Source organism: Cynocephalus volans, chromosome 11, assembly GCF_027409185.1.
Source record: "Cynocephalus volans isolate mCynVol1 chromosome 11, mCynVol1.pri, whole genome shotgun sequence".
Lineage (NCBI taxonomy): Eukaryota > Metazoa > Chordata > Mammalia > Dermoptera > Cynocephalidae > Cynocephalus > Cynocephalus volans.
Window position 1 is genome coordinate 24,920,240 of NC_084470.1, and position 109,797 is coordinate 25,030,036.

Sequence of the window (109,797 nt, forward strand, 5' to 3'; positions counted from 1 at the left end):
CCCCCCCGGTTTGTGTGTGTGTGTGTGTAAGTGTGTGTGTGAATTTATATATTAATTTTTAGCTCCCTCCAATAAGTGAGAACATGTGGTATTTCTCTTTCTGTGCCTGACTTGTTGCACTTAATATAATTCTCTCAAGGTCCATCCATGTTGTTGCAAATGGCAGTATTTCATTCGTTTTTATAGCTGAATAGTATTCCATTGTGTAGATGTACCACATTTTCCGTATCCACTCATCTGATGATGGGCATTTGGGCTGGTTCCAACTCTTGGCTATTGTAAAGAGTGCTGCGATGAACATTGGGGAACAGGTATACCTTCGACTTGATGATTTCCATTCCTCTGGGTATATTCCCAACAGTGGGATGGCTGGGTCGTATGGTAGATCTATCTGCAACTGTTTAAGGAACCTCCATACCATTTTCCATAGAGGCTGCACCATTTTGCAGTCCCACCAACAATGTATGAGAGTTCCTTTTTCTCCGCAGCCTCGCCAGCATTTATCATTCAGACTCTTTTGGATTTTAGCCATCCTAACTGGGGTTAGATGGTATCTCAATGTGGTTTTGATTTGCATTTCCCGGATGCTGAGTGATGTTGAGCATTTTTTCATATGTCTGTTGGCCATTTGTACATCTTCCTTAGAGAAATGCCTACTTAGCTCTTTTGCCCATTTTTTAATTGGGTTGCTTGTTTTCTTCTTGTAAAGTTGTTTGAGTTCCTTGTATATTCTGGATATTAATCCTTTGTCAGATGTATATTTTGCAAATATTTTCTCCCACTCTATTGGTTGTCTTTTAACTCTGTTAATTGTTTCTTTTGATGTGCAGAAGCTCTTTAGTTTGATATAATCCCATTTGTTTATTTTTCCTTTGGTTGCCCGTGCTTTTGGGGTCGTATTCATGAAGTCTGTGCCCAGTCCTATTTCCTGAAGTGTTTCTCCTATGTTTTCTTTAAGAAGTTTTATTGTCTCAGGGTGTATATTTAAATCCTTAATCCATTTTGAGTTGATTTTAGTATACGGTGAGAGGTATGGATCTAGTTTCATTCTCCTGCATATCGATATCCAGTTATCCCAGCACCACTTGCTGAAAAGGCAGTACCTTCCCCAGTGAATAGGCTTGGTGCCTTTGTCAAAGATCAGATGGCAGTAAGTGTGTGGGTTGATTTCTGGATTCTCTATTCTATTCCATTGGTCAGTGTGTCTGTTTTTATGCCAGTACCATACTGTTTTGGTTATTATAGCTTTGTAGTATAGCTTAAAGTCAGGTAGTGTTATGCCTCCAGCTTTATTTTTTTTGCTGAGCATTGCTTTGGCTATTCGTGGTCTTTTATTGTTCCATATAAATGTCTGAATAGTTTTTTCCATTTCTGAGAAAAATGTCTTTGGAATTTTGATGGGGATTGCATTGAATTTGTATATCACTTTGGGTAGTATGGACATTTTCACTATGTTGATTCTTCCAATCCAAGAGCATGGAATATCTTTCCATCTTCTTGTATCCTCTCTAATTTCTCTCAGCAGTGGTTTGTAGTTCTCATTATAGAGATTTTTCACCTCCTTGGTTAACTCTATTCCTAAGTATTTTATTTTTTTGGTGGCTATTGTAAATGGGCAGGCTTTCTTGATTTCTCCTTCTGCATGTTCACTATTGGAGAAAAGAAATGCTACTGATTTTTGTGTGTTGATTTTGTATCCTGCTACTGTGCTGAAATCATTTATCAATTCCAACAGTTTTTTTGTAGAGGTTTTAGGCTGTTCGATATATAGGATCATGTCATCTGCAAACAGGGACAGTTTGACTTCATCTTTTCCAATCTGGATGCCCTTTATTTCCTTCTCTTCTCTGATTGCTCTGGCTAGTACTTCCAACACTATGTTGAATAGGAGTGGTGAGAGTGGGCATCCTTGTCTAGTTCATGTTCTTAAAGGAAAAGCTTTCAGCTTTTCCCCATTCAGGATGATATTGGCAGTGGGTTTGGCATATATGGCTTTAATTATGTTGAGATACTTTCCCTCTATACCTAACTTATAGAGGGTCTTTGTCATGAATGAGTGCTGAACTTTATCAAATGCTTTTTCAGCATCTATAGAGATGATCATATGGTCCTTGTGTTTGAGTTCATTAACATGGTGTATCACATTTATTGATTTGCGTATGTTTAACCAACCTTGCATCCCTGGGATGAATCCCACTTGATCGTGATGAATAATTTTTCGTATGTGTTGCTGTATTCTGTTTGCTAGTATTTTAGTGAGGATTTTTGCATCTATATTCATCAAGGATATCGGCCTGTAGTTTTCTTTTTTGGTTATATCTTTACCTGGTTTTGGTATCAGGATGATGTTTGCTTCATAGAATGAGTTTGGGAGATTTGCGTCCGTTTCAATCTTTTGGAATAGTTTGTAAAGAATTGGTGTCAATTCCTCTTTGAATGTTTGGTAAAATTCTGCTGTGAATCCATCTGGTCCTGGGCTTTTCTTTGTTGGGAGCCTTCTGATAACAGCTTCAATCTCCTTTATTGTTATTGGTCTGTTCAAATTTTCTACGTCTTCACGGTTCAGTTTTGGGAGCTTGTGTGTGTCCAGAAATTTATCCATTTCCTCCAGATTTTCAAATTTGTTGGCGTATAGTTGTTTATAGTAGTCTCGAATGATTCCTTGTATTTCAGATGAATCAGTTGTAATATCGCCTTTTTCATTTCTAATTTTTGTTATTTGAGTCTTCTCTCTTCTTTTTTTTGTTAGCCATGCTAATGGTTTGTCAATTTTATTTATCTTTTCAAAAAACCAACTTTTTGATTCGTTGATCTTTTGAATTGTTTTTTGGTTTTCAATTTCATTCAGTTCTGCTCTGATCTTAATGATTTCTTTCCGTCTGCTAACTTTAGGATTGGATTGTTCTTGTTTTTCTAGTTCTTTAAGGTGAAGTGTTAGGTTGTTCACTTGCCATCTTTCCATTCTTCTGAAGTGAGCATTTAACGCAATAAATTTTCCCCTCAATACTGCTTTTGCAGTATCCCACAGGTTTTGGTATGATGTATCATTGTTTTCATTATTTTCAATAAACTTTTTGATTTCCTGCTTGATTTCTTCTTGGACCCATATGTCATTAAGGAGAATGCTGTTTAATTTCCATGTGTTTGTATAGTTTCCAGAGTTTTGTTTGTTATTAATTTCTAGTTTTAATCCATTGTGGTCTGAGAAAATACATGGGATAATTCCAATTTTTTTGAATTTATTGAGACTTGATTTGTGACCTAATATGTGATCTATCCTGGAGAATGATCCATGTGCTGATGAGAAGAATGAATATTCTGAGGTTGTTGGGTGGAATGTTCTGTAGATATCTGCCAATTCCAATTGGTCTAGAGTATTGTTTAGATCTTGTGTTTCTCTACTGATTCTTTGCCTAGATGATCTGTCTAATATTGACAGTGGAGTGTTCAGGTCCCCTGCTATTATGGTATTAGTGTCTATTTCCTTCTTTAGGTCTAATAGAGTTTGTTTTATAAATCTGGCTGCTCCAACATTGGGTGCGTACATATTTATGATTGTTATGTCTTCTTGATGGATCAGTCCTTTTATCATTAAGTAGTGTCCCTCATTGTCTCTTTTTATGGTTTTTAGTTTAAAGTCTATTTTGTCAGATATAAGAATAGCCTCTCCAGCTCGTTTTTCTTTTCTGTTTGCATGGTAAATCTTTTTCCATCCTTTCACTCTTAGTCTGTGTGAATCTTTATGGGTGAGGTGGGTCTCTTGTAGGCAGCATATAGTTGGGTCCTGCTTTTTGATCCAGTCAGCCAGTCTGTGTCTTTTAATTGGGGAATTTAAGCCTTTAACATTAAGAGTTGTTATTGAAAGGTGTTGATTTATTCCTAGCATTTTATTGGTTGTTTGGTTGTCTTAGGTGTCTTTTGTTCCTTGCTTTCTGATTTACTGTTTGGTTTCTTTGTTTGTTGGTTCCTTAGGTTGTAGATAGTGTTTTTGTTAGCTTGTTTTCTCTTCATGAATGCCATTTTTATTGTACTAGCGGGTTTAGATTTTTCTTAGGTTTTTATGGCAGTGGTAGTTATTTTTCAGGAACCAAACCCAGTACTCCCTTGAGGATTTCTTGTAAGGGTGGTCGTGTGGTAGTGAACTCCCGCAGTTTTTGTTTGTCTGAGAAATATACTATTTGCCCCTCATTTCGGAAGGATAGCCTTGCAGGGTAGAGTATTCTTGGCTGGCAATCTTTGTCTTTTAGTATTTTGAAAATATCATCCCATTCCTTTCTAGCTTTTAGCGTTTGTGATGAAAAGTCTGATGTTAACCTGATTGGGGCTCCCTTATAGGTGATTTGACGCTTCTCTCTTGCAGCTTTTAAGATTCTCTCTTTGTCTCTGAGTTTTGCCAATTTGACTATGACATGTCTTGGAGAAGGCCTTTTTGGGTTGAATACGTTTGGAGATCGTTGAGCTTCCTGGATCTGAAGATCTGTGATTTTTCCTATACCTGGGAAGTTTTCTGCCACTATTTTGTTGAATATGTTTTCAATAGAATCTCCATTTTCCTCCCCTTCTGGAATACCCATGACTCGGATATTTGAACGCTTGAGGTTGTCTGATATCTCTCTCAGATTTTCTTCCATGTCCTTGATTCTTTTTTCTTTCTTTTTGTCTGCTTGTGTTATTTCAAACAGCCCATCTTCAAGTTCAGAGGTTCTCTCTTCAACTTCGACAAGCCTGCTGGTTAAACTCTCCGTTGTGTTTTTTATTTCGCTGAATAACTTCTTCAGTTCAGCAAGTTCTGCTACAGTTTTTTTCAGGACATTGATTTCCTTGTATATTTCCTCTTTCAGATCCTGTATACTTTTCCTCATTTCATCATGATGTCTAGCTGAGTTTTCTTGTATCTCATTCAGTTTCCTTACAATTATCACTCGAAATTCCTTGTCAGTTATTTCAAGGGCTTCTTGTTCTATAGGATCTAGAGTATGAGATTTATTAACTTTTGGTGGTGTACTTTCTTGATTTTTTGTATTTCTGGTATCTTTTTTTTGGTGTTTATTCATTGTGGCAGGGGTTTCACAGTCCACCGGTTTGAGACTAATGACTAACTAGGATGTTGCTGTGGTTGCCAATTTGGTATGGCTCCCGCCGTGACTGCTCAGTTGGCCTCTAGTGTCTTGTGTGTGTGGTTGCCTCGGGTCTTGGGCTTCTCCGGGGATCCACCTTTCTGGTCAGCTTGTACTCTGCTGGGCTGGTGGATCACGTACCACAGGGTGTGTGATCTCTGTTGAGCTTTCACTTTCTGTACAGGACTTCTCCCCGTTCCGTGTGCTCTGGCCCAGGCTGTTAGATCGTGCAGTGGCGACCCCACCGGGTGTGTGGTTTTTGTCGAGTCTCCTCCTCCCTGGCCGCACGTCTCCCCCCTCTGTGCACACTGTGCTGGGCTGGGGTGTGTCTTCTGCACCCCTCGTCTATCAGCTGGGCCTTCAAGACCCTGCTCAGCACCGCCTCGCCCAGGAAGTCTACCAGGTTTCTGCTAGGCACAGACGACCGGTCTCTCTGGGTGCCTTTGTAGCACTGTGTAGATCTTTCTCGGGTCTTGTTCCCCTTTGTATCCCCCCGGTATAAACCGAGTCTAGTGCCCGCCTGCAGCCTGCTCTCCGGCAGGTTCAAGCGGACCTGGGAACTCTCCTGCCACACTATTCCCAACCAGAAATTCGTTAGGCTTTTTTCCAAACTGGTGGTCGCAGAGATGGTATCTGCCTCCCAGTAACAGGAAGTTTACCGGGGCCGGAGTCCAGGGTGTGGTGGAGTGACAGTCGGCCCACCCGTACTTCCTAGCCCTCCCAACACTGGTCGGTACGCCCCACACCCCCAGCCCCGCCAGAGAACCGCGGAGGGAGTGGGAGAGGAGGCCGGCCCACAGGGTCCGGAAAGCCCCACGCCAGGCCAAGCAAATGGGCTCAGTGATGGTCGAGCAGGGCGGAGCTGCCCGCACCTGGGAAAATGGAGGCAGCACCGGGGCAGTGAGTGGCCTGGTGGTGCAGGCGGGAGCCACGTGGGCATCCACCCCCCAAACAGAGCTGTGCCAGGGATCACTCACAGTGCTGTGCCAGGTCGGGCTCTTGCTCTGTCTCTGGTTTGTTGCCTTCCGTGTTCTCGGCGCTGCCGCCTTGGGCTGTTCAGTCGCGGCGCCGCTCGGGCGCTCCCAGGAATCTTCTTTAATGCCGGCCTGAAACCTCGAATCCTGAATAGGGCAGCTGGCCGCCTTCAGTGCGGCCCCAGCCTCCGGGATTCTGGCTGCATCCACAGCAGCCCTGGCGCCGTGTTCGATTCGTTGATGTTTTGAATTGTTTTTTGGTTTGCAATTTCATTCACTTCTGCTCTGATCTTAATGATTTCTTTCCGTCTGCTAACTTTAGGTTTGGATTGTTCTTGTTTTTCTAGTTCTTTAAGGTGAAGTGTTAGGTTGTTCACTTGCCATCTTTCCATTCTTCTGAAGTGAGCGTTTAATGCAATAAATTTACCCCTCAATACTGCTTTTGCAGTATCCCACAGGTTTTGGTATGATGTATCATTGTTTTCATTAGTTTCAATAAATTTTTTGATTTCCTGCTTGATTTCTTCTTGGACCCATATGTCATTAAGTAGAATGCTGTTTAATTTCCATGTGTTTGTATAGTTTCCAGAGTTTCGTTTGTTATTAATTTCTAGTTTTAATCCATTGTGGTCTGAGAAGATACATGGGATAATTCCAATTTTTTTGAATTTATTGAGACTTGATTTGTGACCTAATATGTGATCTATCCTGGAGAATGATCCATGTGCTGATGAGAAGAATGAATATTCTGAGGTTGTTGGGTGGAATGTTCTGTAGATATCTGCCAATTCCAATTGGTCTAGAGTATTGTTTAGATCTTGTGTTTCTCTACTGATTCTTTGCCTAGATGATCTGTCTAATATTGACAGTGGGGTGTTCAGGTCCCCTGCTATTGTGGTATTAGTGTCTATTTCCTTCTTTAGGTCTAATAGAGTTTGTTTTATAAATCTGGCTGCTCCAACATTGGGTGCATACATATTTATGATTGTTATGTCTTCTTGATGGATCAGTCCTTTTATTGTTAAGTAGTGTCCCTCATTGTCTCTTTTTATGGTTTTTAGTTTAAAGTCTATTTTATCAGATATCAGAATAGCTACTCCAGCTCGTTTTTCTTTTCTCTTTGCATGGTAAATCTTTTTCCATCCTTTCACTCTTAGTCTATGTGAATCTTTAAGGGTGAGGTGGGTCTCTTGTAGGCAGCATATAGTTGGGTCCTCCTTTTTGATCCAGTCAGCCAGTCTGTGTCTTTTGATTGGGGAATTTAAGCCTTTTACATTGAGAGTTGTTATTGAAAGGTGTTGATTTATTCCTAGCATTTTACTGGTTGTTTGGTTGTCGTAGGTGTCTTTTGTTCCTTGCTTTCTGATTTACTGTTTGGTTTCTGTGTTTGTTGGTTCCTTAGGTTGTAGATAGCGTTTTTGTTTGCTTCTTTTCTCTTCATTAATGTCGTTTTTATTATACTAGTGGGTTTTGATTTTTCTTGGGTTTTTATGGCAGTGGTAGTTATTTTTCAGGAACCAAACCCAGTACTCCCTTGAGGATTTCTTGTAAGGGTAGTCGTGTGGTGGTGATCCTCCCGCAGTTTTTGTTTGTCTGAGAAATATACTATTTGCCCTTCATTTCGGAAGGATAGCCTTGCAGGGTAGAGTATTCTTGGCTGGCAATCTTTGTCTTTTAGTATTCTGAAAATATCATCCCATTCCTTTCTAGCTTTTAGGGTTTGTGATGAAAAGTCTGATGTTAACCTGATTGGGGCTCCCTTATAGGTGATTTGACGCTTCTCTCTTGCAGCTTTTAAGATTCTTTCTTTGTCTCTGAGTTTTGCCAATTTGACTATGACATGTCTTGGAGAAGGCCTTTTTGGGTTGAATACGTTTGGAGATCGTTGAGCTTCCTGGATCTGAAGATCTGTGATGTTTCCTATACCTGGGAAGTTTTCTGCCACTATTTTGTTGAATATGTTTTCAATGGAATCTCCATTTTCCTCCCCTTCTGGAATACCCATGACTCGGATATTTGAGCGCTTAAGGTTGCCTGATATCTCTCTCAGATTTTCTTCAATGTCCTTGATTCTTTTTTCTTTCTTTTTGTCTGCTTGTGTTACTTCAAACAGCCCATCTTCAAGTTCAGAGGTTCTCTCTTCAACTTCGACAAGCCTGCTGGTTAAACTCTCCGTTGTGTTTTTTATTCCGCTGAATAACTTCTTCAGTTCAGCAAGTTCTGCTACAGTTTTTTTCAGGACATTGATTTCCTTGTACATTTCCTCTTTCAGATCCTGTATACTTTTCCTCATTTCATCATCATGTCTAGCTGAGTTTTCTTGTATCTCATTCAGTTTCCTTAGAATTATCACTCGAAATTCCTTGTCAGTCATTTCAAGGGCTTCTTGTTCTATAGGATCTAGAGTTTGAGATTTATTAACTTTTGGTGGTGTACGTTCCTGATTTTTTGTATTTCTGGTATCTTTTTTTTGGTGTTTATTCATTGTGGCAGGGGGTTTCACAGTCCACCGGTTTGAGACTAATGACTAACTAGGATGTTGCTGTGGTTGCCAATTTCGTATGGCTCCCTCCATGACTGCTCAATTGGCCTCTAGTGTCTTGTGTGTGTGGTTGCCTCCGGTCTTGGGCTTCTCTGGGGAGCCACCTTTCTGGTCAGCTTGGACCCTGCTTGGCTGGTGGATCACGTACCACAGGGTGTGTGATCTCTTTTGAGCTTTCACGTCCTGTGCAGGACTTCTCCCTGTTCCGTGTGCTCTGGCCCCGGCTGTTGTATCGTGCAGTGGCGACCCCACAGGGTGTGTGGTTTCTGTCGAGTCTCCGCTTCCCTGGCTGCATGTCTCCCCACTCTGTGTGCACTGTGCTGGGCTGGGGCGTGTATTCTGCAACCCTCGTCTATAAGCTGGTCCTTCAAGACCCTGCTCGGCACCGCCTCGCCCAGGAAGTCTACCAGGTTTCTGTTAGGCACAGACGACCGGTCGCTCTGGGTGCCTTTGTAGCACTGTGTAGATCTTTCTTGGGATTTGTTCACCTTTGTATCCCCCCGGCATAGACCGAATCTAGCGCCCATCTGCAGCCAGCTCTCCGGCGCATTCAAGTGGACCTGGGAACTCTCCTACCACACTATTCCCAACCAGAAATTCGTTAGGCTTTTTTCCGAATTGGTGGCCGCAGAGATGGTATCTGCCTCCCAGTATCAGGAAGTTTACCGGGGGCCAGAGTCCAGGGTGTGGTGGAGTGACAGTCGGCCCCGCCCGTACTTCCTTGCCCTCCCGACACTGGCCGGGGACGCTGCACGCCACCAGCCCCGCCAGAGAACCGCGGAGGGAGTGGGAGGGAAGGTCGGCCTGCAGGCTCCGGAAAGCCCCGCGCCGGGCCAAGCAAGTGGGAAGGCTCAGTGACAGCCGTGCCAGGCAGAGCTGCCAGCCCCTGGGAAAATGGAGGCAGCCCCGGGGCGGTGAGTGAAGCAGTGATGCAGGCGGGAGCCAGGCGGGTGTCAGCCCCCCGAACAGGGCTGGGCCAGGGATCACTCACAGGGCTGTGTGAGATCGGGTGCTTACTCTCTGCCTCTGGTTTGTCGCCTTCCCCGTTCTCGGCCGCTGCCGCCTCGGGCTGTTCATTCGCGGTGCAGCTCAGGCGCTCCCAGGAATCTTCTTTAATGCCAGCCTGAAACCTCGAATCCTGAATAGGGCAGCTGGCCGCCTTCAGCGTGGCCCCGGCCTCCGGGATCCTGTCTGCATCCACAGCAGCCCTGGCGCCGTGTTCCCTGTTTCGAGACTCACTTTTGCAGCTAAGAAACAGTTCTTTTCCTGCTCCACACTTCAAAGCGGTTGCCTGTAAATGAGGCAGCCTCTCCTGCCGGGGGCAAAGTGGCGGTCAGCCCCCACGACCGGCCACCAGCTGCGGTCCTCCCTTAGAGATGGCAAGAGGAAGGTCCACAAGTTTCTCGGCTGCCTGAGGCCCAGTGGCCGCCTTTTCCACCTCAGCTACTCCGCGCCAACCGCCGCAGCCACCGCCATCTTGAAACGCCCCTGAAGTTATTTTTTAACAGATGTGAAATATTTAAAATATCCATGCCACAAATTCAGTCCAATCTTTTAGGCCACAAACTGATAATACTTCTTTATGAATTTGGAAGTCCTTTGAGAGAAAACACATCCAAATACTAATTGGGCAGTGTCTCTTATATCAACTTTTTTTAAGCTTAAGAAAAGTCCTTGCAATTTTTCCAATATTGAATCAATTGACTTTGATAGTATTAGAAAGATCTTGTATTCTACAGGCATTTATCTGGTGCCTTAACTGAAGATCACATTTTGAAAAATATCTTTCTTCATAACTTTTTAAATGAAATTTCTATAACTGTAATAATCATTTACTTTACCATTTCTCCATCTAAAAATGGTTTTCTTTTTTGTGTAAGAATCTCAGTCATTTCAGAGGTGGCCAAGTTTTATAACTCAGATCCTGTAAAAAGTTGTTCAAATTTTTTATTGGACATTTACTTCTGATATTAGGGCAATAATTTTATTGCTTCTTGTTTGACTGTTGAGAAGAAACAGCTTATCAAATTCAGTATGTGCTGAAAATGTCTATGACTATTGTCCAATTTATTATCTTTAATATTTTACAGTATGATTAACTTTTTGTTTTGCTCTGCTGTAGCAAGTTGCAGTTGCCATCCATCATGAAATCTGCACATAACTTCTGCCAGTCTCTTTTTCCTTTACTATTCTGATCATAGTACTAGTATCCCCACTTGATTCTGTATCTATGTCTTCATTTTAAACTTAAAAATTTGTACAGTTATTTTTCAAAGTAGGAAAATAATTTCATTTCAAGTACAACTTACATAGGTATGTTATCTGTATAAAGTATTACCATGTTACATTGGTATGTAGAAAAAAATTTATACTGAGTCAGGCCATTGACACTGACTAGAAACATAATGTCTTGATGTGTAATCCTAAAAACTATTGCCCAACATATAATGATATAGCAATATCTTATGTAATGCAGCAGTTAAAGTTAAATACAGTCCTAACAAAACAATAAAGTTGTGTTTAAGAGAATACATTTTACACTGCTTCAGTTCTTTGAATTTTAAATTGTGATACTAACCACATTTATTTGGAAAACATACTATTAAAAAAATAGTTTGGCAGCTTCCTAAAAGTTAAACATACACTTAAACATATGACACAGCAGTCTCATTCCTAGGTATTTTCCCAAGTAAACTGAAAATGTATGTTAACACAAAAACATATACATGAATGTTTATAGCGGTTATATTTATAATTGCTAAAAATTGAAACAATAAAAATATTCTTCAACAGGTGAGCAGATAAAGGAATAGTGGTACATCCATACAATGGAATACTACCCAACAATGAAAAGGAATGAACTATTTATTCAGGCAACAACATGGATAAAGCTTAAATAAATTTTTCTAAGTGAAAGAAGATAGACCCGAAAGGCTACACATTGAATGATTCCATTTATGTGACATCCTAGGAAAGGAAACACCATAGGGACAGAAAGCAGGTCAACTGCTGCCAAAAATTGGGGTGAAGGGAGGTATTGACTACAACAGGATAACAGAAGGGAATGGGGTGGGGGGCGTAAAAGAACTGTTCCATATGGTACTGTAGTGGTGGATACATAACTCTATGCATTTGTTGAAATCTATAGAACTGTATACTACAAAGTGTCATTTTTACTGGAATGCAGGCTTTGATAAATGAATCTAAGTGTATTACAAATTAATAGCATAACCACACTGAAGGGGTGGGGAACAAAGTATATGACCTAAGTAACCTTGGATGGATATTGTAAATATAACAATAAGATCTGTACCCAAACAGTGTACTGTAGTCGATAACCTGGGCTATGGGTTTGCAGTTCTGAAACTACTCTATATGTGTATGAAGTTTGAACAAATAAACAATGTTGTAGATCATGAGAACTCACTTTCTGACTGTCAGAGGAAGAATTACAAATAAGTAAGGGATGGGCTGTATTAGAATGAACCCAGTGATTCTGGATTAGAGTCAAGTATAAGTATGAACTCATGTTGTTGTTGTTGTCTAGGTAGGTGGATAGGTGGATAGATAGATAGACAGACAGGCAGACAGACAGGTCTGGAAAAAATACAGATAAGTCTACATACACAGATTAGTACATATGTATACATTTCCTTGCTCTGTCCACTTGGAGGGCATAGAAGCAATGATGCCTCAATAACAGTGAGAACACCTAGAACCCAGGTCTTGGTTTCTAAATACCAGTAACCTGAATACAAGGAAGCAGGGCTCCTTAGAGAACTGGGTCAGGAAAAATGCAAGATCCAACAAGTTGATCCCACAGTAGAAAATGAGGAATGCAGAGGAAAAATGAGAACAGAAAAGATGAGGGTATATCAAAAGAATAGAGAAGCCAATCTGAAAAGAACTACCTATAGCCAGGGCTGAAACAATGTGAACAAAAGAATAAGAAATAATAGTATTGGAATATAATCTAAGGAATAAAATAAATATGCACAAATTCATACTGATATAAATAGATGATAAATTAATAAATGGGAAAGAAGGAACAACAGTTCCTTACAGAATAATTCCAATCACTAAATGTAGAAGAAATGAGGGAAATAGAAAATCACCATTAGAACCACACAGTGATGATTATTGCAGGCAAGATTTACAGATGAATGCTAAAATTAATCGTTAAACTTTTAAGGAGTAATAAGATACTTGCATAGTCTAAAAGTATCTCCCCAAATATAATTATTAATACAAATGGAAAAATAGTGAATTTACAGAGGAGAAACCCCACCTTAACCAAATGATCAAGGCTCACTTTACCAGTAATAAGACATATTGATATACAGGAACACTCTGTATTATCTTTGCAATGTTTCTGTTATTATAAAACTATTTCAAAATAAAAAGTTAATAAAGAAAATGGAATTCTGTAAGCAAAATTAATAACAATATATTATAATATATAGAGAAGTAAAATGTATTAAAACAATAGCACAAAGGTGGGGAAGGGGAGAATAGAAGTATGCTGTGGTAAGGATATTGTACTATAGGCAAAGTGGTTTAATATTACAGGAAGGTAGGCTATGTTACATCAAAAATGCATACTATAAACCCTAATGTAACTCCCAAAATAACATAACAAATGGTTATAATTAGTAAGCCAACAAAGGAGATAAAATGGAATTATAAAAAAAAGATGCTCAATCCAAAAGAAGGTAGAAATTAAGGAAAAAAGGAATAAAAAACAGATAAGACAAATGGGAAAATAATAGCAACTGATAGATTTAAACCCAATCATATCAATAATCACATTAAATGTAATTTGTCTAAATACTCCACTTGTAGGCAGATGTGATCAGTTTAGATTTAAAAAAAAAAAAAAAGACCCAAAATTTTACTGCCCACAGGAAACACTCTTTTAGCAAAAAGATACAAATAGCTTAAAAGGGAAAGGATAGAAAATATACTAAAACCAACAAAAAAGAAAGCTGGAGTGGCTATATTTATATCAGACAAAGTAGAATTTAAAGCAAATAATATTACCAGAGGTAAAGAGGGTCATTTCATAATGACGTAGGGGTCAATTCATCAAGAGGACATAAAATATTTACACATTTATGCACCTAATACCATAGTTTCAAAACACACGAAGCAAAGACTGATAGAACTCCAAAAAGAAATAGACAAGTCCACAATGACATCTGGTGATTTCCATACCCCTCTTTCAGTAATTGACAGATATAGAAAATGAGTAAGAATATACAAGACTTGTACAATACAAGCAACCAACTTGACCTAACTGACATTTACATAACACTTGACCTGACAACAGCAAAATATACAGTCTTTTCTATGCACACAGAACATTTATCAAGATAGACCATATTCAGGGACATAAAACAAGTCTGAATAAATTTAAAGGCTATAAGTCACAAAGTTTGGTTTCTGATCACAATGAAATTAAATTAGAAGTAATAACAAACTATTTTATTTCCTGTATATTCCCAAATATTTATAAAGTAAATAACACAGTTCTAAAAATAACTATAGGCAGAATATTTTAAATAAAAATTAGAAAACATTTTTAAATGAATTAAAATTAAAACACACATATTAGAATTAGTGGAATACATATAAGACAGTACATGGGGTAAAATTTGTAGTAATAAATGCATGCATTAGAAAAGAAGAAAATTTCAAATCAGAGTAAAGAGAATAAAGGAAATAAAAATAAGAACAGAAATTAATTAAAAAGAAAACAACAGAGAAAATAAATAAAACCAAAAGCTTATTCTTTGAGAAGGTCAATAAACTTCTAGACAGAATGCTGAGAGGAGAAAAGAACAAATACACAAATTACCAATATCAGGAGCAAGAGAAGTGACATCACTACAGGTTCTACAGATATCAAATAGATAATGAGGTAATATTATGAACAGCTTTACACCAATAAACTGTATACCTTAAATTAAACAAATTCCTTGAAAAACATGAGAAAAAAAAGATGACCTAAAGAGCCTTATACCCATTAAAGAAATTGAATTTATACATTAAAATGACCTTCCCACACAAAAAACAAGAACCAAATGGCTTCATTGGTTAATTCCACCAGACTTTTAAAGATTTAATACCAATTCTATGCAAACTCTTCCAGGAAACTTATGAAGCCATAATACTTCCCAGGTCATTACCCTGCTACCCAGAACAGAAAAAGATATTACAAGAAAAAACAAAAACAAAAAACTACAGACCAATATCACTCATGAACAGAGATGAAAAAAATCCTTCACAAAATTTTATGAAGTTGAATCTACATATAAAAAGGTTAATGTATCATGACCAATTGAGGTTTTTTCAAAGACTGCAAATTGGTTTAGTATGTGAATACCAATAAATGCAATTCATCATACAAGGGTACTTCAAAAAGTTTGTGGAAAAATTCAATTCTATACCTTCACATGAACAGACTAAAACAGAAAAACTATATGATGATCTCAATAGATATAGAAATGACATCAACGAAATCCTACATTATTTTCTGATTAAAAACTCTCAGCAAATTAGGAATATAAAAGAATTTCCTCAACACAATAAAGGCTACCTACAAAACAAAAACAAAAACTAAGCCAAACTAAAGGAAGCACCGTACCTAATGGTGAAAGACTGAATGCTTACCCATAAAATCAGGAACAAAAAGAAGAATGTTTATACTCACCACTTCTGTTCAACATTGTACTAGAGTTTCTAGCCAGTGCAATAAGGAAAGAAAAAGAAATAAAAGTCATCCAGATTACAAAGGAAGAGTATATATACAGATGACATAATATTCTATGCAGAAAATCTTATGGAATCTACAAAACAAGAGCTACTAGAACTAGGAAATGAATTCAGAAAAATTGCAAAAAACAAAACACATATATATTATTTCTACATATTAGAACAGTTAGAAATTATAATAAAAATAATATCATTTACAATAACATTAAGAATATGAAATACTTAAGGATAATGTGACAAAAGATGTGCAAGCCCTTTCCACTGAAATCCACAATACTGTGCCAAGAGAAATTAAATAAATAAATAGATAGATAGATAGATAAATAAATGGCAAGAGATGCCATGTTCATAGGTCAGAAGACTTAATGTCAGTTCTCTTCAAATTGAACTATAGATTCAACACCATTCCTACAGAAACCATGACAGCATTTTTTTGTAGAAATTAACAAACTTTCGCTAAAATTTATATGAAAATGCAAGAGCCTCAAAATACTTTTCTTCTTTTGAAAGAAAATAGAGTTGGAGGACTTACACTTTTAAATCTTGTCATAAATCTATAGTAATCAAGACAATGTATTATTGGCATAAAGACAGACAAATCGATCAATGGAGCAGAACAGAATGCAGAAATATACCAACATATAAAGTCAATTTATTTGAGACAATGATGCCAAGGCAATTCAGTGAAGAAAGTACAGGTTGACCTTGAGCGACACAGGGGTTAGGGGTGCCAACTCACACGCATTGAAAATCTGCGTATAACTTTTTACTCCCTAAAACTTAGATATTACTTAAGTAGTAAAGTAGGTAAGTACTTAACTTAGCTACTAATAGCCTACTGTTAAGTAGGCTACTTAACTGTTTTCTAATGTATGTACTGAAAAAAATTTATATTTATTTACAAAAATTTTTTAATATATTTATTGGAAAAAAATCTGTGTATAAGTTGTACCTGTGCAGTTCAAACCTGTGATACTCAAGGGTCAACTGTATAGTCTTTTCAAGAAATGATGCCAAAGCAATTGACATGAATATGCAAAATAATAAACTTCAATCTATACTGTACACCACATACAAAAACTAATGCAAAATAAATTACAGACCTAAACATAAAACCTGAAATTATAAAACTTCCAGAAGAAGTTTTGAGACCTTGGGTTAGGCAAAGTTTTGGGATCACCATTACCAGGCTATATGAAGATGTCCCAATCATTCAATTAAGAAGGGGGTGTCAGAGAAGGCCAAAATGGAAGACAAGACTTTCATTTCCACTGGGCAGTACCAAGGTGCTGTGGATTCAATGTCCCCTGCAAACTCATTGAAGCTTAAAATGTCTCTGAAGTTCCAGGTATTGGAAACTTGGCCCCACTGTGACAGTGTTGAGAGGGTGGGAAATTCTATTATGGTAATTGAAAGGTGGGGCCTTGAAGAGGTGATTTAGTTGATGGTTTAATTGTGGTCACGGGCGTGGTTCTGAGGGCTTTAAAAGGAGAGCACATGAGAGTCTCTCTCTCTCTGTGCTCCATTTTCTACCATATGAGAAATGCACTTTCTGCATTGCTGTAAAGCTACCACCAAAGAAAACCCTCACTAGATGTGTTCCCTGGACTTTGGATTTCCCAGCCTCTGAAACTGTAAGCAGTAAATTTCATTTCCTTACAAATCACCCAGTTCTTATGAGCAACAGAAATGGCAGTGTCAGCAGAGACTGTGGGGAACCTGGACTTCCCTGCTACCCCACAGTAACAAGGCCCAACAGATTTTTGACAAAGGTGAAAAGCAACTCAATAAAGAAAATACTGGACATCCATATGGGAAAAAAACAAAAAACAAAAAACTCCTAAGTCTCATACCTCATATAAATTTAACTTAAAATGGGCCATGGACTTAAATATAAAACATAGAAGTATTTTTTAAAACTTTTAGAAAAACATAGGAGAAAATCTTTGGGACTCAGAGCTTAGTGAAGAGTTCTTAGACATGATACCAAAAGCACAATTCATGAAAGGAAAAAATCAGTAAGTTAGACTTCATCAAAATTAAAAACTTACTCTGCAAAAGACCTTGGTTAAGAGGATGTCAATATCCAGGTTGTGATATCGTAGCATATAGTTTTGCAAGTTGTTACCATTGGGAGAAACTAGATAAAGAATACACGGGATCTGTCTTTTCACAACTGCTTATGAACCTGCAATGATCTGGAAAATAAAAAGATTAATTTAAAATTTTTTATATATTAGTACATTTTTGTGCTGCTATAACAAAATACCTGAAACTGGATAATTTATAAAGAACAGAGATTTACTTGGCTTATGATTCTGGGACAGCTGCATCCGGTGTGGGCCTCAGGCTACTTCTACTCATGGTGGAAAGTGGCAGGCAGCTGGCAGGTACAAGCAGATCACATGGTGAAAGGAAGCAAGTGAGAGGAGGTGCCAGGGTCTTTTAAACAGCCAGCTCTAGTGGGAACTAATAGAGTGAGAACTCACTCACTACCTCCCCCCCCCCCCCCCCCCCCCCCCCCGGGAGTAAATTAATCCATTCATGAGGGATCTGACCCCATGACTCAAACAGCTCTAGTAAAGGGCTGAGAATAGCCAAGATCTTCTTGAAGAAAATGAAAAATACAGGTGAAGGTGTAGAGCTATATGACTTGATGACTATCTCTGGAAAACATTTGGGCATAAAATTAAACATATGCTTCTTTCTATCCCACAGTTTATCTACTTGATACATATCTTAGAAAAACTTTCACAGGTGCATCAGGAGACAAGTAAAGAATATTCATAGCAGCATTGTTTGTAATAGCACAAAGAAAACTGGGTACATTTTCCAATGTTCATTTCCTGGTTTTGCTAATGGACTGTGGTTATGTAAGATGATATCATTGCGGCTGCTGGGTGAAATACACAGAAACTCCTTGTACTATTTTTTGCAACCTCTATGTGAGGCTAAAATTATTTCAAATTTAAAAATATTTTTAAAACTGGACACATTCTACTGAAAATGATTTAAAAATTGGGGCATTCAGTGAAATACTAAACAGCAGTGGAAATGAAAGAATTGCTGCATCAACAGATGAACCTCAGGAACATGTTAAGAAAAATGCAAGTCATAGGACAATACAGAGTTTGATATCTTACATAAAATTCAAAAGATGCAAAACAAAACAAAGTATTGTTGAAGGAACATCCAAATGTGATAAAACTCAAAGAAAAGGCAGGGTTCTGGATTTCCAAGTTAGGGAGGGAGGAAGGAGAGGAAAACACCAGGGGTCCCTCAAAAGTACTGTAATATTTGATTTCTCCAGCTGGGTGGAGGACAAATGGGCATTCGTAGTGATAGGTTTTCTTTATAACTAACTCAATAAGAAACTTTACAGAATTAAAAAAAATTGAAAACAAAGATGCCATGTGGAAGCAACTGTTTCTAGTGGCATTGCCAAACTGAGGTTAACGGTGGCCACAATTTCTGCCACCTGGAGAAAGCCTGTCTGCTCTAGGGCAGATTAAGGACGAGACCCAAAACAAGGGGAGACAATCAATGGTAGGTGGAGGAGACTTGTAGCAGAGCCGACTTGGAATCTCTGAGGCTCTGATTCCCACAGCATCATGACCACATTCTGTGAGCAACACCAGTATCTGCTCCAGCTACATGAGCCAGCTCAGTAGTTACAGTCGGGTTTTTGTCATTTGAACTGGAAGAATCCAGACAAAGTCCTGCAAGGCCTCCTGGCCCATCGTCAGCCCAGCTGGATCTGGTAAGCAGGTGGGCTGACTTAGAGGCTCAGAGGTGCTCAGAGGGGGCCGTGCCCTAACCCTCCCTTCCTTACTGCCATATCACCTTGTGTATGAAGTAAGGGACGATCAGAGAAGGTACAGGACTTGCCTCACCTTACCTAAAAGATGGTTCTTTTTCTGTCGCACCTCAGCTGCTTTGTCTTTCCACAGATGGTTTCCTCAGGACAGGTTGAGAAAGACGAGAGGGTGGGGGAAGACAGCAACACATGTTAGGAGAAGGTGCAGGTTGGAAGAATGGTGCCTGGTTGGGTGCATTGATTGGTAGCTCCCCTGGCTCTCTGTGGAGACACCATTTATAGGGACAGGAAGGGCTGTGACTTGGGAGTCTCCTGTCCTTCTAGAGCTTCCTTCAGCACCATGCTGGATGTGGTCTCTTGGGGGAGCAAGAACCCTAGAGCAGAAGTGGGTGGGAATTTGGAGGGTTACCCCGAGCCTGATGCCAGGCACAGTGGGGCAGATATCCTACAGTGATGACCTACAGTCTCTGGGGTTCCAAACCAAAAGTGACTATGAAAATAGAACAGTTGTTCTCATTGGGTTCTAAATATTCATTCAAACATACAACAGCTATTTCTTAAACTCTGAGCTAAGTCCTTGAAATCCAGCAGTGGAGCCTCGACTGCTGCTTTTATGAACTTGCTGTCGGGTCTTTAACAAGCAATGGGAGACTCAAGGTGAACACACCAGGGAGACAGACAGGCAGACAGCCGAGCAAGTCCTGTAAATCCAAAAGGTGGTAACAAATGTACCCTGGAAACCTGGAGGTGAAGGTTGTGTCCCACTGTCCTCTCCCAGTGTGTAATACACACAGTGCACACACACTGCACGCTCCCAGACATGCGGATTAGGAGCCCAGGTAAATGTCCACTAACAGCCATAAACAAACGAGACCAGGTGGTGGCGGACAGTGAGAGGCAGCTTGTAAAACCTCGATTAACCAGGATGCCTGAGGCTGGGCTGTCCTGGGAGTGTTTTTAACGCTCGGTCTCTGCACTTTGCTATAACCCACTCACAGCTCATTGTGTGTGCCTCAGTGGGCCAGCCGAGTACAGAGGCGAATGGGAGGTCGCCCTCATGTCCTCCGGAAGCTCATTGTCCACATACACATAACTGCCAGGGTGAGGCGTGGCGTTGCCAGCCTGGCGGCCCCAGGGCACTGTCCTGGAGCTAGCGGCTCTGCTGTCACGGGGCAGGTGAGGATTTAGCATACAATGATTTGCATGAGCAGTTGGTCTGAGGCAGGCGCGCCCTGTCCCCGCGCCTCCTCTCTCGCTGGGCAGGTCTGCGGGGACACCGGCGGACCCACGGAAGCCTAGAGAGGGGAAGGCGGGCTAGAGGCCACACGGGCGACGGTCGGGTCCCGTCTGCGCCAGGTCTCCCCACGCCTGCCCACTCCCAGCCGCTCCACCAGACCCTGGCTCTCCCCCGCCGCCTCTTTCCCTTCCGCCTGGTCGGACGACCGCGCTGTGCATCAGTGTCTCTCGAGGTGGAGGAAGGGACTGGCATCCAGGTCTAAACGACCAGAAACAAATGTCCCCTGACAATTCTGTGTCATATTTCTGGGTTCAAAAGAAGGGGGTAGAGAGGGGAAGACAGACGTAGCGGGACATCGAGAGACGGTCCGAGCCGGCGGCGGCCCCGAGGCACGGCGAGCCGGCTCCCTCCCGCCCGGGGGCCCGGAGTGGGTGGGCGGGCGCCCCCAGCCCCGCAGCGCGGCGGCCCATGACATCAGAGGCTGGGGCGCGCGCAGTGCGCAGGCGCCGCGGAGGCGTGAGGCGGGCGGGGCCGGCTGGCGCGGCTCGGGAGAGCGCTCGTCGCCCCGCGCGCGGTCCCTGCGCCCCGCTCCGCCCGCGCCGCGCCGCGCCTCGGGCGTCCAGAGCGCGCCCCTCGCTCCGCAGCCGGCGCCGCCCGCGGCAGCCCAGCCCCAGCCCTCCTCGTCCCCGCCGGACACGCAGCCGCAGGCCGGGGCCGGGGCGCAGCTGGGGAGTCAGGGACGCGCGCAGCCCGCCCTTCCCCCTCCGGCTCCCGCACCGCGGCCGCCTCCCCTCGCCCGCCCTCCTCTTCTCCCCTCCCTGCTCCTTCTCTTCTTCCTCCGCCTCCTCTCCCGGCCCGGCTGCCAGCACCATGTCCGCAGGGGGAGATTTTGGGAACCCACTGAGAAAATTCAAGTTAGTGTTCCTGGGGGAGCAGAGCGGTGAGTAGCCGGCTCATTCTCTTGGCTCGAAGCCGAGTCGCCCCCCGCCGCCCATTCACCCACCCGACTGGGGACCCTCGGCCCCGGCTCGGAAAGGCCCCTCGGTGCCTGGGTGGAGGCGAGGGATGGGGATGGCGGAGGGGAGGGCGGGCGGGGCCGGGCTGGGGTCTGGCTGTGGGGCTGGGGTGCAGGTGCTGCGCGGCGGGGAGGCCGGAGGGCGGCGGCTCGCTCGGCGACGCCGGCCGCGGCGTGGGGGCTCCGGGCTCGCGGGCTCGCTCGCACTGCGGCACCGGCTGCGGGCGACCGCGCAGGTGGCTGGGCGCCTGCGGGGGCGGGGGAAGCACGAGCGCCCCTCTTGGGAGAATAAGGCGGGGCCGGGTTCTGGCCATCCCCCACCTCGCTGCGCCGGAGGGGTTCCCTGCGGACCCCGCCGGGAACCGTGCGAAAGAGCACGTCCGGGCTTGGAACAGACTGCAGCTGGGGGGTGGGGAGGACCGACACCTGTCTCTTCTCGAAAGAGCGGGGGCACGCCGTAGGGGAACAAGGCGCCTACCTCCCCCGGCTTAAGTCCGACTGGGCACAGAAGGTTCTAGACCCGCTGCCCTACGCCGGCGTGTGTGAATCTCCTTGGGGCTCAGGGATCTAGGCAATGACAGCGAGGGTTCCCCCACTGCCAGGCGATTTGGGGGCTGGTACAGGGATACCTCACATCTCTTGATGAGGCTGTGAAGCCTGGCGCCGGTCAGAGAAAGGCCCAGGCGACACGCCCTGCCTGGCTTCCCAGCAATCCTTTGGAGTGCATCAGCCGCGGATTCTTCCCACCCCCACCTCCCAGCTCACTACCCTTATTGGGGGAAGCGAGGTCACCGTGGCAGCCGACCAAAGCCGGGGGAAGGGGAGATGCTTTTCTGCTGCCCAGCAGCCTCCCCGAGGAAAGCATCTCCAAAACCCAGGCTGGTCCCAAGGTGGGAAGCCCAGGTTGAAAGAAGGGACCTTTCTGACACCTGTAGGAAGGAGTGGCTCTCAGAGCATTCCTCTAGAGGCCTCTCACATGGGGCTGCAGGGGGGCCCTGACCACTCTGCTCTGAGAGATGACTTTCCCTGGGGGCCAGCGCCTCCTACTCTGGCTTCGCAGACCAGTCCTGTTCACCTAGTTTGACATATGTCTGTACAGAGGAGGCCAAGAGAAAAGCAACTATGAGAGGACCTTGTGGGCTCAGGGAATAGTGCCGTTGTGATGTGTGTACCTGTGGGTTGTGGAAGTGACACAGCTGTCTCCTGTCTCCTGAGGCTAGTTACTTGACATGGGTGGTTTAGAGAAAGGTGTTAGAAGGTGGTGGCCATGCCCAAACATGGGGATGGGTTGAGGTCCAGGCTGGGCATTTCAGAACAAGATCAACTCAGCCAGCCAGCCCGCCAGTCTACCACATGTCCTGGACTCTGATTTTCTGTTCTTAATAGACCCCAGTTTCACAGAGCTGGCTTTTCCGTGTCTGGAAGGAATTTTGTGGTCTTCACATCCCAGTGGTGGTCTTACCAGGCCTAGAGCCCTGGGAGAAAACCTGCAGGGATCAGGTAGCCTGGGAGTTGAATTCCTAGCTGTGTTGCCTGCAGCAAATTTTGAGGCCTCTTTGGGACTCAGTTTCTGTCTCTGAAGAATGATTGCTTGAGGGCAATTCTCTTATTCCATGTTTCCCTAGTGCCTTTCAAAGTGCCTGGACCCTGGTAGGTTCTCAACCAACATTCGTTTATTCTAAGACTGAACGAGTTTCTGTAAAGGACCAGGAATTTGCTGAGGAAATGTCTCTGGTGAGTTTGAGTGAAGAAACTCTGCTCTCTCAGAACCACTGACGAATCCAGAAATGAGAGCTCAAGTCTGAGAAATGATCAGACGGGAAGTCTGAGCCCCAAGAAAGGGGGAGGGCTTACTCAGAGTCCCGTTATCAGTTGTTCACACTTCTGGGGCTGGAACCCATGTCTCCTGTTTCCACTCCACTATTTTTCAGTAGCATGTCATTGGGAAATAAGATGACCTTGAATTAGGGAAGCCAGGAATTGGGGAGCCTACCTGATGGGGGTGAGGGTTGCCACTGCCTGGCCAGCCCATGTCTGGGTTGGGTAGCCTGGGGGGAATGCTGGGCTAGTTGGGTGAGGGCAGGGTTTGAGGGCCCTTGGAACAAAGTCATTAGAGAGACACAAAGCAGTGAGACTGGCTACTGGCCACCCTGGTCCCTTCTAGCAGGGAGCCCTAAAGCCCTGAAAAACCTTCTTCCACTTTGTTGTGTCATTAGTGGGTTGTTTATCTTATGTTTTACAGAGCTTTTGGTGGTCATGAGTTAGGTAGAGGACGTGCGCATCTCTGTGCCTGGTGGAATGGGCAGTTGCCACCGCGGCTGCTGCTTCTGTCTTGCCCTCACAGTTTTGCATCTGTTGGTCCTTTGTGCCAGCATCCTCTGCAGCCTGTGTGGTGGAGGGAACCTCCTGAGATCTGGCCTTTACCCCCACCCTGGCTTTCCCTTCCTATATGACCTCAGAGATCCCTCACCTTCTGTACGTGGGGGCCTTGGGCCAGCTGAGCTCGGCAGAGCCTTCTAGAGCGGCTTTGGCTTGCCTATGTGAGCTGAGTCCCCTGGAAAGGGTCAAGGGAAGGGGCTGGAGGGATATGGCCTTCTCTTGTTTTCTGTGCCTGGCATAGTGGTGGCATCTCTCTAGGTCAGTGGACAAGGGCAGCTGGATTCCAGAAGGGAGTGTACTTAGAGCAGGGTGAGGGGGAGGACAACCTGGGCCAGATAATCCCGGGTGGGCATCAGGCCTTCAGAGATGCCAGGGAACTGGTTTGAATGGGAAGACCCTGAGGAGCCACTCTGGAGAGAACACCCATGAGAGAGCCCACACTCCCAGCAGTGGAGCGCCTGCTGTCCTCTGGCCCATGGAGTATGGGCTGGCTGACAGTGTCAGCCTGGCGTGGGGTGGGATTGTGGGGAGGGTGCTGTGGACCCAGAGCGAGGGCTCTCCTTGCAGCAGGGAGGCTCTTTGGGCCTCCTGGGCATGCCCTCATGCTAAGGGGGATTTGGTGGGGGATTTAGGGTGACACAAACCAGTCTTGAGTGGGGCACTTGGTGGCATTCAGACAAGATAGGCAGAAGCAAGTGTCTGAGGAAGGAGAGGAGGCCTACGGGACACCCGTCTTCCTCCTGAGTTCTAGTGGCATTCTGTGGGACTCAGTCTTCACTCTGTACATCACGGTGTGTGTGTGGTGGGAAGGGGGGGGCTCAGGGAGTGTCTGCCGTGCTCTGGCCTCTTCTGTTGTCTCCTGCCCTGAGACTCCTCCAGCCGAAGCAGGAAGATTGGGTGGACACAACATAATCTCTGGTTTCCTAGACTGAGGCTAGCAGGCCCCCTTCTGCCTCTGACCAGCCACCTCCCTGCCCTGCCCCTGGTGGTTGTGCTGCTGGGGGTGCCATCCACATTGAGCATAATGTAAATGGCATCCCCTGTGGTTGTTTAGTTGTTTATTCACTCATACTTCTCTCTGTCCTCGTCCCTTTTCTGTCCCTCCCTCCATCATCCATTTAATTTAATCAGATATTTGAGTATGTCCCTCAGAGGGATATGTTTGTGGATATAATTATGGTAAAGATCTGTGAGAGCCATGATGAGGGAAGAACAGCAAATATAGGAGCCTATAGCAGGGGCACTGACCTGCCTTTGGGGGCTGGTGTCACAGGTGGCATCTGAAGTCTTCACAGGAGATGCTTCTGTAGGTAGCAGGCTGCCACTCCTTCGTCTTTGGGCTGAGTGCAAGGAGTAGGTCTTGCAAGGAGCCTGCCCTCTCCAGGTGGCATAGTCTGTGCTTCTGCCCTGCTCTGTACAAAGTGGGAAGGGTGGAGGCGCAGAAGGACGAGGAGGACTCTCAGGCATCTGCCTTGCTGGTGCTGAGTAGGGGCTGTCCCCCCACTACCATCCTATTTCTTTCTGCTTAAGGATTAAGGAGGTCCAGCAGCCCCCACTGCCTGAAAGGCCCACACTCCTCTGCCCCGGCCTGGCCCGGCCTGACCCTTGCCCTCCGACCAGCCACACCACCTGCCCCCACACGGGGGCCCTTCGTGGGCCTGGTGGGGATGTACCTGTAGCCCCTTCTAAAGCTTTCTCTTCTTGTCCTCTTGGTGCCCAGTTCCACTCCTGCCCTGTGGCGCCAACTGGTCATGCACAGTGGCATAGCTTTGTTTTCTTCTGAGCATTTCTTAAAAATGATTAATCACATGCTGCCCCATAACCTCTCTTCTGTTGTCTCTGTTAGTTAAGGATTTTAAAATGTTTATTGGCTTTTTCAGGTACAAAAACTGTAACTGAATTTTAAGCACCTTAAGAGCCCTACGTCGTAGTCATCATTTTAGCCTCCCCCACCTGTGGGTGGTTTGTGCTCATTAAATATCTTGATTTGAAAATGGTATTATCCTGACTGTGTGAGATTGGCTGATGGCCCATCAGTAGATTAAAAGTGAAGGTAGTCAAGGCGGCTTTGAAATAGTATTCCTTCATCCTGACACCCGTGGTTTTCCCAAGCCAGAAGATTTCCATCAGCAACACTTCAGAATCTTTTTTAGAGGATTGGATCCTTTAGCGTCAGTCACGCTCAATTCACAGTTCATTTCAAAGCACGTGAAGTTCAGGGCAACTCCATACTTCCCCCATCTCTGAAGAAATGCAGGAAAGCAGCCAGGCCTCCAGAGGTGGGAAGGGCCATACCAGACCTGACCCTGCCGGAGCTCACTTTGAGATCTGGAGTGAATCACCAAGCTGCCCTGTGCCTCAGCTTCTCACTCTTGCTTCCTGTCCTCCCAATTTTTCTTCCTTCCTCAGTGGCTGGCACAAGAGAGAGCACCTTGGATGTTGGGTACAAACCCAGAACCTTTGCTTTTTTATTTGTTTAAAGAGGTATGTGTGCGTGACAGACACCAAGATGAGAATTAACCTGTAGTTGGTATAAGAGAAAAGTGGCACCCTCAATTCTGTTGATAGATGTGAAGAGAGCTTACTAGCGAAGATAAAAGAGACTGTTAGAACCTGGCTGTGCAGATGCAGTACCATCTTTTGCATGATCTGATTATCACTATCATTTGCAGCCCCCGAATTATAATGAATCACATTAAAATATAACAAAATAACCTCACTGTCCTTTTGTTCCTTATTACGTCCCTAAAATCATTCTATGAATATTTATCCTTATAGGTGTTGCCCTGACATTGCAAACTCCCCCAGAACAGGCCCCAGGATGGTACCATCTGTGTCCCATCCAGGCTGCAGAGTCTCCCTGTCCTCCCCCCACCCCGTGTCTTCCACTGTGAATGAATGAATGAACCATCGAATTTGTAGGGCTGTCTAGTCTCAATGTAAATAATTTAGGGAAATTGTTGGTAGAATCAATGAGGAAGGTGAGAGAAGGTTAGGTAGAACAGCAAAATTTATAAATGTCAGGAGTAGACTACTAGAAAAACTGTGGGGCGTTTTCTCAGCTGTCTGTCTGCCATCTTTTTCCATTTCTCACCACGGAGCAAAGAAGATGAAATGCTCTGGGTGGAGGTTGCCAGGGAGAAGGACCAGACATGCCCTGAGATGGGTGGCTTTCATTAGAGCTAAAGCGATAGGCTGCCGGAAATGGGGCTCCAGGCAGGGCGTGGGGACTTGAAGCCCCGAAGGACTCAGAATGGTAGGCCATTCTCTGCTGGAACAAGGGAAGGAAAGGATGAGGATTCACAACTCCGATCCTAAGGAGTTCCTTCACTGCTATATCTTGGGGCTTGAAATTTTAAATTCCTTTCATTAGTTCCATAACTTTTGCTCTCAACTAAGTGGAATCTTTTTAAAAAGTAAATTTTCACTGCTATGAATACTTCATTGTTTTAGTAAAGTGATTTATTTTTAGTAGAAAAGCTTACATATCCTGATCTCTTGGCAACAAGGCCAATGGGAGTCCAGGTGACGACCACGTGTCTTGGGCCAGGCACCACCTTACCCTAGGGGATGACATACCCAAGGGCCTGAGTTCTGGAGGAAGGAGATGATACCTCATCCCTGAGGACAGAATAGAACCCTTAAAGCAAAGGTTACTTCCAGGAAATGCATAAAAGAATGGCAGTCTGCGTCCTTCCTTCAGTTAACCTCAGATGCATTTACTGAACAACACCCAATATGCTCTGGCTCCACGTGGGGCATTTTGTATCTCGCAGCCACCCTGTGATGGATGTGGGATCATCCCCATTGTGCGGGTCAGGAGGCAGAGGCTGAGAGAGAGAGCTGGCCCTGCCCAAGGACTCTGTTAGTGTGGCAGAAGTAGAATTCAGACCTAGGTCACTATGAAAAACAAGCAGGCCCAGGCCCAGTACTGGGGAAGAGGGGACAGAAGAACACTGAGGTCTTATGGACACAAGGTCTTCCATGGATGACTCTTAGGGACTATGCCAAGTTCTTTGTGGAAGAGGGACTAGCAGATCACAGCATGGTTCTGTGCTGGTGAGGGCTGTAGGGGCGCTGAGCAGGGAGGAGGGCAGTGGGCCTTTGGGAAGGAAGCAAGGTCTCTGTGTGGGAGTCTAGAGCTGGCGTTGAACAGCCAGTTCTCTGTTCTTACACAGGACAGACTGCTTATTTGGGGGGTCTAAAGGGAGTTGATAAAGAGTATGGGGGACAATTAAATCCCTACCAAGTCAGCCCTCTGCCCGCTGCCATGGAGGAAAGATGCTGTCCAGGTTCTAGCTGAGAACTAGTTACTGAGAAGGCACGAACCCAACGAACTAAGTGGCCACTTCTCACCTGCTCTGGGGTAACCCCTTCCTGGCCACATCTTCCCTCCAGGCCTGAAGATACCAGAGCCCAGGAGACCCTCATTCTGTCCTGGGTTTGCCACTGGCTGGCTGTGTGTTGGATAAGCCCCAGCCCATCTCTGGCTTTCTCTATATGTCCCCTCAAGGCTACTGGACTGGGTGACCCCTTGCGCCAATGGAGCTCTAACTCTGGTTCTGTTATTAGTGGCAGCTCCAAGTATGATGCCAAACCAGTAACACTTCCAGCCTAGAGACAAGCATGCTGTGACGAGAGGGGCTGCAGGGATGAGAGCATGGGATCACGGTTCTGCCAGCTCTTTCCCCCAGAACTGCCCTGGGTGTCATGTGCAGGGTCCTCTCCAGCCTGCCACCTCTTCTCCTGGGAGGCTTTCTTGGCCCACCTCCACCTGGGGTCCAGCCCCACCTAGTGTGCCCCCAGGGCTCTCTGGCTTCTTTCTCCTGATGATGTGCGTGGCTTGGATTGCTTAGCAACAGGGACAGGGCTGTCCTGCACTTCCTGCTGCCAGGAGGTGTTTCTTCCACACAGAGAAGACCTGTGATGAGGACAACAGGGCAAGTGACAGTGCCCAGGTACTCCTAGCCCAGGACACTCCCTTCTGCAGACAGGTGGGTGGAGTCAGCAGGGAGAGTAGGGAAAGGGCCGAGCCAAGAAGGGTGTGTGGTGATCCCACCAGACCAAGCAGGGCTTGGAGACCCGGCCCAGCTCCCACTCCCACCACATGGCCACATCAGCGCTCCTGAGTCCTAGGGGTCCACCCCAGCCCACCCACTGTCTGGATGGTGTTGGGATGCGACAGGACCACCTGTGCTCATTCTCCTCCCACCTGCAGTGATCATTACCTTATTGGGGTTTCACAAAGATCAAATGCGTCAGTATGTTGCACATGGTATAAAAGCTCAAGTAAAAGGTAATTTTGTTAATGAAATAGTGGTGGCAATCCCTGTCTCCTCCCCTCTCTGCAGCTGTGGAGGGACAGGGGTGTGAGATTTTGAGAATCGTCAATCATTTCTGTATAGTGAGCTGAGGGTGCATATCCTCATGATCCGGCAGGTAGATCTGCTTATTCCATTTTATAGGGGGCACTGAGGGCAGAGGGTTGAGCCAGGGCTGTGAGGGACTTGGGGCTTCTGGGGAATTGGGCGTGGTTCAGGGTGGCTAGACCCCAGTGCAGGTGAGGGAGAGTGGTGGGAGAAGAGGTTGAGCCTGGAGAAGTCAACAGGATCAGGCCCTAGAGGGCCTCCTGCAGGCAATGAGGACCCACTGGGCAGTTTTGACCCAGGAGGAACATGCTCATGGATTAGAAGGCAAAGGTGGGATGTGGCCTGATTGCAGGCAGGAGATCCAAGGGGCCTGAACTAGGTCAGGCCCAGAACATTCAGAGCATGGAATTTAGAGGTGGGCTTGTGGGAAGTGTAAGCTTCCTTCCAGCTGTGAATCCTGTTCCACTGGGGATGTGTATTTTCTTGAGTCTTTGTAGAGTTAGAACTCAGGAACAGTGAAGGCTTGTAGGGAAGGAGTTTTTGTCCTCTACAAGGCCATACTGTACTCAGATGTACCAAAGCTGGTCACCTTGAGCTCTCCTGTCCATCCCATCTCCATAGTTCCCTGGGTCCCCTAACTGCTCTGTCCTGGGAAGGGTGTGGTCTGGCATCTGCTCAGGGAAGGATGTGGCGTATGACCAGAAACTGGTTATTGAGGGTGTGAGCTACTCTGGCCTGTGGACATTGAGTGTGTGAGCCCCCCAGCCTCTGGTCACTGGGGATGCGAGTTCCCCCATCATCTGGTCACTGGGCGTGTGAGCACCCCTGGCCTCTGGTCATCAGATGTGTGACCCTCCTCTGTCCTCTTGTCATCAGTAGTATGAGCCCCCCTGGCCTCTGATCTTTGACTGTGTGAGCCCTCCTGTCCCCCGGTCATTTGGTGTGTGAGCCCTCTTGGCCTCTGGATATTGGGTGTGTGAGCTCCTGTGTCCTCTGGTCATTGGGTGTGTGAGCTCCCGTGTCCTCTGGTCATTGGGGGTATGAGCTCCCATGTCCTCTGGTCATTAGGTGTGTGAGCTCCTGTGTCTTCACATGGGTGTGTGAGTCCCCCCGATGCTCCTGTACACCCTCCTATCACTCTCTCCTTCGCTGGATTCCTCTTCCAGTGGACACTTCCTTTCCTTACTCCTATGGAATTTTCTGTTTCTCTCTACTGGCTTCCAGCTCCTGAGCAAGCTCAGGAGGTCCTGAGGACTTGAGAGAGAGCAGCATGGTACATGGCAAAGCCTCTTCCATGCCTTGGAGACAGAAACCTAATTTTAAGCTGGCTGAACAAAAAGCAAAGGTTGAGAGCCAGGGAGCCAGGACTGCCATCCTGAACCTGCCCCTAATCCAGAGAGAGCAGCCTGTTGACGTAAATTGGTGCAGTCTTCAGCCCACAGGCCAGCTCATGGTCTGCTCTTAGGGCCTGAAACCCCACCAAACAAAGCCTTGGTGATCTTTGCTCCCTTCCCTTCCTGTCTCCTACCCAAATAGGGTCTGTGGAGGTTACTGCACACCACCTGGGTATTCCTTTGCCAGTGTGGCTGGTGGATGGAGATAATCCTAATTATCCATCATCAGTGATTACAGCATTTTTGAATCAGTGCCCTTGGCCCCTTGGAGAAGTGCTGGATGAATTGTCTGTGAGGGCTGCTGGGTGAGGAGAGCTGTGCCCTCAGCTTGGTGCTCAGCAGAGGTGCCTCCCTGCCTGGAGTTGCTGACCCAGAGAAAACTGGCATGGAAGCAGGCCACAAGCGACTCAGTCCAGCCGTGACCTGTTCAAGCCCTTTCTGGTCCCCTACCATCCCTACCCCTGAGGCAGGCAGAGGCAGGACAAGAGAGCTATCACTGGTTCAAGATTGGAGAGCTGCAACTGTGGCCTGCACACCAGAGACAAGGAAAACCTTTCTCTGGGGGTGGTCATGCTAATTCTGAGAGTGGAAGAGAAAATGTTCTGACCCTGCCGATGAACGGGGAGTAAACACTGCACAGGCTGAACAGAGTAAGTGAAGCACTTAGAACACATGCTTCTTGTTTGTTTCCTGTCCCATAGAGGGAGAGGGCTAGGAGGGACCCACAGGAGAAGCAGGAGGCATGGGGGGAGAGAGACCCGTGGAAGTACAGAGACATAGGAGCGAGATGCTCACAGAAGCTCTGCCTCCCACTGGGCACAGACAGACCTAGGCAGGCCACCGTTACAGGGCTCATTGGCCATGCAGGGATGCTGTCCATCCCAGGTTCTGACCAAAGTGAAGTAAAGGTTGAAGGTTCCCATGGAGCCACTGGTGAGTTATTGGGGCACAGGATGATGTGAGCAATTCTGTACTCATGTGGAGGACAAGTGAGGATCTCCAGCCCAGCAGAGCAGGACGAGTGAGAGGAGGGCTCTTACCTTGCCCTGGGGGTTGCCAGAGGATTTTCATCAACTTGCTGTCTTGGCGCTGCCAGTGCTGGCTTTGAGGCTAACTGAGCTTTGTTGCTCCCTTCCCAAGGCCGCTGGCTTGGCCCCACTGTGACCCTGCAGTTTCCAGACTATCTCTGGGCTGCTGAGAGTGGAGTCAGATCTTAGGGCCTGGAGATCTTTGTTTAGCTCTCTCTTCTCTGAGTAGAGAGCATCTCCAAGAAGTGCTTTTTGTTAGGGAGAAAAATCATTCCCACATTATTTTTAGGATATTAGCAGATCCTACTTGTAGTACCAGGATCTGGAAATTCTTCCCTGATTCTGATTAAGTTCCCTTTTCCTCCCCTGAATTCAACCAAGATACTGTAAGCTGCTGCCCGGATTAGGATGTGAACTGGAGGCCTGGAACATGCCCAGCTAGCCCCTGGCCCTGGTTCTCTCCCCCCGGCATCAGAAGAGGGCAGAACCCCAGAAGTTGGGCCAGAAGAACTTGGCTCCTCCCCTGCCTCCCTTGTGCAGCAGAAGGGCTGCTCTGAGCTGTAGTTGTGGTCTGGACAGCAGTGTCTGCAAGTCCATCACCTCAGCATGGGGGAGGCCCGGGTGAGGTGTGGGAGAACTGGGCAGAGAGATGTGACAATGCCTGGTGAAGTAGACATGGCAGGACACAGCAGGGCTCAGCACCCACCCACCTACCCGCAGCCTCTATCGCAACCAGCTGCGATAGCTTCCATCTAAAGGCAGAGCGACCTGTGAGGTTTTGTTCAGGCAGTAAGCCCAGTTTGCTGCAGCAGGAGAGAAGGCAAAGGCTGCTGAGCATAAGGGCGGCATTCCTTAGGCACCTGTGAACGTGAGATGGTGTGGCAGACACAACCTAGGTGACCCTGAATGAGTCGCGTCCTTGCATAGGTCCCTGCCCTGAGTGCAGATGGAACATGGCAAAGGTGACAGGTGTCAACTCCTTTGATTAGATGACATTATATGGCAAGGGTGCATAGGTGATGGGACAATCACTCGCATGAATTATGTCTCTTGAGAAGACTCCTTTTGCTGGCCTTGAAGAAGTAAGCTGCAGTGTTGTGAGAGGGCCTGTGGGGGGTCTTGTGGCAAGGAACTGGGGGTGACCTTCAGGAAATAAGAGCAGCCCTTGGCCAATAGCCAGCTGGAAAATGGGACCTCATCCCTACAACCACAAGGTTCATAAGGGCTGTAGACATAGCAGTCACCCCTGCCTGCCCGGGGTCCTGTGCCCACTCCCAGGCCTAGGGTGGTTAGGATCTAGAGTGCATTTTCTGCCCCACATACAGTGGTTCTCATCTCTGAACTTCACGGAAAAGGCCATCTCTACTTCTGAGTGAATTTTAAGCAGGTACATTGAGTCTGTCCAGAGGGCAGTCCTTTGTGTTAACCAATTGGGGAGGTCTGGAAGTTCACTCTCTCTCTTGTGTGCCCCTCACCAGCTGGCTCTGAAGGCTTGGGGGCCAGGTATGTGCCCACTTTCCCCTTGGCAAAGCAGCTAGGTGAACAGCAATGAGCAGGCTGCGAGAGGGTGTGTTCAAGGACAGGAAGAGAACCTGGGGCCCACAGAAGAGCTGGGACAGCTCCCTGTGCTCGTGGAGACCACAGAGCCTCCGAGGTTAGCCTGCTAGCACCTATGGCCATCCAATCCAGGGCTCTTTGTGAGAACGGGGGGGGGGGGGGCATCTACCCACATCAACCTGCAGTCTGGAGGCCTTTCACCTGCCTAAGCAAGCCGGGTGTCCTGGCCAGGCCACAGCTGTGCCCCCATGAATGGTGACTGTGAGTCTGTTGGCCTTGTCATAGGCCTCTTTGACTGGATCTTGGCTAACAACCTGGGAAACCCAAGCCGTGCCTCTCAGCACTCTGTCAGCCCAAACTCACTGCCCCACTCTTCTTTCTCTATTATTGAGGCTTTTAACAGCACCACCTGCGGGTAGCCTAGGGAAGAAAAGGATGAGCACGAGCATTACTTTGCCACACTCCATGCTGGTTGGATGGGCCAAGACTTCCCATCAGTTAAATAAGCTACCAAGTTGCATTAACACTAACTTTGTCAAAACATCGGCTGGTGGGGGGAATTTAGCTTGTGCCTCTTCCTTCTCTACAGTATGCATGTACTCACAATGACTTAATTCTTCACAGCACCCATGCGACCACTCAGATGTGTGGACACGATTGGCCTGTGCGGGGTCTGGCCAGAGCTGGGCTGAGCCCCACCCCAAACCAATTGAAATGTACATTCTGCTCACTGTGGTGGCTCTCCAGGGAAGTGATGTTGGAGGGTAACTGTGTGTGTTGTGGACATGGGCTCCTGTTCTCTGAGCTGTGGGAGGAGGGTGACCAACACTCAGAGTCATTGGTGCTGCTCTTAAGTCCTGGAGGAGACACACTGCACCTTTTTGAAGCTGCCAAGAGTGTTTGAGGTGAGTCAGTGAGGCAGAGAGGATTCATTCGATGGGTGGGCTGGCCTTGAATCGGCTGGCCCTGGGTGAGAGGAGCTCTGCAGCTCACACAAGCTGAATGGTCAGATCTCAGGTGGTTTTTAAGAAACCCTGAAGGTATTGTCCTTGACTCACAGCTAAAACACAAGGGGAACTAAAGAGTTCTTACACATACCTGGGCCTCTGGTGCCTGCTGAATTGAGCATGTGTGAGCATGTACTTGCATGCATCTCTGCACACATGCATATATGGTGGTTACACATGGGCCCTGCCCACTGTGCTGATTTGTCTAGGCTGTTTCTACCTCCTGGCCTGTGATTAGAAAGGCTCACGGCAGATCCCCAGTGCTCCGTTAAGTCCTGGTCCTCTGTGAAGCCTCTGCTGATGCCAAGTAGTTATATTCCAGTTTCTTAGGAAAATTTCATGTTGACCAGAATGTGTAATTAATCAGAACAAGCCATTTCCTGAATGTGCCAGGGGTCTGAGAGACATGAATGTGTGTATGTAATTAAAATAATTATATTTCTTTTTTTCTTTAACTTTTTGTTTTGACATACTTTTAGGCTTATAGAAAAGTTACAAGAATAGGGCTGGATGGTTAGCTCACTTGGTTAGAGCATGGTGCTGATAACACCAGGGTCAAGGGTTTGGACCTCTACTGGCTAGCCACCAAAAAAAAAAAAAGTTACAATAGTACAGATACTTCCCATATGCCTTTCCTCCAGATTCCCCAAATTTTAACATTTTACTGTTCTCATAGAATTCATAATAATTCTGTGAGATTTCTGTCCTCATTGTACATATGAGAAAGCTGAGCCTCAGAGAGGATAGTAACTAACCGAAGATCACACAGCAAATGAGTGGCAGAGCCAGGATTAAAATACAGATGTCAGACTTTAAAGTGCACATGCTGACTGCGTGTAATATTAAGTGTGAATGTGCAGGTGTCCTACTCCTTCTGCCCAAAGAGCTTCCTTTCTTGTATTTTAGGTCTGCTAGCAGTGAATTGTCTCAACATTTGATGGTCTTTATTTTGCTTTCATTTTTGAAAGATTTTTGTTGGGTATAGAATTCCATATTAACAATATATTTTTCTCAGTACTTGAAAGATACCACTTCATTTTTTCTGGTTTGTGTAGTTTCCAACAGGGTAACAAAGATTTTTCTTCTATGTTTTCTTAGGTCTGTGATCCAATATATTGTTGTTCTTTTCATTTAAACAGCCGATTATCTTTTAAATAGACTTAAATAATAAGAGAAAAATCTCACATATTTACCCAGGTAGTGACTATTTCCTGTGTTCATGATTCCTTTGTTTAGATCTGTATTTCCCTCTTGTATCATTTCACTTCTTCCTGAAGGACATCCTTTAACATTTCTTGTTGTGAGGGCCTGCTCATGATGAATTCTGTCAATTTGTGTAGGTTTGGAAAAATATTTATTTCACCTTTGCTTTTGAATGATTTTGTCCCTGGATATAGAATGCTAGGTTAACAGGTTTTTTTTCTTTCAGTACTTTACAGGTATTGCTCCATTGTCTTCTTGCTTTCATTGTTTCTAAGGAGAAATCTGCTGTCCTTTTTATCTTTGTTTTTCTGAACAGAATGTCTTTTTTCTCTGGCTCCTTTAATGATTTCCTTTTTATCACTGATTCTGTGCAATTTGATTATGATGTGCCTTGGTGCAGTTTCTTTTGTTTCCTGTACTTGGAGTTTGGTGAGCTTTTTGGATCTGTGCGTTTATAGTTTTCCTTAAATTTGGATTATTTTCAAGTCATTTTTTCTTCAAATATTTTTTCTGTCACTGCCTCCCCCTTCATCCTTCAAGAACTCCAATTACATGTATGTTAGGCCACTTGACATTATCCCACAGCTCACTGGTATTCTGATCATTTGCTTGTATTTGTTTTTACTGTGTTTCATTTTAGATAGATTTTATCACCATGTCTTCAAGTTCATTGGGTTTTTTCTGCAGTGTCTAATCTATCTAATCATCTCAAACATTGTAGTTTTCACTTCTGAAAGTTTTGTGTACTTTTTAAATATATATATCCCATATCTCTATTTAACTTTTTAAACATATGGAATGCAGTTATAGTAACTATATCTTAATGTCTTTATCTGCTCATTCTAACATCTGTGTCATTTCAGGTTTGGTTTTAGTTTTTTTTTTTTTTTTTTTAGCAGCTGGCTAGTGCAGGGATTGAACCCTGTATTTTTTTTTTCTCTTTATGCATCTAGTTTCTTGCTTCTTTGCATGCCTGATAATTTTTTATTTATGCCAGAAATTGTGAATTTTGCTATGTTGTGTGCTGGATAGCTTCTGTATTCCTGTAAGTATTCTTAAGATTTGTTAGCTGGGACCAGAGCAGTGCTCAGTGTGTGGCTAATTAACCACTATGAGGCACAGCCCTCCGGAGTACTCTCCCTAATGTCCCATGAATGATGGTTCTTTCCACTCCAGCTCGTGGGAACAGGCCTTATCTCCAGCCTTGTGTGGATGCCAACCACTGTTTTCTCTGATTCATTTGGGTTGTCTTTCCCCAGTCTTGGGTAGTTTCCTCACACATACTTGCTGATCAGTGCTCAGCTGGACTTGGGAGAGACCCTTTGCAGATTTTTGCAGTTCTCTCTCTGTGCATCTCTCTCCCTTCTGGTATTCTGTCTTGGGAACACTAACTGAGTTGTTTTATCCAGACTCACAGCTCTAGCTCCTCAATCTCGGGAGTCCACCAGGTTTCACCTGGGTCCCCCTTCCTGCACGGTGGGCTATAATTTTCTCAAGGAAATATACTGTGGGGCAAATGTGACCTCATTTGTTTCACATCTCTCAGGGGCCATCATTGCCTGATGTCCAGGGTTTTGAAAATCCTTGTTTCATATATTTTGTCTGTCTTTTGGTTGTTTCAGGTGAGGATAAATCTGGTCCCTGTTACCCCATCTTGACCAGAAGCTAAAGTCTTGGGACCTTGTTTTTTTATGTATTCATTTATTTGTAGGGGACATCAGTCAGAGCCCATGACTTGTGAACATTGACTTGAGCAGGTGGTATTGCATGGTCTGGTTATCAGCCTTGATTTTCATCAGTGATATTCATCCAGTTGGTTTTATAAACACATAGAATTGCCATTTAAATGGCCACACCATTCCTGCAGTGTAGACTCTTGTTGAGAACTTTCTGCTGCCCAGCTCTTACAAAAAACTCAGTATTAGCAACTGGTATAGTTTTATTCTATGAATACTGTGAATCTTAGGATTGGTCGTGCTTCCTTTTTTTGCTTTGACTACCAGTGAGCTCAGGCAATTTCTAATCTGACTTCAGTAATGTGGGAAGATGTTATCAGATATATTTCTATAAACAAACTGTTTGTTCCAGTTTTCTCTTTATAGCTTACCTAACCTTTGCCTTGTCTCTCTCCCAGAATTTGTAGTTGCAAACAAGAGAGTCTACTTTTGTTGTCCAGCTGATTTGAGGAGACAGCAAATGTATTAGAGGAATGATTGGGCAGTTCACAGAGTCCCTGAGAGAGTGAGAGAACCAGATTGGGAGCAGCAGCCTGAGTCATACAGGACGGGTCCAGGAGGAGACACAGTTCCTTTGCTGGGTGCTGGCAGGCACTAATGCTGAAACACATGTCGTGGCTGCTTCTGATTGCAGAATCCAGAGGAGAATTCTCTGTCTCACTAGATTCATGTCAGTCATATCTGGTGAAGTCGTTTGAGCATCTGGTGGGAGAAAACTGTTACGTGCTTACAACATCACTGCAAAGGAGGCTCCTACGCTGGGCTGGATGGTTTTGGACCTCCCCAAACATAGTAGGTGTATCCAGAGGGGTTGGGGGGCTCTTCAGTATTGTTATTGATAGATAGCTACTATATTCTGATGCTGTTTTAAACAATTTTATTTTCAAATCTTATTTTTATGAGTCACCAATACTCTTTGGGGTAAAAAAGGAGAGGGTTTACCCAGGCAGTTAAATAAATTCAAGTGCTGCTTGTATATAGCAAGTGCACCCAGTACCTTCCACCCTCCCAGTGGAGCAGCCAGAGCATGGCCCCCTCCGTGGGCTCTCAGGGCTCCATGCTGGTGAGGGGAAGTGGGGATGTGATAAGATGATTGAGGGTTAGTGAGGCCCAAGGGTCAGAGGATTCCGCCCACAGTGGGAAAGGAGCCCCTCTCTTTGTACTTTGATCTAACGATACTTGAGGCTTGGTAAACATTTGTCACTAGCCTGGAAAGAGTCCAAGTGGAAGCAGGTCTGAAAGACCATCTAGCCCAATCTTATTGGAATACCAGCTGAGTATCTCTCATCTGAAATGCTTGAGATCAGAAGCATTTCGGATATTGGAATGTTTGCATTAAACTTACCAGTTGAGCATCCCAACTCTGAAAATTCAAAATCTGAAATGCATTTCCTTTGAGCATAATGTCAGCACTCAAAAAGTTTTGGATTCTGGAGCATTTTAGATTTTGGATTTTCAAATTTGAGGTGCTCAACCTGTACTGACTTCTTAGCCTACTTAGAGCCAAGGTGTATGCTGGTGGATACATTTGCTCACTCACTGATTTTGTTGTCCCCCTTCATTCTTAGTTCATTTGACAAGCAGGTCTAGTTACTTCCCCTGCATGGGCCCTGGTTGGGTCCTGAGGATTGCCCCGGGCTGGTGAGCAGCTTACTGTTCAGTCCATGGACCCAGTTCTCACATGCAGGGTCACTTCTTTGGCCCCAGATTCCTGCACCCAAACTAGCCCTCTATAATATTTCTGTAGGGATGTCCCAAGGTATGACATGCACACCTGCTCTGGGGCACAGCCTCTTTGTCATGGAGACCTGGAGATGAGCCCTGTGGCCTTACTGAATCTCCTTCAGGCAAACTTGTACTTCTGTCTCACGGCACCTCTTCCTTATCCCTTCACAATCCAGCGTCCCCTTGTCCTTGTATCTCTAAGGGACACACAGTTTTTATATTAACTGTCTGCTCAGAGTTCTATGCCTGCTGCTTCCTTGGCCCCAATTTGGTGTTCTCCTGGCTTCAGGTGAGAGAGGTTGGATCCAGGGGCTCCAAATTACTCCCTGACCTCGAACCAGGAAGCCTCAAGGCTCAAGGTCTCCCACTGGTCCTAGCCTGCTCCTTCATGCTATAATGGGAAGGTTGCGGCCCCAGGGGGGGCTGTGACAGATCCAAGGTCCACAGCCAGACGGGAAGATTTGAGGCCAGAGCCTCTTCCTGCACCCCAGGTTCCCCCTTTTCCAGCACATGAGGGCAGTTAAGAACTGGGCGACACTCAGCGATCACTGAGTCAGGGCAGGCTTCCTGGGCCCCTGGGCTTGGATGGAGGAGATGGGTGCAGGTGGAGGGCAGTGAAGCAGGAGCAGTCGCTGGGGAGATGAGGGGGTCGGGCATAGGCCAGCCTTCCAGCTGGGGCAGGAGAAGGGTCTGGGGAGGCCTGCCTGCACCACTCCCTCCTCTCGCCTTCCTCCCCTCTGCCCTCCCCTGCAGCATCTTCCTGGGTCCCCGAGTGAGGCCCAGGCTGCTGAACGGCCTCTAGCAGAGGGAATTAACACACTTAATTAAAGTGTCCAATGAAGAGCTTTGCATATTTCTTAATTACCGTCTGAATCTTCTGGGGGATGTTTAAAATGGGATTTTTCACTTGTTTCCTCATTTAGCCTAGGATGAGCCAGCCGGCCCCTTGGGGCTAAGGTGGGAGCTGTCAAAGCTGTGTGTCCTGGTCTGGGGCTGCCTTTCAGGGTGGCAAGGGGGTGTGGGGTGTGTGTGGGGGGGGGAGTTGGGCCCCCAGGCTCCCAGGCTTATCCCCTTTCAGGAAGGATAGAGCTGGGCTGTTGGTTCTGTGAGACCAGAGTGACAGGAAACAAGGCTCAGACAGATATAGCCGGTGTCTCCACGTGTTCTCTCATTGCCACAGGACCCGGGGCCATGCACCCCATGGTCAGGCCAGTAACAGGGGACTTGTGGACAGATGTTGCAGGGGAACAATAGAGGCTTCTCCTGAAGCCTCTGTGGAGCAGGGATGTGGGGTCAGGGTGGCCTGGCCTTCTTCGCAGCTGCAGGACAAAGGCCGAGCCCCTTGCAGGTCCTTGCCAGCATACACACATTTCCCCGTGTGTTCTGAAACTGAGCTGAGGGGATAGCCGAGGCAGCCGGGCCCTTCCTAGGACTGGGTTGCTGCCCTACACCATGGGGAAGATTTGCCTTATCAGTCCTGGGGGCCACTTTCTGTCAGTTGCAGACATGGGGGATGTTGGTTGAGAATGCAGAGATCTTTTTTCTGGCATGGGGACTGCTCTCCTAAAGACACAGCCATCCCAGAGATGGGTAGCCCACCAGTGCAGCCTGGACATGACAGTGAGCTACACCAGGTCTGTCCTGCCTCCTGCCCCCTCCATCCCAGGCCCAACTCTGGATCCCCAGGATGACCAAGCAGGATCCACTGTTTGTCCAGGAGCGCTGAGGAGCTGGTGTGGGTGGGAAATGTGGACATACAGCTGAGAGTGAATTGTGGGCCAAGGTTCTGGAGGGGGGCCACCCAGTGGGTGGTGCATCCTCTGCCAAGTCTCAGCAAACCCTCCACGGAGCCTCCAGCTGGTTTCTTGTGCTCTGCCATATATTCTTCCCTGTTTCTGGCCTTATAGCAGTCTCTCCACCCACACCCCCACCTGCACCTGCTATGGAGAGGACTGGGAGGAGGGGTGTTCTTCATGGAGGGACAGTGTCAGAGCAGGGGTCTGAGCTTTCAGCCTGTGACCTGGGCACAGCCATCCCAGGAGACCTTGTAGGCCCCTTGTAGGCACCTGCCCACACTGACCCCACCCACAGCCCTGGGTGGGCTTGGCTTTGCGTAGCAGGCATGCAGAAATGTGAGTAAAATGCTCAGTCTTGTACCACCAAGGCTGCATCCAGTCCCCCCTCCCCCTAGGGATGCTATTGCCTCGGGCCACCTGTTTCCACCAATCAAGACCAGCCCAAAGGCCACTTCCTTTAGGAGGCTGCCGTGACTACCTGGCAGAGAGGGGCCTTTGGTTTTTGTGGGCCGCTCAGTGGCCCTGCTCCCAGGCATTTTTAGGAGTCTGCATCTAAACCTTGCTCCACTGCTGGATGTTGGCTGCTGTGAATGCTGTGCCCAGCACAGGCCTGGCATGGAATAGGCCCCCAGTGGGTATTTGACTAGATAGAGAAGTCTCACTGTCCCCTGCAGCTATCTAGAAGCCACCTGGATGTTCAAAAATCTGTTTACCTTGGGCCTGCTACTGAGATGGGCCTTGGGGTGAGGACCTCTACAGGTGAGGCCCAGGTGGGCGCTGGTAGCTGGTTGTGAGGGGCCAGCATTCAGTCTCTCTTGCACTGGTGGCGTTTCCAGGTGTGTGGGACTGAGCTGAGCTCCTCTGTATGGCCCAACAGTATGCAAGACCCCTGGGCCAGCACCTCACATTGGGTAAGAAAATAACTGATTCATGGTAATGCCAATAATGGAAAATAAGCTTAGTTTCTTAGCTCATGAGATTGCACAATTATTATTAATTTTTTTCTGAATACAGTGCCAGTGTCTGTGCTTTGGTCTGACAGTTATAAAGAAGGCTTTTGTGGGTGACCTGAATCCAAGGTGATTGCTTGGTGTTTGTTCCTCGTCCAATTTGCTCAGGCTTTGGCAATGGCAGGGAAGCGTCCTGGGCTGTCCTCTTAATCTGGCCAGTCACTGGGTCCTGTCACCTTCCTCTGTTCCCTGTTCCTCTAGCTCCACTGCCTCTGCCTTAATTCAGATCCTCTGTCTGTTACCAGACACCTGCCCCCAGTCTGGCCTCTGTAGGCCATTCTCCCATAAAGTATAAGTTTTGTTTCTAAAGCATAGGTCTGTTGCTCTGATTCCCTAACACCGTGTAAAAACCACCCCATAACTTAGTGGTTCAAGACAATGAGAGTATTTATTTTGGTTTATAATCTATAATTTGAGCAGGGCCTAGCAGGGAAAGTTTGCCTCTCTTCCACGCTGTTCTTCGTGCAAACTTGAAGTGGCTGGGGGCCTCAGTTTCTCACCATGTGGGCATCTCTGTATGGTCTCCCTCCTGTAACTGCCTTGGGCTTCCTCATAGCATGGTGGTTGGGTTTCCAGAGTGTGTGGGCTGCAGCGTGCTCCAGGCGGAAGCTGTGCTGACTTTTCTAACCCAGCCTGGAGAGTCACAGTGTTTTTGCTGCCATAGTCACCAGCCCACCCCCATTCAACCCCTGATGGGGGGGTCAGGGTTGCACTGAAAGGAGAGCACGTGGGATAGGGAATGTTTTGTGAGCCCATTGTAGAAATTTCGAACTGCAACACCTATTCACACTGTCCCCCTGCTTAAGACCCTTCTGAGGTTTGCCCAGGAGAGAATCCACATTCTTGATGTGGCCAACATGGCCTGTGCTGTCTGACCCCCGTGCCCTGCTGGCCTTGCCTCTCCTGGTCTGCTCCTCCCTCCCTCCACAACTGGCTCCAGAGATGGGTCTTGGTTTAAATCAACACAGCAGCCATGTGAAGCTTCCTTGAACAGTGCTTGCCACTCTCCCCTGTCCACACATCATGGCTGGCTCCATTTTCCCTGACACAAAGCTCAGATGGAGGGGCCGCCAGGTGTGCCGCCCATGGTACTCTGGCATGATGCCCCTGTCCCTTCTCAGGAGCTTTTTATCTCCCTGCCCCTGAGCACCTGCCCACACTGTTTCTCTGCCCAGAGTGCCCCCTCCCCCACCCTACCCTGCCTCCTTGCAGCTTCCTGACTGCTCAGCCCGGGGACCCTGCCTTTTGTGGTCTGCTGCTTTGTTGCCTTCCAGACTTTTGCATAAACTCGCACAACGTACCAGGTGCAGCATTGACGTTGGCATCGAGTCTGTGTTCATATCTCAGCTCCACCGCTTACTAGCTCGGTGACCGTGGGGTGATAATTAACTCATTGGATCACGTGGGGATTAAATGAGGAAACCTAACAAGAGCACCAAATTCTTTGTCTGGCCTGGTAAGAGTCAGAGTTTCCTTTCCTCCTTTCTAGATGTTCCTGGTAAAGGCTCAGTAATGAATTTTCTCACCCTTATTTGGTTGAGGGAGGAAAAATGCATTTCCCTGCTTAGTCGTATGGGACTAAGAATATTGCTGAGCCATGAGCAGAGGGGAGGGGGGAAGCTCAGTAATTATTTGCCTGCTTATTTTTAATAAAGCCCTGCTGGTGGAGCTGGATCTTTGCCCTCAGGACAAGCTCCTCTTTGCTGCAGTGGTTCTAGAAGTGCGTAGGTGTAACTTGGAGAACACAGCTCTGTGGGAGGCCAGCTCCCTCGTGGGCCCCTCACAGGCTGCTGGAGGGCAAGGGGGTCACAGGAGGGTCTCCGCCCCTCACACCTGTCTATCTGAGCTGCTGGGGTGCTGGATGCAGCTGCTCTTCTCAGGCCTCCCCTTGGCCACAGCCAGATGGTGGTGTCCAGTCAGGTGGTGACTCCAGCTGTCCTGCCCACCCTGCGTGGTGAGACCAGGAGAGTGGCCAGGTGGATGGGGTGTGCAGGCTGTCCATTTCCAGGTTCCAGCACGTTCCACGCAGGGCAGTTGTTGATGGCAGGTATGGGGTGAGGAAGGGGCTTCTGCCCTTTAGAGGGGAGAGGAGCTTAGCACAGGGCAGCCCCTCCACCCGCCCAGTGCCTTTTTGTGAGGCCATGACAGAGGCTGGGCAGAAGTGGTCAGAGGCGCTCTTGGTAAGAAGCTCTTCTTTGGGTCCCAGGAAGCATCCCAGAGAGCAGATGTAGGATGCCTTTTCTGCAGTCCATGTCTAACAGTGCTGCCCTCTCTGTGCTCTGAGAGCTGGTCAGCTGGCCAGTCCCCTGCAGACTGGGGAGCTTTGGTGTCCAGGGTTGGGGGGAGGCCCTGCAGTCACAGACTTACTCAAGCTGGGGACTGAGACACACTGACCAGAAATGAGGAGCACAGACATATGCTACAGAGAGCTGTGGTGGCCAGGGAGGGGTGAGAAAGGCTGGGCCTATCAGGAGCTGTCCCCACGTAGAGGAGACTAGAGAATGTTTGGGGGAGGGTTGGTGCATCTCTCCCAGCTGCAGGGTGGCCAGGGCATATCGGGAGGTCTAAGGACTCCATTCTGACTAGCAATGCACTTTGCAGAGAAGGATGGGCTGGCTTGGTGGGTGGGGTACAGATGGAGAGAGTCTTTGGGGGCCTTGGGCACAATGTTGCAGGAAATGGAGAGCTACCGGAGGTGGTAGTGAAAAGCCAGACTGGCAAGTTCAGACCAGAGTCTTAGCCACATTATCCTGATAGCCATGAACAGAACTCTTGGGAGAGTTCAAAGGCAGGGAGGAAGGAGGCCTCTGCTCTGAGAAGTGAGAAAAAGAGGAACAGTATTCCAGCCATTCCCTTTCACAGCAGAGCAAGAACGAGCCCCTCATCCAGTCCAGGCGTCAGTGGGGGTGCTGGGTCCCAGGTGCTCAAGTCCGTTCCTTTGCTTCCTGAACCCTCTTTGAGCCCCACAGGGCACCTCCAGGGCATCTCAGGTCCCAGTTTCTGACCTTCCAGATTGAGTCAAGCACCTCTCAAGTAGGGGGAGGCCCTGCCTCCAGCCAGTCCCAAGAAAAAGGATCCTTGGCTTGGCAGGGGCCATTCCCTGGAGCTGGATGATATCCACAAGTGATGGCAATAATGACCTGGCAGAGCCCTGAACCCAGCATGACCATAGATGCCAAGGAGGGCCTGGGATAGGAGCTGAATTTCTGGTTAGACAGCCACATTCCAGGCCCACTCAGCTGGGATCCTGGGCCAGTGGCTGTCAACTTATGTCCCCTGTGTGAAGTAGGATGGCATGAGTGCCTGCTCAGGTTTGAGTGCTGGAAGGGTGGTGCTAATGGCTTAGCCCAGTGCTGCCGCAAGTTTATGGGGCGCTGGTGCCACATCACCACTGTTTACTCCTGTCGTGTAAAGCCGTGCCTGGCACAGCCCCTAGCAGGTGCTTGGGACGTGCTCTGTCAATACTGGGTTCGCTTGTTGCCTATTGTGGTTACTGTGGAAATGCTTAGAAAATATCGAGACTGGCCAGGACCCCGCACTTAAAAGTTCCTCCTGCACAGTCCCAGTAAGCAAGTATTTTCTTGGTGTTTTCTCTTTCCACCTAGATTTTATCCTGCAGGCCAGTACTAATCCACAACCAGTGGCTGGTGTCTCAAGAAGGGGCAACTTGGCATTAGAAGGGATGGCAGGGATTTCTAAATTCTCAGCTACTCCATGAACTTCCTGTTCCTTTAGTGGCTTTTTGAGATTCCACTGTCTCTCCATCCTGGCACCTGCTCCCTGATGCCAGCCCCTTTTCCCTGAGGTGCAAGATGTGGAAGCTGCCTAGGGAAGTTGCCCGTGGGCCCTGGGATCCCACTCTTCCTGAGGAGGTGGTGACTTTCCACTGCCTCTCAAAAGGAGGATGCTTCTGTTCTCCCCAGTTCATCTGCCCTGTGCCAGCTCAGGGTTGTCCCACTTTCCGCTCTGTGGTCCCCTTAGCAGTTCCCAGCCAGGTCTGCCTCAAGGCGTGGGAGGCCCCCACTTCTCACCTTTATGTGAAATTGAAGGGGAGAGTTAAAGCAGTTGGAATGCTCTTTACAGTCTCATTTCTGTCAGAAGCTCAAAGAGCTGTTTCTAGGTAAAATTGGAAGAGATCTTGGGTACATTACTGCTCACCCCCCAGGTGTTCCTCCAGAAATGTGGCTATTTTAACACCAGCTAGTATTCTGCAGTTCAGTTCTGCTACTAACCACCCAGAGTTTGCATTAGACTCTAAGGGCATGGTCCCCAGTAAGACTGCCCCTTCAGACACCAGCTGCGGTGGCATCTCCTGACACCTGTGCTTCAGACTGACTAGTTACAAGTACAGGGGTTTCTATGACCCTCCCACCTCAGGTTTGATAATTCTCTAGAATGACTCACAGAACTCTGGAAAGTACTATCCTTATGATTACAGTTTTATAGTAACAGCTACAAATCAGGACCAGCCAAAGGAAGACATGCAAGGCAAGGTCTGGGAGGGTCCTGCCTGCAGAGCATCCTTGCCCTCTCCCTGTGGAACCAGGGCATGTCACCCTGCCAGCACATCACTGTGTTCACTAACTAGGAATCTCCACCGAGTTTTAGTGTCCAGGGTTTTTATTGGGGTTTCACTGTGTAGGCTTGAGAGACTCATTGGCCACATGATTGAATTCAATCTCCCATTTCTCTCTCCTCTCTGGAGGTTAGGCTGGCTCAAAGCCCCTACTCTCTAATGACATGATTGGCCTTTCTGGCATAGCCAACCCCCATCCTGAAGCTGGGGGCCCACCATGAGTCACTTCATTAGCATAGACTCAGGTGTGATGGAGGGCTCAGGAATAACAAAGACACTCCTATTACTCAGGAATTCTAAGGACTTAGAGTCCTCCTCCCAGGAACAAAGATGAGTCAAATTCTTTATTGTATGACAGGGGTGGTAATATTTTTTTTCCATCTGATATTCTGTAAACTGCCTCAATTATCTCAGTTACTTGCTACTACTACTTTAAAGCATTTCTTATGTATGTGCCTTGCATTTTATTATCTTATTTAATTCTTAACTGCAGCCCTCTGAAGTCTTTGATGTTATTATACCCATTTCTAAATGGCCCAGAGAGGTGGTGACCTCCTCAGGGTGACACAGCTAAAAAGCATGCCAGTAGGATTTGAATCCAGCTCACCAAATCTGGGTCAAAGATGGGTTCTTCTGAATTTAGCCCAAACAGTCTTTCATATGTTCTGGCTAGAAGATGATAGTCTTTCCCTTAGCAAATGTTGGCTATTGGGAGATGATCACAGTCATCTATTATATGGCACACTGTTGGAGCTTCAAAACTGGTAAAAGCCCTTTCCCTACAGGGCCCTGTTGGCTTGTCCTACTCCATCCAAGCAGGGACCAGCCACTCCACCAGGCCCAGCCTATGGATGTCCCACCAGTGAAACGAGAAGAGGCAGAACAGAGGGCTCTGGGGCGTCTCTTTTGCTTCCCCTCCAGGGTAACCTGTCTCCTGCAGCCCAGAGCAGAAAGGGCTCTGAGCCAGCTCAGCTGGGCAAGTCACCCACTGAGCCTCCCAAGACTGTGGCAGACATGATGGGACATTGTAGAGAAGTACTTCACACAGGCATGACCCAACAAATATCCCTTATCGCCCTTTTTCCCTCCCAGACGGTTAGCAATGCAGCAGTAGGCATTTCTGCTACTGCCAGATCCCACGGGACCTGCACAGGGTTAGGTCAGAAGCCAAACCCTGTAGTCTGGGGAATTAGCACCATTTGTGGGATTCCCAAGAGACTTCCTGTTTTTTCTCAGCCATACCAGTGGTTCTTGGTTGAGGGTGTTACTGCCCTTCCAGGGCATTCGCACATGTGTGGGTGAATCCATGATTGTCACAATGACTAGGGATCCTCCTGGCATTTACCCAGTGGGATCCAGGGATGCTAAACATCCTTCACTGAGCTGGACAGTCAGGCACATGCTGCAAAGAGTAGTCTTGCCCATGAGAGACACTGGAAAATGACCTGTTTGCTCCCCCTGCCCCTAGTTCCTTGGAAAGCCACCTTTCCCAGGCTGAATGAACGGGCAATAAAGAGCAGGCTTCCACCCCATGTATGACCAGCAAGATGGCATTTCCAGGTGAACGTGGGCTGGAGTTTTGTGCCCTCTTGCTCTGATTCTTCGTATACAGTTTTACATGAAGTGGGCTCCCCTGGGTCAAGGAAGACCTGGATTGGGCAGTGGGAATTCAGGGGGCAGTGGGCGGCGGCCTCCTCGTGGCGCTCTGCCTGGTGCCTAGCTGGAGCTCTTTCGCGGCCCTCCTGGTGTAGTGACCCAGCTGCCTTGCTTCAGGGTCCTGCCTCCCACTACCTCTGTGTTTCAGCAACTCCGTCTTTCCTCTGTGCTTTTTTTATCTGTTTCCTTCAAGTGAAATGTGTTTAGAAGAGCCTTGCTCAGATGCCGTAGCTGAACACCTCTCTTCTTGTTTTTCAGTCGGGAAGACGTCTCTGATCACGAGGTTCATGTACGACAGCTTCGACAACACGTACCAGGTGAGGAAGGGTCCTGGCTGCCGACCCCCAACCCACCCCACCCACCTGGCCGCACTCCAGGGCTTGCTGAGCTGGGATGAGAGTGGGATGGCCCTGGGTTCCTCGGTGTCATTTTGCTGCAGAGGAGCTTCCAATCTGCGTACTGGCCCCAGCCCAGCAAAGATCTTGAGCCCTTCTGAAGGTCCAGGCCTCAGTAAAGGAAACATTTTCCAGAGGGAAATTCTAAAAATAGTGAGGACACACTTCAGTCTGTGTTCTCTTTCTCCTCACTGGCTGGTCTCAACATTATAGTGTTTGGGTACTTGGGGGGCCATCAAGTGGAAGAGGAGCAAGACAAAAGTGCAACAGGAGAAAGGTAGTGTTGGGAGCACTTGCTCCTTAAGCGTGGTTTGTTTGCTGGGACACACGCATACTTGCTGAGGCACTTCTTTTCATGGAGAGGCTTTTATGATGGGCTTACCCTGCCCTGTGTGAGAAGGAAGGCGGCTCCTGGCTCTGGAGGGGTGGTCTGGGGTCCACCAGAGGCCCAGAAATAGCTCCAGGTGGCCTGAAAGCTGAGCTCTTGGGGGTCAGTAACATGCCACTTTCCTGGCGAGTGGTGAGATTTGTGCAAGTGACGTGAATTTTCCTTGCAACTATAGCTTTTTGCAAAAGGTACGAAACTTAATCATTTCTACTATTTTTAAGAAAAAAGATATTGTTTTCTTCCTTAGGATAGAGACAAGTAATAATGTATTTTTCTAAGCCACAGGGTTATGTGAGATACTAGTTCCAAGAGATGTTGATAGGTGTTTCTCGGAAAAAAAAAAAAAAAAAAAAGGTGGGGCATGGTTCAGAGCCTGTACAGATGTAGGGAACACTGGGGGAGCAAAAGTAAATCAACTGCTGCACTGCAGGACTTCTCCGGGCCTTTACTACATCAGTGCACGGTTTTGATTTGCTGAAAGAGGGATGTAGTGTGCAGAATCCATGATGTATTTGATCATGGATCCTTTTGTCATCAAGTCCTCAAAGGACAAATATTTATAGAACACACTGGGGACCGCTATTCTAAGATGTCCCTCCCCCTTCCTGGACTTACAGAAGATGTGAAGCACAGATCGCTGCAGATGACAGTTCTGTGTCTACTTTTTAGTCTGTCTGGCTTCTTCTGGACCAATTATCATTCTTGCCTCAAATACAGCCTCTCTGTGCTGTGGTCTCAATTTTTACTTTTACCTCTGCTTTTACTCTGCTGTAGTCTGCAATACTAGATAACCTGTGGACTCGGTGAGAACTGGCTGTAGGATAAGAATGTGAGGCTCTGGGAGAGGGGCTCTGGGAGAGGGGCCCTGAGAGATGTGTACAGCCCTAGGGCAGGGGCTTTGGCTCATGATCCCTCATACTATTTTGATTATTTGATTGTGTTGAGTATTAAGTTACTTAAAATGCCACCTGTTGGTGTCCCATTGAAAACAGTGAAACTTGGCTGGTTTGTAGTCTTGGCGCAGTGACCCAGGGCCTTTGCAGCAGCCTCTGCTGGTATGGAATGAAGCCTCAACTCTTCCAGTCATTTTGTCCCATGGTCCAGTGGGCTTGCTGCTCCCTACACTGTCACTGTCATGCCTCCACACCTTGGTTCATGCCGTTGCCTCTGCTGGGATGCCCTTCTCTGTCCTCTTCTCTGCTGTGAAAATTCTTCTGACTCTCAAGGTTTAGAGCAAATGTTTCCTCTGAGCAGTGAGGCTCTTCCTGGGCACTGCTCCCACTCCACGACCCTCTCTTCCTGCAGCACATTGTCCTCAGGGCTAATTTGTCCTCCCATCTCTACAATAACTCCCATGTGCTCTGCTCTGGGCTTGGGTAAGGCCAGGACCCGCTCGGACCACTGCATTTGTGGGCCCAGCATGTGGTCTGGCCACAGTTGGTATCACAAATGCTCGTTGGCACAGAAGTGGCTTAGAGAGGCACTGTCTGCCTCAGTTTTTAGACCCTAGCAAGAATGAGAGAACGCAGAGGTCCAGTGTCATGGTGAGACAGGGAGAAGTCCCAGAGAGAAACAACTGCCCTCCCTGTAGCAGGATTTTCTTACTTTGGGCAGGGGGGACTGGGGCTCCAGCTCTGTGCACTCACAGGCTCATTTTAATGAGTTCTCTGGAGATGTAGGAGGGTGTTATTTTGTTAATTGTGTTTTTCTTAATATGAGGGCAGAGGCATTTGGGAAGTAGATAAGATCCCCGAGGGCTCTGTGGGGATGAACTCTTCCCTCCCCCATGTTTCCCCTGCACAATCACCACTCCCTGCCGCCCCCACCCCCATAGACATCCCATCCGTCAGCCAGTGTGGCCCGGCAGAGCTTGCCCTGCCTTGCCTGGCTGAGGCACCCAGGCAATTCTCAGGATGTAGTCTCTCCCTCCTCCCGCCCTCCCATCCTTTCTGTATGTCTCTGGAGCTCTCTCTCCAGCCCTCCCATTTACTCCTTCTGACCACAGATGCCTGTCAAGTGCCAGACTGAGTTTGGAGAGGCAGTAGGAGAAAGTGGCCTGACCACAGAGCCTGGCCCTGCCCTCAGCCAAGGCATGGAGGGCAGAGGGGAGTCCAACCTCACCCCAGTGTCAGTCAGTGACTCCTCCCTTGGTCTGGGGCTGAACATGCATGAGGCCACTCGGGGCTGGCATGAAGACCTGGGTCTGCAGAGCTGGGTTTCACTGCTAGACTCTTGGGAGGTTCTGTCCTCCTGGCAGGCTCTAGTGACATGCCTCGGGGCAGCAGGTCTTCTGCCTCCTCCTGCCTGGCTCTCACCTCCCTATTCCCCCTGTCCCCCCTTGTTCTCCTCTTGACACATGTACAAGTACTCTCTGGCTTCTCACTACCCTGCCCATCATCCCATCTGAATCCACTCACTTGAAGAAGTGGTGCTGATAACATTAAGGTCCAGGGTTTGATCCTTGTACAGGCCAGCCACCAAGAAAAAATGAAAAATCAAGTCACAACCAAATGAGATTCGTGTCTGCAACAATTCTCATATAAAACCCCAACTAAGCAATTACTTTCAAAATTTATTATGGAAAAAAACTTTCTGGCACCTGCATTGTGATGAGACTTGGCTGTCTTCAGGCCAGCTCCCCTTCCCTTTCCATAAGCCAAATGGAGCACACCTGCAGGCCTGGTCCGTAGGCCACCTGTGTGGAACCTGCGAGAGAGCTGTAATAGATGCCTGGCCTCTGCAGGTGGCTGCTGGGGTGGGCAGGGAGGATTTGCAAGTAGTGCTCTTCTGGGGTTCCTCGCAGGTTCTATCCTGGCTCTGTGAGAGCATTAGCTATTGGGGGGTAGCTGGGAGATTCACAGGCTGCTTCAGGAATTACCACTTCTAAAACCTCATGGGTGATTGAGGCAAACTTACAGCCGAGGCTGGAGCCCACTGGACCATCCCTGAACCTCACACCACAGCATGAGTTAGGAAGCCACTGACCTAATGGGCTGTCCCCAGGAGTAAGCGCGGTCCTGCTGGCACGCGCTCACAGAGTGGAGGGTGCTTCTGAAGGACTGTGGAGCTTTGCCTGCACCGAGGCCTGCCTGGGCCTGTGGAGCCTTTGGGAAGGAAACAAAGTGTGGCCTCTGCTGGGGCCTCACAGACTGAAGAGCTGCCTGGGAAGCCCTCACCCTGCGGCTGGTCCTGTCATTCCTGCTACTGTGCCCTGGGGTTTTTCCTCTCCCACCTCCTGGGGCTGCCATCACAAATGACCACAAGCTGAGTGGCTTAGAAGAGCAGAAATTTATTCTCTCACAGTTCTGTAGGGCAGAATCCAAGATCAAGGTGGGGAGGCCACGCTTCTCCTGGAAGCTGTGGGGAAGCCTTACTTGCCTCTGCAGCTTCGGGTGGCCCCAGGCACTCCTTGGCCTGGAGTTGCACAACTCCAGTCTCTGCCTCCACCTTCTCATGGCCTCTCCTCTCTGTTTCTGTGTGCCCTCTTCTTACAAGGACTTCAGTCACTGGATTTAGGGGTTCACCCAAAATCCAGGATGATTTTTCATCTCCAGATCCTTAACTGATTACATCTGCAAAGACCCTGCTTCCAAAGAAGCTCGTGTTCTGAAGTTCCTGGTGGATGTGAATTTTGGGAGGGACACTCTTCAACCCACTACAGAGTCCCAGCACCTCCAGTGTGATCCCAGTGGGGACTGCACCCTCTGTCCTGGGCCTCCGCACATTCGCCCCTCTAGGCTCCTAGCCCCTCCAGCCCCTCACATGCCTGCTGCAGAGTCTGACCTGCTGAGGCCATTTCCTCAGAATTGTATCTCAGCAGCATGTCTTTTTGTTCTCACGAAGTTTCTCCTAGTGATTTCTTTGTGTAAGATTTGATTTAATAAGTATGAGTGTTTACTGGGGTCTGGTGGTTGGGTCTGCAGGGCTGCCTGTCTGTCCGCTCAGTCCCAAACCAGCGCCTGCCCCTGCCAGATGAACTGGCTGTTCAGAGAGGAACTGAGCTCCAGCTGGGCCACATGAGCCCCACATTCCAGGTGCTCGGAGAGGGGTACTTGTGAGGGATTAGGGGGTGTGGAAAACTGCTTTTTCAGACATGGTGTCTGGTGCTCTGATGGACATCTCTCTTTCTGGGACAGCAAGTTCTGCTAATGCTTGTCCAGCCAAGTGGTCCAGGGGATTGCCAGGCTTGGGCAACACAGGCCTAAGGAGCCAAGCCTCAGGCCTGAAAAGCCCCCACACAGCCTTTGCCAGTGTGCAAAGTGGGGCTCGCTGAGGAAAAGGACCTGGGTGTGGGCCAAGCCAGGACATTTTCCGTGGACATATCCACACATTCATGGACACTGGTCTCTGGTACCCTCCCCAAACAAGGTGCAGGAAAGAGATGGGGAAAGGTACACCTGGAGGACTTTGGACAAGATTCCAAGGTTACTGAGCACCTTTTTGCTGGTGGGTCCCCTATAAGGAGACAAAGGCATTGGGGTCCCTGCCCTCAGAGAGCTCACATCAGCAGAGAGGCAGCCAGGACAGAGATGTTCCTCTGATGGTCGGGGTGACATGACTGGTACTTCACCTGGAAAAGGAGGTGCAATTTGTCAGACAAGAGGCCAGTCAGTGTACAGGGTTCAGGGGAGAGGACTCTTGTGGTCACAGCATGAGGCGCTTGATCAGGAAGAGACAGGATCAAGTGCTGCAGGGCACCAGAGGAGGCAGCTAGGACCCTTCCCTGGGGTATAGGGGTGCTGCACCCATCCCAGGGCCGCTGGTAGGTTCCACACCAGCCCCTCAGCCAGGGCATGTGTGCATATCTTATTTCCCTGGGCACTTGACTCTAAGGGGTATGTCCCGTCATTGGGTGGCCATGGTGCAAATCTGCAAGGTGCCAGCTTCTGGGCAGGCGATGATGAAAGTGAGGGGCTGAACCTCCTGGCTGCCCAGTGTTAGCACGGGCTGCCCCTAGTGTGGCCGCTGTGCTCACGTCACAGCCAGCTCTGCTGCTGTCCTGCAGGTACCTTCCTGCTCGTCCTCCCATTCTGCATTAATGTGGAAGCTCGTGAAGAGCGGAAGTAGAATTGCTGGCTGGTGGTCGGGTCCTTTGGGTGCATGGAGCTTCAGGCAAGGCAGGGATCAGGGGCTGTTTTTGTGGTCAGGAAGGCTTCCTGGAGGAGAGGGTGGGAGCCAGGTGGGGAAGGACAGGGAGGAGTCGGTGCGGCCATGCTGGAGGGAGCAATGATTGCATGCTGAAGGAGAAGCTTTCATGGAAGGCCAGGGTGTCAGGACCCAGCGCTGTGTGCGTGTGCATGTGCACGTGTGGTGTGGGGGGCTCAGCCTGCTGGAGTGCAGGGTAATGGTGGTGCCTGTGGCTGGATTACTGGCAGGGCTGCATTCTGACTTTCATGGGCCTTAGGCACTTTTGCCTTCATGGGCCCTATTATGGGCTAAATTATGTTTTCCCAAAATTCATACGCTGAAGTCTTAATCCCCAGTACTCAGAATGTGACTGTCTATGAAGACAGGGTCTTTACAGAGATAAAGTGAGGCCATTAGGACAGGCGCTAATTCAATATGACTGGTGTCCTTATAAGAAGAGGAGATTAGGACACAGACATGTACAAAGAAAGATGATGTGAAGACACAGGGAGAAGGCGCCATCTGTAAGCCGAGGAGAGAGGCCTCAGCAGCAGCCAGTCCTGCCAGCACCTTGATCTTGGACTCCAGCCCCAGGACTGTAGGAAATACATTTCTGTTGTTTAAGCCATCCAGTCTGTGATATTTGTTATGGCAGCCCTACCAAAGTAATACAGATCTCTTCCTTCTTAAAATATATATTAAAAATTATATTTTTACAACTATATTGGTATAAAGATGAATATAATTCAGGCTGGATTTGTTATTATTATATTCACTTCTTCTTCTGATTTTAAGAGAAATTAAAATTGAAACATTTTCATTGGCCCCTGGAAGTACTGTGGGCACCAGGCTCTGTGCCATTCGTGCCTAGTGGGTAGTTGGCCCAGATGACTGGGACTGTGGAAGGCCCTGGAGGCTGGGGATGGGGGGCTAGGGCTTATTGGGTAGGAATGGAGTGCTATTGAGGGCACTGATGGGGTGAAAGATACCAGGGTTTTTGAGAGGCGGGGCATGTTGAGAGGCAGGGCATGTAGACTTAGATACAGCTCTGTGTGTAGAAGGGGCAGGGCAGGGGTGAGGGGAGAGCGTCACTGAGCGGCTGTGCAGGCTATGTGGGAGGTGAGTGAGGGGTCTGGGCCTAGGAGAGAGAGACCACAAGACAATGGAAGGGACGAGCAAACAGTGGGTCTGTAGGGTGCAGAAGAGGAAGAGGCCCGAGTGGGTACCAGGTTTCTGTCCAGACAGCCTGGAAGAATATCGATGCCGTCAACACACACAAAAATGAAGAGTCCGGTGGGGAGTAGTGAGTGAATAGCCAAGATGTTTCAAAGTGGCTGTTATATGGGGCCAGCCGGTGAGAGGTTGGCCAGAATGTGGATTGCTACAGCCCTGGGAACTGACGAGTTTTCTGGGACCTGAGTGTAGAGAGAAGGTGGAGTATCAGAAAGAGGGGACTTTATCCATGGAAACCAAGATGCCATGTGTCCCCATGTGGTGCCCAGGTAACCACGCCAGCACCTGGGGAAGACAGGGACAGGACCTTTCACCCGTGGTAGAGCGGGTCAGAGTGAGGGGCACACAACGAGGAGGAGGATTCAGCTTGTCGCCTTAGACCTCAGGTCTTCTTCTCTCCTTCAGAAGGAGGCATGCAGAGGAGGCCTGGGTTCAACTCCTGAGTCTGTCACTTGCTGGGGACCGTGGCCAAACTTTCCAGTTTCTTAGTATTGCATTTTTTTTAACCTGGAAATTATTTGGATGGTATTTAACCCCTCTTTCACCTAGACCAGTGGCTTCAAACTTTAGAAGTAGGATATGGTTTAAAAAAAAAAAAGTAGGAATGTGGTTGATTTGTACTTGAGCTGTAGCTCATATAGATCTTCAAGTCTAGGTGGTGGAAAACTATGGGCTAGAGCCGCTGTTGACACTTATGTGCATTACTACACACTGTATAGAAAAAGGCAAAAAACACAAATGGTAACAAGCCTACAAACCAAGCTGATAATGATGAAGTGAAAAGTAACAGTAACTTGCCAGCAGTGTTCCTGTGGGAGGTGTGGGTGTCCCAGTCATGCCAGCCTGTGCATTTGTGCGGGGCTTTGCAGGTCTGCCAGATGACGCTTGACCGCCTAGACCTGGCAGACCACTGAACTCAAGTCCTCAGTTAACTCTAGCAACATGGTGACCTTATTGTATTACACAGAGTATTAGTCCACGCTGTTGCTTATAACAAAATACACGGAACTGGGGATTTATGAAGAAAATGAAATCTGTTGCTTACAGTTTCAGAGTCTGGGAAGTCCAATGTCCAGGGAACACTTCTGGTGGTCTTCTGTAGTGGTGGCTTTCCAACAATGCAGGGGTCTCACATGGCAGAAAATGGTGGAGCAGAGAGAGAGTTCCTCACTACTCTCTTTTTAAAGCCCTCAGAACCAACCCCATGGCCACCATTATTAGCCCATTCAGTACGGCATGGTCCTACAATCTAATCATCTCTTCAAAGGCCCCACCTTTCATTTACCATAATAGGATTTCTCACGCTGAACAGTTACAGTGGGAATTAAGTTTTGGGTGGACATTCAACCCAAGGCACACAGTGTAGTTCCATCTTTTGCAAACATTACATTCTGCAGTCAAAACATTAGTCATAATCTTATATAGTGAAATCTGAATGCCAGTCACTGTGGCGAGATGACACTGCCTCAGAGACCCACTGGGGCGCCACTAGTCATCTGGGTGCTCCCTCTGGACGTCTACCTGGGACTACTCTGAGGGCAGACTTGCCCAGGCTGTAATATCTTTTCTTTCCCTTCTTCCTCTCCTCTGCCCTTCTCTCCCTCTCTTTTGTCAGCCTTTACAGATAGGAACATGGTCACCTTCTGGTACAGAAAGCTAGCTAACGTGACTTAAAGAAGGGTTTTGGTTTTCCAGGTGCAAGAAGTCGTGGTGGGACTTGCAGTTGGCACGTTGCACAGTGGACCCCAGACTTGCTCTTGTCCTGTTTTACCTTCTAGGCATGTGGGTTCTTCATGCAGGCTGGCTGTTGCTGCTCCAGACATCACATCTACATTCAGTGCAGAAAAAGAAAGCAAGAGCTTCTCTGGAATCCCTCCCCTCCAGCAGATTGCTGCTATGTCTTATTGGCCAGAATTGGGTCACATGATCACCATTGGCCTCTAGAGAGGCTGGGAAAGCAGAATTTAGCTTTTATAGTCTTTAAAGTAGAGTCAAACAAGGAAGTAGGAGATTGACAATGGGTATTGGAGGAATCCACCAGTAGTTTCTGATGCTTTTCATAAGTTAGATAGCCCCATGATGCAATTCTCTGCCCCAGATTTTAGTCATCCTTCCTAATTCATTTGTAGGTTACACAAAGGTAAAGTTCTTAGATGCCCTCAAAACCACCACCTGGGGCATCAGCCTAAGAACTGAGAGGAGGGCTGGCACACCTGGATCCATTTGTCACCCTTAGGGGGACCTCTCAGGGAGCTTCAGGCCACACATCCCTGGTCATGTGTATGGCATTTGAAGGGACTGGCTGATTTTGATTAAATTTAACCCCTTATTTAGTGTTCGAAGGTACATATTGTTTGGTTGCTGTTTTAGACCATAGGAAATAAAAGAGCAATTGGTAAATATTTAAATTGGGTTGTGACTAAAGCACAAGCCACTCTGGTTGGGAGAAAGTGGTCACCAGGAACACACAGACTTTTAAACCGAGGTGTCTGACAGAATCCAGGTACCTGCGCTGCAACCTCCTGAGCCAACATTCCTCCCGCAGGGAGCATTATTGAGCTTCTGGCAAGGACAGACCTTGACCAGCATGTTTTCAGAGGCTGTAGTCTCCTCCCCACAAAGCACCCACTTGCCAGTCTGAATTCCTAAATTTTGCCAGACTCATTTCCATGCTAATTTGCATGACTTTGCTGTGATACTTTCATCCAATGGTTGGTGGCACAGAGACAGACAGCAGCTTCATTGTCAAGGGCTTATTGTGCCCAGCTGCTTTCTGCCACTTATGGATGCTTGCCCAGCCCTGGGTCCAGGCCTGGCCAAGGTGAAAAGAAGACACACATACATGCCTTTTCGTTATTTTTCTTCCTGAGAAGAGAATCCTGAGTCAACTTATGCAAATTACCATGCAAATTTTCACTGCAGACTTTATTACAGTATCTTGTCAGAATGTGGATACAAAATTATATTTTATAACAAATGCACATAGCAAAGAAGATTTCAACAAGTGCTTCAGGAAACATCTCTTTCCTCAGGGATTAGCTGGGCCAATAGAAGCTTCTGTGTAGAGGGAGGCACAGAACATAGTGTCATTCTGCGCTGCATGTCTGAACCCCTGTTGATACTGTTTAATACCATGTTCAGAAGAAGGTAAATGTGGATGCAGCTGTGAAGTCTGGGCTTGTTAAGTTTCCTGACATTTTGCATAAAATGAAGCGCCTGCCATTTTTCACAGACATTGCTATTTGCAAGCACAGATGTTAAAGTTATAAAGAAGCACAGCCAGGTTTGGGGCAACCTGATCGCAGCAGGGTGGTCCAGCCTCCCCAGAGGACATGGTGCAGTACAGGAGGTGCATGCAGCCCCACCAGGGAGGATTGTGGACTGGCAGGAGAGTCCCCAAAGGCAAGCCTGCTGCTTACGTTGTCTTGATATCCTGTTTTTACATCCCTGTGGAATAGTTACCAGCAAAAATAATTTGCTCCATACCTCACAAGAGAACATGAAGTATAGAGAAGAAGGCTTTGAATGAGACTCCATGGCAAGCTGGGAGAGGGATGTGCTCTCCTTTAGAACCCACCTCTTTGAGGGTCAGCCCTTGCTGAAGCTCTGGGAACATTAATTTTTTGGGATATCAGTAGGTATTACAAGCACAAAGGTTCCTAGGGCAAGAAGTGTGGGAAACATTGGGTTCGTGTTTCTTTGGTGCAGGACTTGTCAGAGCCTTTAATATGCCAGTGAGCTTTATGAGAAGCTTTACTAGAGATTCTCTCTACTAGAGGCTGGAATATGCAGCCTTTCCCAGAAATATCACAGTTTACTTTTGTCCTGAAGATCATCTCATAGGGCTGTGCTTCACGTAACGACTGAGAAACATTGTTGGAGGGTCTCCATGGGGTGGGTTCTGCAGCTTCTCTTGGGAATCCCTGGGTCAGTTGGTCACTAATAACTGTTCCTCATTTTTGTTTATGCAGCCATGTCACAGAATACAGAGTACCTTCACATAGTCTAACTCATTAGATCCAATAGTTCTTGCAGGAAGCTGTGAAGATCCCTGTTTTTGAGATGAGGAAACTAAGAGCCAGGGAGGCTAAGCATTTTTCCAGGAGTTTTTCCAAGCTCCTCACAGAGTACTCAGACCCTGCCAACACTGGCAGAAGTGACTGAAAAGAGACTGGGGCCCTCTAGGCACTCGACCCCACTCAGGTCCCTTTGGGTGGGGCACTCTGCTAGCTGCATGGCAGCTCCTCTAGGGCTAACTGTGGTCTGTCCTGGGAGGCATTGACAGGCAACCTAGATCTGCTGGCAGCCATACGCTCCCCACCTTGAGGGCCTATGAAGGCTTCTGCTCACCTTAGCTCCCTGGCATAGCTGGGACTACGTGTGTGCCATGGATCTGGGCTTTACCTTCAGAGCAGAAGTGGCCCCTCCCCACCCCACACTCTCATACGCACACACACAAACATAACACACCCATTCATATCCACGTACACATACTTCTACATGTAAACCAGTACACGGTTACATGTACGTGTGTGTAACACCACTCATCCATATGTCTGCTCACATCCTTTTGTGACCTGTGCTGACCTTTGAGAGGGAGTGCCCCTCTGTGGCAGGAATCATCAAGGTTGCTGGGGCCTTTTGCAGGAAGATGTGGCCTACCTGGGTACCTAGTTGTTCTTTTAGTCTGGTGTCTCCATGTTCCTCCAAAGTGAACCTGAGGTGGGAGCCACAGCTGTGACCATACTACATATATGGAGGAGGAAAAACTAGCACCGGGAAAGAATGGAGTGTAGAGGAGATAGCTGTAGCAGAAATACTGCATGGAGCTCAGCATTTAGCTCTGAGTGTCCTGGTAGCCGTAGGGAAAGGAAACACCGTGCATGACTCCCTGATTCTAATTTCATGTATGTGAAATGGCTTGGCAGGTAGAGGGTCTAGCAGCAGTGTGACCAGCCAGACAGACTCCTCACATGGCAATTTGTGGTACAGACCCTCACAGACCTCCAAAGCACAATGTCAACCTCATCTGGCACACCTTCTGCTGAAGCCATTCTGAAAGGGGGGAGCAAAGCAGCTGAGACCCATGGCCTCTGAGGATCTGATTTGGCACAAGTCAGAGCCTGGAGGACACAGCAGAACAGTAGTAAGCACAATTCCTAGTCAGAGCCCAGCAGCCCCAGGAAACCCAGGAGCACCATCCTCTTTGACGCTAAGCAGTCCTGGCTTGGCTGGTGAGCCCAATGACTTCCCAAGACTACTTGGGAATGATGCTCATCCCCTGTGAGAAGGAGAATGTCCAGCAGTCTGGATCTAGCTCTATGGCTTCCCATTTAGGTGGCATGAGTGACACCCAAGTGTGGTCACTTATCATTAGTTCTAGTCGTGTGGTTGCAGATGCTCCAGAGAAACAGCACCTTGGTCCATCCCTTGGCAGTCACCCAATCTGGGATGTGCTCCAAAGAAGCAAACCCATGAAGGTTATCTTTTATTTCCTCACCCAAGCCCATGACTTATCATCAGAGAAGATGCAAGTTAGCCCCCATGACCTTGCTGACTTGCTGTGAGACCCTGGGCAAGTCAGTTCCCTTCTGCATGGTTCTAGTTTGTCATCTGCAAAGTGAAGATAGTGTTCCCAGCCATGCAAGCCTCCCCTCCTCCTTTTTGGTTAAAGGTACTTTGTCTCAGTCACCCAGCCTCTCTGTATCTTTCACAACCACCGAGTCCCACCTGTCCTTGATATCATTCCAAGTGCTCCTTCCTCTCCACCCTGCTGTTTTCAACACACACCTCTTTGCCTGTCTCCTAGACCTGATGGGACCTCTGCCGTTACTGAAATCCAAACCCCCCCATTCCCTCCACCTGAGATGTTTCTCCCTGCACCTCTGATCCCCCACTACTCCCCATTTTCACCTGCTGGAAAGTTAGTGTTCATTCAAGGACATGCATATCTGCCCCACCTCCAGAATTCAATCTCAAGCACAGTCTCCCTCCTCTGGACCCTTAGGGTCCCTCTAACTGCACTAGTCCTTTCCATCTGTCAGGGATAATAGTTCTGTCCTTATAGGTAGGAACCAGGGCTTATTCTGTGTCTAGCACATAGTAGGCACTCAAGAATGAATACGTGAATAAGTATTAATTACTTACACTGTTTGCCACAAAGCTGCTGCCCAGCAGAGACCAGGCCCACCTTCTCTCTGCAGATAGGCCTTTCTGAGAAAGATGGGCTCCAGCTGGCAGTAGTGCAGGCCCAGCTTCTTGTGCCTTGTGCCTTGTGATAGATGATGCCAAGGAGCTAGAAATTTTCTGGTAACTGAGACCCTCTTAAAAGTTCTTGTTTCTATTCTGTCCTTAAGAGAGCTGGCTCTTTTTTTTTCTGTTGAAATGCCCACTTCCTCTTAAGTGGGCTCTGCTGAGCTAATGACCATAAGATTCTGACAATAGGGAGCCAGATAGGACGTGGCCCCCGGGCAAACCCAGTGACACCTTCAAAACTGAAGGGATTTCAGGAAGCAGAGGGAGGACAGCTGAATAGTCCAGAGCAGAGACTTTGCAGTTAGGGAGACATGGGGTCACATCCTGGCCCTGTCACCCCCACCTGTGTGACCTTGGTTCTGAGTGAGTCTTGGTTTCTTTATCTGTGAGTAGCACCTTCTCCTGTGTAAGCATCTCCCTCTGTCTCATCCCAACCAGGGAATCTGCCACTCCTGGACACCCCAGGCTCCTCAGACTCTGATGACAGCACAAGGCAGCTGTCTGCAGACTTTACTGCACAAATGAGTTATCTGAGGGCTTGTCTGGAATTCTGATTTGCACACTGACACCCCAGAGATTGTGATTCTGCCGGAGCAGGGCTCAGGAATCTACAAGTTTAACAAGCCCCTGATGTGCTTCTGATGCAAGGCATCCTCAGGCTACGTGTTGGGAATCACCAAATCACTGGCAATAGGGAGAGGTTGACCAGTATGAGATCTTTCCAATTTAGTAGGGAAAGTGTTAAGTGAGGGGCCCTGGCACCAACCTTAGGGCTCAGAAAATGATTTGCACAGTTGCTGAATCTTGAATTCTAATAAATATTCACCACATTTAAAAGCATTCCAGGGGAGGGATCTGCATCAGAAAGGCCCAGATGCACAAAGTCCCTCGTTATGGGGAGTTCCAAACAGAGTAATATTACTAAAATATGTTAACAAAATCCACTGGAAAATAATTTTGGAGATTAAGAGACTATTTTGGTGAGCAGTTTGCAAATCAGGGAGATGCAGCCTTCAGTACAAGGCAAAGGTGTGCTCCAGTAGAATAGAGAGGGGTTGTCTTATTTAGAGAAAGTTCTTGCCCAGGTTCCCACTCCAGTCTGCTATGCAAATGAGGGATGCAAGCATGGTCAGTTCTGATTGGTTGTGATTAAAATTGACCAGAGATCACAGTTCATTGGTCAAATCCAGGTGCTGAAATGGGACTTCCCAGCAGCTCATTGGGTGGCGTAAATGGGGGACAGGCAGCTATGAAAGCCCCAAAGTTCACCTGTTGTTTAGCTTGTGATTTTTCAAGGACACAGGATACGTGTATAAATTCCAGTCAGCAAATGACTGCTTGACTTCATTCAGAAGTTAGACCCAGTTAGCCACTCAGCATCTGTCTCGAAGGTCTGGCTCTTTCAGGGTTCACAAGTATAAAGCACAAGCTTGGCGAAGGGGAGATGAGGCTATAGAAAGCCAGGGGCAGGCCCTGAACAACCTTGTAGGCCAAGCTGAAGTGTTCGGGCTGTTTCTTAGGGGCAGTAGAGAGAGAGATGATCAGACTTTTATTTCAGAAAGTTAACGTTGGCTGCTGTATAAAAGATTAATTACAAGGTGGAGCCTGAGGGCAGAGATGCCAGTCAGGAAGCTTTCGAGTTTACTCAGGTAAAAGAGGGTCATGGTCTGAACTAGGACAGTGATGGGGGTGGAGAGAAGGGTGTGGGTGAAAACACTTATGAGGCAGAGCAACCAGTTGAGTGTTCATTTGACATGAGGGAGCAGACAAGAGAGCAGGTGAGGAGCAGCTCAGGAGGGCTCCCGGGCTTCCAGAGGCTTGGCACCCATGGTGGTGGAGGCGCTGTGCATTGAGGTAGTGAAATCATAAGCAGGTTTGGAGGGAGAAGACGGGTTCACTCTTGGGATGTGCTATATTTACTGAGATGTCTAGAGAATAATTAGATGGCATGTCTAGTAAGCAGTGGCTGCCTGGATCTGGGGCTCAGGGCAGGGGTAAGGCCTGGGATGTAGATTGGGAAGCCATCAGCATATAATATTTGGAGCTGTGAGAGTAAATGGGGTCCCCTGAAACAAAACAGTAGGGAACGCCAACATTTTAGGGACAGAGAAAAGAAGAGGATCCCACAACAGACCAATAAGGAACAGCTTTTAGAGATGCAGGAAAAGCCAGAAACAAATGGTGTCACGAAAAGCAAAGAAGGAAAGAGTGTGAAGGAAGAGAGATGGTCAACAGTGTCAAGCGTGTCAAGGTAGAGCCTGGCCTGTAGAGTGTCCTTACAATTTGGTGCTGAAATGGCTATTAGTGACCACAGCAAGAGCAGCTTCAGTGGGCATTGGGACAGAAACCAGACTGCTTTAGTCAAACAATGGGTAGGAGGAGAAGTGGAGACAGTGCGTTTGGGGTCCTTTTCCAAGAAGCATACATTGAGGAGAGGTGAGAGATTGGCAGATAGCTAGAGAGCAACTTAGTGACAACTAGGGATTTTTTTTCCCCCAAGAATGTGAGAATCTTGATAATGTTTCTTGAATGAAAGGCAAGAGTGAGTAGAGAATGAGAGACTGAGATACAAGAGGAAGGAGGTGGCTGAGAGCACCTCATTTGGGAGGAAAGGCCAGGACCAAGAGGACCCCCAGGAAGAGGCTTACTTTAAACAGGAGAAAGAGCAAACACTCAGAGCCTGGAGGTATGGCAGTGAGGCTGGACAGATGTAGACAACTCTGCAAATGCCTTTTGAATCTTGGCTATTCTTTTTCTAGCTGTTGACATTGGGCAAGTAACTACATCTCTTATACTCAGTCATCTTAGCTGTGACATAGACTCCAAAAGAGCTTAACCCATAGCATAGATTTGTTATCCATATTAAATAATGCATTCAAAGCCCTTAGTACAGTAGCTTGCAAGTGATAGGTACTCAGATATTTAGTCATTGTTACTGTGGTTATCATTGTTACTGTGGTAGGAAACAATCAAGGACAAGTAGCATGTTTTATATTTACCCATAGATTTGCTATTTCTGGTGCTCTTATATTCCTTCCTTGAAGAGTCAAATTTCCATCTCTAAAATTTTCCTTTTTGCCTAAAGCATTTCTTATGAGAGCCCACTGGTGACTGACCGATTATGTGGCTTTCCTTTATCTGAAAATGTCTTTGTTTTGCCTTCATTTTTGCAGGAAATTTTCACTGGCTAGAGTTCTAGGCTGACAAGGTTTTTGTTTTGTTTTGTTTTTAAAACAATATAAAGATGCTGTTCCCTTGTCTTCTGTCCTCCATTGTTTCTGATGAGAAGTCAGCCATCATTCTTACCATCGTTTCTTTGTATGGAATGTGTCTTTCTGGTTTTTGGCTGCTCTTAAGGTTTTCTCTTTATCTTTGGTTTTCAGCTATTTGACTTGATATGCCTGGCTGTGGGCTTCTTTGTGTTTATCCTGTTTTAGGTTCACTACGCTTCTTGGAACTGTGGGTCAATATTTTGAGTCCAATTGAGAAAATTTTTGGTCATTATTTCTTCAAAAATGTTTTTGCTTGATATGGTTTCTACTCTTCTCTGAGACTCCAGTTGCATGTGTATCAGCTTACTCGATATTGTCTAGAAGTGCTTGAGGCTCTGTTCATTTTTATTACATCCTTTTTTTCTCTATGCTTCACTTCACTTTGAACAATTTCTTTTGGCCTGTCTTCAAATTCACTGATCTTTCCTCTGCAGTGTGCTACCTGTTATTATTTAGATCCAGTGCATTTTTATTTCAGGTATTGTATTTTTTTTAGTGTTAAGATTCCCATTTTGTTTTGTTTTAGTTTCCATGTATCTATTGAAAATCACCCATCATATCCATTTTTTCTTTTACTTTTTAATATATTTATAAGAGTTGTCTTAAAGTCCTTATATAAGATGAGATGTCTGCTCATCTAACATCTGGATCATCTGGGGGTCTGTTTCTCTTGAGTTTTTTCTCTTGATTATGGCTTGAATTTCCTACTTCACATTTCTAGTCATTTTTGCTTTTTGCAGTGGACATTGTGAATAATAAATTGTAGAGACTCTTGGATTCTGTTATCTTCCTCTGAGAAGTGCTGAGTTTTTTTTTTTTTTAATAGGCAATTAAATTACAGGCAGCTAACATTTTTTAGGGGATGTGTACTTACCATGTTTTGACTTTAAGGTGGATGTCTCGGTCTGTTTGGGCTTGTATAACAAAATACCTTAGACTGAGTAATTTATAAACAACAGGAATGTATTGCTCATGACTCTGGAGACTGAGATTTCCAAGATCAAGATGCCAGCAGATTTGGTGTCTGGTGAGGGCTTATCCTCTGCTTCAAGGATGACACTGTCTTGCTGCGTCTTCACACGGTGGAGGGGGTGAACACTGTGTCCTCACATGGCAGAAGGGGGCCAGGTAGTTCCCTCATGCCACTTTTATAAGGACACTAATCTTATTCATGAAGGCAAAACCCTCGTGACTTAATCACTTCCTGTAGTAGTCAGGGTTCTCCAGAGAGACAGAATTGATAGTATATGTTATAAATATATGAGAGGGATTTATTAAGGGAATTGGCTCATGCAATTGTGAAGAGATGTTACATGATAGGCCATCTATAAATTGGATGTCAGTAGCGTGGCTCAGTCCAGGTCCAGAGGCCTCAAAACCAGGGAAGCCAATGGTGTCCTTGGTGAGAGTCCTGGAACCCAAAAGCTGAAGAGTCTTGAGCTCTGATGTCCACAGACAGGAGAGAAGAGTATATCCCAGCTCCAGCAGATAGGAAGCTTAACCTTTTTTCCCTGTCTTTTGTTTTCTCTGGGCCCCCAGCAGATTGGATGGTTCCTCAGTGTGGGCATGTCTTTCCCACCCAGTCCACTCAGGCTCTCATGCCAATCTCTGCTGGAAACACCCTCATGGACACACCTAAAAAGATAGCTTTGCCAGGTTTCTCAGCATTCCTTAATCTAATCAAGTTGACACCTAGAATTAACCTTCACACTTTCCAAAAGGTCCTGCCTCTTAATATTATCACATTGGGGATTAAGTTTCAACATATGAATTTTGGGGTCTGGGGGGAGACATTGAGACCATAGCACTAGATCTCTTTGTTTTCTCCTTAGTCCTCTGGTGTAACCCTCAGTCCTGAGATGATGTTTCTCCCAAAGCCAGCCTTTCTGGGGTCCAGTGGAAAGTCTAATGTGTTTGCCAAGTCCTTTAAACTTAGTGGGACTAGGGAATTCCCTCAGGGGGAGATTGGTTAAATGTAGAATCCACCTAGTTCTCTTCCCTTCCTTCAGAAATTGTAACCCCTCTGTTGTCTGCTTGCTTTTAATCACCCTTCAATGCTTGCTTATTTCTTGTGTTTGTCGAGAGGTTAAAACAGTGATCTGTGGGAGGGTTAGCGTGACATAGCTACGCAGTCATTATTTAAAGCAAAACATAGGAATATGGTTTTGAGCAGAGCTGATGGCTCAGTCATACCCAGGGACAATGCCAGTGCCTTGGCATCAGTCTCTTCAGCTGTGAGGTCTCCAGCAACTCAGTGGCCTGGTTGGGTGGGAAACGTGGCCAGAACAGGTGTGAAAGAGTGGACAATTAAAGGACCAGAGGTTTCTCTGATGTGGAAGTTTGGAAGTAGGAATAAAGGTGGGAGAGAGCCAGAGAGATAGGAAGTCAGCTTCTTTCAGCCTTAGTTTCCTCAGTGCCATCTCTTTAATCAGGCTGTTGTGAGGTGTAATAGAGATAAATCACATGGTGTTCAGTAAGTGGTTTTTATGATTATGGAGGCCAGTGGGTTGAGCTTTGCTGGGGCTTGATCCAAAAGGCACAATTTCTCGTCATGTCATTTGGTGACTTCTCTGCTGTCTGTGGAAGCAGAAGTGCCTTGTGCACAGGTGAGGAAAAACGGGGTTGTCATTGTTACAGTTATCATCAGTGATGTCACCATCACCTTTGAGGGTTACATTTCTCCATGGATTTTTGCTCTGTTCGCTAGGGCATAGTTAAAAAGTAATAGCAGCTTAAGCAAAGCAGTTTAGTTCTCTCTCATGCAACATTCTATAATCTGGGTGTAAGCAGTCCAGTACTGCTGCAGTAGCTCCCCAGGGTCAGGGAGCTGGGCTTTGTTGATCTGTCATTACTGCCCTGTCATCCTCATCTGGATGGGCCATTATGACTCACCCCTACCCATCTGCATTCCAAAAAGTGGGAAAGAGGGGGCAGCTGTGGGCACACCCCACCCACAGAGGACCCATCCCAGATGATGCATACATAACCTTAACATCCCAGAACTTAACCCAGCTACAAAGGCAGCTGGGAAATATGGTCATTATTTGGGGGAAGCCATGAGTTCATGTACACATCTGGAGTTTTACTGCAATAGAAAGGGAGACTACATATTGGGGGCAGCCGGCAGTTCCTGCCACCAATCCTGAGCTCATACACCTGGTTTTCGTTCAAGGCTCACTCTGCAGAAGGAGCTTGGTGCTCCCTGGGGAGTCCACTGGGCACTGATGAATTGAGAGATTTCTATCTGCTCAGCGAATTTCTCGTTAAGGGTATCAGAGCACAAGGATTGCTGCTCTAACATACACCGATGTGTGAATGCCGTGTGGCTACTGAGGAACAAGGCTGCGTCCACAAGCACTCATCAATTCCAGACTTGTCCCCCAGTGGCCACACAAGGTATCACATGATGCAAAGCTCGCCTAGAAAGAGCCCGCGCACTGCCAAGGTCTCATTGGTGCTGATCCTTCCAGCTCTGCCATTGATGGGCAAAGTCACACTACGCATGTCCTTTAACTTCCCTGGTCTCTTCTTCCATCTCCAAAGTAAGGGATTGGATTGGATTGTGTCTAAGATGTTTGTCTCGTGCCCGTGTTCTAGAATCGTATGTTCCAGAGTGTAGAATGACAGTCCATATCTTCGCATTAAAGCAAGCTTCTAGGAAGGTGCGGCCACTTGTGAGTGCTTTGTGGAATGAGTTGGGGGTGTGCCTGTGTAAACACACACGCCTGCACACACAACTTGGTGCACGCCCTCGCGGTCAGCCTGGGGGCCTGGAGACATGGGCTTTTCGATTTCCTTGAGCTTCCCTGGGTTGTGTTGTTTTGAAGTCAGAAGCCACTGCATAATTTTTCATACAATAAATACAATAAAGCTTTTTTTTTTTTTTTTTTTTTTTTTTTTTAAATCAAGACTTTCAGAAGGATAAGCTTATTTTTTAAACTTTAATTTTGTTTTAGAAAACTTTTTTTCTAATTTCAGAACTATCATATGTTCATTATAGAAAATAGAGAAAAGAATGATGCAGGAAGCAAAAAAATCGCCACAACGTCACTGTTCAGACACTGATGTTGTTACTGCTTAAGTGCGTTCCCTTCACCCCAGTGTCTGAGAAAATATGAAAACTGCATATGTATCTATCAGTTCATCAAATTGGGATCACATTACACGTTATTGGATGACCGTTTGTTCAGATCCTTAAATATTTTTTAAGAGCATGATCTTTAATGGCTGCCCAGGATTCTGGTCACGTGGATGTACCGTACTTCACCAGTGCCCTAGACATTCAGGCTGTGTCTGAGTCTTCATTATTCTTAATTATGTAGCAGTGATATCTCTGTTTCACACTGACAACATCTTAGCTTGTCCTCACAGGCACTGGTGCATGTGAGGCCCAGAGAGGTCATATGGCCTGTCCAAGGCCACACAGCGAGTAAGTGGAGGTCCCAGCCATCTGGCCACAAGGCCAGCTGCCTCTCCTGAGGCCCAGACAGGGTAGGCACAGGTATGATGCAGGGATGCTGGTGACAGTTGGCTCCCAACATGTTGGCTTGGGGAGAAAAGAGCCAGTGGGGTTTCCCAGTGAAAGGCTGCTCTGGGTGCTCTGCAGTGCCCCCACTTGAGAGAGGCCACACTGCTCCCTGCCCCTACACAGCAGCAAGCTGCCTGCTCCTGTGCCCCTTCCCCCACCTCCCTGGACAGTGGCAAACTCAAGCCTGTGTTCTAGGGCTGAGGGGGAGGTCTTGGGAGCTGTAGGGGAGGCTATGGGGGAGTGAGGCAGGTGGGCCAAGCAGGCTTAGGTAAGCAGCCCCCACATGCAGGGGGACAGGAGCTGTGCCTTGCAGTGGCCTTGCTGTTACTGAGGAGGCCTCACAACCAAGCTCTCTCACCCCCACTCAGGGCACTTTTCTCTTCCTCCCCAAAAAGTCACTCCCTAAAAACAACTGCCTCATCCTTAGCTTGAACTCCCTTCCTCCAAGAGGTGTATGGAGGGGCCAGCATGACCGATTAGGGCCCACATTAGACTTAGCACAGGTGTCCCCCTCTTGCTGTCTCTGCCACTTCCTGGGGTCCCTGGGCCTTTGTCCCTTTGCAAGAGACCTTTCAGTTTTGACCTTTATGTGGTTTTCTCTAACAGGCAACCATTGGGATTGACTTCTTGTCAAAAACCATGTACTTGGAGGACCGTACGGTAAGTTCCTGATGTTAGAACTGGGAGGACGGGGAGGGTTCCTTCGGGCTTGTCCCCTGGGACCCTTAGCTGGACACCACTGAGAGCCCATGCCACCCTGGGGCCAGAGCTGGCCGGGCCAGCATCACAGAGCCTGCCCCCCCCCACCCTACTGACCCCTCTGCCCCGGCCCTGCCCTTCCTGTGACAGGTGCGACTTCAGCTCTGGGACACAGCTGGCCAGGAGAGGTTCCGCAGCCTGATCCCCAGCTACATCCGGGACTCCACCGTGGCTGTGGTGGTGTACGACATCACAAGTGAGTGAGGGACCGTGCCCAAGGGAGGGTGGCCCACAGCGGCTCCAGGGCCCAGGTGCAACCTCAGGCATACCTGCATGTAAGAGGATACTTCAGAATGTTTATGAGAAAATGGAATGAAAAGTTAATACAAATTTTTCCATGAACGTTTTGAAGACCCCTCGCACGTGCATGTGTATATGCACGTGTGCACACACGTGGCTGTCCCTGAATGCAGGAAGGCAGGTGCTCCAGGTGAGCTGCCCTTGAACACCAGCTTTTTTCCACTCTCCCCAACCTCCTGTGACAGGCACAGGTGTACAGGGCAGGGTATACAGGGCTTGTGCGTGGGGGTGAGCACACGCTCCCTGGGCTGCCCCTGCTCTAGCCCATCTTTACCCTCCCTCCCGCTGGCTGCCAGAAAGACCCCTAAGGAGTGACCTGTGTGTGTATGTTTGCATGGGAGGTGATGCTGGTCCCCAGCCAACCCTGATCCAGCCGCAGCTGGCACCCAGCTCCTCTTGAGAGCCCCTGAGGGCCTGTGGGTGGGTGCCCTTTGTGTGTGCTGTGGCTTTGCCAGCTACAGCGAGCATACTGGATAGGCCTGCACAGCCTCCAGGGAGGCTCTGGGGTGGGGTTGGGGGGAGGGGCAAGGCAGAGCCTGGCTGCCTGGTCTAGTGGAGTATGCTGGTGAGCCCTCATCTGTGGTCACACCTGAGGCAGGCCCACAGCCCTGAAGTTACACAGGGAAGTATGCCTGCCCCTGCCATGCCAGCCTGCTGCCCTGCTCTGCCCACCCCACTCTCCATGCCTCTCCCTGAGCACAGGCTCATTCCACACCTGAGCGCAGGTGGGAGCTGGCCCCTCGAGGGCCTGAGCTCACCCTGCCTGCCACCCAGTCGAAGGGAGACTGGGCTGTGGGAAACAGGCCTCCCAGGACAGGCTCCTCCCCTTCCCTTGGGCATGCAGGCTGCCGAGTGGCAGATACCGCCTTGTGACAGCACCTCTTGGCAAGCCCTGTCAGTCTTCCAAGTGAGGCGGGGCTGCCAGAAACAGCCTTGCCACTTCTGGAGTTTTCAGTGCTTCTGGCTCCCTTGATTCTGGCCTCAGGGCTGCCTTTCCCTTCCTCCTACTTGCAGAGCCTGAGGGTGCTCTTCAGAAGCTCCTCTGGCCTTTCCCAAGCTCTCCTCAGCCCCCAGTGGTGGGGAGGCTGCTCTGTAGGGCCCCTCCTTCCCTACAGGCTGCTGTGGCTCCCTCTACTTCCCCCCCACCACTATTTCCAAGCTCAGCCTAGCCCAGTGCACCCATTTTTCTCTCTGCTGTGAGCCCCCAAAATCAGGTCTGACTCTCAGGCAGCCCCTAAAGCTACTTGTCCATGCAGCAAATCATGACACAGTGACCTTCCAGATAAGGTGTCTTCTCTCCCCCAAAGGGTGGCTGAGAGGGCTAGGGGCTCTCTGGGGCTGCAGGTCAGTTTCCCGGTTCCCTCTAGAGGCCCCAGCCCAGCCGAGCTATGTGGACTGTGCTTCCACTCCTCCTGGGGTGTCTGAGGGGACATGCTTACCCTGCCCCTGCTCCCGGCCCCACACCTCCCCTTCCCACCTCCAGATGGGAGCTGGCCCTCACTCCCAGTTTATCTCCACTTTCTGTCTCCAGATCTCAACTCCTTCCAACAGACCTCTAAGTGGATTGACGACGTCAGGACAGAGAGGGGCAGTGACGTTATCATCATGCTGGTGGGCAACAAGACGGACCTGGCTGACAAGAGGTAGGTACCAGGGCATAGAGGCACAGAATCCTGGGATGCACAGGTGGCAGGTCTGTGCTTCTGACCTGTCCCCATGTATCCAGGAAAGGCCCCTTGATACACCAGGAGTTTTAAGAACACCTGGTAGACCCTTCACCCTGTGTGGCTAATCTCTGAAGCCCCCCTCTAGTACCACTAGGCAGAGGAAGGCACCCCTCTGTGTGCTGTCTGCCTGCCCAGCAGCACACGGTCTGGGGCCCCGCCATGGGCACAGCACAGCCCCAGACACAGCAATCCCCAGGCCCCAGTGGCTTCTGCATGTGCTTCGTGTCTCTGCCCCCATGAGATTCCTGCACTAGTGTGTGGGGGGGTATGAGCTCCCTGGTCCCCAGGTGTGAGCGTGGGGAATGTCTGTAGGCCACGAACCTGCAGCTCGCTCAGCCTGGCTCATCACTGTGTCTGGGCACAAAGCTTTCTCTGAAGAGGCTTCTCTAGGGCTGACTCAGGTGCATTCCATCCATTTGTCCACTCATCTCGTGGCTCTGACTGGGGCAGATAAAGCAACAGGTCATGGCCTCCAGCAAATCAATGTGGGCTTCTCGCAGGGTCCCCTGACCCTGTAGGGAGTAACATGTATTAGACCCTGTGTTACTAAAGGGCTGTCATCGAAATAAAGAGAACTGGGCTCAAATCTAAGCTCCTTTGCTAAGTAGCTTTGTGGCCTTGGGGAGTCACTTTTAACCTCAGTGTTGTCATTTGGGAAAGGGGATGGATAATACCACCGAGGGAGGCAGTATATGGCTCACAGCTCTTCACAACTGTAGGACGGGCAGGTGTGGGACAGCCCTACCCCAGACCCGCTCCAGGGCCTGCTCCTAAGCTGAAGGACACTGGGGAGGGAGTAGGGAAAGGGGCTGGTGTCCTGCTGAGCCCTGGGTCCCCTTCACCCTGGAGGGACCCCTGGGATCAGAACCTGTCCTGAGGGCTGACTGAGGGGCCTGGTCAGCTCCTCTGCCCTGCCGGGCGGGTCCCTCCTCATCTCAGGTTACTCCCTCTGTCTCTGCTGAACTGATCTTCCGTCTCCCCTCATCTCCAGGCAGATAACCATCGAGGAAGGGGAGCAGCGTGCCAAAGAACTGAGCGTCATGTTCATTGAGACCAGCGCCAAGACTGGCTACAACGTGAAGCAGGTGAGGACACTCACAGCTGGTGCTGGTCCCCCACGGCCTGGCTCAGAGGCCCATGCTGGGTTCTGGGTGTGGTCAGCCTCAAGTTCAGGCCTGCCAGGCCTGAGAGGCCGGTGACCAGGTTGGGGCAGCCAGCCAGAGCACCCATAAACCCAGTCCGTGGGGGAGCAAGCTGACTTCCAGAGTTGGCGGAGCACATGAGAAGGAAGCAGCATCAACTGGGGGGCAGGGGGTGTCCGGAGAATGTCAGTCACTAACCACTCTAGCAGCGACCAGCCATGGGCCCTTGTAGCCATGAGGGTGTCTGGTCCCCGCCTCCAGGTGGCTGAAGGAAGCAGGGGTTCCCTAGCATCTCCCCTCACTTCGGATGAGGGGGCAGGAAACACAGTCTCATAAGCATTTGGGACTCATGCCTCTGCACTTGGCAGTGCTCAGGGCCGTGCAGGGCAATACAGATGAGGAGGAAAGAGCCCACCCATGGGGTGGTTGGAGCTCCAGAGGGGAGAGGAGCTGGGGTTAGGCCGAGCCCTGCAGCAGGGCGCTTGCCTGGGTCCATAGACCCCCACATAGCCCGTGGGTGGGATTCAGTGGGTCAGTGGACCTGGGCTGAAAAATCATACACCTTTATTTTCACTGACCTCTAACACTCACATCTTTAGCATTTGCATCAGTGCTAGTGCAGGTGACAAGACTCAGTGATGTCAGCAGTACCTGTGGCTTTAGCATCGTCAGCTCCATGGTGTTCCTTCATTGCTGCGCAGTGCTGCGGGTGTCTTGCACTTTGCATGCATCGTGACTTCAGTGTCACAGTGATTACTCGCGTCGCTCAGTGCACTCGTAAGCGGCACATATGCACTAGTCACACATCTGTATCTTCAAATATTTTAGAAGTTTATTTCAGTACTAACTTTTCCTTTATGTCATACATAATCAATTTTACACACTTAAAAGGAGTCCATAGGCTTCATCCGACTGCCAAAGGAGTCTTTGGCTCAAAAAAAGGTTAAGAGCCCGGCCTTCAAGGGTGAGGAGGACTTGGAGAGGTGGCGAGGAGGGAGGGCATTCCGAGCAGCGGGGCAGCAGCAGGGGTGCCTGTGATGTGGGAGGGGACGCTGAGTGAGGGGCACGGCTCGGCTTGGTCTCCCTGCTGCCCTGCCACCCAGCATTGCCCAGAACACTAGACAGGCTGCCTGTGCAACATGGGCCTTCTGTATGCAGTGATGGCTCAGCCCGTGCGGACAACACTGGTGGCAATGGGAGCAGGTGGCAGAGGAGTGGGAGGAAACAGAGTGGGAGGGGTACTGTGGCGACATTACCATGGCCCTGAAGCTCTCAGGACTCAGTGTCCCCATCCCAATTGGAGTGCCCTCACCATGGCTCCATTCACTCCCACCTGCTTCCCAGTCTCCCTCATGTCAGGCTGAGACTGCTATGGTGTCTCGTGGAGGAGGGACCATGCCCTGGAAGCCTTCAGGAGAGACTGGGCTGCTGCTCTTCACAGGCCCCTAATGAGAAGTTATAGGAAGCGGGGAGCAGAGGACGGCACCAGGCTGTCCATAGCGTAGGTAGCGTCTGCCCCATTGGTCAGAGATAGGAGGAATGACCCAGGCCCCCGTGCCCTCTCCCACTTCTTGTAGGGAACCCCCTCTGCACCCCTCTTACAGGGGTCCAGCACCCTGCTGGGCCCACAGGTACTTGCCCACTTTGGCCTTCACTGCCTTCAGCCCTGTCCCCCAGCCTGGGTGCTCAGGTAGGGCTGGGCTCTGGGGTGAGATTACCCTGTCCTCAGAGAGCTCATGCAGTGGAGGTTACAAGCCCAGAGTCCTCCAAGCTCTTGCAGTTGGTATTTGTGGGCAGAGTAGGGAGTATTCATGTTAGTCCATTTGGACTGCTGTAACAAATTACTGCAGACTGGGTGACTTACAACAATAGGAATGTGTTGCTGACAGTTCTGCAGGTTGGCAAGTCCAGGATCAAGGCACCAGCAGATTCAGCATCTGGTGGGGGCTTCCTCTTCATAGATGACACCTTCTGGTATCCCTGGTGGAAGGGTGGACAAGCTCCCTCAGGCCTCTTTTATAATGCACTCATCCAATTCGTGAGGGTTCTGCCCTCTTGACTAATCACCTCCTAAAGGCCCCCCTTCTTAATACTATTGCACTGGGGTTTAGGTTTTAACATAATGAATTTTGGGGGTCACAAAGATTCAGAATTTTCTGTGCCTTGTACTTCCACCTTGTACTTGTCACTTCCAAGATTCCTTCTCTGTCAGCACCCCACCTGCCACCTGCCCCAGCTCACATGCACACAAACCACACACACATCATTTTTCCCCCACACACAGACTCATGCACAGGAAACCATATGTATGTGTGCACACACCACACACATTCACATTCCCCACACTTACACACACCACAGATTCACATCCACACATACCGTGCTCACACACATGCACACACATACCCACACACCCACAGACAACACACATACACCCCTATACCCAGTACACACGTGCCGCTAACACATACACATCCAAGCACACCTTATCATGTTCACACTGCCAGTGCCCCTCACACTCTCAGAGAAATCTTGCCACTGTGATGGTTGGCCCTGGTTCCAGTGTCCTGCTGCCTCGACACCATGGACTGGCAGGACTCCCTGAGGACAGAGTCCTTTGTCTCAAGGGAAGCTCAAAAGTCAGTCCTCCACATCTGGTCCCCGTGAGGGCAGTGGACAGAAGCCCTCCTGGGGGCCCAGACTGTTTTCTGTACCAGAGTAGGTCCGTTGCAGTCACTGCCGTGACCCCCTTACCCTGGTAACCCTGTGGCCAGCCTATCTTGTGAGAAGCCACAGCTTTGTTCTTTCCTTCCACAAACCACATGCTGAGGCCCACCTGGGCCTGCTGCAGTGGAGGAGCTGGGGGTGAGGAGAGTACTTGGGAGAAGCCCTGCCCTTGAGGGTACACAGTAAAGCCCAAGGTCAGGATGAGAAGAGGTGGGAGGGGGAGACTGTGGCAAGAGCAGGGCAGGCCAGGGTGGGGCTCATGCTGCATCTCCCATCTCTCCAGCTCTTCCGACGTGTGGCTTCGGCTCTGCCCGGGATGGAGAATGTCCAGGAGAAGAGCAAAGAAGGGAGTATCCTTTTCCTTTGATAAGGGAGTGAAAAGATGTGCTAGAGAGCCATTTATTCACTTAGTATTGTGGCATGGTGGATGAACAGTCACCTGGTCTCCAGCCTTCCCAGGGGGGCAGGCGCATGTGGCCTGGGCCGCCTCTGTACAGGGCCGGACTGAACTCCGTGTTCTTTGAATCCCTGGCCAGCTCTAACCATCTATACTCCTTCTTCCAAAACAGCATGGGGATACTAAGGGATGGGCACAGAGTTCTGGTGGGGACGGGGACTGAGAAGTGCTAACTCTGCCCTTCTTCACAAAGAACATGGATTTGTAATTCATGAATACGAGCAGAGTCGTCACTACAGGGAAGCCTTCTGTACACTCAGGGCATGATTTCAACATGTTCCAGTCCACTGTACATGAGACAGCTCCCCCCACAGAGGCCTCCTCCTGTGTCCTGCCTGCCTTCTGTGCCCAGCCCTGCACAGCCCCTTTAGCTCCCCACTGCTCTGTGGAACAGGGTCACCACTCACATAGTCCAACCTAAACCTGAGGCGACACCTAGATGCTGACATTGAGGTTCAGAGAGGTCGTCTGGTTTGCCCAGTATCACACAGCATGTTAGGATTCACACTGAGGCTTGCTCCCTCCATATCCAGCCCAATCCATTCTGGGACACTGTCCCTCAAAGGGCATTTGAGAAGATCAGATAAGAACTGTTTTGGTGGGTCAGGGCATTGCCCCCAGACTGGCCCTCCTTGTGCCTACTCAGATGCACCTGCCCGAATAAGCCTCCAGAGCCTGGGCACTTATGTCCCTGGCCTGTGTCCTTCAGAATGCAGTCTGTCCCCACAAAGCCACTTCCCAGCATCTTCCACTCATCCCCACAGGCCTCTGAGGGTGAACACCCATGACAGGTCAGAGAAGGGCCCCCGAGAGGTCAAAGGGCACCTTCAGGCTGATGAGGGTCAAAGCCAAAGAAACAGGTAGCCTCATGTTGAAAGCCAAAGAGGAGCCGACATCGCCACGGTGCTTGTCCCTCCCCCTCTGCCTGATGCAGCCTGGTGCTGGGGTTGGGGACAGGATCAGGCCAGATGATGGGAGCTTCAAGGCTGCAGCAAGGGGAAGCCTGAGACAGGCCGTACGGGAAGTTGGGCCCTCTCTAGCCTTCCTCAGGGAGCTCCCAGAGCAGACTTAAGACCCCATCTGGATGGGTCAGGAAAGTCTGCCATAGAGCAGGTGCCCCAGCAGTCCTGTGGTCTGTGCATCCCCAGAGGAAGAACAGTGGCCAAGAGGAATATAGGTATGAGGAGTATCTCCTGATGGGTCAGTGATGAGACTCCAATTAGAAATGAGGAAACTGAGGCTCAGAGGCTTGTCAGGGACATCCTATGACTCTCAGTAGCAGAGCTGGGCTCCAGACCTCAGGGGAGTTCCCCCATGGTGTCACCTGCCATATGGGGGCCCCTTTGAGGGGCCAGGAACCTATAAAGGCCAATCTGCAGGGCAAAGTTAAGAGCAGGACCAGGGGAGAGGAGGAGAGACAAGGTGCAGGCAATTCCTGCAGCACCTGCTGGTGAAGAAAAGGGTGGCAGCAGCCTGCTCCATTCCTGCCAGCTCTGGAGGCACAGAGACTGGCCGGGGGTGAGTGGTGACCACTTCACTCATATTCTCCCACCGTGGGGGCCCACAGTCAGTTCATGCTGGGCTCGGGGTCCAGGGTGACAGCTAATACGTCATCATCCTGCTGTGCTCAGCATCTCACCCAGCTGTAGGTGACCCCTGGGCCCTGAGGAGAAAGAGTACAGGGTATATAGCAAGCAGACCACACAGGGCAATTATGGTCTGTGTCCCTTTCTTCACCCTCTCACACTGTGCAGGAGTAACTGGGAGCAGACCCCAGAGATCCTAGAAGGGACCAGGTGGAGGCAGCCGCCACTCTGGTTCAGCTGGGCTGGTGCACTGGCGCTTCTGTTTACTGATGGCTCAAATCCAGATGTTTCATTGTCTTTTTGTGACCGGCCGTACCGTGCTCAGCGGCCATCCTTATATAGGATCCGAACCCATGGTGGGAGCACTGCTGAAATCCAGATGTTTCAAAGGTGTGTACTTTAGGGTCACATTCAGAAGGACAGCTATGCCTCATCTTCACACCCAAGACAAGTGGCCTCCCTCAGGGGCTGCCCCTCCTCCAGCCCCCTCCCCCTTGTCCTGTGCTCTCTAAACAAGAGGGGCTGAGAGGCCACAAAATGGCAGTGCCACCAGCCCCTCTCAGGGTCTGCATATACAAGACTCCTCTCTTGCTTTCTGCCCAAACACAGTATGCCTCCATCTTACGGACCCTGGCCTCTTTTTGGTGAAGACTGGCATGTGAAAAGTAACAGCTTAACATGGGCACCTCATGAAGTGGTTCTAAGCAGACTAGGACAGTGATACCCCAAACAGGGTAGAGCATGCCCAAGGCCTCCCAGTGGTTAGTTCAGAGCTGTGCACAAAGCCAGATGATTGGCTCCCACAGGCATTGCACTCTCTAACGGAGCTGTGGGTGCTGTGACGCCTCAGACGTGGACAGGATTGTGTAGCCAGTCGAGTAGGAGGCACTGGCATAGGGGAAGCATAGCCAGCATTTTGGGGCACGTTTGTAACAGCCTGTCTGGGTCCACCCGTCACTGTTCCAGGAACCAGAGAGAGGAGGCAGGTGCACTGAGTGTGGTCTGCAAGGGGCCACACCTGATCCAGAGAGAACAGTCAGATACACTGTGACCCTCCCTGCTGAAAAGGCACATGTCTGGAGACTTCTGGGAAACTTCCACAGTGAGTTTCCTCCTCTCGGGCATTATTTAGACACGGGTCCACTAAGTGTTCCCCATCCTTTTCAGTCAGCAGGCAACCCCTGAGCACTGCATCTCAGCAGCACGTGGCATCACAGGGAAGGCAATGACACTGAATGAGAGAGTATGTGTGAAAGATCCCAGCAGGTGATCTAGACCTGTGCTCCCCAGTATTGCAGCCACGTGTGACTGTTTACATTTAAATGAGTTAAAATTAAATTCAATTAAAAGTTCATTCCTCACTTGCACTAGCCACATTTCAAGTACTCAGTCGCCCATGTTGCTAATGGCTACCGTATTGTACAGTGTAAGTACAGAATATCTCCCATCATTGCAGAAAGTTCTTTTGTATAATGCAGCTCTGGAAATATCAGAAGAATGGCATCTCAGCTCTCTGTGCATTGGTAGTCTCCCAGAGAACTTGTTAAAAATACACCTCCTGGGCTCATCCCCAGATCTACTGAAGTAGGGCCCAGGGAGCTATATTTTTAACAAGTTTCCCAGGAGATTTTGATGCAGCAAAGTTGAGCACATTGCTGTGTAGTGTATGGGAGCATGCTGATTCAAGTTGCATGTGAGAAGATTTTTTTTTAATGGCGGTCAGGTAACTTAAACATTAGGCAAAATGTGATGCTATAATAGGGGTCATCTTTCCAGCTGGACCAGTGGTTTCCAACTGGAAGTGATATTTCCCCCTCTCCTAATGGTAATGTCTTCAGATGATTTGGATTGTCACAGTGGGTGGGAGGGCAGGTGTTACTGACCTCTAGGTAGAGGTCAGGGGAGAGTTTCGAAGACTTTTTTCAAGATGGCGGTGGCTGCGGCGGCTGGCGCGGAGTAGCTGAAGTGGAAAAGGCGGCCACTGGGCCTCAGGCAGCCGGGAAACTTGTGGACCTTCCTCTCCCCATCTCTTAAGGGAGGACCGCTGCTGCTGGCCGGTCGTGGGGGGTGACCGCCACTTTGCCCCCGGCAGGAGAGGCTGCCTCACTTACAGGCAACAGCTTTGAAGTGTGGAGCAGAAAAAGAACTGTTTCTTAGCTGCAAAAGCGAGTCTCTAAACAGGGAACACGGCGCCAGGGCTGCTGTGGATGCAGACAGGATCCCGGAGGCCGGGGCTGCTCTGAAGGCGGCCAGCTGCCCTATTCAGGATTCGAGGTTTCAGGCTGGCATTAAAGAAGATTCCTGGGAGCGCCCGAGCCGCGCCGCGACGGAACAGCCCGAGGCGGCAGCGGCCGAGAACAGGGAAGGCAACAAACCAGAGTCAGAGAGCGAGCACCCGACCTGGCACAACCCTGTGAGTGACCCTTGGCCCAGCTCTGTTCGGGGGGCGGATGCCCATCCGGCTCCCGCCTGCACCAACAGGCCACTCACCGCCCCGGGGCTGCCGCCATTTTCCCAGGTGCGGGCAGCTCCGCCCGGCTCGGCCGTCACTGAGCCTTCCCACTTGCTTGGCCCGGTGCGGGGCTTTCTGGAGCCTGCGGGCCAGCCTCCCCTCCCACTCCCTCCGTGGTTCTCTGGCGGGGCTGGTGGCGGGGGGCGTCCCCGGCCAGTGTCGGGAGGGCAAGGAAGTACGGGCGGGCCGACTGTCACTCCACCACACCCTGGACACCGGCCCCCAGTAAACTTCCTGTTACTGGGAGGCAGATACCTTCTCTGCGGCCACCAGTTTGGAAAAAAGCCTAACGAATTTCTGGTTGGGAATAGTGTGGTAGGAGAGTTCCCAGGTCCGCTTGAACCTGCCGGAGAGCAGGCTGCAGGCGGGCGCTAGACGCGGTTTATACCGGGGGGATACAAAGGTGAACAAGACCCGAAAAAGATCTATACAGTGCTACAAAGGCACACAGAGAGACCAGTCGTCTGTGCCTAGCAGAAACCTGGTAGACTTCCTGGGCGAGGCGGTGCCGAGCAGGGTCTTGAAGGCCCAGCTGATAGACGAGGGGTGCAGAAGACACGCCCCAGCCCAGCACAGTGCGCACAGAGTGGGGAGATGTGCGGCCAGGGAGGCGGAGACTCGATAGAAACCACACACCCGGTGGGGTCGCCACTGCACGATCTAACAGCCTGGGCCAGAGCACACAGAACGGGGAGAAGTCCTGCACAGGAAGTGAAAGCTCAACAGAGATCACACACCCTGTGGTACGTGATCCACCAGCCCAGCAGAGTCCAAGCTGACCAGAAAGGTGGCTCCCCGGAGAAGCCCAAGACCTGAGGCAACCACACACACAAGGCACTAGAGGCCAACTGAGCAGTCACGGAGGGAGCCATACGAAATTGGCAACCACAGCAACATCCTAGTTAGTCATTAGTCTCAAACCGGTGGACTGTGAAACCCCCTGCCACAATGAATAAACACCAAAAAAAAGATACCAGAAATACAAAAAATCAAGAAAGTACACCACCAAAAGTTAATAAATCTCAAACTCTAGATCCTATAGAACAAGAAGCCCTTGAAATAACTGACAAGGAATTTCGAGTGATAAGTCTAAGGAAACTGAATGAGATACAATAAAACTCAGCTAGACATCATGATGAAATGAGGAAAAGTATACAGGATCTGAAAGAGGAAATGTACAAGGAAATCAATGTCCTGAAAAAAAATGTAGCAGAACTTGCTGAACTGAAGAAGTTATTCAGCGAAATAAAAAACACAACGGAGAGTTTAACCAGCAGGCTTGTCGAAGTTGAAGAGAGAACCTCTGAACTTGAAGATGGGCTGTTTGAAATAACACAAGCAGACAAAAAGAAAGAAAAAAGAATCAAGGACATTGAAGAAAATCTGAGAGAGATATCAGACAACCTTAAGCGATCAAATATCCGAGTCATGGGTATTCCAGAAGGGGAGGAAAATGGAGATTCTATTGAAAACATATTCAACAAAATAGTGGCAGAAAACTTCCCAGGTATAGGAAAAATCACAGATCTTCAGATCCAGGAAGCTCAACGATCTCCAAATGTATTCAACCCAAAAAGACCTTCTCCAAGACATGTCATAGTCAAATTGGCAAAACTCAGAGACAAAGAGAGAATCTTAAAAGCTGCAAGAGAGAAGCGTCAAATCACCTATAAGGGAGCCCCAATCAGGTTAACATCAGACTTTTCATCACAAACCCTAAAAGCTAGAAAGGAATGGGATGATATTTTCAAAATACTAAAAGACAAAGATTGCCAGCCAAGAATACTCTACCCTGCAAGGCTATCCTTCCGAAATGAGGGGCAAATAGTATATTTCTCAGACAAACAAAAACTGCGGGAGTTCACTACCACACGACCACCCTTACAAGAAATCCTCAAGGGAGTACTGGGTTTGGTTCCTGAAAAATAACTACCACTGCCATAAAAACCCAAGAAAAATCAATACCCACTAGTATAATAAAAATGGCATTCATGAAGAGAAAACAAGCAAACAAAAACGCTATCTACAACCTAAGGAACCAACAAACACAGAAACCAAACAGTAAATCAGAAAGCAAGGAACAAAAGACACTTAAGACAACCAAACAACCAATAAAATGCTAGGAATAAATCAACACCTTTCAATACCAACTCTTAATGTAAAAGGCTAGGTAGAGGTCAGGGGTGCTGCTACTAAACATCCTACGTGAACAGGGCAGACCCACAACAAAGAATCTTCTGGCCCAAGATGTTGGTAGTGTTGAGGTTTACGAGCACAGCCCTGGGGTCAGCTAGCCTTGGGTTTGCACCCAGGCTCCTCAGCTTGCTAGCTGGAAGATGGGTGTTTTACTCGCCACCCCCTGGGGGTCTAATGTTGAAGTGAGGTAGTGTATTTACAGTGCTCAGCGCAGCACCTGGAACAGGGTAGGTGTTCAGTACTACCAGAAAAGATCTCAGAGAGGAAGTGACTGTTGCCTGAGCCCTCAACCAAAGAACAAGGACACTTTTCACAGGTGTAATAGGGAGAAAGCCTGGTTATGGGGTAGGCGGCATCATTTCAGAAGGAAAGAACAGCATGAGCAAAGGAAAGCATAAGATGTGTTTGAAGAAGGGGAAATCTGGCTGACAAAGTCTTGGTGTGTGATCGAGGGAAGGGGATGAGCTAGTGCTAACTTGTGGGAGGCCCTAAATGCCAGGATGAGAAATCCATGGAAGTTGTGTCTCTGTAGCAGAGTATGACATGACCATCACCAGAGCTGGCTTTGGGAAGCTACCATGCTGAGAGAGAGCTGGGTAGGAGAAGACCAGGAGACCCTAGCAAGGCCTGCCCCAGGCCAACAGTGCAGAAGGGACTAGGGCTACCATAGAACCACATCTGGCAGAGAGAAACAGCAGGACATTCTTGGCAATGGGTTTGCCAGAAACCACAGGGAGTGGAGAAGTAGGTGTGTTTGACTGGAGTAGAGAGGACAAAAGGTGGATTGCAGTGGGCAGTGGAAAGGCAAATCCTTATTATCTATTTACTTACTTATACCCTGCCATGGTATAAAAAGTATGTGTGTATGTATTTATTTGCACATACATACACACAAACAAGATAAAATTGTATCTGTATATGTGTGTACACATACGTAGGGAATATAAAGGTAGGAGAAATCAGAGATAAAGTCATTCAAAATATATATAGGCTGTGGCTGAGTGGTTGTTAGAGGTGGCCAGAAAGTTAGCTGTGAGCTTCCTAACAGTCAAGGCAAAGAGAGAAGATATGCTCTTCAGGAGAAGCATGGCTTTTCACAGTACTTGAGCCAAAAGAATCTCTCCTGTCGTCCTCAAGTAGGGGCCACAAAAACATCCCTAGGATGCCGGCAATGAGTCCCATAGCAGAGCTTCTTATACCTCCTGCCCCATTCATCCCTGTCCCAGTGCTATCCTACAGCAGGCACCAGAGCCCAGTCCACGAAGCAATTCTGTGAGATACCCGAGGGCCTGATCCTCAGCTGTAATTAGATCTGGCTTAATGCAAGGCTAAAATTTCAAATAATTAAAGTATTGGCTTGCAGCCTGGTGAGGAGGGCAGAAACAGCCTGGCCATGCATTTTGAACCTGGTGGTTCTGGTAAGTGCTTCCCCAGTCCATAGCCCCCAAGGGCACCAATGGAGAGGGCTGGAGGGGTGCTGAGCTTAGGCCCTAGGATGTGGCTTCTCACAACAGCCATCTGCAGGATCTAAGTGTCATGCTCTGACAAAAGCTTGAGGAGTCGATGCTCCTGCTGCCAGCTAGGCAAGGCCAACATACCCCTGTGCTTTGAGATGTGAGCATTCATGCCCGGCCCGGTGAGCACCGCACCTCCTGTGTGCTGTGGCGGGGAGAGGGGGTGACAGGTAATAGGGCTGAGGCCATGGCTGGGATGGTGTGGTGATGGTGATCCCACAGCCCAGGACAGGCTTTGCTTTTGGTGGACAGGGGTTAGGGGAAGTGGGCAGGTGGAGGGAAGAGGAGGAGGGGTGGGAGCCGCATCCTTCTGTCCCAGCAAGCCAAGAGCCTAATCCCTGGGTGTTTGCAGAGGGACAGAGCAGCAGCTAAGGGGTGCACAGGACGATGAGCCAGGGTGGCAGCCTGTCCGTGAGAGTCATCTTCCTTAGCCCAGCTCCTGCAGTGATTGACATCAAGCTGGACAAACCCCAAGAGCCCCCGGCCAGCGAGGGCGGCTGCTCCTGCTAATGCAGAGCACGACCCACCGGCTTCCCATGACACTACTTGCTTGTTGTGTTGCTTCCTATTGGTTAGCTTCCTAAGGGGGGTGGGAAATGAGTTTATCAAGATGGGAGGATTTTTCTTTTCTCTCTGTCTCTCGGAGTAGGGTGGGATGGGGAGGGAGGCTGGGCATCAGGGATCACATCACTCTAACAGCTGTTACTTAAACAACTATTTTTTGGTTTGGTTGTAATATATTGTACTTTATTAAGATTGCCAAAAACTTAAAATTTAAAAAAAAATTTAAATCATGTGTATACAACTTTCTGCCAGATAAAAATGTAGTCATTTTTATTTGAGGGATGTGCTTTTTGTTTTTGTATATTTGTAAACTTATAGAGAACCTTTTCCACACACCTCCCCCTTCCTGTTTGAACTATTCATCACCTCTGCCTTCCTCCCTCCCCCAGCCCAATAAATTAAAACTGAGCAATCTAATTAGGCCCCAATCCTGGGTCATTTGGTCCAGACCAACCAGCCCCCCCACCCCCCCATCCAGGCCCTACCTGCTTAAATCAAACATTGGTTGAACAAAACAGCCTCTGAAGAGGTCGTTCTGCCTGTCCTCTCATGGCCAGAGGGGGACATCAGCCATAGCCCAGAGCTGCAACTCAGGCCTGTGGACTGCAGGGAGCCCAGCAGCAGGTCCAAGGGGAATGCTTCTGCCTCTCCTTTCCTTTCCCTGAAAAGCCCTGAAGGGGGTCAAGGGCACAGGCAACCTTGTGTTCTGTGTGCTCACAGTGACCGGCAGAGCGAGAGGTCATTGGAAGGATGGGGTGCTGTTGGCAACTGTGAGCTTTATCCACGCGTGGTTCATAGATTGGGGCACTGTATATGGTTCGGAAATGTTCTTGCCAACCCACCATGTGGTCAGCACACGTAGCTGGGTTGAATCTAAGAAACAGTGTGTGACATTGGCAGCATGCAACCCTGAAGCCCTCCTCCTGGGATGTCAGGGAAGCTGGAGGCTGTGCCCCATGGAATTGGCCCCTCTGTGATTGGGGAAGGGAGAGTTGTCTGCAGAAACACCACCTTGAGAGAGAACATGTTCTCAGATCCGTGGTTACTAATATTGCTGAATACCGTTCAGGAAAAGCCAATTTCTTGATTTGTTTTCACCCCACTGGCATGGTAGAGTGAGGTCTTTGTGCACATATCTTTGTGGGTATTGTGGTTGCACTGTGACCACCTGAGGGTATGATGAAGGTGGGGTCTCCAGAAGGCTGCCCAGGGCACTGGGACCTGCCCCCAAAGAGGCATCCTTGACATTTTTGACTCATTCCTGAGAGTGGCTTAGTCCTGAAGGCCTGTAAAACTCTGAAAAGAACTCTCTCTTCTCACTAAGCAGTGTAACCCACCTTGGCCAGCATTCCAAATAGACCCAGACTCACTGCCCTGAGCCTGAACAACATCAGGCAGTGGGCAGCGACTCTGACCAAAATGTAAACCCTGCCCTCCCAGCTGGCATTGGTTCTTCCTCCAGGCTGCTGATGGGCAGATCATAGATGGGCTAAGTGACCGTCTGGGTGTGGCGGGGTGAATTCCTCCACAAGACAGGACTCCAGCAGGGTTGCTGGAATGCACTTTGGAACTTCTCAGAAACTAATCCAAAACGGCAGCCAGTAAGTGCAGCAGAAGCTCGCAGGACTGATATTTGTGCAGTGAGCCTGCCACACCCCGTCAGCTGCGAGGCTGTGTGTCACAGCTGACCTTTAGAGAGGACTCTATCTTCAGGTGAAGACGAAAGGAAGCCGGATTCCACTGAGCACCTCTTCCAGAAGGCAAGGACCAATGTACAAACATAATCCAATGTCATGTGTTTAGTTTTTATATGTGTGTACATAATTATATATAGAGATAGACTTGTGTATACACCTTCCACAAACACGTTCTCACACAGAGATACATGTGCTCAATGTATATTCTTGTTTTTCCTGCTCTCAAGTTGGAACTTGCATTGTGATAACAGTTTTGGAAATTCAAATGTACTTCAACGTGTTGAAATACGAAATACTTAATATTGTCAAATAACTTGTGATTGTCTTGCCATCAATAAAATAATGCATAGATGTGCTAAACTACAGGTAAAATAGCCCACAGGAATATCTCCACCATCTCTCTATGTCCTTATATGTATGGGTGTGCATGCCTGTGTGGGCCAGTTTCCCCCCACTGCAGACACACCCCCAAGTGGTGCTTGCTGGAAGAGTGCTTATTACTTCGTGAGAATTTATGGGAGTCTACGTTACAGTGTCCAGCCTGGTTGACAGTGAGAATTATTGCTATGGCCTCTGGGACAGCCCATTTACAAAGGGGGTCTGCACTGGGTCTCAGTGAATTTTCTTGGCACTAAGCAGTAGCTTTTCTTAAAACATCCTGTAAAATGAGGTAGAAACTCAGTTCAGTTCCCTTCTCATGTGCACACACCAAGGCACTGTGGACTGTTTCTCTTTGGCCTAGTGGAGGAGCAAGAGATGCAGCAGATGTCGTTTGGCTTGAAGTGGCCTTAGTGGGTCTGGCCTTTCCTAGCACACACGCAACATCCTCTCCGGAGTCCAGGCTCTCCCAACCCCATGGCCTCAGAGGATGGGGGTAGCTGCCTCCTCTGGTCCTCCCGTCTCAGTGGTGCCATGCCATGGCCCTTCTTTTCCTCAGGCCCAATTCCACCCCTCCCTTCCTGGGGTCTGTCAAGACAACCAGACCTCTTTCACAGAAGCATGCTGGCTCCTTGACTCTCATCTTGAGCATGTGTCATCACTGTTCTCTTGCTCGTAGGTAGGATCTAGATTCAGAGTTAAGGTTCACTGATAAAGTGGTCAGGTTCTCTTGAAGATGTCATGAAACTGCTTCCGTGTTCCCCCAGAGTATTGCATCTTTGCTGAATATAGATCCTTAGCAGAGGGCAGAGTGGAGGATTCCTTTTAGAAAATGATCTCAATTTAGTAATTCAGTCTGTCTTCCCAAAGACTACACCTGACCTCGCTGATGAGCGTGCTCTTCTTTTGGCACTCCTTTTCTTTGGGGATCTCAAAGAAAAGCTGTCAACAAAGCGCTTGATCCACAGGCATCAGAAAATTGAGTGTAAGATGAAAAAAGCAGGTAGCATATTTATAAATGTACATTCATGCCGAGACAAAGGTTTCCCATCAGCATCTTGAGTGCTGTAGCTGCAGTTACGTGGTCTGAGGTGAGTCTGCTTGGAGGTTATAAGCAACAATTTCCTTTGCTCAGAGGCCTCCCTGCTATTACTACCACCACTCTCTGTCGTCCTTAACATTCTATCACGTTCCCAGGCCTGAGGGGAGTAATGGCCAAATCAGATCAGTTCAAGGGGCTTGGGCAACAGAAACACAGATTGAAATGGTGGTAGCTAAGACTGCAGACGTATCTGGTTGCAGTGTGTCCATCATCCTGGTGACTAGTCAGTGCTGGGAGCCCCTGCCCTCAAGAACCAGGTGTGACAATAAAGGGATGGCACTGCTGGCTTCACCGTCCTGCAGGTAGAACAGCATCATTCCTTCACAGGACAGAAGGCAGGTGAGGCTGTCAGGTTATAAGACCACATAGCTGAGGACCATGAAGCATGTCTGAGCCACACGTGGGGCAGCTGAGCAGATGTCTGTGTGCACCAACCAAGCAGGGCTGTATGCTCACTCGTTTCCAAACTACCTCTCCCCAAAGAATGTGAGGCATGGTCACCTTGCTAAGCAGTGAGGCGGAGGTCTGCAAAGAAGGGCCAGTCCCCAAGTCTACTCTCGATTGTCTTGGGCACCCACCCAGATCAGGGCACCCTTTGAGTTTTTATTTGAAATTATTCTAAACCTTGGGATCTCAATGTGCAACCTCCTGGACTCGACCCCTGTTCTGGTTGACACTCCTAGGAGGGTATGGTTTATCAGGAAAACCTTGCAGCAGGGTTTAAATGGATCCTTCAGGAGGTGGGAAGTCTCCCTAGCAGCAAAGTCCAGCCTGCATCTCGTGGTGTGTCAACTTCTCCCCTCAATTTCCCCTCACCCATCCCTTTAAAGTGATTGGTTGTGAGGAGCACAGAGGGTGGCATTTCCATCTCTTACAGGCTCAGAAGGCTTCGTGGCCACACTGACTTTACATTAAACTGTGTAAAATGTGGAAAAGACTCAGCATGTTGGTCAAACAATAAACTGTCTTAATTCTCAACACAAAGCCTCTTGTCTAATGTTTCTAAGTGGCACAATCATGTATGGGGGATTCAGAAACAGATTTTCTCGAGTGCATGCTCCACAAAGACCCTCTTTTCATGTCTGTGTGATATGTCCACTACCCAGAGCCCTTTGCTTCTTCCTCCTCCTCCCCTGGGCTCTCCACAAACTCTGAAGGGGGAAAGGTGGCACACATTAATGAGATTCAACCCACAGGCATTCCCATAATCTCCATCCTGCCTAAAGACCAATGGAAAGGGAGACTGTAAGCAGAATTGAGACTTGGGTTGTGATATTTTCCATCATCCCCACTCTACTTGCCATGGCTGGGGGTTCTGAAGGGTGGGTGCGGGGACTGGATTTCTTGTCCTTCTGGTGATTTCCAGTGTGCCATTTAAAGGCAAGAGTTTAAGGCAAACCGTAATCGCCTTTCAGAAGACACAAGGCTGCCACATGCTACCTCCAACCTCACCCCACACCAGTTAGGGGACATCTCTGAGAGGCCCCTTCAGGTCTCAGTCATCTTGACTAAAAGATGCCCTGAGAGCCATGATGTTTCTGGGACCAACCCAAAGAGTACACAAAGGCCAAGATTAGGTGCAGAATTGCTCTGGCTTGAGAATGCTGGGAATCTCATTCTTCAAGTCCAACTTCACTAGTTACCTTTTCCCTCTTTAAATGTTCTGGAACAACTTTCAATCTACCACCTCAAGAAAGCCATCTCTGATTAGAAGGGAGAAGAAATGTATGTCCCTGCCCACTAAGCCTTACTTTTTCTGACTGCCAGTTGTAAAATATGAGTTAAAGAAGGTACAAAGGACAAGGTGCAGAGGGCTGCAAGCCAAGGGTAGATCCTTGCATAGGCCAGATTAAGGCCAAAGTAAAGCTGTTCCAAGACAAGCAGTCATTCTCCAATATTATGGTATTCAGGGCAACATGACTACTCTGCAAACACAGTGAATGATTTCACTGGGTGTGGTGTTTACACTCACAGCTGTTCAGCAGCCCCTGCCCTTGCCAGACTAAGGAAGCGCTGTTGGGATTCTCCAGACATGAAAGTGAAGATGACGGAGTTGTGATCAATGTCCTGCCTAAAGTGCACAGTGTGGCATCCAGGGATGCTGTTCAGGGTGTTTTTCCTCATCCACGTATAAGAATGTAGGTCACTCTATGCTAAACTCAAATTGGGGGGGGGGGGAAGTAAGGTAAATCATATTCCAGCTGAAACAAAATGATTTCAATACTTGAAGCAATATTCAAGTCAACAGAGCACAGCTAAGTCCCTCACACATGGCAAGACCTCAGGGAATGCTGGCATCTCAGGAGCTGACACAGAGGCCATAAGAAGAAGTGGCAGACCCCAGGGGCTCCCCACCAACAGCAGTTGTCATTCAGGAAGTAGGCCCCCTAGCAAATTGTCAGGCGCCTGGTAGTGGAGAGGCTACCATGGCCCTCAAACCCTTGGAAAAGGGGCTTGAAAGAAGAGCCGGAATAAAAAAACAGTGTGCAGGGGCTGACTGGTTGGCTCAGTAGGTTAGAGCGCCACCTTGTAACACTGAGGCCAAGGGTTCAGATCCCTGCACCGGCCAGCTGCTCAAAGGAAGAAAATGAAGTAAAAACAGTGTACAGCCAGTGCCCAGACCCCTCTTGGTCTGCATGTGTGCTCCATACGCACTGGACTATTCCATTCCAGAAGTGGATATATTTACCAGTGGGGTGCCTGGGGCTTGCTCATGGGAGCCTCTCTCTGTAAGCAGGGAACAGGGTCATTCACCAGCAGGTGGCTCTCTCCTGGGAGGTCTTGGTGCCCATACACACAAGGAGTCTCAGACACTGCCATGTTCCCAAGGTGTTTCAAGCCATTGTTGTCTCATCTGACATACAGTCGTGCCTAGCTTGCCCGTCCCCCTGCCCCAACATCCCTCTTTCTACTCTGGCCACGCTTGCCTCCCATCTCATGAAGAGATGGACCTACTTTGGCTGAATGGCTTCAGGACCACAAGAAGACACTGAGTAGAGAGCACATTTGACCTCCCATCAAAACCCTTCCCAGCTCCCAAGGACTAGTTGCCATGTCCTCATCCTGGCCCACACCCACAAGGATGGAATGACTATAGCATAGGAATAGGAAGCAGGATGAGAGCTCACAGAAAGGATCCTGTAACCTGCTTGCTTACTTCACCCTGTTAGAAAAGCTAAACAGGATTTGTGGTCCTAAAGGCTTAAAAACAAAATATACGAAAGGCACATGTGAATCTCCAGGCAAGATCATCATCTCTAAGGGTGGTGCCTCCCCCCGCCCCCCAAGAAGTTGTATGTGACTGGTAAGACTTGTTAAGCACACACATTCGAGACCTCACCAGACTGCTTGAATCAGAATGTCTAGGAGTAGGCTCCTCAAATCGGACTGTTTAACAAGCATCACAAGTAATTCTGATGCCCACTAACATCTGAGAATCACGTCTGGACATCTTTCCTTTTTCAGACCATCTTTAGGCCCTAAGAAAACTCAACCTCGCTCCCCTTCTTCACTTTTTTGGTATACTGGTTCTTCTAAAAAAAATGGAACACTTTTTATTAACCAGAAAAATAACAAGAGGCCAAGAGAACACATGCCTCTTAAAAGAAGCTTCAAGCCTGATTTTTATTCACATGAGCACTTACTATGATTACGTGACCATGTCACATTCATAGTTCCTTTCTGATTTCTGGTTCATTGTTCTTACGTACTTCCTACTACTTGGCTAATAAGGAAAAGGGCAAGAAATAGTCTAAAAGAAATAACACTAGCAGCAATGTAGCTTTCAAATAACTGACAGCATCAAGGTCTAACGACTTCTCCATTTCATGATGCATTTGTGTACCAGCAAGACCGATACAGTCTTGTATGGTGGGGTGGGGGGGTCTGGAGTACTTCTGTCATGAAAGGCAATGGTCTGACATGATGTTTACTCTCAGAGCCTAAGTGACCCATAGGAAAGGATGCATGAGACAGCAAGCAGAGGCCTGAGCTTTAGCATACATGGGACCCATGCCCACTCAGATGTTATCCGCCACACGCATTTCTTTTTTGATTCTCCCTGATCCCTCAGGGCCAGGTTAGGTGCCCCTGCTGCATGCTCCCAGAGTACCCTGCACCTCCCCTATTCTGACTCTTACTACACTGTTCTGTGATTGGCTTGTCACTTATTCACAGCCTCCTTGTCTCCTTGTAAATTTTTTTTTTTTTTTTTTGTCCTTTTTGTGACCGGTACTCAGCCAGTGAGTGCACCGGCCATTCCTATATAGGATCCGAACCCGCAGCGGGAGCGTCGCTGCACTCCCAGCGCTGCACTCTCCCGAGTGCGCCACGGGCTCGGCCCCCTTGTAAATTTTAATTGGGCTTGTCCCTGAGTGTGTGAAGTAGGGATAGTTTGTTCCTGTGTACATTGCAATCTTTAGGCTCAGGAAACTTGGAGTTAGGCCTGGATCCTAATTTGTACTCACTACACTGTCAATTCAATTGCTTTGAGCCAGACAGGTTGTTTTATTTACCAAGAACTGTACTAATCACTCATAAAAGCAATTAAAAAAAAAAAAAAAACCCATATGTTAAGAAGATAGCAAAGAACATCACTTTAAAAAGGCAGACTGGTTTTTTGTTTTGTTTTGATTTTAGCATCAATGAACAAGCACTTCAAAACCTACAGAGAACGTTTTTCATTTTGTATTTCTTTCACAGCACAGTAGCTAAGGGTACAAAATAGGAGCTGATCAATGGAGCAGCACATGAAGATAGCCCAGGAGCCCTCAGCCATCCAGAGAAACAGAACAGTGTCAAAAATCTCCCTATACCCCCCCAGTATAACCACCAGAAAACACCAGACCCTTGGTATTTGGAGATTTAGCATTTACAGTTCTGTCATATGGTTCCAAAGGTTCACCACAAGCTTTTGAATCTAAGTGCTGAGGCTGGAGTGTGGACACATCACTGACTGATAAATAGACCTACTGTCAAGTCAGCCTTGTTTTGTACCTGTCTTCACGTGAGGAAACTATACTGTAATAGTACCTACAAATCTGAGACTGAACAATGTATTGCCCGTGAACATCAGGGGCAACTGGAAATCAACTGGTTTCATAAACAGGCAAGTTTGTTTCCAGGATAAAGGGACCAAAGCACAGAAGCAGAAGATAAGAAAACTCTGCAGATTATACCATTTTCTCATGGTAATATCCTCTCAGTGTGGAGTCTGCTTGTTATGCCAAAAAGACCTTGACCCTACATCAAGCCATACACTAGAGGGACACTACACACACCTTAATAAACAGAAGATACAAGAGTCAAATAAAAGTGGTTTGTTTTGAAAGGGAGCCGTAAGGAAGAACTGAACTTAAAAAAAAAAAAAAAAAAAATTCCAAGTTGTTTCAGCAATGATTTGTTTCCAGAACAAGGCAATGTTTCTAACCACACTTTATACCTCTTCTCTATAGACTCCAGACTACCACAGCTCTTTTAGCAACACTGTCAATCACACACACACACATCCACATCTTGTGCTATGGAGCTGCCTCTCAGGCAATTTTTGCCAGCCATTTCTCCACATCCTGGATGTCAGCAGGGCCAGTGTCCCCTCTTCCACCCTTGGCACTACACTCCAGGAACTCCACTTTGAGGGGCAACTGTGAGAATTCAAATTCTCTGCCTTTCTTTCCCAGCTGAGCAGGGACAGTGCTGGAACTCTCCAGTGTGCTGGGGGCAGCAGAACGGGTAACTCGTAAGGTGTTGCTGTGGGGCAAAAGAAAAACAAGTCAGGAAGCAAAATTTTTATACAGTAATTAAATCATATTAATTCCTAAATATTTCAGCACTCATTTAAAACTTAATCATAAAACTGTCAATCATGCTATTAATCAAAATTGTTGAATAATCCTTTGCATTTATAGATAACTCTCTTGGACAGACAGGTGAGATGAAGGTACAGCCCTACACAGCTAGATGGCAGCAGGTCAAGAGTGGACCCAGGTCACACCAACTTTCTTTTAGCCCAGGGTCTCCTTCTACTAGGATCTACTCAATGATGCCATTTTTAAAACATATTTTTAACATATATGCTGTGTTATAAAAATGTAAGTTTCTGAAAAACTAAGTGTAGGTAGACAGATCATTTATTTTTATCTTCAGTCTCTTTGGCTCTAAGCACCTGAGTACATGAATTCCACCATGTTTCCTCCTATAGCCATATCCTGAGTGCAGGGCTTGGCTTATACTACACACACTACAGGTGCTTGTTAAATAAGTAAATAAATCATAGTGGGGAAAAATGCTGTAAAAGTTGAAATAATACAGTTTTCCCTCATCAGATCCTTTTCTTTAAGAAATAAAAAGCCCTTAACAAAAGCAGTAAGAAAACGTAACTTGCTTCACAGTACTGTTCATCATTTCTTCTGTCTAAGCAAACTTTTGGCTAGTTCTTGTAAACTGGCACAGCACAAAGACATGCTGGATTCCTTAAAATTCAAAAGCTCATAGCTCAATTTACATATTTTCAAATACTAAAAGCAGGTAAATAATATTACCAAGTAGCTTGAAAACAAAATAAGAAGCTACAAGATAGTATCACAGATTTTTTTAAAGTGTTCCTTTCTTATTTGGCTAACAATAATTTCCAATAGCTTTAAAATTTTTCAGTTTCTTTTTTTCCCGATTCCCAGATTTTATTTTTATTATCATTATTTTTTAAATACGCCTTTAAACACTGTTCTATGTGCATTACTGTGTGGTGAACAAGCATTTCCATTTGCTGAAATAACTGTTCTAAACTTGGTGTGTAAAATTTTTTAATTTCTCAAATTTTTCATTTCTATTATAAATAAGTTAACAGTGGTAAAATAAATTGAGTTTATGGTTTCAATAAACCTGAAATCTTCTTTTCATGAAATTTTAAAATATCTATAAACATCCCATTGATGCTTTTAATAATTCCATTAATTCTTTTGTAAATTAGTGAACAAGTATATTTCACTCTGATCAGTCTATAATTGTAATAATCATATACAACCAGAGAAATACGAATACACTGCTTAAGTGTTCAGACATATAATTAACCAACAGTCCTCATTCACACTTACAGTTCTTTCTCAAGCTGCTGTTGAATTAGCTTTGCTGATTTTGCCATTGCAATATCTGTAAAGAAATAAAAACACCTGTAATTTAAACCAGAACAGGTCTTTTCCAAAGATTCTTGCAGAGAAGGAAAATTCCTATTTAAACCAGTAAGTTTTTTTCTCTTTTTAAAAAAGAGCTTTTATCATAGTTCCTTCTCTATAAAAGTAAGATTTGTATTTGCACGAGTTTCCCCAAGATAATGCTTATAAACATGTTACACTGATGACCCTAAAATTGAATTTATCTCTTTTACTACTTATCCACACCTTACAGACATTTCAATTCAATACATATATAAGTCTAGTCATTTTAACAAAAAGAAAACCTCTACAAGAGCCTTCTCCCAATGGACAATACCCTTCCTGTCATTTAAAAGTAAACTTAGTATGTATCCATCTGATACTAAGAAATAATGTTAAAGCATCAATGCACTATAGGTAAGGAACAAGCCCTGGTTTGGCAGAAAACACATCCCAAATAAACATTAACTCCTTTCCTTATACTGAATAAGATAAATAAAGTGAAGGTCAGGTAATGATGCCAATAATTTCATTTTGATTAGGCCTTAATAGAGTTATTATCTGATCACTTCTAAGAAATGCTTGGGCTGTTCTGAAAGAGACCTAAGAGATCAACTAGTCTACCTTATTTTACTAGTAATGGAACTGAAGCTCAGTTTTAGGGTATGACTAGAAAATTTTAAATGTTTCTCAGGTTAAAGGCAAACAACTTCTGTAAACTCTCCTTGATAAAGTTTGCTGAATGGTAAACTTGCTTGAAAGGAGAGACTCCACCCTCCCCTTCCAAAATTGTATATCTGATATGACATACTGTCAGTCGATGAACTTAACTTGGTAAAGTAAAAATAATTTATAATCTCAAAAAAAAACTGTATCAAAGATTGGATACGTCACTCTGTTGTCATTCCTTAGCCTCCTGGTAAAAAGACTGGTGAAAAGGTAAGAGTAGAAAAATGTTAAGATTTAAAATCCTTCAATTGCCTCTCATCCTCAATAAAAACAGCTGTATATAACTGAACTAATTCTTAGTAGAATCCCAGAAAAATCTCAATTATTGCCAGAAAACATGACAGCACCTTGCTTATTGCAGGCTATTAAGAATGCTGGTGTGTTCTTCAGACCCATACTGTCAATGAGGACTTGATACAGAAACTCAGCCACATCTTTCACCTCTCGCTGGAATGCTGCACTATCCACAACAAACACAACAGCCCTGGAGGGAGAAAAAAAAAAAAAAAACTGGCATGTAAACATGCAATAGAGCATCATTATCTTGAAAAACTGTATCCTTAATTTCTTCAAATCCAATCCTGGTGAATAACACACAACAGACACACATGCAGGTCTATGCACATGTACTTACACAACATAAATCTTTATTTAACAAAGAATATTGAGTGCAACTATGTATCAATGACTAAAGCTGAAAAGATAATAAGAAATGATGCCTTCCCTCAAAGACCAAGATATCATCATATAGAGAACTGTATGATGACGCCAAGACAGAACTATGCACAGGAACAATGAGGAAGATAATTTGAATGAGAACAGGTCAAAGAAGACTTAAAGGAGGATTTAATAGTTGAGCTAAATTTTAGCCAGACGGGTAACTGGGGCACAGACTGTCTGGAAAGTAGCATGTTCCAGGCACAAACAAGTGAAACACATACCCTGGAGAAGACAAGCTAAGCTGGTATACAGGGAGATGGGAAACTGGGGAAAACCAAGTCAGATAGCGAAGGGGCGTGACACATTGACCTGTGGAGTTCACGCTTTTCTGTCTTACAAAGAATATTGGTGCCTAAGTGGGGAAGACAGAAAAATCTTAGAGGGCAATAAAAGTAGAATTAGAGTAACTGGATGGGGCCTTACCTGAGGCAACAATAGTGAAAATACTCATGTGTCAAAAAAATTTTTTAATTAGAAATTAACAAAACTTTACCAGTTCTAGGTTTGTCTCAACTGTCAGAGGGGTAAAAATCATGTTCTCATCTGGGACAAATTGTTCATCACCACCATCTTGTGGGCAAGGAAACAACATCAAAAGTCTAGACACCTTCAACAAAAAGCAAACAGTGAACTATCTCATTCCATCATTCCATCAAACCTAAGATCCATTCAGTTAAAAGACACGTTATTATTTCAGGTACCACTAAGAAAGAAAATACTGCCAACTTAATTTTATAATAATTTATATGACTCCATCAACTATAAAAAGAATTCCAAATTCAGAGATATTAAAACGTGTTTTCAAATCACTGAAATGTGGCATACTGATTTCCTTCTTCAGTTCTTATCAGTGTTAGAGACCAGACATGAAAAAAGCATCTGAAACTGCAGCATAAAAATTTTAGGAAAGAATTTAAGAGTCAATAACATTAGGGCAGATACTAAAGAAATATGAAAACATTGTTCTGTATTTCTTGAGGCATCAATTTTAGGTGACTTAAAAATAAACTTACTGTATATATAATGTTTAATTTTAATAACTTTTGGGATCCCTCCTAGTTTTTTTTTTTGTTTTTTTTTTAAAGACGACCGGGAAGGGGATCTTAACCCTTGACTTGGTGTTGTCAGCACCATGCTCACCCAGTGAGCTAACCAGCCATCCCTATATGGGATCCGAACCCGAGGCCTTGGTGTTATCAGCACCACACTCTCCCAAGGGAGCCACGGGCCGGCCTGATCCATCCTAGTTTTAAAATTCTTTGTTCAGATTTTAATAGTCCTACATGTCATTAAATTCATCTTCAGAGTAAATGCAAATATAATATCCAGGATGAAAGTTAACACTTCCTGAATACTCTGAGAAACACTTCGTAAGCCTTCTCTCATAACATCCTCATATTCCTAGCGAAGGTAAGCTTGCAACCCGTAACTGGCTGACTCCAAGGTCCATGCTCTTTCTACTCCAGGACACGATGCCTTCTGAATAACACCAGAGCAGCATGAGTGGCCTCGATATACAGACTTCAGACAAGCCCATTTCACTTCCCTCCTACTTACCTGGCCGAAGTCTTAAACCGCTCTAAGAACTGAAGCCTCAAGCTCTCATGGCCAGGGAGGTCAATCAAGGTCAGGCTATTGCCCTGAGAATGGCAGCAATAACATCAAATTAATGTTTCAGTCCAGTTCCATGTTCACGATATAAACATTTGGTATCAGATTATGGGTACCAGACTGGTGTCGAATTAATTAATGAATCAAACGAATGATCATGGAGCATCTTCTACTAATAACACATCAGTAGATACTGCATTAAGAATGTATTATTACAGTGTGTCAATAAACAAACAAACAAAAATACTGGTCGAAGCTCTAGGGATAGAACAGTGAGCAACGACATGGTTCCTGATCTAATATGACTTATAATGAAAAAGATAAACACAACATAAAATTAAGTATAAATATAAAATAACAACTTTAATAAATGTTCTCAGGGTACATGAGAAACCTGACTCTGTCTGGGGGAGTCAGAGAAGTTTGACTACTTGAGGCTTGGGAGATATACCGGAATGAGTAAAAGCAAAAACATGTGAAAAACAGTAACAAATATTCACAAAATAATAATGTAATATAAGAATTTTAAATTTATCATAAAGTATGTTATTATTATTGAGATCCCCAATTTTTATAATGAAGGACCCTTTTATCATTTTTACCCTTTAATTTTTAAATATTTGTCTACCAGACTTACCATTTATGTGTTCCAAATCTGTCAATATTTTGTGCCAGTTCTTGAGCCCTATTGAGTAATCCTATTATGCACCCTAACCAAGTGCTATTCACCATTCCAGGCCTTCATCCCTGACCTCATGTTCAATGTAGATATGACTGTGCTCAATGATAAGACTCTCAGATGTGGCTCTGGCACATGTATCAGACCCATCATTCATTTCTCAGATGTTCTATCTACAGCTAACCATAGCCATAGTTCTGCAGGAGGAAGTCAGCATCATGTGCAGATTTTACACAATTTCAGCTGGATTTATTATGATCCTTCAGATAGCCTATGCAGTTCTTTATACACAAATATAAATGTCTATTAGCGTTTTTTTAAAAAAATACTAGTAAAAGTCTGCGTACCTCAAATTGGGACCTACTGGTCCATTTCAAAAACAACACTGTACTACACACTACACACTACAAGCAATTCAGAACATACTTAACTAAGTACATTACTATCTAGAGAGATCAGATCTAAAACATAAGGGGTGGGAAGAGGGAATGAAGAAAGAAGGGAGGAACGTTCTATGTATTCAACAGAAATGTAAGCCACATTTAATTTTAAATTTTAGTTTTCTAGTAATCATGTTAAAAAAGTAAAAAGAAATAGATAAAGTTAATTTTAATAATGCTATTTAATCCAATATATCCAAAATATTATCCTTTAACATGTAATTAAAAAAAAAAAAACAAAAAACCCTCAATTTGGACTAGTCATATTTCAGGTGTTCAATAGTCACACTTGGTCAGTGGCTACTGTACTGGGAGGTACAGGTCTAAAGCATATCCTATAATCCCCACTTAAAAAAATCTGGTACAAATACCCCCAAAATTAATGATCTTCCAAATCTGAAATTTCAAAATCTTAATCCTTGGAAGTTTAAAAAGATCTAGGCCAGAAAAAGTGCCATCATTGAAAAAAAAACCAAGAATATCTCTAAGACATTTAAAAGGATGTCCCTTTATCTTTACTTACAATGTTTAATTGTAGAGATATTAAACAGAAAGGGGAAGGAGGAATACAAAAAAAGGGGAAAAGGTCTTTAAGGTCACCATTCTAATTCAACTATCTATCCATCCATCCATCCCTCCAACCAGCCACCCAGCCCTTACTCCACTCACTCGCCAAAACTTAAGCATAACAATTGGCTTGGCAGTCAATGTCTATGTTCTGGAGCTACACAGGTACATAAAGAGCCTTTCCCATGATTTTTTATGGGTATTTTTGAAATAAATTTTCATATACTCTTTAAGATTATCCATTACAGCATTGCTTGTAAAAGCAAAAAGATTATATAACAACAAACAAAACTGTCTATTAACAGGGCTCTAATTAAATAAGAATTTAACTGAATGGTATAGCCACACAATGGAATATTACGCAGATTATAATTCAACCAGGTTACTATGTACAATTGTGGGAGAAAAAGAAAAACCCAGCTATATTGTTAATTATAAAAAATAATGGGCAGAACAGAGTGTTAAATGATATACAGATATGTTTGTATATGCAAGGGACATCTGGAAGGTTAATCAAGAAAAAAGTAACAGTTACTGCTTCTATGGGAAAGACTGGGTAGTGGGGACAGGAATGAAAAAATTACTTTTCACCAAATACCCTTTTTAACTTTTTGAATATTTGTCCCATGTATGTGTATTACCTATTCAAAACAAAAGAAAAAGTCTTAATGCCTATTCTTAAGAACTCATAGTAAAGTTGGAAAGCAGACACATAAACAAAAAATAAGAATAAAATGTGATGTCACATTATCATAAATAAGGTACAACTAAGGAGAGGTGGCCATGATTAAATCTGCTGCCCAGACTGTCAAGAGCAGAATTTGTCACATAAAATATGTTTCTCCATAAAAAAAAAAGCTACAAACGGTACCTAATTTATCCTACAAATGTCCTCTCCTGACATGCCACAATAGAGTAAGATTGTCAGACTCCAGTATTCCACTAACATCTTACCCTGTTATTGTTGACTCTGTATACAGCAGAGCTGTCGGTAATGGAAGTTTGAGTGTCTCTGTACAAGCCTGTTAACAACTACAAAAAACAAGATAGAAGAGATCAGTGCAAACATATTAATAGCACACCTAAACTGAAAATGAGTGCTGCTTGCAACAGCTGAAAAAGACCATACTGATTTTTTTTTAACCTGTAGAAAAATCTAGTTAATTGCCAACTTTATTCCCCTCTCCTCAATGGGAGAAAAAATAACATTATTCTTAAACTACAGTAAGTGGCCAAATTGACCAACCTTTTAAAAACATGTTTAACCATCAGAAACAATTCAAGATTATATTTCTTTAGAAGGCAAATAATTTATCCTCTCAAAAGGAAGAATAAAAAGCAGAAAACCTCCTCTATTCTCCATAGTTAAAACACATACTCGGTTAAAAATACTAAATACACTAAAAATAAATGTTAGTGAAAAGAAGTCTAACTATCTCAATATGTCAAAGAAGGATCACTCTTTAAAAAAAGTCTTTGACAAGCTCTCAGAAGGTTTTGTTACCCAAGGAATTATGAACTGTATATAAGTCAACAGCTTCAGCTTTTTTGTCATCCTTAGTCACGGAATGAAACTAGTTATAAAAACCCTTAAATGTGATAAAGACTAAATGTCAGCATCTGGCAAGTACAAAAAAATAGAAATGGTCACAAAATTTTAGTTTATGGGTTTTCCAAGAGTCTTTTTGTCCTCCCAAGTTCAGTCAAGAATTAACTCCCAAATTTGCTAGCATAAGTTTCTTTTGCCAAATTTACCATGGAAATCCCACAGGATACTGGGATGACATAATTAAGTAACAGAGGTGTAAATCAAAACATTTACCCTGACAAAGAGCAATGTTTTCCCGGAGTCACAAAGGCCAACAAGAAGAACAGCTCTCTGACTGCTCCTTCTGCTCCGAATGAACTTCCAGAACACTGTGGAATAGACAGAGAAAAACCACCAAAATTATTATGCCTTTATAAGCAGTAACATGTGTGCATGATTGGGGTGGGGAAATTAACAGAATTCTCCGACAAAACACCTCCTCCACCCACAATTTACTTTTATTGACTGTTATTACCACTATTATAATAGTCACTGTTGTTAGGGACCCACCGAGTGCCAGCCACTATCAGCTGTCAGCCTTTCTGTGCCTGCACCCTACCTCCACTGCGGACTCCTCGTGGTCTCAAGTGCTATGTTATTACCTTTGTATCCCCAGAACCCTGCTCGCAAACCCAGGAAGCTAAAAGGTGCGAAGAGCCTGTGAGTCTCTGCCGTAAGAATAACAGAAGTGGGGACGGCGGTACCGCCAACTCCGGCCTAACAGGGGCAGATGAAGAGTAACCCGTGCCCCGAAGACTAACTAGCACGTCACTCCGGGGGTGGCCCGGGAACCCCCTTTGAAGCTGCTGCGGCTACTTCAAGCAAGAGGGTAGGGTGATAGAAGGGATGAGTCTCTCTCCTTAAACCCTCCCAAAGTGCCCTCCCAGGCCCGCGTCCGCGGCCTGCAAAAGCTCAGCCGAAACCCGCCATGACCACTGGCTGCCTCTTTACCCAGCGTCAGCAGCACTGCGAGAAGCGTCACCACTACTGACAACAGCGTCGGGTCCCTCTGCTGCAGCTCATACCGCAAGGAGTCTAGGTAGGGCTGGAAGGTGCCCCCAGAACCGCCGCCATCCCCCACCCGCCGGGAGCCCGCGGCAGCCATGGATGCGGCGCGTGCTATCTGGCGCCGTAAAAGCGACGTGGCCCTGGGCTCTGCGCAGGCGTGGGGAGCGGAGCCTCACGGGAGTTGTAGTTCTATGGTACGCCGTGCGCCTGTACAACGGTTAGAGCAGAACAGTTATTTGACAGCATATCGTCCTTTAAGATATGGTCCAGTCGTCGCTGCCTTCCTTATGGCTGAAAGAATGATGAAATGAATAAAATGAATGGCTCCCGAAATTTCCACTGAGGATCTCCAGTCGGTCCCGACGTGAGGTGAGACCTGTGAGGAACTCAAGCATGATACAAAAATCCGAATATAATGTGGCAAGAGATGTGACAGACGGATGTACGGTGCGATTTGGGAATACGTAAAAGGACGCTGAGTCCATCATGAGTTCAGAGAAAAGCTGCTGGAGAGTGGAACTGAGTCCTGAAGGATGTTTAGCCTGTGCTGCAGTTAAAGGAAAAAGGATGAGCCGCGTAGAAGAAACTAAGTACAAACCAGTGATATGCGCAGGACACTAAGTAATTCAGTGTTTGTACACTGTAATTCTAGGTCCGCAAGCTCAAATGTTTGCATTAAAGGAAGCAGCCGGGAAGGTCAATGCTCGGAAACTGCAGCGGTCATTCCTGCCGAGAGGGGGCAGACCCTATCAACCAGGTAAGGGTTGTGGGACCTGGGTGGCCAGTTCTTCCAATTTTTCAAAGGGAAGCCATAAAGGCGGATTTTAATGGGATATTTTCCACTTTTAAAATTTTGACAGGTAATTGAAAGCATTCCAAAACTTGTAACCAACCAACCAACAAACAAAAAAACCCCACCTCTGCCAGCTAGAAGTGGCCAGCCTAGAGGCTACCAGTTTGCAATCTCTGTCATTATGCAGGTGTCATTGTTTTTGAAATGTACTCGTGATTTAATTTATAGGTATGACTGAGTAACGACATGGAGATGTCACATCATTGAAAGATTGATAGTTTATTACTCAAAGTTCCACATTGTCACGCAGGGCCACACAAAACCTCAACACACACACCGACTCTCTCCAGGAGATAGAGGAACTGGGACTCTGCCTTTATTATTAGTGTGGCAGAGTGGCTGGGTGGAGATATTTTTGACTGGGCAGGAAGTGAAATCCAGATATTAGGATCTGTGCTTGGAAGGTTCACAAGATGATTTGGTCACATCCTCAAAAGCCAGACCACGTGGGAAATGTAAACCACTTTGGGTGTTAGTTTGGCCTTGTGGTCAAAGGATGCTTAATCATCAGTTACGAAATCTATAAAAGTTGGTTAGAACAGACATTTAAGCAGGAGTGGCAGGAGATGAAACTGGAAATGTTGACAGAAATCAGACCTGATGGTACTTTGTGTGCTGTGCTGAGGAACCTAGAATTTATCCAGAATGCAGTAAGAAGTTTCAGTTGGGGGTGACATAGATAATTGGCAGATCTAAGGAGAACTTTAACTTGAGAGAGAAAACACTGCAGGGAGGGAGACCAGTTGGTATCTCTTGCAGTATTTAGGCAAAAGATGCTCAGGATCTAATACAGGGACAAAAGGAAGTATGGAACATATGGATTTTGAGAGATGTTTAAAAGTTAAAATATAGGATGTGATTAGTTGGATATGATGAGTTAAGGAGAAGGAGAGATATCAAGGCTGCATCCGAGGCAGCGGGTGTGAGTGACTGGGAAGATGAGAGTGCCATTAAGTGAATTAAGTACCTTAATGGAAGGGGATTTAGGGTTTGAATACAAAGGAAGGAGGTAGCCAAAATGAAAATTGCCTCTCTTTTCTATATGTTGAGTTTCAGGTGCTTCTGGGAAATTTGAAGGTTTGTATCCCACAGGTGATAGAGTAAACGATGTAAAGTTCCACAGATATGTACTAGATTTTCATTTGGGAGTCATGACTAAAGAAGTGCTCATTAAAATCACGGAGTAAGTGAAGGATGAGGAGAGAGGAGCCCATAAAGAAACCTAAGAAGGAAGAGTCAGCGACACAAGAGTGAAGCAAACATGCCGTAGAAGGGCTCCATAGCATATCGTGTAGCAGAGAGTTTCCTACGATGAGGCTTTGAATGAGAGCGAACTCAGGAGGATAAGCAGGGAGTGCGGGTATGGAAGCAAGACTGTGGTGGGCGGGGAAGACAGTGAGGATGATGAGATAAATAAAATGAATGTTAATTAGGATAATCTCTAATACTAATGAGCACTTGCTGGTGCCAAGCATCGTTCTAAATTCTTCTAACGGATTCATTTGTTTAATCCTCACAATGACTCATCATTCCAACTTTACAGAGGGGAAGCTGAGTCATGGTTAAATAACTTCCTCAAGAATACATAGAAAGGGGCAGAGATGGGATTTGATCCCCGGCAGTTGGGTTCCCATATACTTAACTATATGCTCATAACACATTAGTAGTAGGATTCATTTTCAAGGCCTTTCATTGATAAAGGTAGGCAATAGGGACTCCAGATCAAGAATGTTTAGGATGTGAGGTTTAAGTAAGGAGACCAACAACTTTATTTTCAGTTACCATTGATTTAAAATATAACTGGCAACAATATTGCCACATTCAATTTTTTTTTCTTATGATCCTAACCTCTGTATCCACCACCCAAAACACACACACACACACACACACACACACACACACACACACACACACACACACACACACACACACACACACACACACACACACACCAACACCCCTTGCTTCTTTATAATCACCATTGATTCCTCTTTAGAAAAATCACTATTTGGATTCTACCATTTGACTTCCCTATTGGGAAGTAAAAATACAGGCAAGGGGGACAGGCCAGACAAGAACTCCACCCATAACTGTCTTAACTGTAAGGATATTCAGTCAGAGCTATGAGAAAGAAAGAGGCCTGCCGTGGTGAAATTTGGGAAGGAAGAAAGAAGTTTTAAAAAGATACAGACTTTTTTTTCCCAGTACAATTCCTAGGCATTATGAATGCAAAAGAAATGTGCACAGCTTCTATACTTAGTGAGAAGGTGGCACCACGGTTCTCAGGAATTGGAGCAGGAGGGGATGGGAGCAGCTGCTTCCTGTGCTCATGCATCTCCACCAGGAACTCTACAGGGATGAATGCAGAGGAGGGACTTGCACATACTGACTGCTGCTTGCTGAAAAGTGTTTTGCTCTTGATTCCAATAGCAGATGGAGAGTTGCAATGAAACCAACATAGCTGGAAAATTTTTCCTTCTCTTCTATAAACTAAAAGCATTCACCAGACACATTATTCCGTCTTCTGATCCCCATAGCTCCAATGTGCAATGCAACATATCTCAGTACCTGGGATGCCAATCATAAGATTCCTCTGCTCTGGCTTATCTTTGTTATATATGGCTTATCTCTGTTTCTTTAAAAAATGTTTAGAGGATTTTTGAAATAAATTAAAATGACATATGCTGCTTGTATTAAAAACTCAAGAAATAATAAAAGACACAAAGATGAAAGCCACAAATACCCTCTATTTTTATATCTGATAAAAATTTTCTCAAGAAATTTCTCTATACATATATACCAATAAGAAGGCTGTATGAACAAGAGGAGTAAATAAAAATAAACTGTTTTAAAAGAGATTATAGTATTTCCCATGCCTAAAACAGTACCTGGCTCATGGGAGACACTAGTAAGTTATTGAATGAATGTTCCCAGGCCTGCTGTGTCCACTGCAGGACCCCAGGCTCCCAACTGTGTCTGACATCCTCCTTCCTTACATCTCTGCCTTAATAGGTATACTGGGGACATGTCACTCTGGCCTAAGAAATTTCATTTCTAATTTTGGCTTCTCAAAGAATGGGTGTGCTGGAAAGAACAGCTATATTTGAATAGAGGAGCCATTTAGGATTTTCTCTAACATCATTCAGGATTCTTAGTCCATTACTCACAAGTGGGATCAGTCCGCCTCATCCATCAATTACACTTTGTCTGTAGGCATCTGGGAAGGTAGCTTGGGCAGCTTTCTCCTGTCTTTTAAAGGACAGAAGGGGAAGAAGGCAAGTCAGCTGTAAACACAAGAGACCCTAACTAAGTGCTCCACTTCCGAGCTGACTGACTCACCCTGGTTGCACCATATCTAAGCTTTTTCAGTTCCCTCTGATACTCTGGACACTCCCACAGCATGCATTAAACAATGTAATCAACACTTTCCAGATGTAGGCATTGGCAGGACCAGGCTCTATTCGAAAACTGCTATACCCTAGCTGGCACTAGCTTACACTTCTCTAAATGCCTTAAGCTGGGAAAGAAACACCTGGAGTTCCTGGATGGTCCCTATCTGCTGATGGAGCAGCACAGGGTTATGATGCCTTATCTTTCTAAGGCAAAAGACGGTGATTTAAGGCCAGGCTTGATTGTAGACCTGAGTCTTGGTCACATGCTGCCTGGTACTACAGAGGTACAGTGCCACACTTTGGGGTTGTTCCCTGGAGAGAGAAGGAAGATGGCATCAGCCACAGCTGTCCTGGCTTTACTCACGGTGTTTTGTGATCACTACTCACTGGCATGTGAAAGTGTACACCCCGGTGTTACGGTGACATGGACAAGAAGACCCACCATGGTATTCTACAAGGGAACATTCAAGTCAACTTACATTCACCCTTCCCAACCTCCAACTGGTAACACTCTTTCCTAGACATTCAAGGATAATTTCCGGTCTGTTAAACAGGGAATGGGGTCTGCTATTGTTTGAATGTCCCTTCCAAAACTCATTTTGAAATTTAATTGTCATCTTGATCAGTTTAAGAGGTGGGACCTTTAAGAGGTGATTAGGTCTTTAGGGCTCCACCCTTATGAACAATTTAAAACCATATCTTGGGAGTGAGGTTAGTTTTTGGGGAGTGGGTTCCTGATAAAAAGGGTAAATTCCACCCAATCACCTGGCTCTGTCTCATCTGCTCCTACCCTCTCTTGCCATGTTATGCCTTCCACCGTGTAATTAATGACCTAGCAAAAAGGCCCTTTATCTTGGACTTTCCAGCCTCCAGAACTGTGAACCAAATAAATCTCTTTTGTTTATAAATTACTTAGTGTGTGGTATTCTGTTATAGCTGCAGAAAATGGACTAAGACAGGGTCTTTTCTTCTTCTTATAAGTGCTTCCTAATATTAACAGAATCTGATGGGACTTTTGGAGAGTTATTGGACATACTTCCCTCAGCCCTTAAAATATACAATTTCAAAATACCAGGAACTGAAAAGTCCAGACTGTTTTACTATCGAAATTTTCCCTTGGAGCCACTTGATAAAAGTAATTAAGGGAACAGATATTTATTTTGAGAAACTGAATGGTATATAAAGGTGCAAAATTAAAATTTACTCCTCAGTCCTTCCAAGGCTACTGCTCAACCCATAAGCATATATGTTTATAGTTTCTTTATTCAAGAAGATGATTATATACTGTACATCTTATTATGAAACTTTTGTTTTACAGAATCATCTTTCCACAGCAGTTTATGTAGCTTGACTTCATTCTCCGTAAATTCTGCAGAGTATCCCAGTGTTTGAATATATCCTAAATTACTCTAGTCCTCTAATGATGGAAACTTAGGATGTTTCCTTTTTTTCTTTTTAAGATTATTATACACACACTGTTATTGAATCAAAGGAGGTCACTCGCGTTTGGGCAGCCCAGCTAATAAATCTGCATACCAAGATTTGCAGTACAAAGGTGAACTTTTATTGGAGGGTGCCAACCAAGCCAGCTAACACTGTGAAGACCTGAACTCCCTGAAGGCTTAGAATAATAAGCATATATATAGGGTAAATTTTGAGAGTAGGGGTCTAAGGGTCATGCTGGATTTTGATTGACTTGTGATTAAATCAGCACAGCTTGATTGATGTCTTCCTTGGCTTCTCAGGGTCTGGCTAGTATGTGCTTCAAAGCAAGGCTGCAGCTGCAGGTTGTCTGAAAAACAGCTGGACACTTATGTAAATAATGTCATCCTGCCCCACCGAGGTTCAAAATATCAAATAACTGTGGAAAAGCAGGAACTCAGAGAAATGTGTGTTCAGCTGGTCTTATGCTTATCTTATATTCTGCTAGTCAAGCATACTCCTGTTTCTGGGAATTTAGCCAGCAAGTTTGCTTTGCCAACTTCCTCTGAGGCTGAGGCCTGCTTAAACCCTAGGGGAAAAGGATCAGGAGATCAAATATGGAGGTCCTGCTGTTAAAATCCTTTGAAGGTACATAGATGGGATATACTCCTAGAAGTGCAATCAGGAATAAAGGATATATGTATTGGGAGGGTAATAGATTTGTCCGAACATCCCTCTAGAGAGAAGTTTCTCCAATTTAGATTCATATCAACATTAGGTAACAGTTAACTGATTTCTATATTCCTTCCCCTCCTTTGGGTGTTAACAATTTTTAAATTTTAGCTGACCTAAAAAAATGCATGTTCTCATGCATTCTATTTCTTTAATTATGAGTGAGTCATTTCATATTTTAGATGTATGTTGACCATTTGTATATTATGTATTTTGCCTAATATTAATATATTACTAATTATAATTAATTCATATAATTACTATAAAATTAATAAAGGAATGATTATTTATATTGTTATGTTATTGGTAATGTTTAATATTTGTATAAATTGTATTCGTATTTTTATACTGATCTGTAAATGTAGATTGTTATTTCTAAAAATATTTTCCCATTTTATTTGTCTACTTAGTCTTACTTACATTTGTCTTATTTTGTCAGATTTAAATTTTGTCTGATCTGATATTGATTAATACATTCCTTGATTGCTACTAAGTTTATGTAATGTTAGAAGGTCTTTCCAAATATATAAGAAATGTTGACATAGTAATGTTTTTATGGTTTTAATTATATATATAAACCTTTGATAGGTTTAGGAGATTTTTAGTTTAAGCAGTGAGCTGGAGATCCAGGAGTTTTTCTTCTGTTCCAAAATTCTTAGCTACTTTGTTTCTAAACAATTTAGTGAGTAACCTGTCTTTTCCCCAGCTTATATTGTCACCTTTCTCATATACTAAATTCTCATTTACATTAAACATGTGGAACTTTTATTCTGCTTCATTGTTTCCATGTGGCTACCACCCTTTCAAATTTATCATTGTGTTATCATACATTTTTTTCAATTTATTTTTTAAAATAAATTTTATTGTGCATATATAAGGTATACAATGTGATGTTATGGGATACATATAGATAGTAACAAGGTTCTGTAGTGAAGCAAATTAGCATATCCATCATATCATGTAGTTATCCATTTTTTTTGTTTTTGTGGCAAGATCAGCTAAAATCTACTCATTTAGCATAAATTCCCAATACAGAACAATTCAATTACCTATGGTCCTCATGTTGTACATTAGATCTCTAGACCTGTTCATCCTACGTATCTTCTGCTTTGTATCCTCGGACCTATATCTTCCCAT

The 109,797-nt window shown here is 46.7% G+C and overlaps 2 protein-coding genes across 2 annotated transcripts; one reads left to right on the forward strand and one right to left on the reverse strand.

The window, feature by feature from the left end:
- Nucleotides 1-21,331: 21,331 nt before the first annotated feature.
- On the forward strand, nt 21,332-84,611 carry LOC134391190 (ras-related protein Rab-6B). The gene is made up of 5 exons (XM_063115156.1): nt 21,332-21,401; nt 48,171-48,229; nt 69,717-69,770; nt 76,049-76,115; nt 84,476-84,611. The coding sequence occupies exons 1-5, from the start codon at nt 21,332-21,334 to the stop codon at nt 84,538-84,540; spliced, it is 315 nt and encodes a 104-aa protein (XP_062971226.1). The 3' UTR covers nt 84,541-84,611.
- An 8,694-nt stretch (nt 84,612-93,305) lies between these two features.
- On the reverse strand, nt 93,306-102,358 carry SRPRB (SRP receptor subunit beta). The gene is made up of 4 exons (XM_063113360.1): nt 102,205-102,358; nt 101,488-101,582; nt 97,926-98,008; nt 93,306-93,519 (listed from the first exon to the last, which is right to left on the reverse strand). The coding sequence occupies exons 1-4, from the start codon at nt 102,356-102,358 to the stop codon at nt 93,306-93,308; spliced, it is 546 nt and encodes a 181-aa protein (XP_062969430.1).
- Nucleotides 102,359-109,797: the final 7,439 nt, after the last annotated feature.

What these genes read in the sequence shown, in the direction of transcription:
- LOC134391190 (XM_063115156.1), top strand. Translation starts at nt 21,332, where the DNA reads ATGTCCGCAGGGGGAGATTTTGGGAACCCACTGAGAAAATTCAAGTTA. An exon ending in GCTTCGACAACACGTACCAG is followed by an intron (nt 48,230 to 69,716) that starts GTGAGGAAGGGT and finishes TTTCTCTAACAG; the next exon opens with GCAACCATTGGGATTGACTT. An exon ending in GGAGAAGAGCAAAGAAGGGA is followed by an intron (nt 76,116 to 84,475) that starts GTATCCTTTTCC and finishes CAGCTCCTGCAG; the next exon opens with TGATTGACATCAAGCTGGAC.
- SRPRB (XM_063113360.1), bottom strand. Translation starts at nt 102,358, where the DNA reads ATGGCTGCCGCGGGCTCCCGGCGGGTGGGGGATGGCGGCGGTTCTGGG. An exon ending in CGCAGTGCTGCTGACGCTGG is followed by an intron (nt 101,583 to 102,204) that starts GTAAAGAGGCAG and finishes TCTATTCCACAG; the next exon opens with TGTTCTGGAAGTTCATTCGG. An exon ending in CGGTTTAAGACTTCGGCCAG is followed by an intron (nt 93,520 to 97,925) that starts GTAAGTAGGAGG and finishes TTTGCCCCACAG; the next exon opens with CAACACCTTACGAGTTACCC.